Source organism: Gymnogyps californianus, chromosome 20 (genome assembly GCF_018139145.2).
Source record: "Gymnogyps californianus isolate 813 chromosome 20, ASM1813914v2, whole genome shotgun sequence".
NCBI classification, from domain to species: Eukaryota; Metazoa; Chordata; class Aves; order Accipitriformes; family Cathartidae; genus Gymnogyps; species Gymnogyps californianus.
Window position 1 is genome coordinate 6,104,366 of NC_059490.1, and position 135,826 is coordinate 6,240,191.

The 135,826-nt window shown below is 46.0% G+C and overlaps 11 protein-coding genes and 3 non-coding genes across 19 annotated transcripts in view; 7 read left to right on the forward strand and 7 right to left on the reverse strand.

Annotated features, from left to right (window-relative positions):
- Positions 1-3,438: 3,438 nt before the first annotated feature.
- PSPH (phosphoserine phosphatase) lies at positions 3,439-15,114 on the reverse strand. Of its 2 annotated transcripts, XM_050908973.1 has the most exons (7): positions 15,034-15,114; positions 14,610-14,720; positions 8,439-8,597; positions 7,599-7,733; positions 5,881-6,026; positions 4,944-5,092; positions 3,439-3,622 (listed from the first exon to the last, which is right to left on the reverse strand). In XM_050908973.1, exons 3-7 carry the CDS (start codon positions 8,576-8,578, stop codon positions 3,512-3,514), a joined length of 681 nt encoding a protein of 226 aa, XP_050764930.1. In that variant the 5' UTR covers positions 8,579-8,597; positions 14,610-14,720; positions 15,034-15,114; the 3' UTR covers positions 3,439-3,511. The 2 variants fall into 2 exon arrangements, with proteins under 2 accessions (XP_050764930.1, XP_050764929.1); XM_050908972.1 differs by lacking the exons at positions 14,610-14,720; positions 15,034-15,114 and having other exon boundaries at positions 8,439-8,720.
- Positions 15,115-18,996: 3,882 nt separating this feature from the next.
- CCT6A (chaperonin containing TCP1 subunit 6A) lies at positions 18,997-26,773 on the forward strand. Its single transcript, XM_050908819.1, has 14 exons — positions 18,997-19,130; positions 19,421-19,484; positions 21,026-21,160; positions 21,789-21,962; positions 22,124-22,227; positions 22,936-23,046; positions 23,594-23,753; positions 24,015-24,097; positions 24,504-24,600; positions 25,009-25,156; positions 25,476-25,609; positions 25,724-25,826; positions 26,160-26,232; positions 26,416-26,773. Exons 1-14 carry the CDS (start codon positions 18,997-18,999, stop codon positions 26,486-26,488), a joined length of 1,593 nt encoding a protein of 530 aa, XP_050764776.1. The 3' UTR covers positions 26,489-26,773.
- On the forward strand, positions 21,525-21,656 carry LOC127024629 (small nucleolar RNA SNORA22). The gene has a single exon (XR_007767577.1). It is a non-coding gene; the product is annotated as a small nucleolar RNA SNORA22 (small nucleolar RNA).
- On the forward strand, positions 22,656-22,789 carry LOC127024628 (small nucleolar RNA SNORA15). The gene has a single exon (XR_007767576.1). It is a non-coding gene; the product is annotated as a small nucleolar RNA SNORA15 (small nucleolar RNA).
- An 839-nt stretch (positions 26,774-27,612) lies between the features above and the next one.
- Positions 27,613-32,848, forward strand: SUMF2 (sulfatase modifying factor 2). Its single transcript, XM_050908997.1, has 9 exons — positions 27,613-27,671; positions 28,163-28,319; positions 29,305-29,419; positions 30,022-30,066; positions 30,277-30,427; positions 30,986-31,041; positions 31,494-31,578; positions 32,107-32,272; positions 32,627-32,848. The coding sequence occupies exons 2-9, from the start codon at positions 28,183-28,185 to the stop codon at positions 32,730-32,732; spliced, it is 861 nt and encodes a 286-aa protein (XP_050764954.1). The 5' UTR covers positions 27,613-27,671; positions 28,163-28,182; the 3' UTR covers positions 32,733-32,848.
- Positions 32,849-33,675: 827 nt separating this feature from the next.
- Positions 33,676-41,584, reverse strand: PHKG1 (phosphorylase kinase catalytic subunit gamma 1). Of its 2 annotated transcripts, XM_050908898.1 has the most exons (11): positions 41,299-41,584; positions 39,111-39,153; positions 38,612-38,745; positions 38,144-38,319; positions 37,766-37,820; positions 37,073-37,138; positions 36,693-36,856; positions 35,991-36,081; positions 34,850-35,003; positions 34,641-34,766; positions 33,676-33,990 (listed from the first exon to the last, which is right to left on the reverse strand). In XM_050908898.1, the coding sequence occupies exons 3-11, from the start codon at positions 38,692-38,694 to the stop codon at positions 33,739-33,741; spliced, it is 1,167 nt and encodes a 388-aa protein (XP_050764855.1). In that variant the 5' UTR covers positions 38,695-38,745; positions 39,111-39,153; positions 41,299-41,584; the 3' UTR covers positions 33,676-33,738. The 2 variants fall into 2 exon arrangements, with proteins under 2 accessions (XP_050764855.1, XP_050764856.1); XM_050908899.1 differs by lacking the exon at positions 39,111-39,153.
- Positions 41,585-43,117: 1,533 nt separating this feature from the next.
- Positions 43,118-45,703, reverse strand: CHCHD2 (coiled-coil-helix-coiled-coil-helix domain containing 2). The gene is made up of 4 exons (XM_050908877.1): positions 45,566-45,703; positions 44,775-45,021; positions 43,990-44,155; positions 43,118-43,443 (listed from the first exon to the last, which is right to left on the reverse strand). The coding sequence occupies exons 1-4, from the start codon at positions 45,613-45,615 to the stop codon at positions 43,433-43,435; spliced, it is 474 nt and encodes a 157-aa protein (XP_050764834.1). The 5' UTR covers positions 45,616-45,703; the 3' UTR covers positions 43,118-43,432.
- A 3,635-nt stretch (positions 45,704-49,338) lies between these two features.
- VKORC1L1 (vitamin K epoxide reductase complex subunit 1 like 1) lies at positions 49,339-65,099 on the forward strand. Its single transcript, XM_050909111.1, has 3 exons — positions 49,339-49,532; positions 62,069-62,178; positions 62,886-65,099. Exons 1-3 carry the CDS (start codon positions 49,339-49,341, stop codon positions 63,110-63,112), a joined length of 531 nt encoding a protein of 176 aa, XP_050765068.1. The 3' UTR covers positions 63,113-65,099.
- A 4,185-nt stretch (positions 65,100-69,284) lies between these two features.
- GUSB (glucuronidase beta) lies at positions 69,285-82,028 on the reverse strand. The gene is made up of 12 exons (XM_050909021.1): positions 81,831-82,028; positions 79,908-80,096; positions 79,269-79,450; positions 78,600-78,742; positions 77,303-77,490; positions 76,207-76,359; positions 75,131-75,309; positions 74,579-74,725; positions 73,322-73,406; positions 71,565-71,741; positions 70,786-70,921; positions 69,285-69,501 (listed from the first exon to the last, which is right to left on the reverse strand). The coding sequence occupies exons 1-12, from the start codon at positions 82,026-82,028 to the stop codon at positions 69,344-69,346; spliced, it is 1,935 nt and encodes a 644-aa protein (XP_050764978.1). The 3' UTR covers positions 69,285-69,343.
- Positions 82,029-83,892: 1,864 nt separating this feature from the next.
- On the reverse strand, positions 83,893-93,535 carry LOC127024267 (argininosuccinate lyase). 2 transcript variants are annotated; one of them, XM_050908722.1, is made up of 16 exons: positions 93,471-93,535; positions 91,199-91,393; positions 90,170-90,253; positions 89,785-89,841; positions 89,117-89,214; positions 88,384-88,461; positions 88,001-88,078; positions 87,509-87,561; positions 87,021-87,083; positions 86,690-86,804; positions 85,924-86,008; positions 85,694-85,753; positions 85,331-85,414; positions 84,979-85,059; positions 84,625-84,731; positions 83,893-84,132 (listed from the first exon to the last, which is right to left on the reverse strand). In XM_050908722.1, the coding sequence occupies exons 1-16, from the start codon at positions 93,480-93,482 to the stop codon at positions 83,982-83,984; spliced, it is 1,401 nt and encodes a 466-aa protein (XP_050764679.1). In that variant the 5' UTR covers positions 93,483-93,535; the 3' UTR covers positions 83,893-83,981. The 2 variants fall into 2 exon arrangements, with proteins under 2 accessions (XP_050764679.1, XP_050764680.1); XM_050908723.1 differs by having other exon boundaries at positions 93,465-93,535.
- A 3,638-nt stretch (positions 93,536-97,173) lies between these two features.
- LOC127024268 (argininosuccinate lyase-like) lies at positions 97,174-106,287 on the reverse strand. Of its 2 annotated transcripts, none has more exons than XM_050908724.1 (16): positions 106,227-106,287; positions 103,954-104,148; positions 102,925-103,008; positions 102,540-102,596; positions 102,182-102,279; positions 101,452-101,529; positions 100,929-101,006; positions 100,732-100,784; positions 100,388-100,450; positions 100,080-100,194; positions 99,325-99,409; positions 99,098-99,157; positions 98,735-98,818; positions 98,383-98,463; positions 97,906-98,012; positions 97,174-97,413 (listed from the first exon to the last, which is right to left on the reverse strand). In XM_050908724.1, exons 1-16 carry the CDS (start codon positions 106,236-106,238, stop codon positions 97,263-97,265), a joined length of 1,401 nt encoding a protein of 466 aa, XP_050764681.1. In that variant the 5' UTR covers positions 106,239-106,287; the 3' UTR covers positions 97,174-97,262. The 2 variants fall into 2 exon arrangements, with proteins under 2 accessions (XP_050764681.1, XP_050764683.1); XM_050908726.1 differs by having other exon boundaries at positions 106,221-106,287.
- A 3,641-nt stretch (positions 106,288-109,928) lies between these two features.
- Positions 109,929-118,262, reverse strand: LOC127024269 (argininosuccinate lyase). Of its 2 annotated transcripts, none has more exons than XM_050908727.1 (16): positions 118,212-118,262; positions 116,607-116,801; positions 115,681-115,764; positions 115,296-115,352; positions 114,938-115,035; positions 114,208-114,285; positions 113,685-113,762; positions 113,488-113,540; positions 113,144-113,206; positions 112,836-112,950; positions 112,081-112,165; positions 111,854-111,913; positions 111,491-111,574; positions 111,139-111,219; positions 110,661-110,767; positions 109,929-110,168 (listed from the first exon to the last, which is right to left on the reverse strand). In XM_050908727.1, exons 1-16 carry the CDS (start codon positions 118,221-118,223, stop codon positions 110,018-110,020), a joined length of 1,401 nt encoding a protein of 466 aa, XP_050764684.1. In that variant the 5' UTR covers positions 118,224-118,262; the 3' UTR covers positions 109,929-110,017. The 2 variants fall into 2 exon arrangements, with proteins under 2 accessions (XP_050764684.1, XP_050764685.1); XM_050908728.1 differs by having other exon boundaries at positions 118,206-118,223.
- A 4,590-nt stretch (positions 118,263-122,852) lies between these two features.
- On the forward strand, positions 122,853-122,923 carry TRNAG-GCC (transfer RNA glycine (anticodon GCC)). The gene has a single exon. It is a non-coding gene; the product is annotated as a tRNA-Gly (tRNA).
- A 119-nt stretch (positions 122,924-123,042) lies between these two features.
- CRCP (CGRP receptor component) overlaps positions 123,043-135,826 on the forward strand; it is a 33,972-nt gene continuing 21,188 nt past the window's right edge. Inside the window, exons 1-4 of the mRNA XM_050909136.1 lie at positions 123,043-123,157; positions 126,645-126,681; positions 130,047-130,145; positions 133,437-133,531. Coding sequence (XP_050765093.1) covers positions 123,150-123,157; positions 126,645-126,681; positions 130,047-130,145; positions 133,437-133,531 — 239 coding nt within the window. The 5' untranslated portion in view covers positions 123,043-123,149. The remainder of the gene's footprint in view (positions 123,158-126,644; positions 126,682-130,046; positions 130,146-133,436; positions 133,532-135,826) is intronic.

Genomic DNA, 135,826 nt, shown 5'->3' on the forward strand with positions numbered 1-135,826 from the left:
CAGCAATTTCAGTCAGAGACAAAAGGCGAAAAACATTTTTGGAGTTACAGGATTTTGTGAGTTCTGATGCAATCCGTGTTTCTTACCTTCAGCCAGGAGCACTCTGAATTAAATTCAGTCAGGCAGAGCTCTTGTTGTTTAAGGACCACAAAGTTTTGCATGAATAAGAAATCTAAGGAATAACTGGATGTTCTGTGGGGTGACATCATATGGCACAAGTCTCTTCAGTCTTTATACGCTACCTAAGATCTGAATTCCCACCAGTGTTGTTGTATTATGAATGTGCCTCCTGTCGTTCTGAGCTTCAAACTCGTGCTCTGGCTGTCATCACAGAGAGATTAGTTCCTGTTATTTTAGTTACAGATAACTATGTAAACTCACCGAACATAACACAGTAGATAAATAAGTAATGCCAATCTTTTCTTGCTTCCCTTTGCCTGAGCACTTTCTGAAGTTGGTTTTCCCCTGCTGTGAAGACTGTTGTGATTTTCCCTCTTAATTTCATGGCCAAGTGTGCCTTCTTCCTTTGACTAGCAATACTTCAGCATTTCTTAGAGCAGAATTTGTAGAGTTCAGAACTGAAGTCATTTTCCAGTGGTTGGAAAGTGGGGAACAATGCCTGGAAGGGTCTCTGGTAGTTATCAATTCTTGCTCCACTGTAATGAAGACACAATTAAAACTCAAGTTTAGTTGTCCTGTAGTCTTCCTAGAAAAGCTGTTCTTTTAAGAAGTCCCCTCCTGCAAATTGAATATATAACTTAAAGCAATTCTGCCTCACTGAATAATCACATTAAAATAAAAGGCTTTATATGAAGTGGTGTGCCTCCCCATGCTCTTCGTCAGGAGACCCACCTGAAGACCAGATATTACTACTGATGTGTGCTACTCTCCAGACTTTGCTCTACTGTGGTGGGATATGTTCAGGTAAATCGGTAGCTTGGTTGTAACATTGAAACTTCCCTCACGCTGCTTTATTCCCTCCTATTTTTTTCCAGTATTTTACAGACGAAAGAGCTTAGCCCCTCGCTAAGCTAAGTAATCCTTTTGGTACCTCCTGGACTAGAGGTCAGGCTTGATATTTGCCCAGTGGAAGGGGCGTGGTATTTTTTTTCAAACCAGTCAGACCTAAAGAGCTCTTGTGAAATCATTGGCACAACGCCATGTTTCCATAGCACTCCGACTGGCAGAAGATACTGCTGTGAATGTTAACATCTCTGTGGCACAGAGCCTCCTGCACGGTCTTCTGACTGTGGCATTAGTGAAATTACATATACTTGAAGTGAAGCATGTCACAGTGTTTGTAGGATCAGGGCCTGTAGCTGATTAGCTGGATGTTAGATTTTTTTTTTTTTTTAGTGGCCTTATAATTCAATAGAAAACTGCAGCAAACAGAAACATTCCTGCTTCATAACTGTAGAATTGCAGAGGAACACACTGAATGAGAGCAGAAAGAGTTTACACTTGTTCTACTCATGCAGTCTTGACTAAACAAAAGCATGATTGTACACGAGCTGCCCTTGGAGCTGGCTGAGATTTTTCTCAGGAAGAATTTAAAAGAGATCATCTTTAATACTCCCAGAAGAGTTCTGGGGAGCAGCCTGCCAACTATTGTCTGTCTTGGCTTCTGTGAAGTTTTTTAAACTCTGTATACAGATATTCAGTATAGCTCTTTATATGTCTGCCTTTCTCTAAAAAGCCATCAGAAGTCTGTTTCTGGATTTGTTTTCTTTTAACCCTTCTACTTCTCTAGTATTTAAGTGCTGTTGTAACTTCAAGCAATTATTGCCTCAGTGTTTTTGCCAAAAACATTAGATGGCATCACTGAGAGCTGCCATTCATCACTCTCTGGGGCTTGTTAACGCCTCTTTTCCCTATATCCTTTCGGATGATGTCACAGAATGGACAGAACCAGTATTTGTTTTAATTCTTGGTCAATGCTTAGACAATTGGACGGGAGCTCTCTCGCTGCACCTTGATTTAATCTTATTAAATTAGGGAACTCTATCACAAGTTGTGAAAACCTGTGATTATTTTGTGGAGACAGTGTGAGATTTTGGAAGGTAGGCACATCACTTGTTTCTCTTCCTATGTATGAAATATGATGAAAGAGAATTAGTGCACTCAGCCTAATCTTCAGTTTCCAGAAAGACACAGGGACTATTTGTAAGCACCCAGAAGATAAGAGCCTGCATGGATTTTTTTTCCAGGACAAATCATGTCATATCTACCCATCTTTCTCCTATGATGGTATTACGTGGATGGAAGGAAGTGGAAGATGTGACATATATTTTAACATTAGTAAAGCTTTTCACATTATCAGAGGTGAGATTCTTATAAGTCAGGGAAATAAAAGTACCATGATGTGTCAGCAAAGCTGGCTAAAAAGAAGAGTTGTCAGGAACTTGCTGACAAAAAGGCAGCATTTATCAAGTGTGTTCTGTATAAGGACCCTCTTGGATCAGACACTGCAGCCACAGAAGACAAATCCTTAAGAAATTAGGATTTGTTAGCTGAAGCTCAGAGAAGTACTTACTTGGAACAGGTTAGACTTATTTCTAGCACAAACAGTTTAAGGGTGGTTGATCCACACTTGAGGCAGAGGAAGAGAGTAGATAGGTTTCACAGTATTTTCTTAATCAGTAGACCATTTTTTTTTAAAGGTTGATGAATTAGCTTCCATCCAGTTACTGGTTGATGGGGGTGGATTGTTAAATAAATAAAACAGTTAAGTAAACATTGTGACCATTTTACAAAATCACCATTTTGGAGTTTAGTTTAAAGTATTTTAATGAAGTATGGGAACCACTATATCACTCGCCTTGAAATAGGCTTCTTGGACACTGATGAATATTGCATATATCTCAGATTTGCATGCATCTCATGTCTTTCAGACTACAGGTTGAGTAACAGTGATATTGAGTAACAGGTAACATCTCAGGTTCTCCTGTAGCCATATTTTAATGAAATCAGAGATACTTAGTAATGTTTCCTACCTAGCTGTTCACTGTTTAACCTAGTTCTGAGATTCTTTGGAATGGAAAGTACTTACTATACTGTTTACCTTTTAGACTATATTATTGTTATTTATTATTATTATTGATTAGACAAACTTCTCGTTTGTGGCCCCCTTCTTCTTTTGCCACCCAGAATCAGTAGAGGTATTAGCTTCAATGATTCTGAAACGGTAGATATGCAATATTGACCAGGGGCCAATCCATTAAGGTATTTTTAACTTACTGATAATTTCCTACCTTTGGTCTTCACTTGTGAGTGAATAATCAACTGACTTCTTCCACCTTGGAAAAGATGTTTAAAAAAATCTTATCACTTTCATTACAAAATATTTGAGTAGAATGGTGCCATTTGCAACACGAGTTTCAGGCCAGAGATGAAGGTACCCAACACCCAGAATCATTAAAAAATCCAGAACACACCTTTGCAAACAAATATATGTTTAATTGCATTGTATAATGGATTTATAGTTGTTAAATATATTATTTTACTGTATAACTTATCGTTCTTCCAGTTCCTTTAGCAGTTCGTCAAAGTGAGTAATGTACCATTTAGCTTTCTCCTTTACTTGCTTTCTGATTACATTTCCTCCAAATCCAATGAAGCAGTCCTGGCAAAACAGAAAGAACAGGCACATATATTATTGCAGTCCCATGTAAGGAATGAAGCTTCTCAGCAATTAAGTTTGGTTTTAAGACTGGATTTTAAAATTATGGTATTCCTCCCTGCCTCTTCCCCTATTTTACTTTGCATGTTCATTTTTCAAATTTATCGACAAGAACTTCATTAACATTTAATTTTGCACCACTTTGGTTAGTAGAGTTTTGTTCCAATAGGAAAGTTGTGTCTCAGTGCCTCGTAACTTCAAGATTGTTCAGATCTGAGATTTTACTGCAAATCTGATGTAAATGTCATGCAACATAAGGCCTTACTGTTCAAGAATGAGTTAACATTCAAACGTGCATGCAGCATCTCACAATTATTCCTATACTGTTTATCTTAACTCTGTTTACTTCATTTGATAGATAGCAAAAGTAAACATTAACCATGTCTTCAATCATTAACCAGGAACAATCATCATTTCTACATCTTAGAAAACCATCTGCAGTGAAAGTGCAGTGTTTAAAATTTCCACTGCTTCTTTTCTGGCTTTAGGTAGAAAGCATTAAGCAAATACTAAGCTGCTTTGGTCATGCACGTATTTAACAGTGAGGGACCAGCTGTCATAACTCACAGCAGCAGTAGCTCTCGGAGTTTGTTGCTGTGCGTTTCCATGCACTGGGATATCTGTCCCTCCGCATTGGCGAAGAAGGGGTATTGGGGTACTTTTATGCAGAGAAAGGTGCTAAAGGGGAGACAGAATTAAGATCTGTCCTCTGTAAAATGACCGTTTAGAAAAGTTGTCTTTCTATTCATTTTTTTATCATTTCACCCTGTCAGGGCTGATACCTTCAAAGGTATCGTCGCTGCACAGTAAGATGAACCCTGTTGCTAGGCCAATATCAGGTAAACGTGCACCAGATCTGTGCCAGACCTTCATGCTAAGCACCATTAATCAGTGTTCAGAACCAGGTAGGGTAAGACTTCTGCACAGAAGCAAGCACTTACTGTGGGGTCATAGAAGGGAAAGGCAGATGGGATAATATCAGCTTGATTGGAGACAGATTGCTAGACTGTTGCACAGCCCTGCTAGACCCAGCCAGCATCCTGGCTTAGAGGGTGACACCCTTACTGAGATTGTCTGAACTGAGAGAAATCAACCGTTGCATGATGCAGGCTATCTAGAGGAAAACTGCCCACACAGATCTCTCTTAGGCTGTGGGAAGTGCTAAATCTTCCCTGAAGTCCTATAAAGAATTTAAACTGCACTTTTTTTTCCCCCAAAGGATTTGCTCAAAAGGAATTTAGAATTCCGGTTCTTTAATACTTACAGCAGGGGGACAGGCTTCCATGTCTGTAGCTCCATCTCCAATCATAACTACTTTCTCAAAGTGGAACTGTTCCTTCAGATGAGTAATAACCTTTCCTTTCCCCCCTGATTCAGCTGTTGGTTGTGTTTCATCAAATCCTGCGTATTCTCCTAGAACACAGTGGAAGGACAAGTTAGACACGCAGCATATTTTCTTGTAAATGAAGAAAGATAGATGCCTATGGTCTTTACTTCAGAAAACAGCTAATTACATGCAGCCCTGTAAGCCTCACAATATCAGCATCCCAAAAAAGTAATTAGAAGGTAAGCGTAAAAACTAGGATTTTACCCAAGTCTGCAGTGGGGATATTTTCAAAGAGCTGAAATGCTAAGACAAAAGTAGAAACCCTGTATGCGTAGTGTTACAAATCCATTCCCAGTCACTCTGGTCCAGTCATTCTGGTGTAAACATTTCAAAAGCAGCATCCAGTATGATGTATAGACAGTGTATGAAACACTGAGTAAGAAACAACCTCACTAACTACAGTTCTGCTTGATTACATTAGCTTAAAGTCCAGAGCAGCTCTACTAAAGTACATCGGTCTCCATACATCCCTCAAAGTCACTGAAAATGAAGTTTGCCTCTGAAAGCAGGTAAGTGTAATAAACTCTTTTAACTTGAAGGAGCAAGAGAAAATGAAACTGCTGTCAGCCACTGTAACATGTTTTACCTTTGGCACAGCTTGCAATCAAAAAGTAACTACAGCTCTATTTCATATGTCTGGAAAATGACCTGAACTCATGTTTGTGGTAAGATCTTGCAATTTTCCTATTTGGAGCTAGCTGGATTGGTAACAAGGTCATGTAGGCTGGACAGTATCTGTAGCCCAATATCTGACAGTTTGAACCAAAAAAGTGGCATTAATTAGCAGAGAAAAGAGACTTTAAGGGAATCTCACCATTAAAGTAAAACTTCAGCCTGTTGGCAAAGACGTTTGCTGTTGGAATGTTCAGCTGCAAGGCCACGTGCTCCACGATGCTCTGAAACCCCCCAGAGACCAAGAAGACCTGGACCCCTCGTTGATGAAGCCTGCTCACCAGCTCCCTGAGAAGAAAGAGCAGTCACCAAGTGTGAGTGCCTGGCAGCATCTAGGGATAACAAAGTTAAAATACATCTTTCCTAAACAAGGCTGCCCATACTTTGTGTTACTCCAGTTTAGTTAGGATGTGTGCTGCTTTCCAGCTCCATCCATCTCTGCTGCCCAAAGTTTTTCCTTCTTTCCCTTGCAAGTTTGTGCATACACCTTGCTTGAAAAGAGCTGAACAAAACCATCACGTCTAGAGACAAACAGGTACGTAGTTAAACAAGCACCCCTGAGAAACGTTTTCTTTACACTTTCATACTGTTCACATTAGTTCCCTTAAACAAATGAGAGCAGATCCAGTTCAGATTTTTTCTGAAACAATAGCAAGAAAATGAATCTGTAACGCAGAAAAAAGTAGGGAATGTGGGGGAGATAAAGCCACTATGCCAGAATGCAAAAGTGGGCCGAAAAGTGTGCAAAGTGCAAACATTTTCTAACTCAGAGTTGCTTCCCCAGACACTGGGCATGGATGCTGTCTTTAGAAGAGGGCACCAGCTACAGAAAAGGAATCAAAAAAAGTAGACATTTTTGGACCCAGTTAATGTCAATGGGGCTTGAAGGCAGCTAAAAGTTTTACGGGATTTGGCTCTAGAAGCAGGAAGATCAGCATGCAGCAATGCTGAGCAGTAGAAGTAGCAGAAATGCTAAATACTAAAAAGCAAAGTGGAGGCTTAAAGCAGGCTACACAGAAAAGGAGGAAGAAAGGGAAGGAATGAAAAGGAAAATCATGTGATCCTAAACAAGAAAACAATGTTCTCTTTGTGGTTACATCTAGCTATGCCTTCTACAGAAAAAGCTGAGCATGTGCTTCATTTCAAGGAGAAAATACAAGCACAATGTAATCTAAAACTACTGTATGTGCTAAAAATATTTTAGACTTGGAGCTATGGCCAGATTTTGTAGTAAAGAAATCTTTTCAATTGTTTGAAACAATTTGAATAGGAAAAAAAACTTTTCAGTTTAAATAGTTAATGTTTATTCCAAACCCAAAGATGAATGAACATACACATATATATGTATTTCCCCTTAATGATTTTTTAACACTTTTTTAGGGACTTCAGTACAGAATGGGTAGCTCTGAACAATGGATCCCCTAAGCTGAGCCCAGGGGTGTGACTGCACACAGAAGTACAAGAGAGAGGTAATATAATTGCAGGATAGACCAAGCCAGTAGTTCATGCTGGGTATTAAATCTCCTCCCAGTTCCATCACCCATCAAAAAACAGATGTGATTGAACAGATTATTTTCCATGCCCGTTTAATCCTTGAGCCAGAATTTGAGCTTGCCAGCCAAAACACCAGTTAATACCTAAGACTGTTTTCTTTTTACATGGATGCTTAGCCACTTGACATGGACTCAGGCCATTATAAGCTCCTGATATAAGCTTTGTACACAACATGGAAATGGAGTAGGAAGGCAATCTAAACCAGCTCTATGGTCTTACAGCCTCACTAATGTCACAGAATTTTGTTGATTTATGCCATGTGCTTTTGGAAGACTTTTTCATTAGATCATTTCAAATTCTTCTTACCTTATTCCTGGTGTTAGCTGAGGTGGGTTGTCAGATATTAATTTCTGCACTTGCTCATAGGAGGGACGTATGAGACCTAGTCGTGCCGTTAAAGCTGCTTTGAATGTCACAGTGCCACCCATAGCTCTGCGGGTCCTAAATTGTGATCCGAAAAAAGCAAATCAGTGACGCTTAACAAGTTGAGGCTTCTCCAAAGAACAGTTAGTTAAAGAAGAACGACAGGGAACACGGTAAGAGACCATAGGTTCTAGGTTATACCGTATCTATGTGGTAAAGGAGAAGATTGGTACACTGAAAAGGTTGGTAGCAACCACTGGTAGAAGATCTCCACAGATCGGAGCTCTTGTGAGAACCAGTGAGGCAAAGGAAAACTGCTTCATTCCCTCTGTGAGTGCATCTGAGCCACTGGGACCCGTATTCCTGAACTGCAGCTCAGGTGCCCTTCTCTGAAGTTAACAGAACTTTTGCTACAAGCTTCAATGGAAACAACATCAGCCTCAGAGAAGTGTTAAGAGAGTTTTCCCCTCTCCTCCGTCTCATAATAAGGTTTACTAGTGCTTAGCCAAGTTTAATGATGAGGGCTGATCTTAGTCTATTGAAGAAATTTACACTAGAGAATTTATGTCAGTATAGTTTTGTTGAGTAGCTTCACAATTCCAAAAGAAGTTACTTCATTATGCATTAGTTCCACTTCTTATTCCTAAAATCCTTTTTAAACTGTAATAATCTCCTATGACAGAGTTGAATTAATCCCTATTGTAAAATCATTGTCACAGATTAACTTTATCCATGCTTATTTTTTACTACTGTTCCTATGAAGTAAACAGAAAATATACATACATCTCTGCGACGGCATCTCCGACTCCACAGAACTTCGCAAGCTCATCAATGCCTTCTTCCCTGATGACTGTACTGTCCACATCAAAGCATACTGCATCAGCATTGCGGAAGATTTCTTTCATCTCCAAGAGGGACGCCATCCTTTTAGGAACCTTCTTACTGTGAGGGGACAAGATAAAGTCTTTCTCTGAGTGACGGTGCTGGACTCTGTCTTGAGCCATTGGCGCAACTGATCTGGTTCTTGCGAGTAGGGACGAGCACAGCCTGGTAGCCAGCTTTTATCAAGGAGTGTGAGCGGTGGTGGAGGTCTGGCTCGGTCGCTGATTTGCTCTCTGCTGTTGCTGCCTACTGATGTTCAATTTACGTTACAGGTGGGCTGTGGAGCTTTGGTCAGTTGCTGATTTGCTCTCTGCAGGCTCGGCCCATTGATGTTCACATGGGGTTCAAGGTTATAATACTTGGCATTTGCTGAACCATCAGACTGCCAACTGCTGTGTGGGACTTGCAGTTCTCTGTCTCATCTTGCCCTCACCACTCAAATGGATCTTGATTTCTCATCAGACCCAGTACAGTGTGTCAAATTAGTTTCTCGAGGAGGTAGTAAAAGACAGCCAGCCCTTAAGGATTTGCTTGATCACAGTAGACATAACTATCTTAAACTTATCAGTGAGTGGTTGTCCCTAAATCATGAAGGTTTAGATCCTTTACTATGTCCTGATTAATATAAACTAAATATTCTCATCATCTATGAATGCATAGAAGATTTGGCCATTAGCATTGGGAATTAGTCTTTTATAAAATCCATTAAAGTCTTGGGCTTTGAGAACTTCACTCAACCCATTAAGATATCACATCATGACACAACTTTTTTCTATAACAATGCCTGACAAATGTTTATTTTCTTCCCTTTTATATCTGTCCACTTAAATATGTTGAGCACTTCTACAGATCAGAAGCACAAGGTGTTAATCGAGTATTTTCTTACTCTACCCTACTCATCTTGTGCCTCATCCTTTCATAAGGGAATTCAGTGTGGACTTTACTATTTACCAATCTGTACATTTAGACAGAAATAACAGCTTTCTATCTATCTCACTTCCCAGATTTTTGTAAAAGTTTTTGTTTGGTTCTCTCTTCTAATCTCTTAGACGTCTCTCAGGACACGTCTTGTATAATTGATCTGGGTAGCAGGTTCTCTCTTTTTCTGGGATAGGGGAAAAAATACCGTCAAACAGCATGTTATATACCTTCATTGTGTTCTATACCTTCATCTTTTGTTTTCCTCTCACTAAGCTAATTTATTTTTCTCCTATATATCATGTGAATTTTGATGGTGAGAGGTCTTACACACACAAGTTCCCACAAAACATTTATTTTCTGCCCTTTTTGGACAAACTTTGCACCCCCAGATACAAAAGACATCAGTGAAGATGGAGAAGATGAACACTATGTACCTTGCTGTGGAAAAGTACAGGAGCTGATTGGTACTGATGTAGCTCACTGCCAGACAGGAGTCATCCAGGGATCACATGTGGTAAGCACTAGTGCTGTTTCCGAGGTGAGTTCTGTGTGCTCACTGAGAGATCACAGCTAAATAGTTAATGGTCAAAGCAGCAACAGGAACCTTGGGTTTTATTCCCATGACTAGTAACCATATGGTGAACATTGGGATACAAAAGGCATTATGAAAAATTACCATAATCACTAAAAAGATGTATAGAACACACACTCATCTTTTATCTGTTCATGTGTACAGAATAAAAGAGGATACTCCTGTCCTTCACTGAAAGGTAAAAGTCTGTATAAATGAAGCCACCAAACCTAAGCAGTGAAACCTGTTGTGAACAGCTAAGAGCCATATTTGTAAGAGATAATCTCTGTTTAACAAACAGGTAGATATAAAATAGCAAGAAACAGAGAGAGCAAGTCACGTTAAAGGCAAAGCTATCCAAAGGCAGCCATGAAACAGTACTGTTTGAGAGGGTCGTTCTAGCTATTCTTGAGTTTTCTGGTGTGAACACACTACTATAGTAACCAAAGTGGGTTCATGGCTCTTCCACAAGGCCGAGAAGGTGACACAGTAGCTTCCTCAGTGCTCATCTGCATCGCAGGTGTGAGAGAGAATGGGAGAGCAGGTATCACGCAGCCCATACTTCCCTCCTGTGCATTCAGTTTAGGTGTGGGAAGGTAGGACAGAGCCTGAGCTCAGCCTCCCCGGTGTGCCAGAAAGCAAAGGTGAATGGGTACGCAGTAAGGAGTAGATATTCCAGAAAAGGGCTTTTACAAATTCCACCTCTGGGAAGGGCAGAAACAAGGACTGAACCATAGTTTGGCAGGTCTCTGCTCTTGGTGCATCAGAGCTGTTTGTAAAACTCTGGTCTAGCCTTAGAAGCATCACTAAAGAATTATTTGCTGCAGACAGCACATCGTTTTTTGTATTTTTCTATGAAGACTGCACTGTACATATAAGAAATACCGTCATATGCCATCAGCACGGCACATAAGAGAAACCTCTCTCTCTTAAGCGGCCACAGACATAAAAACTTCCCTCCGACAGAGACTGGTTCTGAGCTAAGACTTGGCAGTGGGTGCTCAGGTGACACGTGAATTCCAAGTTTACTTTGCGTTAGCCTTGACTTGACATTGGCTCCGCAGCACTGTGTTTGTATTTTCAGTGGGAGATTTTGATTTTCTGAGCAGGAGGGCTTTAACTTTAGGGCAGACCTTGACAGCCATTTGCTAGATACATTTGTGCAGTGGAATTAAAAAAAAAAAATCCACTAACATTTTTTTAAATGGCAGGGCGTTAATTTTTTCCAGCCTACTGGAAATGCTAAAGTCCACCAAAAATTCAGCCATGGGTATGGGGCCAATTTTTCTCTACTGGACAAACTTGTTGCATCACTCTGGCGTGACATTTGCGTCACGGTGTTCCAACACTGATTCCTTATTATGCAAAGCCATCACGTTGCCTCATGCTAACCTGAGGCTGCACTGCAACATTACCACATTATGATGCAATGTCACTGTGTGGGGACACCACACTGTGATGTGATTTCTTGCTGAGAACCTGAAATATATTTCTGGATACACGTCTTCAAAATTTTAATCTGAGAAAAACGTTATTGCCAGAAACACACATTGGGAGCAGGAAGGAAGAGACATTAATTTTTCCTTCTCTCTGGGAAGGGGAGTATAGGAAATCCACATTTCCCATACTCCTTTCCCTTCTGGATGCTCCTTACAATGACAAGACCACCGCTGTGGTGGACTTTACACTTTGATGGACAAACAGACAAGTTAGAGGAAGAATTACACATACCAGTTGTGGAGCCATGGTTGGAATTAACCCTGTCCTCTCTTTGTTCCATGTAATAACTCTTTCAAAAGACTTTCAAGGTGTGGTTTATAGTGCCTAAAAATGACAAGTTGGAAGGGAAGAATTGCATTTTGAAATGCAGAAACCATCAGTAGTTCCTGATCTCCGTTGGCCTCTGACCTGCTAAAATCTTTCCACTTTGTGCTATGGCTGGGCACTGAGTCCTGGAAAACACAGACCTGGTTTTGGCAAATGTATCGTCACACATGTTGGAGAACTTGTGATGAACTGTAAAGTAGGGAAGGTCATACAGGAGCAAAGACGAGAACATATGACAGAAGCTTCAGCTATCGCAGGGGGTCTTGCTGGTGGGAAAAGCAAATTTTAGGAGTTAAAGGTCATTCACCTGGAGTGAAATAAGGTTCTTCTGCCTTTGTCGGCAGAGCTCCAGGGGTCACAATCAGCTCCAGAGGCTGGCAAATGCCATTCCAAATGGTAACATGCCAATTTCAGTAACTTGTGAATTTTTTTTCCCAGCCCTAAACGTAGATGAGAGCATAAGGCAAGGCTATTAGTGATGGAGTAATGGGCAACAGGAGTGGGGGGAAATACAAGCAGGAGAGGTTCTGCTTCTTCCCTTGTTTTCAGGATTTTCACTGGGCCATCCTGGCATGGCGTCCACCAGGAAGCTGCCTGGAATTCACCTCCGGATAAGCGCGCATAGGAAATAAGGACAGACACAGTAGCTTGTGCACAGGTAGGTGTCACTTGGAAACATGAGCAAAAAGAACTGAAGCTGTGTAAAACCTTTCTATGGACAAATCTCTAACAGTTGTAGTAAGGGAACAGCAATTTTTTATTCCAGAGTGGTATAGGCCTCTACAGTTGGCAGAGATTAATGACTCTGAAATACAGGGCATCTGATTGCTTAAATGCGTCAATGTTTTAATGAGATGGTAAGAAAAAAGAAATTCCCACAAATAATGAGTTCTGTCTCCATATGAAAAACGGGTAGAAAATCTCTGATCTTTCTGCCATTGAATTTCAGATAGGTAATCTATTCCTATCCTATTATTTACATGCTGGAAAAGCATCCAAGCAGCAAACATTTCAACAGGTCTGATAATAAAATATTGCGGGGAAAAGCTGAAAAGAAGAAAATGGGGAAGAGAAGAAGCAATGGGCAAAGAAGTGACTAGAGAAGACAAAACAGTGACGGAGAGAGGTAGGGTGAAACGTGAGATAAAGATGGAGAAAAATCACAAGGGAAAAGTGGAATTCCCATGAGATCTCCTTGCCTCCAGACTATGAAGTACTTCATTAGGCCATTTGGAAAAAAACCTGGCATTTCCACAAGAAATAGTTCTGTTTCGTAACAGAGAGGGTGGAGTCACAGAAGCAAGCACAGGAATTATGTAAGACCACATGTCAAAGGAACACAACTGAAATCTTTTCTGTTTGCTGACCCTTCGAAGAAGGGCACTTGCTGCACTGTGAAAAACTGAAACATCTGCAGTATCTGCTACATAAAATGCAAAAGGAACAAGTAAATGGTACTCAGAACTCCAGGTGTTCTGGGGCTGGTATACTTTGATGAGATCTTGACGAGATCTCAAAATCCTCATTGTGACTAGACTTCACTTGTTACCATATTTCAGCTTTCAGAAGTGCTGCCACGCTGCTATTTTGCATTATGTTCACATTTATTGCTGTGAAAAAATGAAGATTAAGTGAATCTTAATGAAATATTACCTAAAATATCTTTTTAAACATATCACTCAGGAATATCCTAGTTGCAAATAGTTTCTAGCGTTTCTGATTCTGATTCACTTTCCCATTTAACAAGGTGAGAGTGAGCACTTCATTGAGATACACTCTGAGATACATTCCCGCAGCAGAATAACATTGCGTTGAACATGCGGTGAGATTAACAGAAATGCAACCACATTAAACTGTTTCTGTTGCATTGAAGGGAAACTGCTGCTTTGAGTAAGGGATTTGGAGAAAATAGTTCTTGAAACTTTTCTCAGGACCTGTTCCCACTACAGGAGTGGTCCTGCCTGTAAGAATGTTCACAGGAGTGTTTCCATGGTATTAGTTGAAACAAACCACTTAATCCTCGTCGTTTCTAGTCCTATGTCTGTAAAATGGGAATAATACAGCAATACAGCTTTTCTATGCTGAGGTTTAATTCTCAGTGTTAGCAATATGTTTTGAAAGCTTTAGAAGAAAGGGGATACATTTAAGCAGATTAGTTATATTTAAGCAAATTGTGACTGTTGTTTATATCCCTGCAAGTACTACTCTTTAAAAGTTCAACCCATCCATCCATAACGGTGAGTTTCTGAGGTTTTCAGTGTGAGAATAGAAAGATTCAGTCCTTAACCTCACTAAGCTTGCTTCACACTTCCTGGTTTTCTGTTCAGTTTTTAAAGGTAGTAATACAAACCTGCACGCAAGTCAAGAGATGAATTGTTTGCAGCTATATACTAATACCTGAACAGCAGCGCCTAACAGTGAATTTACTTAAGCACCTTTTAAAAAGTAGTTGAAAAGGGGTAGAAGGAACCTGATGGATGTTGACATACACCTCCCAACTCTCCAATGCCCTCTCGCCTGTCCTGACAAAATGATGATGCTTCCCCCCTGCATGATTGCATCATTCATTCATGCTGCTGTTATAGAACAGGCACCACGCTCCTGCTGCATCTTGCAGGGCAGCACAGTCGCAGCCCCAGCAGAAGATACTCTTCATTTTCTATGCTAGAAAAATATGGTAAGTGTTATGGATCTGATACGCCAAACGCCAACCCCTTCCAAACTGAGAGAAAAAAACGTTCCCAGTGACTTACAGTATTGTACTGGCCGTGGCTGTTGCTGCTGCTGCAAACCTCTTGGCTGCACAAGAAAAGAAGGGATCAGCTGAGACCTTCAGTCACATAAATACAACGGCACGGGCTGATCTGGAAGAAAGCCGCATTTTGTAAATCACTCTTTTATAATCTGCTGAGTAAGCCAGCCTGGATGTTTTTTTTAAATGGTTGCACACATGTAACCAGAGAAGTCCAGCTGTTCGCTGACAGGCGTAGGGAAGAGAGGTGTAACCTTGCCTGCGTCGGGGGAGGAGCCGCTTGGGCCCAGTTTGGGGCGCTCCCAGCTTGGGTAGGCACGGCTTGGCAGGGAGCAGACCCCGCACAAGATGATGGGGAGCTTGCTCGCCCGTCAGCCAGCCTGTGCCACAGGCACGGAGAACAAGACGGGTCTTAGCAAACTCACCTCGCTGCACGCAGGGCGCCAGCGCGGGAGGGCGAGGGACGAGAGCTGAGGAGGGGCTCTGACAAGCAGCAGTCAGGAGTTTTCTCTTGGCGTGAAATCAGAGGTGAGGCAGGGACACCGTTTTCTGTCGCTGTGGATGAGATGAAAGGTTTTGTGAGTTAAGATTGCAGTATTGCATTTTGGCTTAAGCTGCTACTCTGTGCATCAGAGTGTGCAATGTTACACACACAAAAAATTGAATCGAAATTCATCAAAAGCTTTGAAGGCAAAATTAAAACTTCTGCTTATGAGAAGGCTCTGTTTTGTTTCCCCAAATGTAATGTTGTCAAAAGCAACAGAAAAATTGCAAAACCTGTCTGTGCTTCTGTTTTGGCATCCCACAGAAGAGCTTCCCTCAGACGTTACTGTGGACATTGGTTAGGAAACGGGAGACTGCCAACCCAGAACTATGAAGCTGCTTGTTTGGTTCAAGGTCAAGAAAGCCTGATTCAGCTGATTTAGCTTCTTTCATTCGCTTGTGATACGAGTCTTATGACTGCTGCCTGTCTTGAAAGTCTGTTCTGCACCACTGGATGCACCAGTCACATTCTATGCATGATCTCTTTTGCCATTCTGGCAGTATTACCCCTCAAAATTACATGCATTAATTAAAATCAATAGCCTTGTGTGCCTCTCGTCCCATGTCCGCCTTTATGTTTTTTCAGAAGTTCTCAGTACATGACCATTTGTCAACATGAGCATCCATTAGTAACTTCTGGTGTCAGGAAAAGCTGGTACCAAGCCCCTTTGCTGCTGGTTCACTGTTCAGTCTGGTCCTGTTTGTTAGTTTTATCGTGGCAGGACAGTATGTTTTTAAAACAGATTTAGAAATCATTTCTGTGAATAAGGTTAAATGAAAACAGATCTTGATAAAGATGAAAGAAAACTTTTACTGAGAACCTCAAAGGTTTTTTTGCCAAGATAAGCAGTGCATGATTTGACTAAGAGAATTGCTGCTGAATATTTCATGAAGGATATTCCCTTTATTTGGCTTAGTTTAATGGACACGGTCTTAATTCAGTTAAATATTTCAGTTCTAATCTGGTGTAATTTGTTGTAAATCCAGTGATTTCAAAGGACAATTAGGCCTAGTAAGCATCTGTCCTGTATTTTTGCTACGCATTAAAAACAAATATGGAGAACAGTTCAACAACTACAGCTAAGACTGAAAAATGAAGAAAAGCTTGTCCTGATGTCTGAAAAATGCTGCAAAATGCGGATTTAATGTGAAAATGCTAATGAGAAATGTTACTATACCATAAAATAACTATCCTCAGACATGTGATCCAGCAAAGAAACACAAGAGAGGTCTGCCTGGAAGCTTTAAGAGGGTGTTCAGGATCGAAAAGCACAGCTTACGTGGATGTGTGACTATCAATACAAGCGCAGAACCTAACTCTTGTACGTGACTACGAAACCTCTCCATTTGTACAAAAAGCGGAGACCACCTACATGAAGGACTAGAATATCTTTGAAAATGGCTTACCTTCCCCCCCCCAAAAAAAACCATCTAAAATTCAAACTAAATTTTCCCAGAACAACTGCTTTATTTTCCTACAGTAATAATTCCCTCACAAACCTGAACCTGCCTGGGGAATGGCCGTATCACTGTAAGCAGCCAGCCCCACACGTCGCAGGGGTTTAGGACGGATAATTCCTTCCTTTCCACGGGACATCACCCACGCGGGTCACAGAACAGCAGCAAGGAAAACGTAAAATACAACGTGCCCGCTGGTATGCCTATGGGTTTGACAAGGCTGCCCTCTACTGAGAACAGCCCCGAGAGAGAATCACAGGAAAAAAATTACAAACCAGAGAAGCAAGAATAGCAAAATATTTGTGTGTGACCTGTTGGCTGCAGAATCCAGGGCAAAGCTGGGGATTCAGGTGTTTTAAGCAGGCATTGCATCTAGGCGCCTCAGATCTTAGCACTGCAACCTCTCAGGGCTGGGTTGGCGTGTTTTGTTTTGTTATCGTTTCAGCAGGCCGGCAGCATCCCAACAAAAGTGAAGACTAAACATTAACAGAGTTCCAGAGCCAATTATGAAATGCCAAGTGTGATTTCCTGTTTTTTGCAATGTTTAATGTTTATTTCTAATGATTATAGTAACAGAACAGAAAGCCCAGCCACTAAAGAGTCAGTGTTAAAGTATTTCACAAGACATATGCACTACTTAGCTAAACAAAAGAGCTCCAAACTTGCGTTGTATTACGTTCAAACACCAACTCCATCTAAAACTTTTAAAAAACAGAAACCCAAGCATATTAGCAGCTGTCCCCTCCAGATCTGCCAAGTGAGACTGACAGGCCATGCATGGGAGTCCTCCTGCACCGCATGGCATTTTGCCCGGAAACCTGAGATCCTCACCCAAAGCAGCAGAGCAGATTCCCAGCAGGTGCCGTAGCCTACTGCCAAACCCGGCGAGGCTGGTGAGTCTGCCCTGACGCTTCACACTCCCTGACTGTTTCAGTCAAGCTCCCCCAAAACGCTTGTGCAACAAAATTGTACCCAACAGCGGGCTTAGACTTTTCTACTGGAAGTGGCGTGAAAACACGTTCAGCTCATTGCATTGCTGCTCAGCGCTGCTACAGTGGGCTGCTGAAGCCCAGTGTCCAGGGCTGCATCCAGGACTCCCTGCCGCAAAGAGTGGGACGGAGTGGGGGAGATTTACCCTGTGCCATCCTCACGCCTGGTGGATGAGCGTTGGGGGAGGCTGTCTTTCTTCTCTGTACCAAATACGGAGGAAATCCTGGCTTCGGGGCCAATTGTCCCTGTTTGCTGGGGGCTAGCACCCTCCAGAGCAGATAGGCCGCAGGAACACCAAAAACTGCTTGGCCTGGATCTCCCTGGCACACCTCTGCAGCCACAGGCCATGATTATTCTGGGGGCGGGCACCTTCCTTACGAAATACTTGAAATAACGAGGGTTGTGTCACGCCTGATATTGCCAGTTGCTCAGATGTAGCAGATGGGTATTTGGGGGTACAAGCCCAGACGGGGCAATGCGGGAGCCAAACTTGGTGCGATCTGTGCCCATGGTGTGTGTAAGGAGCCACGGCTGGAGCTCTCTTCTCAAGCTCCTCTCAAGGGAAACTGTCAATTGTCCTCCATTTCAGAGCCCAAAGCCGGTAAGATGCAAATGGTTCACAGCCTGAAGGACTGGGCCCTGACAGGCCGCGTAGGCCAAACGCTTCCCGCACCCATCAAGGTTGCTTTGACTTCAACAATATTTCTGTTTTTCTTCCACAGGCCTCACAGGAAGCATCTGCGCAGCCTTGGGAGAGATCGTCCCCCATTCTTAGAAAGCCTTGTGATGGGTTCAGGCCCAAGAACAGCCTGGGTGTGCAGGGCTGTGCTGTGGTGGCTGTGCAGGCCCCGGCAGCCCACGCAGCAGCTTCTGTATTAAGAGAAGACGAGTTTTGATTAACCTCAACTCCGAATTTTTACCAAGAACCATTTTGATTATTAATCCGCTCCGCTTAACTATTAATTCTATCGATCAAGTGTTAAATCACCGGGTTTAATTATTTATTCTCACGCTTCTGCGAACCTGCCGGGGGGTGTCTGTCACATGAGTGGGTGGGATTAACGACCGAGCGACCCTGCCCGTTCAAAGGCCTCGTTCACCGACGCACCGCCTCACCCCGCTGAGCGCCGGCCCGCACCACCCGCTCCCCCTCACGGGGCCGCGCTCCCCGGTAACCACCGCGGCGGCGCGGGAGCGGGCCGGCGGAGCGACAGGCGCCACATCCAATGGGGACGCGGCTGGCGCGCCGGCGGGCCAATGGGCGCGCGCGCGCGCCTCGGAGTGTTCTAGAAGGGGCGGGCGGGGAGGTGCGGCCTGCTCTGTCTCCGCCCCTCGCCGCGCTGCTCGGCTCGCTCCGCCCGGCCCGGCCTGTCCCAGCGCGGAGCGGAGCGGCGGCCATGGCGGTGAAGGCCCTCAACCCCAAGGCGGAGGTGGCCCGTGCCCAGGCCGCGCTGGCGGTGAACATCAGCGCGGCCCGCGGGCTCCAGGACGTGCTGAGGACCAACCTGGGCCCTAAGGGCACCATGAAGATGTGAGGGAACCCCCCGCACCTCCCGCCGGGGCTGGGGGGGGGGAGGCAGGCGCCTCAACGCGCGGGCGGCCGTTGCTGCCTGAGGGGAAGCGTGAGGACTGTGGCGGGGGGGAGGCTCGTGTGAGGCCGGGACGCTGTTCCTGCCGCCGCCGGGCGGCGGGGAACAAAGGCGGAGGCCGGCCGGCCGGGTGGGGCTGAATGAATGGAGAGGGAGCGGTGCGGGGCCTTGGGCCCGGCACGTGTGGCGGGGCCGGGGGGTTGGCTGCTCACTCGCCTTGTGTTGCCCGCAGGCTGGTGTCGGGGGCTGGAGACATCAAGCTGACCAAAGATGGCAACGTGCTGCTGCAGGAAATGGTGAGCTGGTTCTTGCCCTCGCGGGGGTGGGAACCTTGGGGAGCCGTGGGGGGATTTAGGGAGGCAGGAGCCTGCCGGTATCGCCTTTGAGTGCCTGTGGCTGAGGAGGGACCACGTCCCCTACTGCCCCGGCCTGCGTTTCTGTGGTATTTACCCCTGTGCATTGAGGGCAAAATGTCCCTTGGGAGGAAGGTAAAAAACTAAGTGCAGCTTGGTAGATGTTGAATGAAGTTTGTGTGTTAATTTGGCCATTTAAAAGGAAACATGAACTATTGAAATAATGATATTGGCACTTTTGTCACCTTGAAAGCATACTTCTGTTGTACTTGGGCAGGCCTAAGGCAGCAGAGTTCACCATGGGTGTGTGGCCTGGAAAGTGTTTACATCTGGGTGATGGATGCAGCTCATACTGCTTTTCCATCGAGTCTGGGCTTGTATCACAGTTTCTCCACGACAGGGGTGAAGATGACACGAGGGGTTGTGCCGTCCCGCCGCTTGCCCCCACGGGGTCTCACATGGTGGGGGCCGGTGGCGTGGCGGGGCCCACCGTGGGCCCTGGGTCCCAGGGCTGTCGGGTTGCAGTGTGCCCCCATCCCCTGGCTGAACACAGCCTGTTAGTGTGTGGGAGTATTACAGTCCACTAGCTACCTGTTGTAATTCAGCATAAAGTATTGAAGTTAATATACACAGTGATCTGGCAGACAGGAAAAAATCATTAAATCGGTTCTCTCACACGAGAGGTAGTACTTTAAAGAAAATAATGATAAAAAGCTAATCGACAGTATAAATAGTCCCATTGGATTTTATCTCACTCTAATACAGTTACTAAGCACCAACCTTTTCAAATGTGGATAATGTTCTGTAGGTTCATAGGCTTCAACCTGTGTTAAAATACTCTTCAGCCAGCCATTGGAGATGCTAAGTGATGTGTGTGTTCCTTATATTAAAAGGCTGACTTCTGTAAGTAACCTAAGGTCATGTGGGGTATTGTGAAGTTTGGCCAGACAGGCATGATGCTCATAGCTGGAACACCAAATGTACTACTTAGCAGAGGAACTGGCAAGAAACAAACAAATGGAATGTTCTTTAGTTTCATAAGAATGAGTAAAATAAACTGCCAAAGGAATAGCACACCAGTTAAGGTATGTACAGCACTGATCGTGCAGAGATTCCTAAATTAGCCTAAACTTGCTGGGTTTAGTGCCAGCAACAGTCTGGTTGTGATGGTGCATCCTTTGCCTAAAGGAGAAAAGGGCTCTGTCAAGCTCATAATGAGTTGAGGACTAGTTTGGCTCTTAGCACTCAACATTTTTGTGTATAGATGCATAATCTGAGGGGGGAAATAGTGTTACATGGATTAATTCAATCCACTTATTGTCAAAGTGATGTTGTTAATTGGTGTTATTTGTTGAAACCTGCTGAATTGACATGAATCATGAAAACATGAACTAGTCCTTAAATATTTTGTTTAGCTGATTCAGATTGCTTGCTTCTGTACCAGTGCTGTAAGACTTACTGCTCAGCTTCTTGTTTTTGTTCAGCAAATACAACACCCCACAGCCTCCTTGATAGCAAAAGTAGCAACAGCGCAAGATGACATCACTGGAGATGGTACCACTTCAAATGTCTTGATCATTGGAGAACTCCTAAAGCAGGCAGATCTCTATATTTCTGAGGTATGTATGCAGTATTTCTTTTGTAGGTGGACAAGTTAAAAGCTTCATATGAGACCACTCAACTTGTTTTGTTTAATGTTAATGCTCCTAAGTCAAACATGAAAATGAATATATATTTCTGCTTAAAATGAGTGCATCACAGAACTTTTAAAATGGAGAAAAGCTGGAGGACTTAAGACTTGTTCAAAATCAAAACCACTTATTGTGGATGCTGTAGCTTTTAATAAGGTTCTGTCTGATACCTGCTGTTACTTCTGTCTGTTTTGTGTGAGTTAAAACGCTTCTTTTACTCGTATGTTAACGAGGAGATCCTCCCTGATAGTAAGTGTTTGGGATATTGTAAGTTACAGAATAGGCATTCATATTGCACAGTGAACACCCAAGTGTGCTTTGTAGTTCCCTTGGTTTCAATTCTGTGCTAGAATAACCTGTACTTTTCCTCTGCATTGGAAGGATTTGCATTCCTTTTATATGTATTCAGAAGGACAGTACATTTTCTTGTCTTTGTAGGATGCATATTCCCTATGTTTTGACATTACATGGAATGTTGAAACCACAGGTTCTGTTCGTGAAAAAGTACCATTTTGTCTTCTATTGTCTAATGATTTCCCTTCTTTCCTTGCCTTAGGGTTTGCACCCTAGAATAGTAGCAGAAGGATTTGAGATTGCAAAGGAAAAAGCACTTGAAGTTTTGGAGCAGGTCAAAGTAACGAAGGAGATGGACAGGGAGACCCTTATAGATGTTGCCAGAACATCCCTCCGTACTAAAGTTCATACCGAGCTTGCTGACATCCTAACAGAGGTAAGTGTACATGTCTCTTCTGCCTCTGTTTGTGTGAAGAGATCCAGGTTTTAAAGTGCTGTGATTATTATTTGAGTGAAGGGTGGAGGGAAAGATGTGAACTTGCACTTTGGAAGCCTAATGGTTGTTCTGGGGCTTTTTTCCCCTCCCCTCTATTCCAGGCTGTAGTAGATTCTGTTTTGACAGTCAGAAAGCCAGATGAGCCTATTGACCTCCACATGGTAGAGATTATGGAGATGAAGCACAAATCAGAAACTGACACAACGTAAGTAACGAGTATCCTTGAGCTTCAGTTTAATGATGCCCTGAGGTTTGAGTAGTCTGTGGGTTTTTGTTTTCTTTTCAGAAGAACTTGGGTGTCCTAAAGCTACCACTGGAAGAGTTATTATGGAAGGGGTGAAAGAAAGGCAGAAATACAGATTTCAGCCATAATTATCTAGACAGCAGAAGTTCCCCACTCACTGAACTTGATTCCCTGACAAGAGATTTTTGAACAGCAAAGAGTAACGCTGGCTTAGGCTTTTACATAACAACGTTGAATAAATACTTTTTTTCTTAGTAATAGTGTCTGTGGCTTGATGATGCGTTAGGCTTGTATCTGTTCATTACAAGTACAAAATAGCATTCGATAAATGGAAACTGGATTGTAGTCATCTAGTTGGATGTTCCATAGGCTTTATATTTACCTCAGTGGCATGGACGAATTCTGCACTAGCTTTCCTCAGTAGCTAATGCAGTCAGACACTATGCCAGAATAAATTCCTTTTTCACACTGATTGGTATGCTTTTTATATGAGAATGGGCATGCCTTTGGAAGTGGGATACATAATCATTGTTTACTCCCAACACAAGTGCACAGGCAGTTCGTGTTGGAGCAGTTGCACTGCCAATTCTCTGACTAGTCTGTACTTCCATGAAATGCGTATCTTCTGTATGTGTATGTTGACACACAGAATGCTTTTTAATCTTCCAGGCTGATTAGGGGGCTGGTTTTGGATCATGGTGCTCGTCATCCTGACATGAAGAAAAGAGTGGAAGATGCTTATGTTCTTACTTGCAATGTATCTCTAGAATATGAGAAAACGTAAGTACACGGCAACAAGGTGAGGAGCAGAAAATGCTCCTGTCTTAGAAGACTTCTATTTAAGGTGTGCTTAAATAAGAACCAAAAAGACTGCGTAGACTCTTCTAGAGTGAGGCAGGTAGTGTAGAAGGTGGAATGGAAGAGGTGATGCTCCTTCTGCAGGCCTTTTTTGGAAAAGGGAAGCTGGTGCCTGCGAAAATATCTTTGAGAGGCACAGCTTCGTACTGGTTTTTATTTTGTTCCATTGAAGAAAGGCTGGAAGTCCGTCCTTTCTTGGGCATAATTTTATATTCTAGAGCAAACATCTAAATATACTTCAGAGTTCGCTCAGGTTCAAATGGAAAAGCTCTGAACTAGAGAACAGGAACAGCTACGTGTTGCATGCTGGTTTGGGGGGGGTTCTTGTTTGTTTGAAATTTTTAATTTTTAAAATTTTTTTTTTTTTTTTAGATGTAGCTGAAAGGATTGATTCCTTATGCTTAAGTTTATTTCTGCAGCACAGAGGATAGTTGTCTTAGTGCTTTTTCGTTTCTTTTTTTTCCTTCAGAGAGGTGAGCTCTGGATTCTTCTATAAAAGTGCTGAAGAGAGAGAGAAGCTAGTGAAAGCAGAAAGAAAGTTCATTGAAGACAGAGTGAACAAAATCATAGACTTGAAAAGAAGAGTCTGTGGCGATTCAGATAAAGGATTTATTGTGATCAACCAGAAGGTGAGATGAGGGGTATAACCAACTAGAAAAATTAATTTGAAATGCTGGCTTTCTTGGCAAGCCGTGTGCTGTTTGACTCGCTTTGTACGGTTCTTCAGACAGAAAGCTAAATTTAGGCGGCTGTACTTTTGAATATATGCGCACAGTTTCTACTTGAGATCTTCTTTGAGCCCTGAGGAAGAACTTACTCATTAGTGTCAGATGGAGAGAGGGTGGTTTTAGCTTTTTCTTCATCCTGATGGTCACTTTCTTTGTTTCTAGGGAATTGACCCGTTCTCCTTGGATGCACTTGCAAAAGAAGGAATAGTTGCTTTGCGGAGAGCTAAAAGGAGGAACATGGAAAGGTCAGTTCCTGGGGAGAGGAGAGGATAAAATAACTTGCTCTTCCAGACTCGAACAGGGAGTCAAGTCTGGCTTGAATCCACCTTTAAGGACTTCCACTAAAAAGTCCACTTCAGTCCAGCTCTTACTGGTGTAACTTAGGGTAGTTTGTACAAACCATAGAAACGTCAGTTCAGCACACTGGGTGATGTAGAAATTTGAGCTATCAGTATGCGTCAAATGTAGACACCTGTAGAGGAGACTCAATTCTACAAGCTTATTTTGGTGAAGAGCTCTCATGAACAGAAGCAAACTGTTCCAAGCCTAGGAAGTGTGGTGTTCTGCATGCTGAAATACTATTGTTATGTTAGTGACTGCAGATTTTACTTACTACAAAGCGAGTGCTAAGCTGTACCTGTTCTCTCTCAGACTGACCCTTGCATGTGGCGGTACTGCCATGAACTCTGTGGAGGATCTCACTCCTGACTGCCTGGGACACGCAGGGCTTGTCTACGAGTATACGTTGGTAAGTGCGACTAAGCTTTCAGCTGAAGGCAGGTTAAATATGCCTCACTTGATGCCAGCTTTTCTTTTGTCTTGATAAGTCTGTGCCTGGATTTTTCTTAAGTGTTTCAAGAGCTACACTGGAGCGTGAATAAAGGCTGGTGGCGTTTCACATCCCAGTGTCCACTTGTATGTGAACATCTACCTGGATATTTGCTCTTGTCGTAGTGTATTTTCCTGTTATTTCCATATTGTGTTTTTAATATCTGTAAAATTGAGAAAACAGAAATAAGGTTCTGCTGCTTCTCATCACTTCTTGATGTGCTGTTAGTGCAGAACTGAATCTGAAAGTGTCTGTTCAGTCTTTTATTATGTGTGTATGTTGATTAAGCAAATGTGTGACATGAATATGTAACCCTGTTTTTTACAGGGTGAAGAGAAATACACCTTTATTGAGAAATGTGACAACCCCCGCTCTGTTACCCTGTTGATCAGGGGACCGAATAAGCATACGCTCACTCAAATCAAGGATGCAGTAAGAGATGGTCTGCGTGCCGTTAAAAACGCTATTGAGGATGGTACGTCTCCGCTCTGCTTAGTGATGTTAAGGATCTTCTGTTGAAACTCATCGCCAAATCAGTGAATTTTGTACTGGCTTCCTTGGTATCCGATGCAGTCAGACACCAAGCTAAGTGTATTTCGGTGTGCGGTGCTTGTAGTTACTGTTCTTACACCTCGTATTTTACAAGTAGTTGATAACTGTGTAAGTACTTCCCTGATCAGACACAAGCTGTCCCTTTAAGGATGAGGGAAGAGATCAAACTACACTAAATATGAACTGTTTAAATTGGAATAGGTGCTTATTGTGAAGTCTCACTGTGGAGTTTTCCCTTGCAGGATGTGTGGTTCCAGGAGCAGGTGCACTAGAAGTGGCAGTAGCTAATGCTCTTGTTAAGCATAAACCTAACGTAAAAGGAAGAGCCCAGCTTGGAGTTCAAGCTTTTGCTGATGCTCTGCTCATCATTCCTAAGGTATAAGGAACTCCTGAATAAAAGTGGCTTTAAAGCACGCTAAGACCCATCGCTTTTTCTGCTGGAGGTCTCTCTTAATTAATAACATGAAGTAACGTCTCTGTTCTCTCAAAGGTTCTCGCTCAGAACTCTGGTTACGATCCCCAGGAAACACTGGTGAAGGTTCAGACAGAGCATGCAGAATCGGGGCAACTCACTGGAGTTGATCTGAACACTGGTAAGAACTTTCTAAAATAGCGGGATGATGCTCTGGTGAGAAACTGTTGTGGCTCAGCTCCATGAAGAAGAAAGTTGCTCTGAATGCAGAAAGCTATACCTTTTTTTTTTTTTTCCGTAAAAAGCTCTGCAGAATGGCTCGGCAGGTGTCCTGTTTCTGCAGTCGGTCTTGGCACGCTGTGCTACTTCACTGCATTCTGTTCAAGTTTTTTGTGACGATAAAGCACGCAGTAACGCTGTGTTGGGTGTAGAAAGTGATATCAGATGTTAGAGAGCGGAAAGTCTTTGAGTTACGCGAACTGGTTATTTAAAGGCTGTTTTACTTCCTTTGTAGGTGAGCCAATGGTAGCTGCAGCAGCTGGAATCTGGGATAATTACAATGTCAAAAAGCAACTGCTTCATTCATGGTAAATGTTACAGTATTTTCACTTGAAGTAGCAATGGGTGTTTGATCGTTGAAATTGATAGAGTAATGTGGCATCAAGGGGTCCCACGTAGAGGAAGCTGTCCTGAAAGGCAGAAATGAAGCTGAGTCTTCTTTGAGCTATGTCAAGATGGCTATTCTAACAATATTTATTTAATATTTCTAGCACGGTGATCGCTAGCAACATTCTCTTGGTGGATGAAATTATGCGAGCTGGAATGTCCTCTCTTAAAGGCTGAGTTGGGATCCGCTCTTGCCAACAGCGGTCAGCTCCGGTAGCGCCCCATGGAACGTCTTTAAGAAATCCACCCGAAGGCGCTTCCCGAGCCGTAGTGGATTTTCCCAGGAACGGAAGTTGCTCTGCTGTAGCGAGCAGCCCCTCTTTCGTAAACATTGCCACTCAAAACGTTAGTAACTTATTCAAATATTGGGCTCTAAAAATCAGTTATTTTTCATTTCACTGAAGTGTACAACTGAAGTTGCTTTTCCTTTTTACCCAATAAACTGTTCTGTTCGGTGCTGTATGTGTGTCGGTTATTTAAAACTTTACCTTCCTTGGGCCAAGGTCTTGAACGTTCCGTGTACAGCCTTCGTGGGCAGGGCTGGGCTGCAGGCCTTGATCCGCAGCTCTGCGCGCTGGACTCCGTTACTGATGCCGATACTTGCCATGGCAGCGCCTTCCTACTCTCCGGGGTGGGGGGGCTGTGAAAATACTGCTCAAGGATCTGCGCTGGAGTAGCGTGGGTTCAGACCTGGAATTTGTCTCCATCCATAAAGCTGGATTAAGCCAATCGCTTCACAGTTTTGTACTTGCTTACAAATAAAACTGAGTTTTATTTGAAGTGGGTGTTGAAAGACCTGTTGTGTTGTTACGCTAAGGGCCAGGAGTCTCCTTCCCTAGTCACAGGGGGCTGGGTGTACGACTATAAAAGCAACCTTCAAAAAAAAAAAACCAAACAATGCCAAACACCAAAAAAAACCACTTTTGCACGTGGAATACTTACATGCCTCAAGGGAAGGGGGGGTTTGTTGGTGGCCCCAGGAGCAGGAGGCTTTTCATGCGCGGAGGCAAAACGCTTTTCAACCTCTACGTGCAATTGCCGTGTTGTGAAAGTATTGCTTTATCCTAAAGAAACCAAACCGTCTGCTCGGTAATCCTAAAACACACGCGTGGGATCCTGGCCGCGCCGCCCACGCGTGGAGGCGTGCGGTGCGTGAGGAAAAGCTTGGCCGCCCTCCCGGGGGCGAAGGGCCCGGAAACACTTCCCCGAGCCCGCAGCTCTTCTGGGTCAAAGCCCTGCGGTTCCGCCGGGGCTTCCCTTCGCTCTTCCCGGAGCGGCTGCCGCTGCTGGCCTGCCATGGCGGCCGGGGCCGGCGGGCTGGCGCTGCTGGCGTGCTGCTGGCTGCTCCGCGCTCCGCGGGGTGAGTGCGTCAGCCGCTGCTGCTCCTGCTGCTCCTGCTCCTGCTGCTCCTGCTTGTGCCGGTCCTTCTGCCTTGGCTTGTTGCAGGGAAGCCGTAAAAATCACTTTGCTTCGCCCTGCATAGGTTCCCTTTCTTCTAATTGCACTTTGCTTCGCCCTGCGTAGGTTCCCTTTCTTCTAATTGCACTTTGCTTCGCCCTGCATAGGTTCCCTTTCTTCTAATTGCAGCAAACGGTTAATTTAGAGGAGCTGCTTTGCGGATTTCACCTGACTTGGAGCCGTTCCTTTCCCAAGAGAGACACTGAAAATGTGACTTCAAAATATTTTAAGCTTCTTATCAAAAAAATGCAGATCTATACAAGTGCCAGTCATAGTCACTATATTACACCCTACCTCCAGGACATAAAGTGACTTTCTGGCAAATAATGCATGCTGTCCTGTGTGCTCATGTTTAAAAATGAAAGTTCTCGTACTGAATTTCTTCACTTTTAGCATTTGGAAAGGATGAAAGCATGGTGCAGCTGCCTGGAGGGAAGTTTCAGATGGGATCCAGTTCCCTGGAGAAGAGGAATGAAGAGGGGCCCCTCAGGGAGGTGACAGTGAAGCCGTTTGCTGTCGACAAATACCCCGTCACAAACAGGGATTTCAGGTAAGAGCGAAGGCGTGGGTCTGCTTGGCTCGCCGCGTCTCGGTAGCTCGGGCAGGCGCCGGGAGGGTGCGGGTGTCGGTGCCCGCTCTTTTGGGGGTGGTTCCCGGGGTCTGAAAGCCAACGCTTGGATGCTCCCAGCAGTTTCATTAGAACAAAAAAATGTGTCTGTCAGTAATAAACCACCTCTGCGGGTGCAAGCTGAAGCATCTTACCAGTGTAGCTTGCAAACATGCTTCCTTTTTTTTCCCCTTTTCCCCCTTTCCCCTTTTTTTCTTGCAAACATGCTTTTTTTGTGTGTGTGTGTCATCTTCTTACTAATAGGGCTGTACAGCTTCAGATTTCAGGTTCCTATAGGTTCAATTTCCATTTGTAAACACCGGACATACAAACACCATGTGTTTTATAGAAGCCCTTGTACAGAGCACTAATAAATGCACGGAGGGAAATGCCTTTATTTGCCTGGCTGAGCCCTTGTTGGTTAAAAAGAGCCAACACTTCCACGCACCAGTAACTGCCCAGCAACACACAGTAATGGCAATTACTGCAACTTAGGCAATGGGGAAACAAATGAGACAGAAGCAGGGTGAGATTATTCAGCAGTATGTGACATTTTTTTGCATTTTGGGGACATTTAACTAACCTTGAAAGCCGTAGGTTTTAGTGGCTTTTAAGGGATTTTTGATCTGTGTCAATTGTTACAATTTATGGAAGACCAGAGTGCAGGGTGAGTTTACCTGCGTAGGTAACATAAAAACTATCAGATCTGCAAACAGATGCAAATCGGACTGTTTTATCTGTGAAATCTATATCAAACCGACTGGGGCTGTGCCGGGGAGGAGCCGGGACTCTCCGCAGATGGGGTCTCTGTAGGTCATGTACGTTTTGCCTTGCTCTCAACTTGTTGCGTGTGCAGATCGCTGTATTTGGTGGTGCGACTCTTGAAGAACTCTTACCCCGACGCCTGAGCATGTTGTATTTATGCCAGGGAGTTTGTTAGAGCAAAGAAATACAAAACAGAAGCAGAAGCATTTGGCTGGAGCTTTGTCTTTGAGGATTTCGTATCTGAAGAGCTGAAAAAAAAAGTCACCCAAAAACTGGAGGTAAATCTAAATCTCATGGAGATGAGTTTCAGTGATGATGATGGAGATGATATTTCTGATCACATCCCTGTCTGACCTCTCTGTTTTAAGTAAAAAAAGAAAAATGAGGAGGGGAGACTCTTGCCAGTATTGCTTTTCCACTGAGTAGCAGCTACCTCTCAGTGCAGACCCTGGCCATCCTCAGTGGTTTTTCTTTAGTCTTGGGTTGTTTTGCTTTTGAAACTAACAGCAGGGTTGAGCCTGGGTTGATTTATGGCACTCCTCTGTTTACATCCTCTCCAAGCACTGTCAGACTGGACTCGTGAGATGCTCCAGTGAGCTGGGAGAGAGCAAAGTGCATTTCTAAGTACTTTATTAATCAAACTTTGAAACAGAAAAACTAAACAGCATGGGCTTCTTGATCTATTTTCACTTTTAAAAGCAAATGCCTCTACTCTGTTGGAAAGCACTATCAAAATGCCTATGATAACCCGGCTCAAACTGCAGCATTTAACCATTTCCAGACTAACAAGTGTTCTTCTTTACACACACTGCTGTAGGATGGTGTCGGGGGGGGGGGTGTTGCCAGTTCAGCTTTAATCTGGTGTCGTTTCTTTTCCCAGTCTGCCCCTTGGTGGCTGCCCATCGAGAAGGCTTTTTGGCGACAGGTGAGTAAAAATCAGGCGCGGGGAGTCCTCTCCATGCTGGGAGTGTGCATGTGTTAGTGTGTGCTGAACCTTATCGACCAAAAATGGGGAAAAAAATAGCATTTCTGGTTGCTGCATGTTCCCTGCCTTGGCCTGTTCTGTCCTTTAGTCCCTTTTTAATTAAAAAGTTTATAAAATCAATTAAAATCTGTTTGATGCAATTCCTCCCAGCCCTCGGGTCCTGGCTCCAGCATAAAGGACAGGCTGGATTACCCGGTGCTGCATGTGAGCTGGAACGACGCGCAGGCGTTCTGCGCCTGGAAAGGGAAGAGGCTCCCGGCGGAGGAGGAGTGGGAATTTGCTGCCAGGGGAGGACTGGAGCGTACGTACCACAAGCTCTGACCTTTTTCCAAACCGAGACATTGAGTAATGTTAGTTCTACCACATCCAAACCTCCCTCCAGGGATGTTTTCAGAGGTTACTCTGGGGGCTGAACCACCTCTTTTGGCCTGGGAGTCGAATTAAGAAGAAGAATATAATAATAGAGGAAGAAGTGGCTTCTCTATGGTCTTAATGTATCTTCCTAAACAAAGCACTTCTGCCAGCTAAAAATACCATTCCTGGGGTTTGGGGCAAGGAGTGACCCACCTGCCCCCACACATTGACGGAGGCATAAAGCAGCCGCTGGGATCGCTGCGGGGACCACGGGACTCCCTGGCGCAAGCGATGGTTTGTAAATGGGAAGCTGTTGCTGCTTCCCGTCTCTCCTCGCCTCCTTGGCAGTGTCTGTAGGGATTAGACCGACAAGCCCCGTTCATATAACCCCTCTCGGTGTCCTGAGCTGAGCAGAAAAGGACGGTCATAAAAGCCGGGTTAAAAATAGGCAAATGCGGAGGCTGGAGTGACACAGGGATAACGGGTGTCTCTTCCTCTTTGGCAGAAAGGGTGTATCCCTGGGGAAACAAGTTTCAGCCGAACCGTACAAATCTGTGGCAGGTAAGATCCTAAAAATCATCCCACCTACGCTGAGCTCTTCTGAGGGTGGTGTTTAACTTGACCACAGAGTGTGTGGGGTTGCCTGAGCAGGCTGCGTGGTCCTGGGAAGCAATGCAGACTTACCTGCAAGGTACCGAAATTCAGCTCCTGGTGGGTTATCCGAAATACCCTTGGAGGGAGCAAACTCAGCCCAGCTTCCCTGGGAAACTGAGATTTCAGTGCTTCCAAAAATTCATACATAACCAAAAATTCATACATAAATTTGTCTGAAAAGGAGGTTGTCTTGGGAGAACTTTAGATGGTTGATCTCTCTCAGCCAGAAATGCTGCGTAGAGTTAATTTACAACAGAGAGTTATTTCCATTATTTAAGTGTAACACGGTCCTGTGAAGAGCAGGACTTCGTGTCATCTCCACGGTGGGTCTTTGCTCGGAGTGATCTGTCTTCCCACAGGGCAAGTTCCCGAGGGTCGACACGGCTGAAGACGGTTATCACGGCGTCTCGCCGGTGGCAGCGTTCCCTCCTCAGAACAACTACGGTACGGAGCAGGCATCCCCGCCCTGGTTTTGGGGATGGCATCTGCTTCCTAAATTAACGCTAATTATAAAATCCTGTGGTTGTGGCAGAGTTTCAGATACGATGTGGGATCACGTCAGCATCCCGATAGAATAATCGAGCCCAGCAAAAGCATTGATGGTTTGTTACCGAAGTTTGCTGATGCGCACCTCGTGCACTTCAATGCACCAAACCATCCCTTGCTTTTAATTAAAGTCAGTTATTTTGCACTTCAATGTGGTTTACCTGAAAATCCCGAGCATGTTGTTTTGAGGGCAGCGGATGCCATCCCCTCACGCAGATGGGAAACGATGAGACACCTTAAAGGTCCGGTTGTAAACTGGGGCCAGTTTGGAATACAGTAAAGAGCTTCTGGTTCCCAGTCTCACCGTTAAACCACGCTCTTGCAGCGATGCTTTGAACGTCGCGCCGCCTCCCATACACCAAAGTGCTTTTGCAGCCCTTGCAAATGTGCTCTCGTAATCCTGATGGAAAACCGTCCGTGTCTCAGGGCTCTACGACCTGCTGGGAAACACGTGGGAGTGGACCGCGACGGAGTACCTGGCTCCGGGGCTGTCATCGAGGCAGCGCGCTCAGAACATGCAGGTCCTGAGAGGTGCCTCGTGGATTGACACTGCAGATGGGTCTGCAAATCATAAAGCTCGTGTTACTACCAGGTAGGTCTGGGCGATGCCCAGGTGCTGTTTCGCAGCGATTTTCTTCTTGCTTGGTTGTAGAAGAAGGGGGTTTTATTTTAAAAGACATTTGTTTCTTCCTACTCAGTTTTTCTGAGCAGCAGTTAGGAAAACATACTGCAAATACTGCTAAAAATTTTACTGCTATAAACACGTTCCTAATTGCTTCTCAAATCGTGTATTTTCCATCAAGGATTTAGAATTAAATGCTTTTCTGGAAGTTATTCAAGGAACGTGGAAGATGTTTCCAGTCTGTGACAGAGGGTCACATTAAATGTTATAAGCGTTAACTACAAAGGATCCCTAATTTTGGGTCTCTTTTTTTTTCCCCGTGAGAATGGGGAACACACCAGACTCAGCCTCCGACAACCTCAGCTTCCGCTGCGCTGCCGACGTCCCGCCTGTCATGGCTGAGAAAAGCCGGACCAAGCCCGAGCTCTGAGGAGGTCACTCGGGAAGACCTGAAGGCATTTTCTCCTGTGGAGATGAACAGTAACCCCCAGCAGTCACTTTCATTAAACCCAGACAGTTTTAAAAATTAAAAATAAATACTTTCAGCTAAAACTCTTTTCTGCACTGGGATGTCTGGGCAAGAGCAGTGATTGGGAATGGCAGGCAGGGTGGTTTGTCTTTAATGTCCTTTTGGTGTGGTAGATATTACAGCTCTCCTTTTGGTGTCCATTTTAAATAAGCAGAAGGGCGCACGTGTGTGGGACCGGGCCAGAGCCGCTCTGACCTCCAGCCCCAGCCGGAGCGAGCGAACACCCGCAGCCCCCCCGTGACTGCCAGCACCGGGCTGCCACGAGGGGCGGCTGCCGGGGGGGAAGCAATGGGGACACATCCCTGGAAGGGGGACTTGTACATCATTTCCCATCTCCTTGGGAAGTCCCAACTTCATACCATCTGCTGAGCCTTCCCAGAAGTAAAACAAGGCACCTTTATTGACCCTTGAGCAGCGGCAAAATGACGTGTGTGCTCATTTCTAAGTGCATAGATGACACAAACCAGTGACCCACCTCTCCCAGGTGTTATAACCAGCATAAAGGCTACAAACCAGCTGTGCCTGAGCTCTGCCACCAAACCTGATCAGACCAGGAGCCCCGAGCATATGGGTGGGCAAGGACACCCCTCCGGGCACTGCTCATCCCTCCTCCACCTGCGACTGCCCCAAAGGGGTCCCGCTCCGGGGCCGGGCCGGGCCTGGGGCTGAGCCTTTCCTGTTGGAAGCTGCGGCTGGTTACGGCTCTGTTAGAGGCAGCTTCTCCAAACCCATCCCTTACAGCGGGGAAAAAACCCCGGGGGCAAATCGCAGCCGTCTGCTGGGTTTGCCTTTGCACCTGACCTGAGGCCAGCGAAAGAAAAGAAAAAATGAAAGAGATCACCGGTTGGTTTTCAAAGATTTTACTCGCCTTAACGCTGAGCAAACTCATCGGCTTACGCAGCGGCGATCAAAACAGCCCTTCCTCGGCTGCCAGGGTCAGCAAAATGGCCTTGCAGGTGTTCTCGAAGAGGGCGGCTCTGTTCTGCGCCTCCCCCTTCTTCACCCAGTGCCGGTAGGTCCTGAAGGCGCAGGCGTCGATCAGCTTGCGGACGGGCTTCAGGGCGTATGGGTCCCGCACCACCAGCTCCCTGGTGACCGACTTGACCAGCCGGTACTGGTAGTAAATACGGACCGACGCCAGGACGGTCAGGCAGATCACCTGCAGCACGGGGGGGGGGGGACAAGCTGGAATTCGTGGCCAGTCCTACAACGGGACCAGATCGGCCCCAACACATCCCACGTGGCTGCTATCCATGTGGAGGAGGTGGGAGGGAGCCCGGCTCCTCGCACAGGTATTTAGTCCCGTGTGAGCGGTACGGGCTTTTTCCAAGTGTGCCCATAACGTCAAAACTGCAGGTCAGTCCTAAATGGGTCACCTAATGCCACTTTGGGTACCTTTGCGCTGCCTTAATGTCCAGCTATAAGGAAGGGAAAGGATTCCTCTGCTTTATCAACTTTTGCGTCATTTAATGCACCCACGTGATGTCAGCCTCATTGATTTCCTCTCAGAAGTGATTTTTTTTAATGTTGGGGTTTTTTTTTTGAGGAGGAGGAGGAGGCAGGCTTTTCCCTTTTCTTATTTAATCCTCTTTGTGAAAAAGCCCTTAGGAAGTACCAGAAAGTAAGCGCAATAGTGCTCGGAGAAGGGTCTCCACCCAGGCTGCCGGATCCTGCCAAAGCCCAGGTCCCTCAGCCTTCTTGAACTCCCAGTTTCTCCCAGCTCAGCTGGGGAATCCATCCCACCGCTCAGCTCCTGCAGCTCCTGGGCTCAGGGTCGGGGCACTGGGACACCCCCATACCCAACCTCACCTTGAATTTCCGGAAGGGGCTGAAGTGCCGGACCTCCTCCACGTCGTACTGCTGGAAGAAGGGGTGGGCCAGCGCCTCGCCGGCCGTGTACCGCTGCCGCGGGTCCACCACCAGGAACCGGGAGATCTGCAGGAGGGCACCGGATCAACCCGGGGTATCCCAGCTATCTGCAACCCCCTCCTCAGGTTTTCCCATCCCCAAGCACCTACCAGGTCCTTGACGGTGTCCGAGCGGTCATCCCACTCCGGGGAGCCAAACTGGTAGTCCCCGTTCATGATCATCCGCAGCATCAGCATCTGCTTACGGTGCCAGAAGGGAGGCGAGCCGGCCAGCAAGGTGTACATGATCACCCCGGTGCTCCACCTGCGGGCAGCCCAGCCGGACCCTCCAGCCCCGGGTGGCATCCCAGGGCCACCCGGCCGGATCCGTGCCCCAAGGGTGGCTCCGTGCCTCCCCTAACTGGGACATGCTGGGCTACGTGTGGGTTTGCCTCCCTGGAAAACCAGGAGGCAACTGCCCTGCGTGGTGTCTGATGAGGGAGGCTGAGCTCGCTGCTGAGGCTTGTTAGCCCTGATGGGTAATAAGGAGCAGGGGCTGCCCCGCTGCTGGGGAGGGGTTGGGGGTTTTTGAGTTGAGCTGATGTGGAGCTGCGCCCCTGGATGCTGCAGGAGGAAGCTGTGAGTTGGAGGTATTTTGCCTTTCTTGGTTTTTCTGGGGTTTTTTAGGGGAGGGAGAGGATGCGGGAGGGTAGGACGCGGTGGTGCCAGCGAGGCTGGATGCTCTGGGGCTGTCTCAGCTCAGGCTGTGGTGTGCAAAGGGTCCTGGCATGGGAGTTAACGGAGGTATTTAAACTGAAAAGGGGCTGAAATGCCCTGGTGTGTTCTGAGTGGTTGGTTACAGCTCTGACTGCTGCAGACCTGAGCCTGAAGCCACCAGAGATGGTGGCAAAGTTTCTGCAGGGCTCTGATGGACTTCCCTGAGCTGGCTGCTCTCTCAGGGGCTGCCTTGGGTTCATGTCTTGCTACAGAGTGTGTTTAAAAAGCCCCGTGTCTTGGAGCCCAGCCCGAGTTGATTTTTATGAACAGAAAGTGTTGCTTTCCCTCCTCCCTGATGGGGCAAAGCAGGGAGATGGGCTCGTCCCCAGGCCGCTTCTCCCCCAGCTTTGTGCCAGAGCCCCCCGGTCACCAGGACAGCCCCTCGCAGCCCCCAAAGTCATCTTTCAGCGCATCACTTAACTCCTTCCAAACACTCAGATGGGTCCCCATCTGCACAACTCTCGCTGTGCCTCAAACTACGTGTGTTTTGGGAGCAGCCCGAAGGGCGAGGCGGGAAGGCAGGCATCTCACTCACATATCGACTTCCTTCCCATAGCCTTGGTGCTCGTCGTCCATGGAGCACTGCAGGATCTCGGGGGCCAGGTAGCCAGGCGTGCCGCAGATCTCTGCGAAGACAGGGCAGAGCATCCCCCTGAGGCACCCAGGAGGGTTTGTGCCATCCCCACCTACTCCCGAGCAGTCGGTGAGGGGGGGGCCTGGATCCCAGGTGGGATCTTTGCAGTGATGGTGCTCGCAGGGAGTAACTGCAACTCGCGTGCATCTCGCTGGTGACTTTTCTTGGTGAATTATAGTGGCTAAAAAGTGAGCAGAGACAGCGATGGGGATGCCGGTGGGAGGGGGTGCCCGTTGTTGGAGACATGGCTCTTTGCAGGGTAGGAATTGGGAAAAAACCTTAATGTTGGGCAGTAAATGGATGGGGTAAGGAGGATCAACTGGAGGAAAAAAGAAGTGGGAAGAATAGGATGGTTTTCCTAATGGGCAGCAACTTCTTCATGGCAAGGAGTGCGGTGTGGAGGCCATGCGCAGGCAGAGCCGGGCTCGTGCGCAAGCAGGAGGGCACCCCAAGCCAACAGGCACCAATTTGCACCCACAGCAGCGAGACTGGCCCCAAGGAGACAGTGGGGCTGGAGAGACTCCACCAACTCGCCGTGGGCACTGCAGCAACAGGGCGGCCACGGGCCAGCCCGGCATCGCCCCCGCCTCTCCATCCTCCTACCTTTGAGCTTCTCATTCTCGTGCAGCTGGCAGGAGAAGCCAAAGTCCGTCAGCTTAATGTTCATGTCGTCGTCCAGGAGGATGTTCTCCGGCTTCAGGTCCCGGTGGACGATGTTGATGGAGTGGAGGTACTGGATTACTTCCAGCAGTGCACGCATGATCTTCCTGGGGATGGGTGACAGCATCTCTCCCAGCCCGAACGCCCACCGACACCGCGCTCCCAGGGACGGGGACCACGCAGCTCAGCCCCTATGTCTGAGTGCAGGGGCGCAGCCCGGGGTGCTCTTTTCCCCGTGGGTGCCGTGCCGGCTGCAAGGTCGTCCTTCAAACCCATGCTCTGCTTTTGCAACATGATTTTCAGCCATCTGCATCTGGCCTTACCTGGTTTCCTTCTCGCTCAAGGTGACTTTCTCAGTGAGGTAGTCAAAGAGCTCCCCTCTTTTCATCCTGCACGTGGGAGGGAAAACGGAGGCAGGCAGCGGCTGAGCTGCAACAGCAAACTGGCCCCGAGCCCCTGGGGAGAATCGCCCGGGGGTTGCTGCCCCTTAACAGCCCAGGGCACCCATTGCACAAAATGACAAGCCAACTTGTTAATAAAAAGGGGTAAAAATGCCGCTATATTGCTGCAAAACATCAGGCAAGAGGAGGAAAGGCTATCCCCGGAGAGGGTGGGTTTCGGATGGGACAGGGACGGGGCTCTCCCGGTGCCATCCCCCTCTGCTGACATCCATTGCGCTGCCCCGGCGTCAGGAGTCACGGCATCACGCGCGTCCTGGTCCTGCTGGGCATATAAATAACCCGCAGGGATGCATGACAGCTCCCACCAAAGGTTACGGGGAAACCTGAGCAGCGCTGAGCCGCTGACGGAGGGGAAACACTGCCGGCAGCAAGGCTGCAACGAGCTGGCTCGCAGCAATCGAGGCTCGTTTCTACCTTGAGCAAGAGCTGGTTGTCCCCCCGCTTTGCCCTGTTTGGGCCATAAAAAGGTGGGGCGAGTGTTGGCTGGTGGCCATCTGCAGAGCAGGAATGGGCTTGGGGAGATGGTGCTGGGGTGACGGGCAAGCTGGTACTTACAGGTCAAACACCAAGAAGAAGAAGGTGCTGGATTCATAGCTGTCCTTCAGCTGGACTGCAATAAAACACAGGGGCTGTGAGGACAGTGTATAGCGTGTTCCTGTCCATTAATAGACTAAAAATTGCTTATCTAATTGCTAATTGAATTAATGAGGAGTTGATCTTCATTAGTGTTTTGGTTGAGAGACAGCCTGGGCACCACTGGCGTGTGCACGGAGGTAGAGCAAACGATGCTCTGAGCAGGCGCCCTGCATCGTGTTAGGACCATCGGAGGTCTGACCCTCCAGGGATGTCACCCCAAAAACCCTTCCTGGGGACACCCTGAAGAATAAATGGGGCAGAAAACCCCCTTGCCCTGATGCTCAGAGCCTGACTTACTGACGTTGGGGTGGCCCGAGACTTTCCGGAGAATGTCGATCTCTTTGGCGGTGGCTTCTCGCAGTTCCTGCACCTCCTTGGGGGATATGTTACCTGCCGTGATGTCGATAATCTTCACGGCATACTCCTGCCGGGTGGTTTTGTGAATGCACCGACGGACGACGCTGCTCACCCCCCTGCCAGGGACAACACAGACAAGATGGCGGATTCCATTCCTCCCCGTCCAGCCCGACTTCACGGCCGTGCCATCGGCACCCGGGCTGGTTGGTATTTTCGTGTACGAGTGGGTTTTGCTCTGTTACCCTGTCTTGGTGGGACAGAAGATTTTGAGCTGATGGAAAGTGCTGCTTCATGCTATTTTTAACCCCATGCTACTATGGACCCTGTTCATATCGAATTCCCAGGGGACGCTGTTCCTATCAGATACTGGAGTAGGTGAAACCACAGTTTGCCGAAAACAAGCTTTACCTGCCCAAAATCTCCTTCGGCTCGTATTTTTCATAAAACTCCTTGGATGAGTTCCAGTCCGGTAGGTCTTCTTCCTTGGTCATCTCTGGCTCCTGCCTGGCGGCACTCTGGGCTCGTCTGCTGGCAGAAAGGGGCTGCAAGGAGAAAAGAGCAAGGATGGGTGCTCGCTGCACCCAGGGCAGGAGCAGGGACCTGCCCTGTCCCTGATCCCCCCCCGAGGGGAAAACATTGAGGAGGAAGGAGGAGGAGGATCCAGGACCACAGACCAAAGGGGATATTTTGCTGGTTGGAAAGCAAAGCTTTGCCCTCGGGACCCCATGGAGATCCCACTGAGAATAGGAGAAATCCCACTGGATCCCCCGTAGCCTGACTGTCCCCAGGGGCAGACGCAGCCTGGCTGGGGCCAAGGCTTTGGGAAGCACTTCAGCACCTCAAAACCTCGTCCCTTCCTGCAGAGCACCCGCACCCAGCTCACAGGGCACCATCCTCCAGCTCCTACCGTGTGCTAAGGGCTACGCCACGCTTCTCCTGGTTCTTCCCACCTGGGAAAGCAATTTAATTAATTTTTTGAGACTCCCGCTGGGAGAGCATGGGGAGAACGCTGGCGGGGGAGGCAGTGGCTGAGCTGCACCTTAAGCTCGCAAAGGCACGCAGTAGCAAGGCGATGCCGGCACAGCAGGTCCAAAGGTCCCCAGCAGCAGCCTCCAGAAACGTCACCCCACGCCAACGCCACCCAAAGACCCCTGCGAAGCGCTGAAATCTGCCTTGCCTTCCCCCCCCCCCCCCCTTCTTTTTTTTTTCCTGATTATTTTTAAGATGACAAAGTTGTCCGGAATGGTTTGGCTGAGAACAAGGAGGAAAAAATAGTGTTTAAAGTGAAGGGAAAAGGACTAAGGAGGGAAAATAGGTGGTGAGGGTCGGTGAAGCGGCGTTGGGGGCTCAGTGGGTCAGGGTGCAGGCAGGGGACCAGGTGTCTGGGGACAGCCAGCGCTATGTGGGTTCAGTCGGGGCCAAGCCAGCCTGAGGACAGTGGCTGAGCGAGCTTCCTCGGCCACACGCATACAGCTGCCAAGCCTCCTGAAAGGCTTTTGTCCCATTTCTTTTTTTCCTTTTTGGGGGGTTTTTGGTTTTGGGGGTTTTTTTGGTATGTGCTGCCATTGCTGGAGGAGGAGCAGCATGACAGTATTTTGATAGAGAGGGGAAAAATAATCAATAGTCCTGATCCGAAATTTTCACCGGCGTTTCCCTTTAAGCCCTGGGAACTGGATGTCCTCAGCTTGTTCCTGCGCCTGGCATTGCTGAAATCCCGATTGTCCGAGTCCAGCTGCTCCGCAAACATACACAGAGAGCAAGCAGTTAGCGTGGAAAGCAGCTCTTATAAGCTTGGGCAGCAAAATTGTCACTTTGGGGTGACATTTTGTTGCTGGGGGAGGGACAGTAGGTGGGCAGGAGAGCCCCGATACTGCGGGCTTTCCTTTGCCCTTCTCTCCGAGGTGGCAATAACTCTGCCAGGACGCTCCCAGGCAGGTTTGCATCTCTAAGTACATTTAAATGTTATTATCAAAGCGTCTCTGTCCTGACCCGGTTATAAGGACTGATGCTGCGTTTTAGGTGTCTCCCAGCAGCAGCGGACAGGGATGTCTAGCGAGGGCTGGAGCATTTCTAAACAGCCATGAGTTTGATTTAATTTATAAAATTTTAGCTGTTGGAAATACTGTGAGCGATGCCAAACCAAGTCAGGGCTGAAATTATAAATGAGATGCAGAATCAGGGAGCAGGGAAAAGAAAATACCTCCGAGGTGGGGGAGAACCAACAACTTTGATTTTTCGGGTTTTTTTTTTGAAGCTGAAAATCAAAGTCCTGGCGGGTGGTGTTGTAAGGAAGGGCTGGAGGCTGGGGAGCATCTGCAGAGCGCTGCTAGGAGAACCCCAGGGTCTGTGTGCTGCCTTCTGGGAGGAAGGAGCCCAGGAGTTTGTTTAAAACATCCTGATATTATATAAGCAGCTGGTACAGAGCACTAACAGGAGAAGCCGGTTTTATTATCAGAGCTGTAGGAGCTCCATGGGAGTGCAAGGGGGGAAAAAAAGGAGGTCAGGGCTGGCGGGGGGGGGGAAGAAAGGTTTCTGTCTTGGGGCAGAGATGGAGGAATGCTAACGGAGCTGGCGCTGGACATTGCCGCCCGGCGTGTGCCCGGCCCGTTGCTGTGAAACAAGGGTTTAAACGTTTGCCTTGGTAAATATTCAATAACATGCAAATATTTATTGAGATAAATCAGGAAACCTCAAGCTAAGGTCAGCTTTTAGGCCAGCACGACAGTACATACATTCCTCCCCCCCCACCCCCCCACCCCCCAAACCCCCGCCTCGTCCCGGCCGCCAGCCCCGCAGCAGCACCCCCGGCCCCGGCGAAGCCCCCCCGCCCCGGGCGGGTGTTTCTGCACCGAAACCTCCCGCTCCGGCGAGCAAAAGCGAGCAAGGAGACACTGCAGCTCCCGGGGAATCAGCCACCCAGCAAATAAGAAAAAAAAAAATTAAAAAATGCTTAAAATAATACTGCAAGCAAGCTTTCTCGGGTAGCTAAAAACCTCGCCGGCTCCGCAATCCTCCCCGCCCCTAAAGCACCGTCTCCTGAAGCCGGTTTCTTCCAAAAACGGGTTCCCGGCAGGGCGGCTTGCCGCCGGCCTCACCTCGCTGCAGGCAGCCTGGGTCCGCGAATCCCCCCCCACCCCGCCCCGGTCCCCGGGCCTCGGGCGGGAGAAGCAGCAGAGGCCGGGGTGGGCCGAGGGCCTGGGCGCTGGGGAGCTGCCGCCCGCCGCCCGGTGCTGGCTCAGGGCAGCCCGCCGCCGCCGCCGCCGAGGAGCCAAAAATAAAGCGCAACGCGACTTGGCAGCCGCGGCCGGCGGGCGGGCATGGCGGGCCGCGGCTTGAAGCGAGGTTCTCTCCGGCTGTGGGTGATGGGGGGGGAGCCCGTACCCCCGGCCCCCTGCCAGCCGCCTGCCCCGGGCCGGGGGAGAAGAGGCGCTGGCTGCCGCGGCGGGGAGCGGAAGAACGGCGGAGGTTCGGGGACTTCTTCCTCCGCCGCACCGCCGGCCTTAACCCTTCCCTGCGCGGGGCTGGGCTCAGCCTAAACCCCGTTTAGGTTCGTGTCGGAGCCGGCCGTAAGCGGCGGTGCTCCGGGGGGGGGGGGGGGCTTGGCTCGCCCGGACCCCCGCGTGGCCGGGTCCCTCCCGCCGGCTTTCCTGCGTGGGTGTTGCTTTTCAACCACTGTGAGTTGCAAACTGTTTTACCGGCCACGCTGTACTTTCCCCAAAGCCTAAATGCATCTCCCTGCCTGCTCGTCAAGAGTCTTTTAGGGATGTCTGCTGCAAACCGAGCACCAGCCCAGTGCAGGCGCTTCTGGCCCAAACTGTTTTTCTTTCTTTTCACCAGGACGGTGAAACACCTGGCAACGGAGACGTGAGCTTGATCAGCAGAAGCAAAGCTTCTTGTGTCACCAGGAAAGGTAGCTGTGTCCTCCTCCCCCATGTTTGAGGTCACCCTTCCCCATTTTGAATACTGATTTTATCTTTTCACTTCCAGGAACTGCAGATCAGAGATGGGGGCTCTTGGGCACAGGCAGAATACCCAAGAGCACAAAAGCAGTTCAGGAAAAAAACAGGTCATGCTATGAAAGTATCTTTAACTGGGATTGCGCTTTTCGGTGCAAGGTTATTCCCCGCTGCACTCCCCCGTGAGAGTACACCTTCCTGGTACTGCAATCCTCCCTTCGCAGTGCAGGGTTTACAACACAGCTGAAGTGCAGCAGGGTGTTCACTCCGCAGGCTCCAGGGCACAAGCTGGCTGCTCCCTCTGATGGAAAAAGGGGAGTTTGCACTTCACATCAGTAAATACTTTTTAAATGGAGATTTTTTTTTGTCTTCAAGTAGCAGTGGTAGCTTTGTCACTTGCCTAAGCCAGGGTGCGTGGAGGAAAAGGCCACAGCACCCGCAGTCAACTGGGCCACCTTCTTGTCTTTCAGTCCACAACTCCTACCACAAGATGGAGGAAGAAAAACCTACAGCCTCGGCTTGCGTTACTGGGAACTGCGAGGGACTGTATTCATGTACGGCTGCTTGGTAGTGCATAGGCTTGCTCAGGTAATGGCCTACCACCGAGATCCTCTCTGAGCAGAGGGAAGATATGTCTCAGAATCGCTTGAATCTGAATACAGAGCTCGTTTTTAAAACCACAACAGGATGCCCTTGGGGAACCAAGACCTGCTGCATGCAGAATAGCGTGGAGTCAGACACAGCCTTCCTTTTCACTGAAGTTGCCTGTGGGGTTCAAATGCTGAAGTAGATGTCTGGCAAGCACGGCTAACCGCTGAGCTACGAGTGTTCCTGAACTCCTGTAGCTCCAGCCCTTCAGGCACCACTGCTGGCAGCAGAGCCAGCCAGCAGACAGAAGCCTGCCAAAATCTGTTCTCGCCTGCTCACCCTTGAGACTCAACTCCAAAGTCCACTAAAGCAAGGTGCTTCTAGAGAGAGGTTTATTTATACACCATATCACTTACATTCAACACAACAATCAGCAAACCAGTTAACCCAAATTAGCTCATTCCGCTTTATTGTTCATTCTTCCATTTTGTGCTAAATTAATTTGCAGCTGTAAGTTGTATCACATCTGTAGCGGCTATGGCAGGAATCAAGCCACAAGGAGGACGATAGCGTGAATGTATGAACTAACAAGATATCGGACAGCTTTAGACTTTTTTACTGAAGCTTTTTTTCATTCATAGGTCAGTTCATGTAACATGGTCTTCAGCAACCTTGTTCTGAAGGCTTAGGCTAAACCTGAAAGGTAAGAAGTTATCACAGTTAATGGCAGTAAGTTTTGAATCCCTAAACAGCGGGCGGTCTTCCTTGCTATAAGGCAGACGTATATTAGGGTGTTCCCTCTCCCCTCATCTATTTGCTGGGACGTGTTGAACTGCAGACTTCAGCAGCGCACGCGGGCACCAGCGTTCGGCAGTCTCCTTTCTCCCAGGTCAGGATGGTTTGGCAGTTGTGCCAAACAGGCGCTTGCTACAGGCCAGCAATGCTATGCTGATTCTCCGAGCCTGCCGCCACCATTCTCCGAAATAGTTAGCTTCAGTCCACACACCAGCACAAAAAGCTTCAGGAATTCATACTCTCTCCCCACCCCATCACCTCCAGCAACACGTACAGGACCAAAACAGGAAGCCAAACAGAACAGCAACTTGCTTTAACTGCCTTCAGTATATGCGCTCCATATCAATCCCCATTCTTTACCGGATGGATTGAAAAAAATAGGACATTCCCATGATAATTTTACTGATTAGCTCATTTAGTAGTGGTCTGGTAGCACTGTCTACTTACCATTAGCAAACCTGCACTGCTTCAGTACCTCACTGAAGCCCTCGCACAGCTTGAGGTCAGTCTGGTTCTGCGCACACTCCAGGAATTGTTTCATTTCATACTGGCAAGGAGCAAACTGCGACTGCTGCTGCTGCTGCTGGTAGGCAGGCTGAGCTGCCTGGGGCTCCTGAAATGGCAGACACCTCCATAAGCACCCTTTCAACAGCTCCAGCCTACGAAGCCAAACCACCCCAGTGCTGCTTGCTGTGTATTTCTTCCCTGCATTTTAGTCAAAATGTTGTGTTACTTTTTAAATGGAAAACAAATAATGGGCTGAAGTACAAAGTAAGTTTCCAGCAGCAGCATGACACATTCTGTCCAGTTTTGTACATTACAAACTCTTGGGTAACTTTGGATACACTCAGGTAACTCTGGATAGCATCTGGGCAAGGTAACAGCATTATCTTAATGTTTGAGCGGCACGAGAAGGTCTTGCAATAGATGTTACCATCATCAGACCTGCAACATGGAAGTCCTGCCTGAATCAGACAGGCACTACAGTAGAAGACAACACTAATACCCTACCACAAGCACGTATCACTCATGTATCCCTTTGAACTACTTTTAAGATACTCATGGTGATTGTGGTAGTTACCTTGGAGACTGAGTCGCTAAAGTTACCCCAGCTTTCCCAGCCATGACTTGTGCAGCCTTTATGTCTATAGCAATTACATCAGCCTATACATAACTGATGTCCCAAGTTAACTGTGCCTCACTAGTTGGTGTCCAGTTGGGCTTTCTCTTACCTGATAAGTAATATCAGGCCTCGCAGCTTCAGAGCTGCTTCCTCCACCAAATCCTCCTGTAAGCGCATGACCTATGGTATGGCCTACAGCAGAGCCTACAGCAACTCCAGCAGCAGTTGTAGCCATCTGTGCCATCAGACCAGGCTGCTTCGGTGCAGGAGCAGCCACAGCAGAAGCCGGTGCTGCTGCTGGGACAGGCGCCCGAGCAGCAGGCGCCGGTGATGCAGCTCTCATTTGTGGCGCCCGACTGCAAGGACACAAAGAGAAACCTCACATCATCACTCCAAACTCACACCGGGCAGAGGCCACCTGGTTGCAGGGAGCAAGCATTTGCAGTTCATCCCTGTTACACCCTGCACATTGATGGCAGGAACACAATGTTCTGGTGAGTGATTTATGCACAACAGGGTAAGGTTTACAGGCTTCTTTTTGGCTGTGTTTTAAAGACTAGCTGCACCCCCACACCCCAAAGGACTGCGCTATTTTTAGGGAAAAAAAGATGTAACCTAAAAGGGGCTGATTAAATAAGGCCTTAACGCTCAGGCACTGGATGGCCAGGCCCTGCCGACGAGCAAGCGCTGACGAGATCCACTTCCATCCCCGCAAAGCGCCTAACCCCGCTCCGCTAACCGAGCTCAAAGCAGCCAGGCCACCTCCCCTACCCCACCCCGTGCCCGTTACCCCCACCCCGGTGCGTCACCCCACCCTGGAACGGCGGAAAGGCCTTTGCCGCCTGCGGCCTACAACGGGGGCGGGAAAGGAGAGGAGGGAAGGGGCCCAGCGGCCCTCACCTGGCGGGGGGCGCCACGCGGGACGTGCGGCTCCGGCCGCCCCTCGGCATCGCGGCGGGCGAGGCGAGGCTTGGCTTGGCTTACTGAGGAGAAGAGAAGCGAGAGAAGCCGGCTCCGCGCCGACCGCCAGCCGCCGCCTCTGAAGGTCACCCGACACCCGCCGCGCGCGCCTGCGTCACTGCCGTAAAGCCGCGCGGGGAGGTGGGGCTTGCGCCGGCCCCGCCCCCCCTCCGCCGCCCGCCTGAGGCGCTGCCCCGGAGCGGGAAACGGCGGTTTGAGGGAGTTATGGCGGCGGGTCGCTCTGTGGCAATAAACAGTTAAACTGCGTTTAAACGTGCGGCTGCCCTGTGAGAATCGCGCTCTCTGGAGAAGCTCAGAGGTGGCACGCGAGGCACCGTGAAGGAGCCTCCAAAAACCCTTCAGCCTTTCGCAGAACTGCGGATTTTCACCCAAAAGGCTGGGGTTTGCCACCATCCACCCCAAGAAGGAGCGAGGAGACCTCCTGCCCGCCTCAGCCCCATGCACAAGACCCATCTGCACCGGCTGGCGCGTACTCATCGGGTTTGTGTTTCGCAACACTGCCCATATTTTGAGGGATGTCTTTTAAAAATGTATTGATTCACTTATTAATTTATTAGTTAGTGTGTTAATTTTATACACAGCAGCTCTAACACGGGATACATCATGACGGCGCCACAGTTGCCGGTCACTCCAGCAAGGCCTGACCCCGTCTCAGCTCTCCCTGCAGGTGGAAAGGTCTGCACACCCCAATCGGGGCTTGGAAGGTGGCTGCTTTTTTTTTTTTTAAAAAAAAAAAAAAAGAAAAAAGGCTGGGAAGTTTGGAGACAGATGGTGAAAGACGGCTTGAAAAGACTGGTATTGCGTAGCCTAGGGACAGGAGCACAAAAATAGCAAATGGAAGAGAATAAATAAAAGTCAGGCCTTCTACTGTGTAGTCATGATACTAGATCCAGAGCTGTTATAATAAAGTGAACAGCACAGCACTTATTTTGTTAAATGGAGGGAGTTCTTTAGACAAAATACAAATGATTTCTGGAATCTGCTATGAGTTATTAATGTTAGCAGAGCTTTAGAAAAGAATGAATCATTTAATAAGAATGAGGAGAAAGACAGAAGTTATGTCATATAACTTGGAATATAATTAAAATACAGTCCCTAGAGTTTCCTACCTAAGTCCAGATATACCAGAGGTAAAACCGTTCTGCTGAAATCCGATCCCTACTTACTCAGTTAATACAGCACACAAGTTGTTTGGTTTTCTTCTTGATCTAAAACCCACTGAAAATAATGAAAAGAGTCCAGATGACTAACGTGCACAGGATTAGACCTAATGAGTTAATAAACTCTCAAATTGGGCTCAACAGAAAGTGAAATGTCAAACAACTCCATTTCCCATTATAAGCAAGCACTTCGCTTCTTATCCTTAGAGTACATATACAAATGCAATTGTATGCATGATTATTAATGCAATTACCACCCTGCAACATTATCACTTCATTATAAAGCCGTTATCATGACAAAAAATTGCTTGTTCACAGTTTCTTCAGTTGTGAGGGAGGTAGCTACGTAAGACCAGTTATTTCAACATCTTGTATGTAAGGGAATGTAATCTTTGTCTCATGAAGGAAGCGTGAATATAGTGAGTTTATATAGCAACGGTAATCCAAAAGCAAAGCTTCGGTCAGAAAAGCAGTTGCTGTTAATGTAAAAATTATTAGGAGATAAATATAAACAATATATTCAGAGCAGCGGCATCCACGTAAGTTCAGACTGCTGGCGTTACTGCAGGAGCTCGTCTCTGCACACTTCCTCTCTCCGGTTCTTTTACTCTTGGCCTCCCTCCATTTTGGCTGCTTCCTCAGCAGCTCTGCGTTTGGGGTTTTGTCAAACGCCTGTGAAGCATTATGAGTTCTGCACTCCAGACAGACAGTAGGTAATTCACTTCAGATTTGGCACTTTCTCTCCTGCGGCTGGCCCGGTGGATGGCTCCCAGAGTAAGGCAGAACCGCTCAGAGCCTGGCAGGGCAGAGCTCAGCCCTGCTCCTCCATCCGCTGCTGCCAGCCTGAGCGATGCTTCCAGGGCCCAACGTCCCACGGGGTCCATTTGGTTGACAAAAAGGAAAAGCTTTGACTAGACCTCATCTTATTTAAGGGCCAAGCTATAAACATATGAGATAGGGTGATTTCTTCTCCTGCAGCTTTTTACCCCCTTCTATCTAGGTCATCTCCGCTCCTTTCCCATTGTCCCTTTCCCCTTGTTCCCACTGATAGCAGAAGGCACAGCGTAGAGAGCAGGACATTTTTAATTTAGTTTATACGCTAGCTAGAGTTCACACAACTCATTCCTTAATGAATGGTTTTCTCAACTCTTTTTAATTAATAGTTTTCAATTTCCCTTTTTTGCTGGCGGAGGGATTCCTTCTTGTTGCTGAAGTAATTTTGCAACACGTCTCTCTTTGAATTCGTTTTGTTTCGCAGAACAATGAAGGCGCGGATGGCATAACCGGCGGTATGAATGCTGCCATTGTGTTTTGTCCTCCTGCCTTCCTTGGGAAAACTCGCAGAGCTTCGTCCTGTACTGACTCGCTCTTCCATCTGCTAACGCCCAGCAATAATGTGCGTACAAGGAAATGGGGAAGGGAAGGAGAACAAGTAGCCGGTGGCCATCCTCAAAATAAGGCAATAATGGTGGTTATGGTGGGTGTTTACAGCAAGCAAAGATTGTTTGTTTTCAGCTACTAGATTACTTTTGTGTTGGTAGACAAGAGATATTAGCTGGTTCTTAAACTACAGCCAGACAGGTATTGATGCTACTTTTGACAGAAACCAGAGACATATGAAAGAAAGAAGATCCAGCCCTGATTGCCTTTGGTTGTATCCGTCTAATTCTGACTAGCGCGATTGACTCACAGGTCTGCCAGCTATATTTAGAGGTGTGATATGAATGTGATCCTAGATCTGGGAAACAGATGACGAGATCCCGTTGCTCAAGTGCGAAGCGTATTCTTCCAAAGATAAGGCTGAGCGAGGCTTGGGGAAGTTCATCGACAGCTGCTCCGGAGCCAGGTGGAACACCAGGCTATAGCGTGTGCTAGAAAAAACAAACTTTTAATGTGCTTTTTATATCGCTTGTCCAAATTACGCATCCCAGAAAGGCTCAGGGTAAACTTTGGGAACGTAACAGGCCCTCAGCAAGGTCCCTCTGCCCAGGAGGCACCAGATGGGCTTTGTGTGGCTGCAGGCTGCGGCGGTTTGGCTCATTCTCTCCAAAATCATGGGGAAAAAACCAGGAGCGCTCACTGGAGCACCTGCCTAAGAGACCAACGCCGCCTTAGCTATAGTGAAGCGGCACATCAGCCCTGAGGGTCACGTCAGCCGTGCCGGGTTTCGTAGCCCTCCCCGGAACAGCCCGGATCCCCCCGCGGCCCAGATCTGAGGGAAAAGGGGGAAAAACTCATTTTCCTGCTCAAATCTGGGGGGCGGAGGGGGGGGGGGGGGGCAGCCCGGGCCGGGCCGCCCTGCAGTGCCGCCTGATGGCCGCCAGGCGGCGCCATAACAGCCCGCCGCGCCACGCCCCCTCTCCCCCGCCCCGGCCTGACGTGACGTCGTCGCGGAGCGCCACGTCCGGCGCGGTTGGCGGGGCGGGGCGGGAGGGGCGCGCCCGCCCAGCGAGCCAATGGGGTGTGGGCGCGCGTGCGCGGCTCGTCGGCGCCGGGCGCGCGTCGCGGGCTGAGGCGGAGGGAGGGGGTAAGATGGCGGCGCCCGTCCTGCTGCGAGTGTCGGTGCCGCGCTGGGAGCGGGTGGCCCGCTCCGCGGTGTGCGCGGCCGGCATCCTGCTCTCTCTCTACGCCTGCCACCTGGAGCGGGAGAAGGGCCGCGACCTCCACTACCAGGCCCTGTGCGACCTCAGCGAGCGGGTCCGCTGCTCCGCCGCCATCACCTCCAGGTGAGGCGGGGATGGGACCCGCCGCCGCCGTCTCAGGCCGCCGCGGGGAGGAGGAGTTGGGGGCGCGGGGAGCGGCGGGGCCGGGCCCCGGAGCGCTGCCTCCGGTGCCTCGGGGGCTATGGCGGGGGCTGCTGGGGGTCCGGGCCGGTTCTCTGAGGGGGGCGGCGGCGGCGAGAGGGCTTGGCCGAGGGTGCGGGCGGCAGGAGCCCGCGGCTATGGGCCGGGGCTCGTCCCGGGGAGGGTTTGCCTGGGGCACAGAGGGGGCTGGACAGCTGGACTACAGGACGGGCAGGCCGAGGAGGGGGGTGTCAGGGCTCCCGGTTTAGGCAGCCCTATGGCTGGAGGGTTGGTGTGGGAACGGCTTTTTTTCGGGATCCCTGCGGGCTGGAGGGTGAGGCACCCGCAATTTCTGTGTTGTAATCAATGGCAATTAGCTAGAGTGACAGGCATTTCAGTGGCAAATGCACGTTAGAGTAAAATGCTGTAGGTGTGACTAGTGGTTGAGACCAATATAAACATGTACAATTGTAGATTATTCGGTTTGGGTTGTTTTAATTGGAGTGTCTGAATTGCATTTTCATTATTATGTTACCTGGCAGCACAGAAGATTGCTTTCATGATACAGATGAAGTGCTTAATTCAAGGGAGATTTGTATGTCTCAGCAGCAAAAGCCCAGTCCAAATCCTGATTTATTTTACAGGTTTCCTGTCAGTAATTATTTTAGCAGTTGTTTTCTAAAGGCCAGTGGTTGCTATTTCTGTTAGGAGACTCAATGTATAAATTTTAATATGCCGCTAGCTTGACTTGTCAAGTAACTGATTGATTGAATTATAATAATGAAAAGACTTAACCTGCTGTATAGTTACAAGTGCTACCAGTATGAACATGGTACAGGAAATACTTCCAGGTGTAATTTGGCCAAGAAACTCTCCTAAGAGCATATTCTCAAGTATTTCAACTGAAGAAATAAGATGATTTGTCCAGCAATCTCAAAACTGCTCTGTGCATATATATGTGTGTGTGTATATGTGTCTGTGTGTGCATAAATATGTGTATGTGTATATATATATAGGCATATAAAGACATATGCAAAGGTATCCACAAGTAAGGAGCATGGAAGGGGAGGGTTTTGGTTCTTCAGCAAATGTATCTGTTAAATGCTTCCTTTTTTTTTTTTTTTGAGAATTTTGTTACTGTGTTAGTGCCTTCAGCTGAATGAGTACTTGAGGTGGTGGGTTTTTTCCCCTCTCAGTGTAACCTGCATAAAAGCTGTCACATTCTTAATAAAGGTACTTGCTGTATTATCATAACAAGCCAATGGGGGAGAATATGCCCATACTTTGTCAAGGTGGAAGCTGGCTAAATTGTTTAGGCAAAACATACAGGGAACTCTTATTCTTAAAACCGCTTCTGTGGTGACAGAAGTGGGATTGTGTTATATTACAAAGAGATGCGTATCTACGGATGTCTGAAAGGAGGCTCTTGTGATTGAATGAGGGCTTTAACTCTGCTTTTCTGTCTGTCATCAGGTAAGCTTTAGTTTGTGAAGGTGCTTGTTCATGTCTCTATTTGAGAAGTGTCCTGAAATGAGAAGTTTCAATCTAAACAGGAAGAAGACTTCAATAAGCTTGCCAAATAACTTAAACTTGTAAATTAAAGTTATGCATAGGCTGCTGAGATTAAACCACGTGAGTATCGTCAGTAATCTAATTTTTGCCACAGCTACAGAGGTGAAAAGAGAATAACAGGGATTTAAGCACCTAAGTAGCCTCTGTAGTCATCTGTTCGTGTATAGAATTGGTTCTTCATAAGCTTTTTATTGTTATTGCAAATGCTGCTATTGAGACAGGCATTTGAAGTAATAGTTTTAAAGTGTGTTTAATAAACACTTTGAAGAAGTAAAATAATTCCAATTATATCTTTAACTATTTCTAATTATGGAATAATGCTTGGTAATTATAGTGTTCATTAGTAATGCTGCAGCTGAAACGTTGAGTATGCCGTGCTAAGACCTGTAAATACTTTACTGCAGGAATTCTATATAATAATATGAACAGTTAGGGATAAAATCAACTAAAATCTCACTAGCAGTTGCTAGGAGAATCATGCTTAAAGACTGAAGTATTGCAGATGTCAGGATAGCTCATGATAATTAGAGCAGGTGGTAAAAGGAGTTTGTGGAAAAGGAGCATGCAAGTTCTGTTCAGTCAAACCATATTTGGAGAAGAATGTGCTTTCAGCTCTGTGCAGGACACAGACAAAAAAGGAGTATTGCTTTAAAACTAAGACAAGAGGTGTTGTGGTTTAACCCCAGCCAGCAACTAAGCACCGGGCAGCTGCTGCCCCCTCCCAGTGGGATGAGGAGGAGAATTGGGGAAAAAAGTAAAACTTGTGGGTTGAGATAAGAGCAGTTTAATAACTAAAGTAAAGTAAAATATAATACTAACTAATAATAATAAAACTGTAATAATAATAATTGTAATGAAAAGGAATATAACAGAAAAAAAGGAGAGAGAAGTAAAACCCAAGAAAAGACAAGTGATGCACAATGCAATTGCTCACCACCTGCTGACTGATGCCCGAGCAGTGATCCGCCCTCCCCCCAGTTTATATACTGGGCATGACGTTCTGTGGTATGGAATACCCCTTGGGCTAGTTCGGGTCAGCTGCCCTGGCCGTGCTCCCTCCCAGCTCCTTGCACACCTGCTTGCTGGCAGAGCAGGGGAAACTGAAAAGTCCTTAACTTAGGATAAGCGCTGCTCAGCAACAAGTAAAACATCAGTGTGTTATCAACATTGTTCTCACACTAAATCCAAAACACAGCGTTGTACCAGCTACTAAGAAGAAAATTAACTCTATCCCAGCCGAAACCAGGCCAAGAGGGCAAGCTATTAAACTTTGAAGTAAGAATAACATTGAAAGAATTTAATCTTATTTTCCATGTTGCCACAGCTCCCTATCCATCAGTCATTCTCTCTCCCTCTGTCCAATTGAATATTCCTTGTTACTACCATGCATCACCAAAGTTTCTCTGAAACATGATTTCTAAAATGAACTTTTAACTACTATTTAGATTTCACCAAGATAGCAGAGTTTCAAATATGGTGTTCCAGCATTTTCACGTGTAATGCAGATTTAACTTTCAACTGTTTCTTTTCTCATTAAGCTGTTACACTGGCAATCACAAATTATTTGATTAGCTGATTAGCAGAGTCAACTCTACAGAGTTAAATGGATGACCAGCTTGTACTTTGTGGCTTTTACTGGCTTCTGGAGTGTTCATTTGGTTGTGTGACTTTTTATTTAAGCTAGATTTACTAATGGTACTTGGAATGTAACAATCTTAACACTTTGAGTGTTGACTCTAGCAGTAGACTGAGTTTTGAAAAGCACATCATGGTGTTGGGATTAATTTTAACTGTATAGAATAATTAGAATAAATTAGTGTATTATTCCCTGAGCTGAGTTACTTTGGAACTAAGTTCTGGTCTTTGGGGAGGATTTTTTCCACTAATAAGCTGTTAGTATTTCCAAGTCTTGCTTTTAAGCCAAATCTGGTATTGGCACAACAATGAGAACAGAAATGTTGTAAAGATTACCAGCATGCAGAGGGAGGAGCATGGAAAAATCTTATAACAGAGACTGACTCATCCAGAAGATTATGTTGGAGAGATATCTTCCTAGTATCCCTTATTCAAAATATTAATGGTCAGCATATTTCAGGCTTTTATCATGGGGGAAAGTTCATGAAATAGTTCAGAAAGAAAAACAGCTAAGGACTGTATGACGACCACTGTTCTTTTCCAAGCAGAAATAAGGGAAGGTATTAGGGAAATACCTAATGTTTTCATTTGGCAATTGCTTTAGGTGTTTTAGGTTAACTGCTCTTATATCTGAGAATAATTAAGAGGCAAGAATAGCTTTATTTATAATGAAACTGGCTAATAGCAGTTCCTGAAAAATCTTTTTGGTTTTGCTGTTATAGTAGTTTCACAGGGGGAATTAAACTAATAGACAAGTTTCAAGTCATATGGATAGTGGTATGGCTTGAGATAAAATATGACATTTAAGTAGTAATGCAGAGACCCAGAGCTTTTTGGTTTGTTCTTTTGCATGCCCTGGGAGACTTTTGGGTCTTCTGATATGTTTCTAGTTTCTGTCTTGTTTAATTTAAGGTTCCTGCAGAGCAGGTTAGTGGATGGCTCTTTTTGAAGGAAGTTTTGTAGCCTGGTGTGTGGTAATGCTGTAGCAACTGTAATACAGACTTAAGATAGCTGACATGAATGACCAAAGGGCACATGTCACTGTATATCTTTAGCAATATTTGTAGCTTTCAACCGGCTGCGTAAGTGAAGAGGTTTGGAAATAGTCAATATTGATCTAGGTTAATGTCTTTAGCTGACTTGCTGAAGAAGTTCTAGAGTCAAAATAGGATTTTAAGAATTGGTGGTGTTCTGGATATAATTTGATAGACAACATATTTTAGGGATTCGCTGTTCTGAACTTCATGCTAATGTGCAAGGATTGTCATCGTGTATTTGAGCCACTCTGCCTGTTCTGAAAAATGCGTATCTGCCTTATGTCTTCTAGTGACTGCATCAAAGCAATCATCTGGTAGTTCTTGAAAATGTACATCTGTAAAATTTTGCATGTGTTTTACTGGATGTGCCAAGCATGGCCTGTGACAACTGTAGTATTGTATTGTTCTGCTCACCTTCATAAATCATTTTAACCGGTGAATCTAGGCCTGTGTAAATGTTATGTTTGAATTTCTCAGTCTTGTAACATAGTACGTCAATGCTATGTTGTGTGTTTATAATTATGCTGGTGTAGAGCTTATTCCTCTGCAGAGCGGGCATGCAATTATGCTGTAAGATATTGCAGTTAAAACTTTAACCAGTGCTGGTTTTTCAGTGAAGCACACCTTGCTAGAACTATTGTTCTGGTGCGTCTTTATAGAGCGCAGACTGTAACAGAGATCAAGTTGACAAGAACAACCCCATTGTCTAAGGAAATGGGACATGGAAAAAAACTTCTCTGACCTCCTCCCTAACCTGATGTTTATATTGCAGGTTCCCATTCAGTTCTGTTGTGAGGCAGTTCCTGTAAACTTGATGTCTGTCAAGTTTGCTTGATTCCAGGTTAAGAACATTATATAGCAGTTAATCTTTCATATTAATGGTAAGTTCCTGATGTCCCAGCGTTTTTTTTATTGCTGTACCTGCAAGCAAGCATTCAGATATGTTTGAGGTTGACAGCTCCAATTGTTAGTGACTGATGTAAGGTGAGAATTGGTAAAAGTAGCTTTATGCGGGTAGCGGGAAAAGCTTGTCTAGTCTCTTCTTGTGAACCAGTGCACATAAATGAGGCCCATGTACTTTTTTTGAAATTTTACTAGTTTTGCAAGTCTTTGTTCTTTTCTAGTCAGTAATATCTTTAACCTGAGCCAAGTTAATTGTTTTTGTTAGGCATGTTCAATTCTGTATAGAAAAAGGCAGAAGTTTGATTAAACTGCTGAAGGGCAGTATGTGGAGCAGCTGGTGGTCATTCAACAGGAATCATATTTGTGGTTCTTAGGCTACCAAAACAGTTTACATGAAAATGTTGCCTCCTGAGACTCAGCTATAGTATGTCCTGTAATTTAAAATGGGTTCTTGCTCATTTCTGAGGGTTGCAAATTGTTAGATAGCAGGTGTAGCAGTGCTTCTTCAGTTATTCTGTAGCAAGGATTCATTGTTTTTGCTGTCTGAGGGAAGGTTTGAAGATCTCTAGTTTGTTGATTGGGCAGGGGGAAATCAGCGTAGACAGAGTCCATCTAGTATGTCAAGCACTTTGCTTCAGCAGGATTTGGAGTGCTGCAGGTTCAAGATGATGGTGAATTGGCATTGCTGTAGCTAGATGAGTATGATACAAGTTTTACAGCTAAGGATACTGAGCCAAAAAAGCACAAATAACTTGAGGCCAAGATAGGTTGTATTATTCTGCTTTTTTAGCCTGGCTTCTAGAGAAGATTTCGCCTTTGTGTGTTATGTATTAGTAATTTATTTTATAATTTTTCAAATTTTTAATGGCAAAATTTAACAAAGGAGACAAGTTACTGAAGTTTTATAGAGACAGATTCAGTGCCAAAGGGGAGGGGAGAGAGACTCAAAGTAATACCTCTAGTGAAGGGGAAAAAAACCTGCCATGTGAGCTAAGGTTATCTGTCCCATTTGGTCTGCCACGCAGACAGGCAGTACATGTGCAAATAGGACTCGGACAGAACTGATAGATAATGGACTTGATTGGGGAGGCAGGGTGCAGAGGTTGGAGAGTGTGAGCTGAGAGGGATCTGGAGGTTATTCCACGTGCTGGCGAAGGAACGTGTTTCAGGAACATTTGTAGAAAACCAGCTTCATTAGTTCTAAAGCAAGTTGCTCCCAAAGTGGCAGAAGCTGATAGTTCAAGTGATTTTTTTTTTTTTTTTGTCTCATCTTTTTAACAGAAAATTGATGACTTAATACTTCAGACTGATATAATACGTAGTGGCTGAGGCACATCTCTTTATAAAATACAGCAGTACCCTAGCTACATGAGTCTTTTGGGTTTTTTTCAACCTTACAGTGTATACACAAATGTGTATTTTTGCTTTTCATAAATACATCATTTCTAACTTGACTGGAATTTGCAATAGGGCTGAGAATTATTTTGCCTAATGCAAAGTAAATTTAACAAAGTGCCTATAGTTCAAATTCGGGCTTCATTTATGATAGCTTAACAGAAGAGATTATGTAGAAGGAATACAATGCTGTTGGCTTGTAACTTGAATAACCAGTGCTTCTGTAAAGACTGCTATAAAATAGTTAACCACTGTCTGCTTGAGATTTTGCTGATCTAGACACTGAGATTTTTTTGGACTGTTTCTGAGGTAGAGCTGGAGGATGTATAGAACAAAATCTCATTTGTTTATGGTAAATACTGCTAATAGATTTAAACATGAAATTAAGCATATCAAAATTTTTGAGCGCTCTTAGCAAGTTTACAAATGGGAATTTTTGATCTCCTTTCTCTCTCATGGCTTCTTATTGAAGGCTTTTACTTAATTTATTAAAACTGTTAGAGTGGCCTAAGTGACCTTGTAACCATGACCTAGGTTTAATCCAAAATCCTCTAGTGAAGCTGTAAAGAAGCTGCAACTAAAGTTTCTTAACATTGCTAAGTATTAACATGCTCCAGATCCTTTGACCTTTACATGAGCTTTTCACTGAAGGCGATGTGTGAGCACAGGCAGCTTTACTCCCCTCCTGAGAACTTTCATTCTGTACTGTAACTTATCTCAGAAGTCAGATGATACTTAAGGAAATGTAAGTATCACTTGTCAAGTGCAAGCTTTTTTTAGAAAATTATATTTATTGTTTCCTCAGGGTTACAAAGCGGTAAATGGTGCTTGCTGTTGATAACAAAATAATGCTTACGGGATGAAAAATAATCCTGAAATGAGGGACTTCAAGTAATCTACTGCTACTCAGAAAACAAAACATGAGTTCTTTACTTACATTTCTCTGAAAATATAATCTTTTTAATTATTATTGTTTGCCCTTTTCATTGCAGCAAACCTAAAAATTGAGAGAGAGAAATGGGTTGGAAAACCTGCTGCTGCACAAATGCAGAGTGTTCTCAGATTTTGAATCATACATGCCATTTAATAATCTGGTCCCCTGAAGGATTTGATAGCATTTTCGACTGGACATTTGGGAGACTAGAATGTGAACTGGGAAGTATGTGTGCTTTGTTCAAGGCATCTGCTGCTCGCTGATGGCAGGGCCGTGGTACTGAAGCTGGCTGGACTTGACCTGATCTAATATGGTTATTTTCATGTTAAAATGAATATACAGTAGTTAGCTCTTTTCTTGACATGAGAACTAATGATTGCCAAGTGAAGTTGAGGTGACGTGATTCTGAAATTCATCACTGGAGGATGTTGTGGAGGTCAAAAGTATGTGTTCAGGAGCATCTAGGTACATTCAGGAAGGCTTCAAGGTAGGCTACTGACCATGCTGATGCAGGTGAAACCCCAGTTCAGAAGTTTCTTAAGCTGATTCTTAACTTAATGATCATTGAGGTCAAGGAGAGCATCTTGGGGAACGATCTTTTTGTAAAAGCCCTTACAAACATCTCCTGCAGGTAACTGTCAGAATTGGGGTGTTTGGCTAGAAAACAGTAGAGCATTTCGTACAGAGAGTGGATGAGATAATAATCTGACTCCTGGCTAAATACATACTTTTTGTTTGTTTGTTTGACTTGCTGTGTTTGGCAGGCTTGGAATTCTGTTGCTTTTTGAGCTAATACTGATAACTCTTACAGCTTTTAACTTGTTAAACATGGAGGTTGTTTACTCGTCCTTTAAAATGACTGAGATACTAGTGTCCTGCATGAGGTTCTCTTGGTTGCCTTTCTACCAGTGGTATTGTCTCTGCTAAATTACGGTAGAATGTTTAGAGTTAAAGTGTACTCCCATAATACGCTGTTCTGGAACATAGAGGATGTTCATAATTGTGCAAAAGAGGTATTGATTTAACAGTATAAGATTTTACTGGAGATACGTCACTTGTGAATCAAAATGACCTCGGTTGTTCTTGTCTTCCTGTTAAGAAGTGTCAAGTGCATGCAAATACTGCTTTAAACTTTAAAAAATGCAACACTTCTGAGCTTTGTTAAATATCACAAACCAAAAGGGACACTGTTTAGAGGGTGGATAATAATTTTCAAGACCTCCTTTTGATAAAAGGAAATGCACATTGGACTAAAAGTCACTGTAGTATTCAATATTAGATGTTGGGAAACTACATGAACAGTTCTAAACACTTTGTCTTGGGTTTCTTGAGTCAATTCTGAAAACTTTTGCAGGTACAGCTCTGAATGCTCTTTAAAAATGAGAAGTGAAGCAGGCTGTCATCTTGAACAGAGAGGGAATTTGAGTTACTTGAAACATAGGGGAAGTTGTTGTAAAGGTTTATTTTAAAACTTCCTTGAAGTTAGTTCAGATTGCCTTTTTTTTTTTTTAATAGGAGTGAAACTTGGGTGTGGCAAAAGTAGGCTTGCCACATGTGTTTGTCATAGTGCTCTGAATCATGCAGGATGACTTCAGCATGATTTTCACAACAGAACACTTCCCTGCTTCAGGGATGGGGAGTCACAAGTCAGTACCAGGAAGAAGTTGATGATGTTGGACTATGCTTTTATCTTGCTGTGCAAGCAACTCTTTACTTAGTGCAGTTCATTTTACTTAGCATTCTGTATCCAAAAAAGTAATCCAAGTTAACAATGATTCTTGTAAATTATGTTCTTTATAAGAAAGGCAAGTTCTGTGAAGAACTTCTGAGCTTGTAGTCCTTTTTACTGACGTTTTATTTCTTGGAGTTTATTCTACTGTTAGGACTGCAGTCTTTCTTCTTGCTATGTTTGCCGTATGTTTTTAGACTTTCAAAGTTATCATAACTCAGGTGTGATTTGCATGCTTTTGGTGTGAAAAGGAAGATTATCATATTCAGTCTTTCTCCTTCCTCCAGTTGCTTGCAAAAGTACTTGGTTCATTGTGCATTTTAGTGGGTTTTGGGACCTCCTTGATAGAATTAGAAGATGATTTAGCCTCTTCAGCAGAGAAATTAGATGGAAATGGAAATATAAATATACGAAGTCTAAATATTTTGCTTTTCAGTTTGATGCAGAAAACTTCCTCACACCAAACCTTATAAGGCTGGAAAAAGTGCTTCGTCTTAAATCACAGGCTTCTTAGCTGTCTTGACATGTGTGGAATAAGATGCAAGATTAGAGCTGTACTCTATGGACTGAAATTTAATACTTGATGTCCTTAAAGCTGCTGCAAGGCCAACAAGATGCTTAATGAACTATTGCATCTGGAAAAAGCTTTCACCATGCTCTGACCCTCTTGCAGCTATGAACAGATCCCTTGGGGACACTGACTGTCAGGAAGGGCTTGAACTCGTTATCTTTCTGTTAGCAACGTTTTATTCACTTGCAGAATAACTGTAGGGTCAGACTCTGTAGTCTAAAGTTTCTGATGTTTTAAGCTTGAGTTCGGTCTCAAACATGACAGGATCTCATGAGCATCAGAAGTGAGAGCGTACAGCTAGGACAGGGAGAGGGTAGGAATTCAGCATCCTGCAGTTACTTTGAGCTACGCTAATGCTGAAACACAGACTTAGGCACACTTAGGAGTTATGCTGTTGAGTCTCTCGGTAAGGAAAAGCCTGAGTGTGTTCAAATAGAGTTTAATGTCGCTCTACAAAGAATTCTCACTTGGAGACTAGAACAATAAATTGCACCTGTGGATAGTAAGCTGAAGCATCTATAAATGTGGTAATACAGAAAAATAAAAATAACTATTAAATGCAAAATGAATGATACCTTTAATATATTTGTCTGGCTCTTTAATACTGCATTTGATAGCTGAACAGCATGAGACAATTGTTACATGTGCTGTGACCATCTTATCAAAGTAAGGCTAAAAAATAAACAGTTCTCACTTAAAATCCAGATAACATTCAATGTGTGGGAGGAAAGTCTCGTCATAGCTGAGATTCTTTGGAACTTGCAGTATTTCTTTATAATGTTTGCTTATGTATTGTTGCATGGTGTTTGGTCTTTTTTTAAAATCCCGCCCTCTTGGAAGCGTGGCTCCCTCGCATATCTACATCTGCTTTTCCAGATCTTTGGTATCCATCCTTGATGCTACTTCGCCCACAAACTATACTGTACGCTAACTGGGACTGTTTGCGTTCATAGGCTGCAGGGAGGATGTGTAATCAGCCTTGTCCCCCACGGTTTGCCTAGCCCCAAACTTGCACTGGGATGACTGGAGGGAGCGAGGTGGTATCGCACTGCTCCTCCCAGCAATTAACTTTGTGTCTTTCTGACCCTTCGCAGCTCTGGGATGCGAGGCATTGTCCCCATGGTAAAGCAAGTGTCAGTCTTTTCTATGCTGGCTTAAGGCTTTATATTTGCATGTAAGTTTCACTTCAGTCATATACAAGATTGGAGACGAAAGTAGTTGAAAGTGTGTTTGGTTTTTTTTACTGTTTATGCAGTAAACGTGCTTTCTAGGAATTGGTACGTAATTCTCTGTTCAGTTTCTTGGGGAGAAGAGCATCACACTTGGGTATAATAGTTAATTGCAGAGAGTTACTAAGTTTGAATTAAAATGATTAATTTGAATATGTTTTGAAAAAATTGCACAAATGGCTGTGAGATTAGGAAGTATTTTGGAGATGGTATTAAATTGTACTTATCATGGTACCTTTCTCGTGTGAAGAAACTGCTTGTAATGTGGTGGTAGCCTTTCACTGGCCTCAGGTGTATGGTGAAGTATATCAGCAACGTTCCTGTAGTGTGCAGAGAGCAAACCTATGCTGTGTTTTGGTTTAGTAGAACCATTGCCTCTAGTACAACAAGCTATTCGGAAACTGCACTTCTGTTCACATAACTGTAGCACGCTAGCGTTTTCTGCTGCAACAGCAGTGAGGAATTGCGCTTTTTTTACATCGTTATGTGACAGTTAACCTGGTAATGTGAACCTAGTCTTACGTTTATGTCGTGCTTGACTTGATGCTCCGAAGACATGCTGGCAGATATCCTAATGTTCTAAGTGAATTAAATTGCATGTTGAAGTAGCGTTAACTTCTCTTCATATTTTCAAGTGACACTAGTAAATATGGTCCTCACTTTGCTTTTACAAATAATGGCGTGATGTACCTTAGGGCATCAAATTAATGGTTTCTAGCACACATTTGCTAATTTAATCTTTTATCCCCATTATTGCAGCAGCAGTTTTGTAGGGCTTGTGCTGCTTTCTACCTTATCACTAAAAAATTGAAAGTCACTTTGTGGTTGAGGTGCTAGTTCAAAATGTCATGCTGTGCAAGGGCTCTAACAAATGAGGCCTGTGAATCTTGTTATGGTACCATCCCCAGCTTGTCAGCTTGACAGATTTGGGTTCTTCCTAATGTGTTAGACTGATGAGGAGCAGCTGAAGTGCAAACATATGTTCTGATTTGCTTGCTCTGATGCCAGCGAGGTAAGTGCTGGCAGAGCTGGTGGTAACGAGTTACCAAGTTGTACCATTTTCCCTCAGCTGTATAGTGAGCATGTGTCCAACTTCCTGGGCTGGAGAGAACTGCTGAAGCTATCGTTGAAGGAAGGAAGTGTTTATTTGACAAAAGAGCTTTTAAACTACAACCCTAGGAAGGAGAAATGGTATTTGGTGAAGTTGCGACTGTGTGAACTTGGTAGTTTCTGGTGTGTCAAGTAACTTTAATCAGCAATGTGTGGGATAAAGTTGTACCTAGTGCACCCCCTGTTGCAAGCTGCTTGGTTTTCCAAGGTAACCCTGAACTTCATGTGGGACTGCAGTGGTCATGTTGGAATATACGTATCTTTGTTTGTTTGTTTGTTTCCTCCCCAACAGCTATGAATTGAAAATACTGATGTAAAGCAATAGGTGCCCAAATACAAGTTAATTAGTTTCACTGTTTTACAGATGGGGTCGAGGATTCGGTCTGTTGGGTTCCATCTTTGGAAAGGACAGTGCAATAAATCAGTCAAACAGTGTTTTTGGACTCGTGTTTTATATACTACAAATGCTACTTGGTAAGTATTAATTCACTTCAGAGCCTAAAGTATATAACAGGTCTGTGGCGATGAAAGAGGAGTGCATTATACATTGCACAATCTATAAGAGACCAGATAAATGCATGGGATTTTTATCTTTTTTTTTTAGCACCGGTCTAATGATAGATCTGTCCAAAGGGCTTGAAACCCCAACTGATAACAAGAGCAGTTGCATTTTCTCCTGCTATGCTATTAATATAAGTGTCAGGACAGTTGCTGCACTGGTATTTTCACTTAAATATATTTAGCATTGGATTGTACAATAGAAAAGAGAGGAAATAAAAATGGAATTTACAAGTTTTGCAGGAGTAATAGAGATAGCAGGCGAAAAAAGTGCATGAACTGTAATGTACGCATATTTCTCTGTAACTATATGGTCTGCTATAAAGCTATTAATATTGATAGACATAACTTGACCAACCTGTAACTTTCCCATAACTCAGGAATACGGAAGATGGTAAATACTACACATACTTCTTATCAAAGGACTGTCGTACAGAACCTAGAAGCTCCCCTCCAAATAGCGATTTGTCAGCCATCTTGAACTCATGGTATTTTGAACAGACTTTTATGTAATACAAACTTGCTGAGTAGCCTTCAGTTTGAATTAGAGTGCTTAGGCTTTTTGCTCTGTGTGGAAGGGGGGAATGAGAGCAGCGGTAGTAACTTTCTCTCTCTTGTTGCAGGTATGACAGCAAGTGCAGTAGCAGCTCTAATCCTCATGACATCCTCCATAGTGTCTGTAGTAGGGTCATTGTACTTGGCATACATTCTGTACTTCGTGCTGAAGGAATTTTGCATTGTCTGCGTCATCACATATTTGCTGAACTTCATTCTCTTTATCATCAACTACAAACGACTAGTTTATTTGAACGAGGCCTGGAAACGGCAACTCCAGCCCAAACAGGAATAACGCCTGTTTGAACTTTTGACTGACAGTCTGAAGACCCAACTTCCATTAAGTTTATTTTGCAGTAATTTTTTATTCTCCATATCAGACACTTTCCCTGAGAATCATAACTGAATTTTTGATTATAAATTTGAAGGGGCCCTAGATAATTTTTTTTGTGCTAATCTTCAATTTAAATGTGGTTATGAAAGAAAGCTCTAATACAATCAAAGACAAGCTTTAACTTTACTTTGAAGGAGTTTTAGCCACAGCAAAACCTAGACTCTCTTCCCCCTCCACTTGTGAAGTGGGTAACACTTGCTATAAAATATCCTGTATATAAATTCAGGTATAACAAGATGTGATCATGACATTAAATATTCTAGACTAGCATTACCATATTTAATGTTGCCATGTTTACAGTATGTGTATTACTTTTTTTTTTTAGCTGATGGACTTAGATTTGACTAGGACTTATACTGTAAATAAAATTAGAAATATTGGTTTCATCCCTGGAGAACTCACCGTACGATCAGTTTTGTTAGCCTAGGAGCTGTCAGAGTGTTCAGCTAATAGACAACTGACATGATGGAAGAAGTGACCTCTGTAGAGAACACTGTGTTGCTGCACTCACTGCTAGTGCTTTCACAAGAATGATGGTTGGGTTTTGTTCCATTTCTTTTTTTTTTTTTTTGTCTCCAGTAATGAAAATGGAATTAAAGCTGAAACCTGAAGTATGTTCATTAAACCACAACTTCATCAATTTCTGTACAGAATGAAAATAGCTTAATGTGGTCAATAGAAAGCTGCCACTGGGATATTCTATGCAGATTGGGGGTTGGTGTATCAAAGAGTGTTCTTTGAAAGTACTTAATTTCCATGCAGAGCTGTTTCATTTTTAAACTGCGGTCAGACAGCCAGTGTTAGTAATGTTTGATGTTATATGAATGCTGCAGTATAGAATTGCAATTTGCAGTGGAAACCACTGGCTGAGCGGGATAACCAAGTAGTGCACTGAAGAAGCAGTTACTTAATTGATCTTCGTCAGGATCTTTGGTTTGTGCTATATTGGGAAATGAACTTTAGGCCTGACACACGTAAGATCTCTTGGAAGGGCAACCTGTTTAGTGGGATAAGTAAGTAAATGCGCTCCTGAAAATGAAATGTGATATAGTGCTATCATTGCTCTTTCTAATAACTAATTGAAAAAAAATTCAACTGCAGATTTAAACAAAGGAACAAAATTGTAAATGTTGTTTCTGCACTCAGTATTCTAAGGCTGAATGTTAAAAGTGCCTTCTGTCTTAAAATCTTAAACCAAATACTTTGTGTTGAACTTGGCAGGCAGAAGTGTCCTTGCTTTAAAAATGAACAAACAAACAAACAAACACAATTCCCAGCAAACTTGCTGGGGATAGAAGAGTATTAAGAGATCTATTTTAGTTTTTAGACTGAGGAGTGGTAGCAATATTGTTTCAGTTAATTGAAATCAATGCGATAGAACGTTGATGATGTGATTGGGAAAAGTAAAATACTTGTGTTTCAGACACTGTGACACCAAAATGTATGGGTTCAGCTACTTCTGTAATTGGTGCTGTGCTGCTTTTTGCCCTTGTCAGCTTCTAAATATGAACAATTCCAACTGCGTACCCATTTATTTAAAGAATTAGTTTAACTAATTTTAGGATATTTTTCTTAAACGTGAATGTCAGAGAGACAGTTATGTTGTATGGCTAAGTGGATTATAAACACTAAGTTGCTGAGGATAAACTTGACTGTGAAACATGCAGTGTTCCGTAGAGAAAATAGAATTTTTTAGATTGAATTCCAAAATAGTATTTAAATTACTACTGAAGTAATATTCTGGTTTGTATCAAGGATGTAGGTGGAAACTGCTTTTATGTATAGAGTTCTGTGGTATGAGTAACATCTGTTGCATGTAACACTAAATTACTTGTCCCTTTTGTCTAACAGTTTTAGACAACAATTCATTAAATGCGTTTTGTATTGACCAGAGTATAGTTAAAGCTTGTCTTGATGTTTAGTACTGTCTCTCAAATGCCTTGAACTTTGATATGAGGGGAGTGAACGATGTTGAACTGGTCCCTCAAGGCTTTACTTTGTTCTTTTACAAGCCTTGAGGCAATATCACTGTTTAATATGTTGTATAGATTTATTTTGATGCATTCCTGTGATCTACACTAAGGCATCTTTTTCATCCAAGGAAGAGGTGAACACGTGCTGCCTGAAATGGTTAGTCGCAGTGCTAATATCTCAGAACAAGCAGCAATGGAGACAAGTATAATCAATGATTACTTGGTCCAATTTCTGGGTGTAGTGCACACCGGGAAAAAAAGGAAAAAAGCCCCATCAGCTGAAAGTATAGGTGTTGACTAACTTCACTGTGTCTTGTGCTTGTCTGTGTGGGCATAGTCTGTTAATTCAGTTTGTTTAGTAAAATTGTTTAGGGCCAGATTTTCAGCAGTCTTGTCTGCAGTCCTCGTTTGTGTGCACATAGGGATCAAATGGAAATTGAGTTTGGTCTCTGGAAGAATTTGCAGCTACACTTTGTGCACGAACTTGCAAATCTGATCCTTAATTGTGAACTCTCGTCTTGTGTGCTTTTCTTGCAGTTACTTTTTACTGGAAGTTATTTGCTAGAAATGGCCCTAACTCTTCTACTTTCTCTCTTGTGCTTCAGAAATGCAGTTGGCCTGAATAAAGGGCAAAATAATCGTAGCAGTAGAAATTTGGACCTTTTTGCTTCCAGTTCTTTGACTCTTTCCTTGTTGCTCCCAAGGATAGAAACAGCGTATTTCTTCCAGTAAAATGGCTCAGGTTACAAGTAGTAATGTGGTGGAAATCGGACGAGTGCTTCGTGCAGCTGCCCCCCTGCCTGCCCCCAGCCGAAACAGATGTCGTGGCCAATGTGCGGTTGACATTAATTTGACCCTTACAAATCTGAAGGCAAATTCTGAGAAATCTTGAGGATACAAGAGTATGGGTAAAAGCTAGTAAATAATACGTGGTCTGGCAGAGGGACAGGGGGGGCAGTACACAGATTCTGGTTGTGGTGTCAACACTCATGAGAACGGAGGGGAAAAAATTCATAATATACAAACAGTGGTTCTGAATTTGGGCTCTTCCTCCCCCTCCCTGGCTCTGGGCAGTTCTGCAGGGAGGGGCCGATTGGAAAGGCAAAAGAACCTCATCCCAAAACCCGCTTAGGAATTAAACATTCCTGAAATCCTCTTACTGTAAGGTACTTGCTACAAGGCCAACAAAGCATTCAAGTCTCATTTAGGAAATGAATGTTCTTGGAAGTTTCTTACTGTAAAGTGTTTGCAACACTAAGGCCAATGAAACATTCCCTACCACCTTTGATATCTAAAGTGACAATAAATCTCTTATTGGGAGATTTCTGCATACTGTAGTACGTGTTTGTCTTCTGCTGTACAGTCTCTCTCGATTGTTCAAAAAGATTGGCGAGGTGCTTCAGGCAGCACTTGATGCTCCTAATTTATATGGGCTAAAGTCAAAGAGAGATCGAATAGCTTTGGTTCTGCCAATGTTGTTTAAACGTGATCTAGACAAAACTGGTCCAGAAAAGATGGAAGTATTCTGTTACCATAAAACTGTATTAAGCATGGCCTAAATACTAGGTGTTTGTTCTGTATAGTATGTTCCATCAAGTATTTATTACTAGTGCTTTAAACTCCAAATTAAACATCCATTTAAATGGAGTCATTGGGCAGATGTTCCTTTAATCAGTATAGGTTGAGAGATTCTCTATTGGAGGTTTAGGATACAATTTTGCTAACAGGTAAAACAATGTAAATATGTACGAATTCTATTTGTTGCACATAACTTTTTGGTATAAAAAATAAATGTAGAAATTACCTGTGGACGTCTTGCTGCAATCATTCTTATGCTGCATTCATGCAGTCCAAACATAAGAGCTTGAATGAACCCAATCAGAGGCCTTTTTGGACTCAGTCTGAGCCTTAGAAACTGTTTTTAAAGTCAGTACTGTAATTCTGTTTCTAGAAATGTACTAAGTAGTGATTTTTTTCAAAGACATTGTGTGTTAGCAGTAGAAGGGTTAAAGCACTTGGGTCCCCAGAGATACCAGTTTGTAGAATTTCTGCAGCTTCATCGTGTCTTGCTGAACGTTGCGTGCACATGGGTGTGTAAAGGTTGAGCAGCATTGACTTGAGGCTTTAACTGTTTACAGTTCTTTAAGCAACATGCAAAGAAACCTGTTAAGTATGTTATTTTTATCACTTCCTGCTCTCCTTGGTTCTGTAGGTCTGCTTTAACTCCGCTCCTACAAGGTCACAAACTATCTGGAAACTGCTGTATGTTTTCCTGGATTTGGGGGGGAGGGAGGGAGGTGCTGGGGCAGGGTCGGGTAGGCGGCTTGGGCTTACAATTGCTCTGGGCTGTTAAGAACAAGCAGGAGCTAAGACTCTGAAATGTGTGCTTACCGTACGTGTGGATATTAAACTTTGCATCTGTTTTGTTGGACTGAATGAAAGTAATAGCTTTCTCTTCTGCAGCCGCAAGCCCTGTGTGTTATGGTAGGGATCTGAGCCCTCGTTTGTAATGAGTTAACAATGTCAGATCTTTATCTGTATTTTGATGTGGCAGCTGTTGGTATGCCATGTCTGTTGAAATGGGGAAGAAAATGATTTTTAAAAATGATGTCTAGAGATCGCGAAGCTGAAATGACTTTCAGACACTGGTAGTGGGCTTAAATATGGTATTCACTCTTATACTGTGGTACATTTGAGCAAGTGTCTTTTTACTGTGGATAGACTTTTATATTCTGGCTTTTTAGTTATATAGAAAGTCTGTAGACCTAACATGGGATAAGGAATGTTGACAGTATGTTTCTTCTTTTCCCTTAAAAACTCAAGAAAAATTGTTTTGAAGTCTGCAGTGAACATATAGGTCCTTATTCTGCGTGTGGAAGGTGGTGTTGGTTTCTTATGTACCTCATCTAAAGGAAGGAGAACTTGGCCACCACACAACACAAGAGCAAATATTTTCTTTATATTGGCAGATGTTTTGGTCATTTTCTTGAGATACTAGCAGAAGAGCCAGTTGCAGAAAAAGTAGTCATAGCAACAGTTTCACACAGTATCTGTGACTCAGAATAATGAAACTACATAATTGTGCCAACTTCCAAAATTCAGTAGGCAGCCTCCAATTTTGTCGTTCTGCTCCGGGTGACGCTGCTCTTGGAACAGCCCTGGGATGTTGCAATAAGAAGTTTGCAGACCTTTGTGTTCTGAGCTCTTCTGTGAGCATTGGCATAGTCTATTACAGTCTAAAGCCTGGCCTTTAGAGTCCTCTAAGACTGGTGTACAGCCTGAAAGGGATGTTACTACACTCCATTAGTCTAAAGTAGCGTGTGCACATTAATTTACACATCGCCCTACCCTAGAATGCTTCAGGCCAGCATCAAAAACGTTTAGAACAAACTTACCCTCTAGACTACTATTACTGTAGTGCATAGTGACCATTTAATATGAAGGAAGCTCTTCCATGCTGGAAGATAAAACCGCATCTCATAGCGGCAGTTCTGGTACTGTTCTGGTACTCAAATAGTTCTAAACAAAGTTCAGTTGATGTAGTACCTCCCTATCTAACATACTCCACCTTGCTGCTGTAGTATGAATTCCATACTGTACTGGAGTATGTTGGGTATCCTGACAGCAGCAGTGGTTCATACACTTCCTGAATGCTGTGAACTCTCAGAATTTCTCAGCCAGCCACGTACATTCTGTTCAGCAAGAGAAGCTATATAAATTGTGCTCTTCGGTAATCCTGTGGACAGTTTGCTGTGATCCGAGTAGTGTAACTGTTAGGGGACTATAACTGGAAAACCTCATTTGCATTGGAGGAATGTGATGTTCATTTAGAGTAACTTGGATTTTTTAAGTCTTCAGCATTGATTTGTATCATGCAATATTTTTTGGGTTTGCCATAAACAGATACCTCAGTCAGGATCTCTAACTTCAGCTCCTTGAAACTCTGAATATTCATTTTACCACCTGGAAACAGGAAGCCTACAGACATGGCTAAGTATAGGAAACTAGTGTTTCTGATCTGCTTTGTATCATAGTAACTACTTCAGGTGGACTAGAAATTGCATTAGACTTGCAAGACTTGAGTCAGGCATAAATATTATTTAAACAGAAATTTAATGAACAAGCTCAGCATAGTACCCAGCCACTATACCTTTTGATTTCATTTTAGAAAGAGGGTATGTGATTTTATTATAGGAGGAAGACAGCTTGATTCGTTTGCAATCTTCCAGTATCTTTCTCTAAGAACAAATGCAGCTGATTTGGGCTGTCGTTGGCGGGTAAATATTCCTTTCTTGTTCCCCAAAACACGTGTGGTCCCTGTAGAGAAGTTATAAAATAAAGCAAGTATATATAAAATGCTCTTATATCCCCTACTGTGAACGGTTACAATGTATGTACTAAAATCAGGTTAGGTGGAAGAGACCTATGCACTTTCTTCTACGCAGTCAGGTACAATGGGGAACTTGGCAGATGCAATTTGCGTCATCTTGGCAAGATTAATTGATGTAACTGAGCAATATAGCTGCAATTAGTTGTATTTACAACTGGTAAGTCTATGACAGTTAATTCAGGTGTGCCCATTAACTTGATCAGTATTATATTTACAGCAGATACTCCTTCTGCCATTAGTTCCACCTTGAAATTTGATGGTGAAAATGTTGATTACTAACTATTTGACTGTACTGTCCTTTAGTGGTGTCTGTATCCTTTTTGCCTATTTTAGTTTTCATAGGAAACTAGAAAAGACGATCGCAACATGTAGAGAGACTGGAACCGCATATGTGTATGTGAACTTGTCTACATTTTCTCCATCCTCCTATTTGAAACCGATATTACTTTTCTGACCGCTTCTCTGCGATGAACTTAGCTTTCTAATACCTATATTGGTGCTCTACAGATTATTCTTAATGGTGTTTCTCTGCCTGAAATTAACACTGACTGTTCACCACCCTAACTCACTGCAGGTGGCATATGCATAACTGGTTCCTTACTAGGTCTCCTGAGTTGTAGTCGTTTAATTTCTGTGTGACTGTCTGCACTGTAGATTAAGTAATGCCCCATACTTTGCGAACGCACTTATTTATTAATAGTGGATGGAGTGTCATGACGGACCGTTGTCTACCAGTGTGGCATCTGGTCCCCTCTTTCTAAACGTCTATACCAAGTTAATAATACATTATTTAAGGTGCTCTGTTACTAAGGGCAGTTGTAGATGAAATATGAAGCAAGCAAGCGAGACACATCCCTAACAGCTGACTGAAGCTCTGAATTGAGGATGGCCAAGAAATAAAGTAATCTGGGTCTGCTCACAAGCTTCCCTTGCATTCTGCCCTAGCGCACTGTCTCATGTTCTGGGTAGCATCTTTGCAGGTGAGACATCTAGGAGCTCACGCCGGAGAGAGTGGATGCATTAAGTACAGGCAGGACCTTCCCTCTTGGCTCCGGTCATGCTGGACTTTGTCACAAAAAACAGCTATGCTCTATCTTGGTAAGCAGAGGGCCCTTTTGTCCTGCCCTACAGCACAATATTCTTTGTGTGTCAAACAATTTTAAACTTGCAGGGAGGATGGAGAGTTGTTTAGAATATAAATATAAGCTTACCTTGATTAGTCATGAAATCAGCAAAATTCCATATGAGCTCCCCAATCACATACTCTTTCCTCTTTTTGTCAAAAACGGAATGGTACTCTCTTAGCATAGCTTTCTGATACTCCTCGCTGAACATAAGAGGTGGATCCTACAGCCAGGAAAAAGAGGTGGCCTTGAATGAAGGTGACAGTTAATCTCAGCAAAGGTTCCATACGTTAACTTCCTATCTACTGGGGACCTGCTTCCTGAAGACAAGCTTTACAATTGCTTGGTCTCTTCATTGCTGCTGTGTTAACAATGGTTATTCAGTGACAATTAGCAACTACTGAAATTGCAAGGAGAAACGCACATAAAACACCAACGTAATGCCAGGTGTACTTGAGGGAGGAGTCCGTGGTTTTGCTTGGTAACGGTGCTTTGTCATGATATAGGTATAGGAGTGCCACCCCCTTCTGTGCAGGATAGCATCATGGAATGAATGGCCAGTCTCCAGTGTCATATCTTCCGATTAAGCATCTTCTACAAATGCCAAGTACAGATTTCAGAGTGCTCAGCGCTTTTAGTCAAAGCTAAAAACTTCTCTTTAGATAGAATCTAACCTTTGTTAGTGGCAAAGCTCATCGATTTCAGTGGAGCAGGATTACAATCCTGGAGTCTTTCGGACACTGACAAGCTAATGCATCTCAAAGCTAAGTAGTGAGGCTCAATGGGACCCATCTCTTCTAATTAAATTTGTTGACCCTGTAAGAAAAGCAGTGCTTTTTTCCATCTAGGGCGTCTGTAACACTTACACTGTGAAGTCCAGGAACCGAGTCTGCTCCATATTCACTCTGGATAATGGGTTTTTGGTAGGTTTTATACCAGTTCTCAAACTGTGTTGTGAGTTGTAGTGGAATAACTTCCAGATGGCCTGGGTCGTGATACCAGGAGAAGTAGCTATTTACGCAAATTACATCCACGTAAGGAGCCTACAAAAAACAAGGTGAGAGTGTTTTGTCACAGAGCTCAGAGTAGACAACCTTCACTCATAAAGCTAAGTCCTCCTTTTGGTTCACTTCATGGAATCCTGTTTTATTACAGGTAGAATAAAGTCTTTCCCCCCATCACTCAGGCCCTCCCAACATGACATCTTTCCCAGAAAAAAAGCAGGATAAATTTAGTAAGCTAATAGCATATTAATTTGGCGTTTTTCTTGCAGACTTAGGAAGTCACAGCAAAGAGTTAGACAAGATCAACCCATTTCATCCTCAGGTTTGTTAGACGTTTTTGAGTTTCCAAGATGTCTCTGGCTTGCTGGTACATTCAGATGTACTTTTTGAGTATTGGAATGTGATTATCAAGTTAGTGGTCAAATATTTTGACTAGCAACTAAATCTGTGCATCAATGGTGCAATACTAAGACTAAGCATTCTGCAAGTTATATGCCATTTCTACCACATGGACAGTATGATAAAAGGGCACAAAGCCCACTAAAGATAAAGTGATGTTGTATGTAACTTGTTCAATGTTCTCTTAACATGTTTTGTAATAAAAGGAAAAAAGTTCTAATGTCACATCAGTGTATGAGATCTATTCTTTGGTTTCGTTTTCCTGTGTCTCCTCAAGCTAGTCAGACCACGCTCGTGGGGATGGGATGTCAGAGTCTGTGTGTGCGTGCCTGTTGAAACAGCGATATCCAAGAGCAGATCCCCGCTGGGCTCCTTCAAAACTCAGGCCATCGGTTTTCCTTTCCTGGGGTGGGGAGGAACAGACCTCTCAGTTACAGAAGGCCGATCCTGCTAATTGTAGGACAGCTTGAAAGAAATACAAAGTGTAACCTGTAACAGGGATGTGGTAGTATTATGTACCTACAAACTCACCTGCTAGAAGTCTTTATTGTACAGTAGTGACAAGTAGTATAAAGCCATCTTGAAAAATTTAAAATTACATAGGAACTACCCCGGAAGCAAATTTATGTGTGTTAAAGATCCTTGGTTCATGCTATGGCCAGCTTAAGGCACAGACATCCAAGAAAAGTGCCTTTTGGCTATTTATACAGCTCTAGGACTTTAATTATGAAGCTAGAAGAGCTTTTAGATTATTCAACATTAACAGACATCTGCCAAAGAAGATCTAGAGCAGTTTAAAGCAGGAATTAAAGCAAAGCTTCCTTCCTTTAGACTTCCACAAGGGCTGTTAGCATTTTAAAGAGGTTTAAGCTTTGGTTTAATTGCAAGTGAAAATCCTGAGCATTAGTAAACACAGTCAATGGAACAGCAAAGCATGACAATGTTAATGGAATCCAGGGATCTGATCCTGCATACTTCACTCAAGACAAAGAACTGTTCTTCTCTCTTACAGATTGTTTTTTTTTCAGCTGGACTACAACTCCAGGATAAGGTGTTTTGTACTAGAAACAAAAATGTAAGTTTTCTTCTGCCCTTCCCTGTGAAATACCTCCAGTAAGCTTGGGGAGGTGGGGGGAAAGGACTGTAAAACAAATGACAAGAAGAGGAAATTTAATGTATGAATTAAAAAAAAAAAAAGCTAGAAAATAAAGTAAACTTACACCACGATCAAGAGCGTAATTAGCATCTGTCACAAAGGTTACTGGTCTGGAGGGATCGAGAGCTTTAGTGTGAGCTATCACTGTCCTGTTTGCAAACAGTAAAGCAAGAGTTCAGCAACAGCATGGAGAAGCACAGCCCCATTTCCCCAAGCTCTCTGTCCTTCCACCCCCCTCAGACATTTGGAGCTGCTTTGAATTTAGCAGAAAGTATTTTTAATTAAATACTGCAGGATACTTAGTGATCATCTGCTATAAAGTGTCTGCAATTCTAGCCAGTTCTGTAGGAGTATAAATATCACGGCAAAGAGACTGTCACAAAGTTGGTTGCTATCCCACCTGAAAAAAGACCAGAGTGGAAGCATACCAAACATGGGCACATTCATTTGTCTGTTGGTGCCAGCAGCTTAGAAGTTGGAGAAGGGACAGTGAGTTTGAAGACAAAAATGTAAGAAGGGTAATGGGAAGTTTCTAAACTCTTGGGATGTGTTCCTGCCAAAGCACGAGGCCCTAGCCCTGTGCCACAGCAGGCGGAGCAGTCACAGGTTGGCTGCTTTTGAGGAAACTCTGAATAAGAGAGATGAGACAGCGAATGGGAGGGTCAAGCTCTGCTGCTACCTTGACATTGCCGGAGGGTGGTGCATCATTCCGAAGAATGAAAATTCACAGTTACCTCTTAATGCACTTAAACCTACTAGGGACAGTCTGCTACCCCATTACAGAGATGACTCTCGGCTATCCAAAGCTTAAATCTCTTTAAAAATAAAACCAAGGGGACTGTAGGGACTTGAAGCAGTGGCTTTGAAGTGGGGTGTCACAATCCCCTGCAGAACAAATAACTAGCACTAACTGAAGAACCTTGTCTTCAGAATTAAAGGCCCATTATTTTACAGCTTTGCTGTAATTCTCAAAGAATTTAGCACTCGTCTTCCATCGGTAACAAGGAATATCCTGTTCTCATCAGATCTGCTTTTCTTGACCCTGAGGTCAAGAAGAGATGCTCAGACCAAATGGACTCCTGGTAATTTTGCAGAGCCTTACTAGTTCAGAAACAACAGGTTGAGACTGTTGTGTGGTTCTGAGCATCAGTTCAACACATGCAGCAGTTACACTTTTAGTTTGCATCTGCGGGTACTGTTTCAGGGTTCCCAAAAAACGCTTGTCCTCTCTTTACTACTTCTCTATGCCATCCCAAAGGAAGAAGATGCATCATCTGTCAACATTCAAGCCTCAGCTCTCTGTACAAGCAGACGCACTTACTTAAAGTAGTAAGCTGCTGGGGGCAGCTCCGATGCCGGCTCGTTGGCTACTGACCACATCACGACTGATGGCCTGTTCTTATCCCTGCGGATCAGCTCCTCCATCACAACAAGATGATGCTGCAAGGACTTGTTCCCAAAGCTCTCGCTTAAAGACAAAAGGAAGCGAGACTTGGTGAGGTGAGGGTATAAAATCCATCCCCTTTGCCTTTCCCTGTGAAAACTCAAGCCTCTGGGGTGTATAAGCACGGCTGAGCCTTGACACTGAATATGGCTTCTGCCCTATTTCCCCAAAGCCTGCTGCACAGTTCAGGGCCGTGGTTTGGGCTCATTAATCGAACCAGACCAAATGACGCGATGGCCACGTGGCAAAACGCCCTCCGGTTGCCCAACCTCACTAGGCACACGTCGCACAATGGGCTGATTTCTAAATAGAGCAAAGTACTTCCGTTATCAGGACAACGGGCGCTGTGGGACGGGAGGGGGATGCTTTTGAAGCGGCTCAGAGAGGAGCATAGAAACAAGGGGAAGGGTCTTTCGAGCAATTGCTTACGGCATTTTAATCCCCACTCCCGGGCACTCGTCGATCACCACGATGCCGTAGGCATCGCACAGGTCCATGATCTCCTCAGCGTAGGGGTAGTGGCTGGTGCGGAAAGAGTTCGCCCCCAGCCAGCGCAGCAGGTTGAAGTCCTTCACAACCAGGGGCCAGTCAAGGCCTTTGCCACGGATCTGGGAGGGGAGAGAGAAATACACCCCATCACACTGCCGGGCCGGGGCTTCTCCTCACACGTTAGCTGGGCACCACTGCTTCCCTGCTCACTCCCAGAGCGTTTCCAGCTCTGCACCACCTCTCCATCCAGTGTTTGCCTTTCTGAGGGGCATTGCCACATGCACGCTCAGACCCTGGTTGTTTGGAGAAGCAGAGGGGACGGCAGTTGCAGCCAAGCTGCCAGCACTGCTGCTGCCTGCCATTTCGGGGAGCTGCCCTGCCTGGGCTGCCCTCTCACTGCCTTTCACAGGTGTTATCCATGAGGCAGGCTGGGGAGGACAGGGTGAAGGAGGACCCTAGACCGGCAGGGCTCTGCATCTCCCTCTGAGGAGAGCCCGCACTCCCCGGCACCGGGAGGAAGGAGCGCCCGCCGCCCCTGAGGTGAGCGGCTTGGCGGGCAGCCGGGTCAGGGCGGCTCTGCCCGGCGGGGACCGGGCCTCTGCCGCGGCTGCGGGGCCTCCCTGTGGCCGGGCCGCGCCTCGCAGCCCTGCGGCTCCTCCGCGGCTCAGACCTCCCCGTCGGAGACTGTGTTCCCGGCATTTCCCGGGGTGGGAAACCTGACAGCCGCTACTTCTGACTGGAAGCCATGGCCGGGGGGTCGTTTAGCTCCTCTGCCAGCACACGCGGGCTCGCCCATGAGCCCTGAGAGGGATGTCACAACTATGGCAGGTCTGGGCACGGTGTCCCCTTAATGCTGGTAAAAGTTCACCCCAGCCCCCCCAGCAGCTCTCAGCCTGTGAGAAGGGTGTGAGGAAACGGCCCCTTTGAGTGGAGAGGGGAGGCAAGGGCGGGTGCCGCCTCAGCGGCATGAAGCGAGCTGCTATGAGGTGTCCCCGCCGCAGGCGCCGCACACTTACATCTGCGTCTTCGTGCTTGTTGACACCGTGGAAGTAGAAGGGCCTGCCGTTGATGAGGAACTGCGTGCTGGTGACATGGACGGTGCGGATGCCGACCGGGAGCGTGTACACGTCCTCCAGCAACGCCCCGTTCACTTGCGCCTGCATTTTCACCTGGATTTCCAAGGGGGAGACGCAACTGACACGCTGGGCTTCACAAGGATGCCCTGTCCTCCCTCCCCCTTGTCTGTAAGGGCTATCTTGACCTCCCATCCGTGTCCCAGCCCTGCCTCATCACGCGGCCTGCTCCTCACTGCTGCTTCAGCCGCCTCTTGTGGTCCTCAGGGAAGGAGCAAGGTCTGACTAAACAGAAAACAGAAATCCAAGCTGGGGAGGTTGAAGGATGAAGACTGAACCCTGGATGACTCTTCTGGGGCTTGTTCACCCCAAGAGCTTCAGTTTCTTTTCCCCTTACTCATCTGGGCTATTTCATCCCCCCAGGCAAGGCAGCGGTACACCTCTTCTGCCCTGCACCTTGATACCAGGCAATGACTGAAGTGTCATCTGCTCACAAGAGGTACGAACCTGAGCCCCTGGAAACTCACAGCAGCTCACCTGCTGCCCTAATTGCTGCATCTAAGCGTCACTACTCATCCTTAACTCACACAGTGTCTTCCAGGCTCGTGCTATTGAAGCCGAACTCTTGTCTTGCAGAGTGGGAAGAAAGCTCATTGCGTGGCAAAGCACATGGAAGAGGTTAGCAGCCTGCTCCTCAGAGACTCTGCTCTCAGCTTTCACGGTATCTCATCCCCTATATTGTCTCAAATGGTCCTTTTGCAAGGGATGGATTGGGCCCTAAATGTGAAGGGCAAGCATCTCGGAGTGTATGCATGCACTCCAGGCATGCCCTTCTTCTCACCGACAGACCTTTCAGTTGAGCATCCAGGAAGCTGGCAAAGCTTGATTTGATTACTGCATAATTAGCAAAGCCACTCTGGTCACATGAACAGGATCCGCGGGAGAAGATGAGTAAGGAAGATGGGCCATATGGCAGTTCCGTAATGCTATTAGACAGTCAGAGGGAACGCACACAGAAAGGAAGAAACGTCACTGTTACCTCTAAGGAGTAGCGGTATCCAGGGTTCTCGTGCATCAGGTAAGGCCACCAAAGATTTGGGTTCAGGACTTTTAGCTCTCCAGCTGGCCCATCGCCTGTAGCAACCACTTTCCCCTCTTGGTCATGTAAGCTCAGGGACAAGGAATAGAGTGTGCTGCCAACAACCGACACCTGATATTGCACCATTGCTGGTTCAAAGGAAACAAAAGACAATCAGAGACTGCCATGAAAGGAAATACACATGCATCAAATGTTGGAGGGTGTTCACATACAGCAGCATCAAAAAATGAGGAGAACAACAACAGTGGCATGAACTGAATGTAAGAAGCATGACCTGTCTGTCTTGAGGTCTAGAAGTTTCCAGCAAGATTTGTGTATGTCGTGGTTTAACCCCAGCCAGCAACTAAGCACCAGGCAGCCGCTTCCCCCTCCCAGTGGGATGGGGAGGAGGATCGGGGAAAAAAAAAAGTAAAACTCGTGGGTTGAGATAAGAGCAGTTTAATAACTAAAGTAAAATAAAATATAATACTACTACTAATAAAAATATAATAATAATAATTGTAATGAAAAGGAACATAACAGAAAAAAAAGAGAGAGAAATAAAACCCCAAAAAAGACAAGTGATGCACAATGCAATTGCTCACCACCCACTGACCGATGCCCGAGCAGCTATCTGCCCCTCCCAGCCAACTCCCCCCAGTTTATATACTGGGCATGACGTTCTATGGTATGGAATACCCCTTGGGCTAGTTCGGGTCAGCTGCCCTGGCCATGCTCCCTCCCAGTTCCTTGTGCACCTGCTTGCTGGCAGAGCAGGGGAAACTGCAAAGTCCTTGACTTAGGATAAGCGCTGCTCAGCAACAACTAAAACATCAGTGTGTTATCAACATCGTTCTCACACTAAATCCAAAACACAGCACTGTACCAGCTACTAAGAAGAAAATTAACTCTATCCCAGCCGAAACCAGGACGGTGTATCACACAACTCTGTTACTTAGAGATAATCCTGCTCTAAGTGGCAGGAAGACTGCCCCTACTGAGAAATTCTACTTCAAGAAACACCTGATCATCCTTTCCATTTAACAGTAGTCTCTTGCAAGTACTTCTTTTTTTCTTATTGCTTCTGAACTCTTTACCATATTCTTGCAGCTGCTGAGCTGTGCAATAGACCAGCTCAGGTTCAAGAGAAAGCCACTACGAAACAAATTCAATCAGACTTTTGCAGGATATTTTCTCTGCTGCCCTTGTCATCTCCATTCGGGGCCTGAGGTAGCTGCTGTAATTGTTCTGGACCTACCAACACTCTCTGATGAAGTAGTTGTCACAGTAATATCATCTATGTAGACAGAAGGAGTGGTGTAAAGCACAACCGGGCGATGGATTCCAGCATAATTAAAGAAATCAAACCTGATGTTCTGTACAAAATAGTTCTTGGGATACCTGAGTGAGCAAGACAGGAGAAATCGCTGCATTATGTTTCATTACACAAGAACTGAAGGCAGCATATGGATGCTAGCAATGTAAAATAGTCATGTAATAATAGATGCTAGCTGGTAAAATAGTCTCTACAACAGGATGGATCTATCTTTCAGTAGTGCTACTGCTGCTATGCTGAAGGGGACTACCAGTTTACAAACATCTAATGCACTGAATAGGTTTGACCCTTCAGGATAGCTGGTACTTGCAGTTTCCAGCTGAATTCAAGCTTCTCAAATCTGCCATTGATTCAACTCAGCAAATCACTTAATCTCAGTTCCCTGTGTACAAAACAGATGCAGTAACTCAGTGCAGATTCCTCATAACACCAAAGCTTAAACTCCTCCCTGCTCGACTGATGAATTTCAGCATAAATACAATCCCATGCTTTTGTAAGTTGCTTGGAGGGTCTTATGAACCAGCAGCTGAATAAATTCCCGTTCTCTCATCCCTGGGATAAGCTCAGCAGTACAGCACTTCAGCAACTCACCTTGTTTTGTCATTCATGTACTGAATTGACCCCGGAGGCAGAGTATGGGGTGTCAGAGTGTTGTTGAGCGCGACAGTGATGCGGCAGGGGATCCCTGGGCTGCCCTGGACGATGCTGCTTATATCTGCTTCAAAAGGGAGGTGGCCCCCTTCATGCTCCACGACTTGCACTCCGTTGACCCACTGCAAGAGAAGACACCCGTGAGCCCAAGCAGCGGGGTTATTGGGTTTTTGTCGCAAGCATAGCAGGGAGAAGGGAAGGAGCCCAGCATAGGGCAGTCAGGATTCCCAGTAACACTGAACCTTGTTCTGGGCTCTTACTCCTTGAGGGATCAATCTGGCAGCCCTTCCTTTGCTGGGAGTTAGGTCTGGGTCACATACAAGCAAGTGTCACTGAGACATGGTTTTGGGCAGATCCTGTAGCAAGTAAACATTTTAGTTACTAGTCCCGATATTGGAGGATCAGAGAAGAGAGACCTGGGAAACATGGCGAAGTTCTTGGCTGGAGGAGAACAGGCAAGAGTTAAATAGCAAACTGATATAAAATCTAGGCAGAGATGTATTTGCTGAACAAGCCATGAGACAGATTTTAGTGTCGCATAATTTTGGAAACACATGGACAATTTGCTGTGCAACGTACCACAATGGAGTAGTAATGGGCACTACCGAAACGGAGCACCACTCTGGTGTTGAGGTCGTCCTGAAGCCAGCGGAGAGGAAGCAGCACCTCTTTCTCATACCAAACCCAGCCGATGTAGTTCTCCAAGCTGGGGTCTTGAGTGATATCATTGAAGCTGGCAGGCACTGGCATGTCAATCACAGGACCGGTCTGGCAGGAATTGCACAGAAAGGGAGGAAACAGATCATTTAAAAAAAATTTTACTGTCTTGGCTGTCCAACCTGTACTGCTGGAGGTGTCCCCTTCCACTGACAGCCTTACAATCCCTTTGGCAAGTGGAAATATTTGGGAAAACCTGTTTAGAAACTGGTGTGGTCTGTCACAGGTCCTACACAAGTCCTACTTAATATCAGGCCCAGGAACCTGCCTGTTCCTACAGGAAGAAGCTGCTCGTATCTTTTTCCCTTCCTGATTTTACTAATGGCTCTGGTATTGCGGAATCACAAAAGTGAGGGGAAAAAAAATAAATGCCCGGGTCATTGTTTCAGCCTGGGACTTCCCAGAAATTGTAGTTTCTCCTGCACAGCTCTAGCTGTTTGGTGAGCAGTGCTGGTGTTGCGGTGTCAGTGCAGGGTGCTGCTTGTCAGGCTAAGAGCTGTAGTAGAAGGGTGGCAAGAGCCATGGATATTTTGGGCCAGATCCCCCAGGGAAGGTCCATGGAGACTGTTTGGGATGAGTCCAGCCTTCCTCACTCCCTGAAAGCGACATAGATTCCTTAGGATTACAATAGAGTCAATTCACTTGCTTATTTTTAATATAAGAATTATAGGCAGGCAGTGTTGTAATACATTTAACATTGAGGTAACCGGATGCTGTTGCAAAATAGAACTGTTCATTTTTAGCACCTGCTGCGCTCGTGATGTTGCATCAATGAGTGCTGCAGCAGCTTCCCCTTTCCTAAGGAAGCCTTTCCATGGAGAGCGGAACGAGGAAGGTCTGGTCACCCAGGGGTGAGCATCATGTGCGCGGCTGACTCAGCACTGAACCGTACCGGCACTGCAGAGAAACTCAGCACCCTTATTAGACATCAGAAAATACTAGGAGGAAAATCCTTGGATGGTGAAGTGGATTTTCTAGTATCTGATACAGGATAACCTTTGACTGGGATGGCCATAATGTGCGTCTCCTTCGGGGAGATTCTCTGATGTCTAAAGCAGGTTGAGCGTACACGTCTAAGCCTCCCTTTGGGGGGGCATAGTCCAGGATTCCTCTCCTCTGGCTGTCTCTTTTTGCAAAACTTCTAGCAGCATAGTGCCCTTCAGCTCTTCTCTCCTTCCACAATCTGGCGAAAAATTGGCCAAAGGGCTAAAATAGAAATGATGAAGGACACATATATTTTATGCATAGAATACATAACTTCTTTCTTTTAGGTAATGGTGTTAATTTCGTAATGGATTTTAATTACACTAGAACTTGTTTATCTGCACTCGGCTACTTTGGAATAAATAATTCAAGAGTGCCCTTTCCAGGCACGTTTTTGTTTATTCTATGCTGCTGACAATAGGTAAATGTTGTGCAAGGCCAGCCTGGCTTTTGCAGCACGGGGATTTCTACGACAGCTAAAGGTGGCTGTAGTTCATTCAAATGCTTTCTGGCCTCTGAGCAGAAGCGGGATAATCAGAGACTGCTGTTTCGGTAATTAGAAAGCCTCTTAAGTAAACCCTCTGCATAGCGGTAAGACACTTAGCGCAGGGCGGGAGGCAAAGAGGAGCCGCTCCGCAAGCCTGCTGGGGAAGGAAAGGAGAAACGGTGCTCTCGGGAGAGGAAGGAAGCCTGGTTTGCAGGGGGCCCTTCCCGGGAAGGAGAGCACCCCCCTGCCGCACTGCCCTGCCCCGGGGAAGCGGCAGCCCCTGCCCGCGCCCCCCGCTCCCGGCCCCGCGGTACCTGCCGGAGCGGCTGCCGGTACCAGCGCTGCACGAAGCCGGCGTCCCTGCCCGGCGAGAAGTCGGCGCGGAAGCTCCAGAGGCCGCCGAGCTCCTTCCGCTCCCGGGATGGGGTCTCCCGGGGGTAGAGCATGCCGCCCGGCGGGGCCGCCGCCCGCCCCAGCGCCAGCAGCAGGAGCAGACGGCAGCCCCCCGCCATGCCGCAGCCCACCCCGCCGCTTGATGCCCCCGCCGCCATCTTGGTTGTGGGCAGCGCCCGGCCGCGGGGAGGTACCGCCGGGGGAGCGGCGGGGACGGACGGCGGGGACAGGTCCCGCCCCGGCACGTCGCGGCGGGAGGGGCCGCTGCAGAGCCCGAGCAGGGTCCGGGTGCTGTCACACGGGGCTGCAGGCGCCTCTAGCTGAAGCCATCGGTAGCCTGGCGTAAAAACACTTGCAGGCGTTGGGCTGTGTCCAGGATTGCTGGATTTCTGGGGGGGGCGTGGGGTGTTTTTCTTTTATTTATTTATTTACTTACTTGGTTGCTTACTTTTATGTACTTTCAGAGTCACTTGTTGAAGCGGGAGGGCAAGAAGTTATTGGAAATGACAAAGAAGAGCACTGATGACCAGACGGCATCTTGGGGACAGGCAGGAGGAGGATCTCTGCGTTAGAAAACCACCTCTGGACTCATCTGTGAAGTACGGTAACATTTCCTATTCAGACCGTATCCCTCAGAACTTCATTAGGAATAAAGCAGGGCAGAGAAAAGTATCACAGGGGCAAGGGAGGAAGGAAATGCCATCAGATTGATTTTAATTTCATAGTACGTTTATTTGTAGCCTATGTTTGTTTCTTGGATGGGAACATGTACCTCCATGCGCAACAAGCAGCTGTCAGTCATGCTGTATCTGGTTCAATTACAGAAGCAACAGCTCAGTTTATTGCAGATCAATGAATGGCTTGGTGACAAGTAAGAATATCAGAAAGGTGGATGGTCAAATGGGGAGTACCAGTGACTAGGAACTATTTATTTAAGCGAGAGATTGAGATGTGATAATCTGCTAAAACCACCTTCTTTTTTCAATCAGCAGGGCCCCACATTACTCAGCACTGACCCCCAAGATGCTGAACAGCGGCGGCTGGGAACAAGCAAAAGTCTAGTCAGCTGAGACATGTGAAGGTACTGACCAGGAGTGAGAAAACAGGGAGAAAGCTTACGTGAGGAAAGAAAAGACCCATGAGCTGGGGAGGAGGAGATAATCCCTTCTTCTGCATCTGTTGGTGTTGGCTGTTGCTGTCACATCTCCACCTGAATTAAGTGTTCATAATTGATTTCCCTGCCACAGCTAACTTAGCTGGAAGGTGAGACGAATGTACTAAACCAGAGAAACATGGCAATAAGCAGCAGGGGACTCGGGAACTTTCTGGCACTTCATTCCTCAAGTAAGACTTTTCCTGGTCTTTGTTCTGATTTTACTTCTATAAGGACAGAAGGGAAAATGGCAAATGATTTTTGTAAGAGGCAACAGCAATGCAATGCCAGGGACCTTTTTTTTAAAGCACTCTGCCCCAGCTAGCTTGGAGGCAAATCAGGGCATCTGTCACACAGAGGAAAGAGCTGGACCTGGGACCATGCAACCCTGTGCTTCAGTGTAAGCCAGAGCCAAAGGTGGTTTTGTGATGGGCTGCGATGACCTGTGGGTTGGCCAGCAGGCCAACCTGCTGGCCAAGACCTGTCTAGGCTATGCAAGTTCCCATGCCAGGTGGTGAGGAGATTTTTTTTCCCTGCCAGAAGTCAGACAGGGAAACATACTCCTATGAGGAGGGTGGTGATAGCTAGAGATGAGGCATGTGTTGCAGATGTTGTACCAACCATCTCTCTTTGTGGACACACACAAGCCTCCCTCAACACATGCACTGACACTCCTGCTGCTCTCTACCTACCAGCCTCCTAGAACTTCACACCCCATAACCCAGCTCCTCTCCCAGGTTCACACACCAGTGAACGCTTCCCCAAGCCTCACAAGGGCTGAGGAAGCCCAGCTCAATCTCACCCCTAAGAAGAAATAAGCAAGACAGGAGTTCAGTGAACTACATACACCCCAGTGTTTATTAACTCCAGATTAGTGTGACAGGCACAACGCTGCATCCATGGAATATCTCCCCACACTCTAAGCTTGTTCCTTCAGCCTCTTCAGCAGCTCCCTCAGCTGCTCGATCTGGGCAGTCACGCTGCTCTTGGCAGTACCGCCCATGGCCGTGTACTGCTCCACGCTGTTGACAACGTTGAAGACCTGGGAGACGTCGCTGCCAAACAGGGGGCTGGGGGGGGCAAAGGCAGAGGTGTCAGTGGAGAGCGCTGGGTGCTCTTGGCTGCCTTTACATGCTCACTGCCTGCAGAGAGGGTGAGGGAGTGGGGACGGAGCCTTTTTCCCAGGGAAAGGCCTCCTGCAGCCCTGCTTCTGCACTTCTGGTGCCTGACAGTAGCTGCTTGTGGCAGACCAGAGAGTCAGCTCCAAGGGGAGAATGAGCAAGTTCGGAGCCCAGCTCCTCAGAGGGCTGGTGCTTCCAGGTCAGGGCATGAATTTCTTCCAGTCCCTCCCAACAGCTGCTGCCCATGCCCCGCTGGAGCTGAAGGGTAGTGGTGTTGTCCCCCTTCAGTGTGTTCAGGCCCAGCAGTAGCAGCACTGATATTCAGGCCAGGAGGATTTTGGGGTGCTGTCTGGCCCAGGCATTTTGGGGAAGGGCACCATAAGGAGGCTGATGGCTGCCTGTTGAGGGGAGTCATGGCAAAAGAGTAGGGACGATACAAACCTGATGCTCTTCAGGTCATCCAGGCTGAGATTATTGATGGTCGTGCCTTTAGACTCGGCGAGGTGGACGGCCTTCCCGGAGGCAGTGTGGGCTTGTCTGAATGGCATCTGCAGTGAGAAGCAGAGGCCGCAGTCAGTGACCAGGCAACTGGGGTGTTTTTCAAAGGAAAAAATGGATGTGCTCTCTTTTTGGGTTGGCTTGTTTTCACTTAGGGCAATGCCATGTGAATCCAGGTTTGTTGACCCAGACTGATCATCACCTGGGGACAGAACAGAAGGCCTCATCTCAGGCCCTCGCTGAGCAGTATTCTGCATCCAAAGAAATCACAGCTCCAGGTCTCCTTCTGATACTTACTCCTTTACGAACCAAGTAGAGAGCCAGGTCAGTAGCCAGCATGTCAGGGCTCAGTGCCTTCTCCATGTTCTCCTTGTTGATCTGCAGAAAGGAGGGTCAGAGGGAGACATTATCATCAGCTCCTCCTTGGCGACATGTTAGTGGTCACAGTGAGGGGACTTCATCTGGAAGGGACTTGGCTCTAAAAGGACCCTCAGACCCCCTGAGCAGCTGACAGCGGGGGCCATAATGAGCAGTATGGGTGAGGCACCGAAGAGCCTTCATGGTAGGACCAGTCTTGAGCTCTCTTACCTGTGTTACTCACAGAATGTGCACCCCAACCGTGTTCACTAGTGAGAGGCTGAAGCCTTACCTGGAGGGTAGAAATGACTCCCGTGGCAACCTGGAGCACAGCATTCAGGGTGTCCACAACATCAAAGACGGCCTCCTTGTCCTCCTGCATTGGGACAGGGTTGGAAATTGCTGTTAAGTCAACCTGGTGCAGCCCAAAAGCCCAACAGCCTGAGCGGCCCAGCCATCAGAGCAGCCATGTCATCCCAGGGGCTCCTGCTGGGGGCCGGGGTGTCAACTGCAGCGTGCCGTGCCTCAGCCCCTTTCTCAGCACCCTGCACACAAGCAGGATCTGTGCAGGGAAATATAGTGGCAAGACTGCTCGACAGCAGAAGACGGCTGTGTCTGCTCAGAGAGATGGTGTGAAAGCTAACATGTCTTTTACCTGCAGATCCTTGTTGTAGGTGCTTGGAAGTCCTTTGAGAACCATGAGAATAGCAGCCAACTGCAGAGAGAAACAGGCGAGGCAGTTACAGGAAGAGAAGCACATTGCCCCAGCAGAGGTTAAGAGCCTCGACTGGGCACATTTCTTTACACAGAGGCAAGAAGAAGGAAGATTCTTCAGCCCCAGTATGAGCTGTTTCCCCATCCCGCTTCTTTCTTTAGCAGGCTCACCCGTCCAAACACTCGTCCAGCTTTGCTGCGGATCAGTTCCAGACTATCAGGATTCTTCTTCTGAGGCATCAGGCTGCTGCCAGTGCTGCAAGAAAGGTATGTGGAATGTAAGGGTGGGCAAGACCCCAGTCCCTACAGACACAGGCTAAAGACAGGTCATGCAGCACAGTGACCCAGCCCTCCAAAAGCGACATGTAGGTCCCCCTTCCCTGGACACCCTTCTAGGGTGTAGAAAGCAGTGAACTGAGTGTGCTCAGTTTGTCCTGTTTCCCACAGCAAAGCCTTTGGGTTTGCAGTCTTGTCTGGAGCTACCATGCAGTCCCACCTCTCCGAGAGGAAGCGGAAAGGAGGCTTGCCCCCCAAGCCCCTCCAGAGGTGGTATCAACAGGCCAGCCTAAGTGTTGCTGTGACCTCAGCAAGGGAGGGCTGTGGTTGTGCCGCCCTGAGAGACAGGAAATCTGTTAGGATTGCAAACCCGGCTAGTCAAGGAAGGGCTTTGGCAGGCATTGCCAGCAGAGGAGGAAGTTCTCTCTGCCAGCAGTTGCTGGGGAGGAGTGCCTGCTGAATGCAGGCTTGCTTGAGTTACCAGAATGAGAAATAAGTGATCATTACTGAGGAATATTCACCCTAAGGCTGCCTTTCTGCCAACTTTTAATGCTGTGTCAGCCTTGTGCAGCAGGGAGACCCCAACCACTGTCTCACTCTCTCATGTGAGGATAGCTGAGGAGGAGAGCCTGACGGAAGGGCTCTCTGCCCAGAGACCTACCTATAAGCATCAGAGAGGGTTAGAAAGCCAAACTCGCTGGTACTGTAGATGATGAGATCTTCAGCCATCTTGCTAAGGTGGATCATCAGCAGGGTGGCAACAGAGAGGAATTCCACTGCAGAGAAGGCAGGAAATCAGGAGGTGAAAAAGGTGCTTGTTTGCTTGACAACCCAGGGAGCTCTGACTGGAGCTTAAACATGAGCAAACAGATTTTCTGTATAATGACTTCCTAGTGAGGGATTTCAGTCCCCCTATTAAAGGAGGTCAACTGGAAAGGTATCAGATGCCTGCTTCTAACAGTGGTGGGAAGGTGTGATTGGGTTGTGCTTACCCACAAAGTCTCTCTCGCTAACGGCATCCATGCTGTTCAGGCTGATGGAAGCAAAGTCCAGCTCTGTAAGGAAGGTGATGGACAGAGGAGGTCAGGCTTGGCATGACTGGAGCAGGCTGCCCAAGCATGCAGGTGACTGTGGGGCCTTGAGTAGTCCCCGGAACACAAACATGCTTAGCAGGGTCTTTGTTATAAGCCCCAGGCAACCAGCATGCAGCAGAGGTGGCTCTGTTTATGCTCCCACCTTACAGGCGCCTGCTGGCTCCCTGCAGTAAAAAGCTTTCTGGCTTACCGAGTCATTAGGAGCTGCCTCCCACCTGTGTCACTGAGCATCAGCTCATACTAATTTTTTTTTAATTTATTACTTTCCATCCCCATGTTAAGGTGCTGCAACACATCCAAAATAACATCAGGACAATGTGTCAAAGCTTCCCCAGCTCCCAGATACTATGAGTAGACCTGTGCCTCAGTCACAGGGAGACATTTACCACTACGCAGAAGCTCTCTATCAATTGCCAGTGGGTTGCCAGCCAGAGCACCGCTGCCAGGGGAGAAAGAAACAGAAGTCATGCATGATATCCTGCACACTCCAACCAAAACTGAGCTCTAGCAGGCAGTGATGACACCTCTCTGAAGATTTCCCTCCCCTAGTTCATTTTGGTGTCACACAGTGTGGCCTGAGGCTCAGCAAACACTGAACTCTGGAGTAAACCAGAAGTTCTCTTCCAAAGAAGAAGGTTTGCTTGATGAAAGCCTTGTAGTTCTTAATTTCAAGAATGGAGAAGAACAGTATCTCTGTGGTGAGAGTCTTCTCTTTGGAACAGTCTTTCTTTGGTGAGAAAAGCAAGGCTTGCACCATCGCAGCTCTGCAGCGCATATGGTATACTAACCCCAGTGGTTCAGGGGATGTAAAGATCTGCCTCTTAGCCATTTCGCAGAGCAGAGTGAGGCCCACGGATTACATGCAAAGTAAACTTTACCTTCCCAAAGGCAAGACGTTGATCCTCCTCTTCACTTCTCCCAGGCGCTCAGAATCACGGGTCAGAGCAACAGCATGGCTAGAAAAGGACATGAGAGATGAAACACCTGAAGTCCGAAAATGTCACACAACCCAAGAGGTAAGAGTGGCCAAAGGATGGAGCGTACAGGGTGTCAGCCTCCACTGCCGACTCAGTGCTTGGGTCCCCGCTTGGTCAGAGCCGCACAGGAACATGGGGAGCTCCTGTTCCAGTTTGCAAGGTTACCTCTGATTTGTCACCACCCCTGGGTGCCCCCTCAGAGGATAATGCTCTTCTAGGCTCCAGCTGAGCAGGGCCCCAAGGGTGGAGAAGGCTTTCTCCAGCCAAGTGTGAAAGGTGGTTACCTGAGCAAGAACTGGCTCCATCTGATGGGCTGAGCTTTCTGCAGGTGGGTGTAGCCAGGCAAGATAACATCAATTTCTCTGCATGTGAAAGGAGAGAAAGAGGTGAGCAGCAGCTGTCAGGATAGAAGGCAGTGGCAGGTACACTCCAGGGGTTTCTAGCAAGGTCACAAAGAGAACACCTTTAGCTTGTGCTGTGCTCAAGCTGGTCTATCTCTTCCTCTCCCTGTCACCTGCTACCTAAGCACACTGGGTTGAGATCTCCCGATCTTCCAGCGTGGTGCATCTGCCCTAGGCCTCCCTGGAAAATTGCCTGGTACGCTAATCCTTCTCTGGCAGGCAAAGATTCCCCAGTCCACCACCATTTGGGAGTGTGGTTTGTGAGGAGGAGGGTTAGACAGGGAGTTAGCACAACTGAGCTTTTCTCCTACGTAGCAACTTTGAACATGTTTCAAGTTCCCCACTCCTTCAGATGGATTTGGTGCCTTCTAGTCTTGCGTGGACTTCCAACCTCAGCTTCTTTGCTAGGACACACTGAGGGAAGAGGAAGGTCTCTGTGACATGAACTGTGGAGAAAGAGAGTCCGTTGTCTTTCCCTGTGCTACCACACACGGCCTGTCTGTAACTTCCTCCACAGGAGACCCTGCTGCTGCCCGGATTGGTGTCAGTCAAAGAGCGAGCCTAGAAGTCTCCTGGCCCTGCAAGGCCAAGGCCGTGGATTTGGAAAAGGACTTACATGGCAGCACGTTCCACCAGGGTCTTGATGAGCTGCAGGAGGTGAGTGGAGATGACAGAGAGGGAATTCTTCATGAACAGCTTCAAGTCAGTCACAACCTGTATGAGATTGGCCAGTCAGACAAAGCAGAATGTGACATACTTAGTGACCAAATATTGTTCAGCAGAAAGCCTTGGCAGAGTTATCCCCTCCTTTTTCTGTGTGATGGGAAGGGACATCTTCCTCTTACCAGATGCATCCCTGGTCACTGATTTGTGAAAGCCGCTGTAGCTTGCTGTCCACGAACAGAACCAAAGCCCATTCTTTTCAGTGGACTTCTCAGGTATTGTCAACTTTGGATCAGAAAATCCCCAACCGACACAAGTCGGTCATCATTAGAAGGACTGATCCTGAAAGATGCATGGCACCCAGCCAGTAAAGTCATGGTTTCTGTAGGCTTTCAAAGTGATGTCAGTGGAAGTTTGTGGCCTTTTACCACCAAGAAACAATTCTGCAGAGCCCATTGCCCTGTGCGGATGAGTCACTGCAGTGTCACTAATTTAAAGCCCTAGGGAGTATGTGCTGGAGACTGTAAGGGCATGTGAAAAAATGGCATTAAGAAATTTGATTAAGGAGCTGAGGTGGGGGAGGCATACAGAAGGAGGAAAAACAACCAGTTCTGTACATACCTGATCATTCCTGCTTCTTCCAGTGTGCAGCTTTCCAGCTATGTCTCCAATCAGCTCCTGAGCACAAGAGGAGGATTTCTATCAGTGCCTCTGTACTCGAAGCAGGAGACTCCACATGAGCAGACCTCCTCCCTGCCTGGAAGGGACTCAGCTCTAGGATCCTGTGAGTAGCCCTGGGATCTCTTCTGGGGAAGGGCAAGTTTGGGTTCTGTGCTTGTACAGTGCCCCTTCCACAAAAGGGGTCTTGGAGACACTTGATTGTGCACCTGGGGTTTCAGTGCCACAAGGTCCAGAGGAAGTTCACAGTGGGACAGAGGCGCATGCGCTTAACGTCAGGCAGATCTAGCTACAGAGGAATGGGAGCAAGAGGTTAGAGGACCCAAACCTTTAGTCTGCGTTCGTTGGCAGTGTGGATATCCTCATCGCTTTGGGTCACCACAAAGACTCCTTTAGACCATTCCTCAGAGATCTACAACATCAGCAGAAACACGTGTCAGCCACTACGGTCACCCTGCTGCGCGTGGAGGCTGTAAGTGTCCCCAGCAAATACCAACTTCTGCCATCCCAATGGAAACCAAAGTGTTAAGTCGCACGCGAGCTCTGGCCTTCCTGTTCTTTCAGGCCAAGGCTGGCTGCTTGCTGTATCCAGATATTCTGTACTGCCCTTGGTGGGATTCCTCTCTCTACCCATGATGATCCTGCAGTGTTATGGCTACAGGAGGATTTAAGCATTGCAACGAGCAAGTGAGCTGAAATGTCAGTGATTGCTTTAGTATTGTCCACAAAGATTTTCCTACACAAACAGTGTATAGAGTCACCATTGTCCATGGTGGGTGAGCAACAACAATGGATATTTTAAAAAGCACTTAGCTGCTGACTTCTCTTCCCCCTTATACAATGCTATGCCTTGCCTCCTGCTAACTCGGGCAGGCAGACTCAAAAGGATCCCAAGTGCGAGCAGAAAAAGAATATGCCTAATTCATACTGCAACGATTCCTGGTGAATGTTCAGTCTGAAGAAGATGGGCGGGCAGCTCACACTGAGCGCACCTCACCGAGGCACCGGGGCTGCCACAATGAGCATTGACAATGTGCTCATCAGCGCTTCAGGCTCTCACTGGGGGCTTGTCAGCTGGTTCACATCCTTCAGCAGGATGCAATTTGAGTATTGATCCCCTGCCCAGAATGTCTCCAAGAGTACTGAGGGCAATACACGTGGGTCTGTCATGTCTATGATTTAGGACAGCATTCCCTTTCAGGACAGCACTTCAGCACATGCCTAATTCTAAGGAATAGGACATGAGGACATTTAAAGATGCTTTTTAGAACAGCAACTCAGGGAGGCTACTACAGATGCTGTGAGAAAAGTAGCCATTCATTCCAGCACATGTGACAGATGTGAAGGAAATAAATACCTTTTCCAGGCCACTCAGGATCTTCTCCAGCTCAGTTTTAGATAGGATCCCAGCCTTCTCCAAGGCTTTGGCATAAGCCATGCTCCCCTGGATATCAACTTCAGACAGTCTCTGATCATAGGTAATGGAAGCATTGAGAATCTCCATGACTGGATCTGTGCTTCCACTGAATCTTCCTCCCCAAAGTTTATCTCCCTGAGAGAGAGGAAGAAGCAAATTAAAGAGGCCTAATAACTTCAGTTAAGGTCCTATGCACTATGTAATGTCCAATGATCTGTTTATCCAATATAGAGGCCACGCTCAGCTACGTCCTTTCAGGGTGGCAGCACTGACCAGAAAGGCCCCTGGACTTCAGAACCTTTGGCAAGTAGTTGAAGAGGTGGAGAACATGTCACTGTCACTAGCATTTAGCCCTTGAGCTGTGAGGTCTGGCTCAGGAATCCTCCAGATACTTTACCTCTGCAGGGAGTCCTTGAAATTACTATCAGGGCATATGGTGCAAGACCAGCATGGATTCCTCTTTTGAGGCAGCTGCAGGTCAAAAACCCTTTGATAGCCTTTTAAAGGGGGAAAAAAAAGTAAAGAAGTAAGGAATATAGTGAAAGCCAGTATCCTCTAAGTCCTTTTTGAGCTAACAGAGAGATTTTTCTTTGATTGACAGAGAGCTGTGGGCCAGCACAAGCCACATTATGAAGTGTTTGAAGTTACCATCTCCAGAGTCCACGATGTGCTTGCAAGCTTTGGCATAAAATTAGCATAAAACTGGTTAAGGTGCAGCCTGCAGAAAGGGAGGTCTCGGTACCTTTCAGCATCAGGAATGTTCAGAAAAATAAATCAACAAAAAGGTTCTAAAACACATAGACACAAAAGTTGTTTTTCCACCTAAACCAAGATTCATATAGTAACCTCACACACTTGAATGTGTCATCTACAGAACTACTTCACTGGGTGACCGAAGACAGGTACACCATTCCACCTATGCATCACAGCAGGGTGTGCGTAAGCTTTTTTCACCAGTGAGTCAGCAACTGAATGGATTCACTAGCTAAGAGCAGTGTATGTCACTTGATCAGAAGCTTTTTGCTTGCCCAGGTGTGACACCCCCTGAAGCCCTAACTCTGGCAAACTTGCACTGAAATGGATAGGAATTTTACTTGTGCAGAGACCTTACAACTTATCCAGGATTTTAAAAACAACTCTCCAGTGCTAGCAGGCACAAAAAAGAAATTGGAGGACATTTAAAGGAAGGGCCTAAATACAGTTGCCATTGCAGAGCGGATAATAATTACTAATCTACTTGATTTTTTAAACACCTCTGTCAAGTCTCCTCTCATGCTGTACACGATAACTACCATGGACAGCAAGAAGCTGGCGGGACAGTTGCAAGCTAATCTGTGCCAGGGCTTTATCAGTCAGACAAAACACTGTTGAGTAACCTTAGAAGCTTTTTCCCTAGTGACTGTCTCCATGTCTCTGCCGATCCCTGCTGAAACAACGTGCTTGAGAGGACAGCAGGAGAAGAGCCTACAGAGGTAAGAGCGTAGGCACGTGCTTTTCAATATCTTTAAGGCAGCTTTGTCAGAAAGCTGAGGGAAGGCAGAGGGGGGAATCAGAATTGAAAAAGAAAAGTGTTAGAGGTCCTCAGCGTGCATTTGGTGCCCACAGGAGTATGGCATAGGGGATGCTAAGTTAAAGGCCAGTACCAGAGGCTAAGTGCTTGAATGGGGAACAGGTATATCTAGGCATCTAGGTATAACTTCAGTATTATGGGTTTCCATCAAAGTAAGAAGTGGGTCAGCAGAAACATTGCAACACATACATTCACAGTCAAGAAATCAAAACTGAAAGATTAACTTTAGCTAGCTCCAGGACTCTGGTTAGAGAAGTGGCTAGTACAGTCTGACAGCTGACGGACACTTGCTGACGGACACTTGTCTGTAACGCAAAGCAGAGGAGGCCAGGGTTGTAGGAGCCATTTGGAAGGCAGAAAGCATGACTCACTAAGCTGACTAGTCACGTCTCACCTACCAGGCACAGAAACTGAAAATGCAGCTTTTGTACAGAGAAGTGTTTACACGAGCTGCTGTAAAGTACCTCCTGCCTAAACACAAGTCATCAGGAATGAACCGCATCAGTTATTAGTCTCTCCCAGGTAGAGGGAAGAACCTGAAGGCAAAGGCAGGCTGCTCAGCCAGGGACTTAAACTCAGTTGAGCTCGCGTCTGCCAGAGCACCCCGGGACTGCCCCCCGGAGAAGCAAAGTTCACCCTCACCTCGGCTGCCATTTCGGACGACGTTTTGCTCGTGTGCGCAGCGATCCCGGCAACTGGTGCAACCTGCGGAACAGCGAGGTGAGGTGAGGTGAGGTGAAGTTCTGCCGCCGGTCCCGGTCCCGGTGCCGGTCCGGCTGCAGGACGGGGGTCCCCGCTGCCCGCCCGGCCCCTCCGGGAGCCGCGGCCCCGCTCACCCGCTCGGCAGCGCAGCCCCGGCTGCTCGCTCGCTGCTCCCCGGCCCCTCCGCCCCGCTTTTACACGCCTCGGAGCGGGGCTGGCGGCTCGGTCCGCCCCGGCGGGGCGGGGTGTCCCCGGGGCCGGCCCCGCTCTGGTCCCCCCTCCCCTCATACCACCCGGCTGCACAGGGGTGGTTGTGCTTTGCCTGAGGGAGTGTGCTACTACGGCGTGTTTTTTTTCCCTGTGCGCTGTCGGAGGCCTTTGAGGGAGTGCAGGAAGCGCAGCCCAGTTTTCTTGTCCCCTTTTGGTTTTTTCTGCCTTTTAAGCAGCCCTGTTGTCACAGGACCGTAGGGTAATTCAGGTAGGAAGGGACCTAGTCCAGCCGTCTTTCCTATGTTCTTCTCTGTCCTACTGTTCATCCCCTTTCTGAGTTGAAGTCTAGGGCACAACGGGATTGCATGATTAGGGCGTGCTAGCAGAGAGGACACAGGCAGAGTGACATGGCTAGCATCAGGCAGCCACTGGCTACCCAGCCTGAATGAGCAAGTACCTTTTGTGGCTGAGTTTCCAGTCTGCTGCCTTCAGTATCAGTCCAGAACAAGGCTCAAACTCTCTATCTGGATTCATAGCCAACTATTAATTCACTGCTTCTCAAACATTTCCCCGTATGATCATTTTTTTCTGGGGTGATGTCCGTGTTCCCTTTCAGACTTCCAGGCTTGCAGATGCACAAAGCATCATGCTGTCTACACTGAGAAAACTGCTTTGAACCATTTTGTGGCCAGGTTCCTTCCTCTTCTGAAGTCCCTAATTTTTAATGCTTCTCTTGTCGTGTTCATCTTTTATGAATGTCTGTCTTTATTCGGGGCTTTGACAGGAGATTGCTGAGGATTTGGAAAAATAGTAATCACTAGATTTACATCCAGAATAAATCAAATACAGGAAGAGGCTTTACCTCGTGGTGTTTGTGATATGGGCTCAAGATTGGCTATGTGGAACATGCGCAACCCATTCAAAGACTGGTCTCCCTCAGAGACCAGTTGTGACCCACAGGGCTGAAAAATGGAAGGTGGGATCTCTATGACACTTTCAGAGTTGCCCTGTATCTACTTTGCTATTTGTGTTTTCATGTCATTAACGCTATGTACGTGTGATACATGACAGTTTGATTTCTAAATATTACCTGTATTTAAACAGTTACGTGGTTAAATATACCAGTGAAAGCTCCAGTTTCTGTTCCATTAGTTCCAGGCCTCTTTGTAATTTTTTCCATTTATCTGTATGTGCATCTCTCTGTAACGTGAGGAATAGAAATGGTTGAAGAATCACAATGAAGTTGGTTTGTGTTGCCCCTGGCAAAGAGGAGTCCAGGCTAGATGGACACGTTTGGATATTGCTGTCTCAAATTCATCCATGGTGCCTGCAGGGGATGTTGCAGTCATGCAGTGCATCTGTTGTCACAACTCTCTTGTGGTGGCAGAGAAATGTAATTAGCTCAGCTTCTTCAATAGAGAGCTAGGGGATAAAAAGACCAGGCACAGCAATTTCTGTAGGAGACAAAATATTCAGCAGGATTTTTCCAGAGTGTAAAAACAGGTTAGAGATCTTTTCCTTGGGGGGAGCCAGAGAAGAGTTCACTACTTTTTGTAATGTTTCAGGAGCCCTTCTGTAGGTTTGTAATCTGCTTGGGTGTCAGATCAGAGTTACATTAGTCATCTGCTGAGACTTTCAGTAGTTCATGATCAGCCTACATGAATTCTTGGCTTAAGTCCCATCTTGTGGGGAGCAAGGATTTAAGACCCAAGTCCAGAGTAGTGTCCAAGCCACTGACCCTTCTGTCTATACAGATCTTCCTGTGCTAAGCGACAGGGCTTTAAAAACCCAAATCACAATGAGTCGTAGGGTGATGGTGAAAGTCTGAAGACACTGTGGACCACACACTGCTGTCATGTCTGTGGAGCTTCAGAGACCTCCACAGGTCCCTCCCAATCTAAATCATTTCACAATTTTAAGACAAGGGTGGATGGGTGGGAAGTACCAGTGATTATGAACTACTCATTTAAGTAGGAGACCGAGATGTGATAATCTGCTAATCTCCCTTTTCCTTTCAGTTTGGCAGGGCCCTGTGTCACTCAGCACTGGCCACGAGGAACAATGCCAGACATTTGCTGCTGGGAGCGAGAGAAAATCTAGTCAGCTGAGGCCTCTGAAGGTACTGAGCAGGAGCTAGAAGATACAAATAGGGAAAAAGAGTGGAGTGGCACAGATCAAGAAAGCTTATGGGAGGAAAAAGAACTGTGAGGTGGAGATGAGGAGATATCCCTTCTTCTGACTCTGTAGGTGTTGGGTATTGGTGTCACCTCTCCCTCTCTTGCTCCTTTCCCCTATCAGCTAAGTGTGCATAAGTGATTTCCTGGCTACAGCTAACCTATCTGGAGAGTGAGACACAAGTGCCAAAACAGAAACACAGCAGGAGGTAACAGAGCAAACACAAAGGAGGTTTATGGAGTGGTGATTGAAATGTGCTGCTCTTTAAATGCCAGGAGAATAGATCGGGTTTAGGGCCAGAATAAAGGGAGACTGAGGGTGGGGGAAGTGTTGAAGAAAGGGAAGTTTTCTATTGCTGGTTCTTCTCCCCCCGTGTTTAAAGCACAAATGCTATGAAGGTAGGATGAAAGCACTTGGTGTCTCCTGGGGTACTTTGTTAATGGCAGGAGATTTAGCTCGTGGCAGTTTGTACTGTCTGTGCTGCAGCCCTGAACCTAAACATGGTGAGGCAATGCTTGCATTACTGCCATTACCTGTGTGTGTTACCGAGTTTTGCAGTACTGAGTCAATAACGTGTTGCTGCATCAGCATGGAAGGCAGGGTCCTGAGGAAAACACCAGCTTTAAAATGCTGTGACAGAAAAGAAATTGTCCATGGCAAAGCTAGCGCTAGTGTGCTGTGGGTGTCAGGTAGACAACTGTTCTTTCTCTACCTTTTGAATCAAGTAGCAGGCATATTCCATCCCAAAATCACTGCAGAACAATAGTGGGGAATAATGTTTCAAGTGTTTGTTTAATCAAATATTTTCACCCTGTGAAAGACACAAGGTTGCTGCATTCTCATTCCCCAAGTAAGGCTTTTCCTCATCTTTGTTCTGATTATATTTTTTTAAGGAGAGAAGGAAGATAGTATAAGATTTGTGAGAGGCAGCCAGCCATGCCAGTCTCTTTTCAAGCATTCTGCCCCAGCTAGCTTGGCCTGGGTCACACAGAGGAAAGAGCTGGACCTGGGACCATGCAACCCCTGTGCTCCAGTGTAAGCCAGAGCCAAAGGTGGTTTTGTGATGGGCTGGAATGACCTGCCTTCCATGCCCTCTACCTACCAGCTCCCCAGAGCTTGAACACCCCATAACCCATCTCCACTGCCAGGGAGGGGGAACCCCTATTCTTTCACACCAGTGAACGCTTCCCCAAGCCTCACAAGGGCTGAGGAAGCCCAGCTCAATCTCGCCCCTAAGAAGAAATAAGCAAGACAGGAGTTCAGTGAACTACATACACCCCAGTGTTTATTAACTCCAGATTAGTGTGACAGGCACAACGCTGCATCCATGGAATATCTCCCCACACTCTAAGCTTGTTCCTTCAGCCTCTTCAGCAGCTCCCTCAGCTGCTCGATCTGGGCAGTCACGCTGCTCTTGGCAGTACCGCCCATGGCCGTGTACTGCTCCACGCTGTTGACAACGTTGAAGACCTGGGAGACGTCGCTGCCAAACAGGGGGCTGGGGGGGGCAAAGGCAGAGGTGTCAGTGGAGAGCGCTGGGTGCTCTTGGCTGCCTTTACATGCTCACTGCCTGCAGAGAGGGTGAGGGAGTGGGGACGGAGCCCTTTTCCAAGGGAAAGGCCTCCTGCAGCCCTGCTTCTGCACTTCTAGTGCCTGACAGTAGCTGCTTGTGGCAGACCAGAGAGTCAGCTCCAAGGGGAGAATGAGCAAGTTCGGAGCGCAGCTCCTCAGAGGGCTGGTGCTTCCAGCTCAGAGCATGAATTTCTTCCAGTCCCTCCCAACAGCTGCTGCCCATGCCCCGCTGGAGCTGAAGGGTAGTGGTGGTGTCCCGCTTCAGTGTGTTCAGGCCCAGCAGTAGCAGCACTGATATTCAGGCCAGGAGGATTTTGGGGTGCTGTCTGGCCCAGGCATTTTGGGGAAGGGCACCATGAGGAGGCTGATGGCTGCCTGTTGAGGGGAGTCATGGCAAAAGAGTAGGGACGATACAAACCTGATGCTCTTCAGGTCATCCAGGCTGAGATTATTGATGGTCGTGCCTTTAGACTCGGCGAGGTGGACGGCCTTCCCGGAGGCAGTGTGGGCTTGTCTGAATGGCATCTGCAGTGAGAAGCAGAGGCCGCAGTCAGTGACCAGGCAACTGGGGTGTTTTTCAAAGGAAAAAATGGATGTGCTCTCTTTTTGGGTTGGCTGTTTTCACTTAGACAATGCAATCTGAATCCAGGTTTTCTGGGGTGTGAGGAGGGGAGCCGTTAGGAGGTAAAACTCCACCTGTAAATTACTATCAAGTCCACCCGGCAGCAGTTCCACTACTTGGGATACATGTAAAGAATGGGTTTCCAGCTTTCGTGTTTGTTGACCCAGACTGATCATCACCTGGGACAGAACAGAAGGCCTCATCTCAGGCCCTCGCTAAGCAGTATTCTGCATCCAAAGAAATCACAGCTCCAGGTCTCCCTCTGATACTTACTCCTTTATGAACCAAGTAGAGAGCCAGATCAGACGACAGGATCTCAGGGCTCAATGCCTTCTCCATGTTCTCCTTGTTGATCTGCAGAAAGGAGGGTCAGAGGGAGACGTTATCATCAGCTCCTCCTTGGCGACATGTTAGTGGTCACAGTGAGGGGACTCCATATGGAAGGGACTTGGCTCTAAAAGGACCCTCAGACCCCCTGAGCAGCTGACAGCGGGGGCCATAATGAGCAGTATGGGTGAGGTCCTGAAGAGCCTTCATCTTAGGACCACTCTTGAGCTCTCTTACCTGTGTTACTCACAGAATGTGCACCCCAACCGTGTTCACTAGTGAGAGGCTGAAGCCTTACCTGGAGGGTAGAAATGACTCCCGTGGCAACCTGGAGCACAGCATTCAGGGTGTCCACAACATCAAAGACGGCCTCCTTGTCCTCCTGCATTGGGACAGGGTTGGAAATTGCTGTTAAGTCAACCTGGTGCAGCCCAAAAGCCCAACAGCCTGAGCGGCCCAGCCAGCAGAGCAGCCATGTCATCCCAGGGGCTCCTGCTGGGGGCCGGGGTGTCAACTGCAGCGTGCCGTGCCTCAGCCCCTTTCTCAGCACCCTGCACACAAGCAGGATCTGTGCAGGGAAATGTAGTGGCAAGACTGCTCAAGAGCAGAAGACAGCTGTGTCTGCTCAGAGAGATGGTGTGAAAGCTAACATGTCTTTTACCTGCAGATCCTTGTTGTAGGTGCTTGGAAGTCCTTTGAGAACCATGAGAATAGCAGCCAACTGCAGAGAGAAACAGGCGAGGCAGTTACAGGAAGAGAAGCACATTGCCCCAGCAGAGGTTAAGAGCCTCGACTGGGCACATTTCTTTACACAGAGGCAAGAAGGAAGATTCTTCAGCCCCAGTATGAGCTGTTTCCCCATCCCGCTTCTTTCTTTAGCAGGCTCACCCGTCCAAACACTCGTCCAGCTTTGCTGCGGATCAGTTCCAGACTATCAGGATTCTTCTTCTGAGGCATCATGCTGCTGCTAGTGCTGCAAGAAAGGTGTGTGGAATGTAAGGGTGGGCAAGACCCCAGTCCCTACAGACACAGGCTAAGACAGGTCATGCAGCACAGTGACCCAGCCCTCCAAAAGCGACATGTAGGTCCCCCTTCCCTGGACATGCTTCTAGGGTGTAGAAAGCAGTGAACTGAGTGTGCTTGGTTTCTCCTGTTTCCCACAGCAAAGCCTTTGGGTTTGCAGTCTTGTCTGGAGCTACCATGCAGTCCCACCTCTCCGAGAGGAAGCAGAAAAGAGGCTTGGCCCCCAGCCCCTCCAGAGGTGGTATCAACAGGCCAGCCTAAGTGTTGCTGTGACCTCAGCGAGGGAGGGCTGTGGTTGTGCCGCCCTGAGAGACAGGAAATCTGTTAGGATTGCAAACCCGGCTAGTCAAGGAAGGGCTTTGGCAGGCATTGCCAGCAGAGGAGGAAGTTCTCTCTGCCAGCAGTTGCTGGGGAGGAGTGCCTGCTGAATGCAGGCTTGCTTGAGTTACCAGAATGAGAAATAAGTGATCATTACTGAGGAATATTCACCCTAAGGCTGCCTTTCTGCCAGCCTTTTAATGCTGTGTCAGCCTTGTGCAGCACAGAGACCCCAACCACTGTCTCACCCTCTCATGTGAGGATAGCTGAGGAGAATTACTCCCCAGAGACCAGAAACCTACCAGTAGGTATCAGAGAGGGTTAGAAAGCCAAACTCGCTGGTACTGTAGATGATGAGATCTTCAGCCATCTTGCTAAGGTGGATCATCAGCAGGGTGGCAACAGAGAGGAATTCCACTGCAGAGAAGGCAGGAAATCAGGAGGTGAAAAAGGTGCTTGTTTGCTTGACAATCCAGGGAGCCCTGACTGGACTCTGGAGTTACTTCCTAGTGAGGGATTTCAGTCCCCTTGTTAAAGGAGGTTAACTGGGAAGGTCTCAGAAGCCTGATGCTAAAATAGTGGTGGGAAGGTGTGATTGGGTTGTGCTTACCCACAAAGTCTCTCTCGCTAACGGCATCCATGCTGTTCAGGCTGATGGAAGCAAAGTCCAGCTCTGTAAGGAAGGTGATGGACAGAGGAGGTCAGGCTTGGCATGACTGGAGCTTGAATGGAGCAGGGTGCCCCACCATGTAGGTGACTATGTGCCCTTGCGTAGTCCCAGGAAAACAAACATGTTTAAGTCACTGTCTCATTGCAGTAAAAAGCTGTTCAAAAGAAAGGCTTTGGCTCCAGGACAGTGCATTACGGTGCCGTTGGGAGCCATGTATCAATGCTTCCCTCCCTCCTAGATATTACATGTAGTCCTGTGCCAATCAATTATAGGGAGACATTTACCACTACGTAGAAGCTCTCTATCAATTTCCAGTGGGTTGCCAGCCAGAGCACCGCTGCCAGGGAAGAAAGAAACAGAAGTTATGCAAGATACCCTGCATATCCCAACCAAAACTGAGCTCTAGGAAGCAGGGAAGGCACCTCTGAAGACTTTGCAGAGCAAAGCAAGGCCCAGTGATTACACAAACAGTAGACCTTACCTTCCCAAAGGCAAGACGTTGATCCTCTTCTTCATCTCTCCTAGGCGCTCGGAATCACGGGTCAGAGCAACAGCATGGCTAGGAAATGATATGAGAGATGAAGCACGTGAAGTCAGAAAATGTCACTTTCCTTCCCAAGCAGTATGCGGCCACGTCTGGAGCCTGGGATCTCCTCTCGAACAGAAGAGGCTTGAAATGGAGCCTAGGCATGAAGGCCCTTTGAAGTGGAACAGTTAGCAGCCATACAAGATTCTCCATGTTACCCCCTTAGCTAAGGTGTAACTGTGGCCAAAGGATGGAGCGTACAGGGTGTCAGCCTCCACTGCCCACTCAGTGCTTGGGTCCCCGGTTGGTCAGAGCCGCACAGGAACATGGGGAGCTCCTGTTCCAATTTGCAAGGTTACCTCTGATTTGTCACCACCCCTGGCTGCCCCCTCAGAGGATAATGCTCTTCTAGGCTCCAGCTGAGCAGGGCCCCAAGGGTGGAGAAGGCTTTCTCCAGCCAAGTGTGAAAGGTGGTTACCTGAGCAAGAACTGGCTCCATCTGATGGGCAGAGCTTTCTGCAGGTGGGTGTAGCCAGGCAAGATAACATCAATTTCTCTGCATGTGAAAGGAGAGAAAGAGGTGAGCAGCAGCTGTCAGGATAGAAGGCAGTGGCAGGTACACTCCAGGGGTTTCTAGCAAGGTCACAAAGAGAACACCTTTAGCTTGTGTTGTGCTCAAGCTGGTCTATCTCTTCCTCTCCCTGTCACCTGCTACCTAAGCACACTGGGTTGAGATCTCCCGATCTTCCAGCGTGGTGCATCTGCCCTAGGCCTCCCTGGAAAATTGCCTGGTACGCTAATCCTTCTCTGGCAGGCAAAGATTCCCCAGTCCACCACCATTTGGGAGTGTGGTTTGTGAGGAGGAGGGTTAGACAGGGAGTTAAGACAGCTGAGCTTTTCTCCTATGTAGCAACTTGAAACATGTTCAAGTTCCCCACTCCTTCAGATGGATTTGGTGCCTTCTAGTCTTGTGTGGACTTCCAACCTCAGCTCCTTTGCTAGGATACACTGAGGGAAGAGGAAGGTCTCTGTGACACGAACTGTGGAGAAAGAGTCCGTTGTCTTTCCCTGTGCTACCACACACGGCCTGTCTGTAACTTCCTCCACAGGAGACCCTGCTGCTGCCCGGGTTGGTGTCAGTCAAAGAGCGAGCCTAGAAGTCTCCTGGCCCTGCAAGGCCAAGGCCGTGGATTTGGAAAAGGACTTACATGGCAGCGCGTTCCACCAGGGTCTTGATGAGCTGCAGGAGGTGAGTGGAGATGACAGAGAGGGAATTCTTCATGAACAGCTTCAAGTCAGTCACAACCTGTATGAGATTGGCCACAGTCAGACAAAGCAGAATGTGACATACTTAGTGACTGGCCACTATTACTGCAAAGTAAACCCCTCCTTTTTCTGTGTGATGGGAAGATGCATCTTCCTCTCATCATTTGGTCATTTTGATGTGGTAATGTCACTGTCATCTTGCAATCCAGGAAGAGATCCAAAGGCCATTCTGGTCTGAGGTCTCCTGAAGTGAGGTGGGGGAGGAGTACAAAGGAGAAAAAACAACAGTTCTGTACATACCTGATCATTCCTGCTTCTTCCAGTGTGCAGCTTTCCAGCTATGTCTCCAATCAGCTCCTGAGCACAAGAGGAGGATTTCTATCAGTGCCTCTGTACTCGAAGCAGGAGACTCCACATGAGCAGACCTCCTCCCTGCCTGGAAGGGACTCAGCTCTAGGATCCTGTGAGTAGCCCTGGGATCTCTTCTGGGGAAGGGCAAGTTTGGGTTCTGTGCTTGTACAGTGCCCCTTCCACAAAAGGGGTCTTGGAGACACTTGATTGTGCACCTGGGGTTTCAGTGCCACAAGGTCCAGAGGAAGTTCACAGTGGGACAGAGGCGCATGCGCTTAACGTCAGGCAGATCTAGCTACAGAGGAATGGGAGCAAGAGGTTAGAGGACCCAAACCTTTAGTCTGCGTTCGTTGGCAGTGTGGATATCCTCATCGCTTTGGGTCACCACAAAGACTCCTTTAGACCATTCCTCAGAGATCTACAACATCAGCAGAAACACGTGTCAGCCACTACGGTCACCCTGCTGCGCGTGGAGGCTGTAAGTGTCCCCAGCAAATACCAACTTCTGCCATCCCAATGGAAACCAAAGTGTTAAGTCGCACGCGAGCTCTGGCCTTCCTGTTCTTTCAGGCCAAGGCTGGCTGCTTGCTGTATCCAGATATTCTGTACTGCCCTTGGTGGGATTCCTCTCTCTACCCATGATGATCCTGCAGTGTTATGGCTACAGGAGGATTTAAGCATTGCAACGAGCAAGTGAGCTGAAATGTCAGTGATTGCTTTAGTATTGTCCACAAAGATTTTCCTACACAAACAGTGTATAGAGTCACCATTGTCCATGGTGGGTGAGCAACAACAATGGATATTTTAAAAAGCACTTAGCTGCTGACTTCTCTTCCCCCTTATACAATGCTATGCCTTGCCTCCTGCTAACTCGGGCAGGCAGACTCAAAAGGATCCCAAGTGCGAGCAGAAAAAGAATATGCCTAATTCATACTGCAACGATTCCTGGTGAATGTTCAGTCTGAAGAAGATGGGCGGGCAGCTCACACTGAGCGCACCTCACCGAGGCACCGGGGCTGCCACAATGAGCATTGACAATGTGCTCATCAGCGCTTCAGGCTCTCACTGGGGGCTTGTCAGCTGGTTCACATCCTTCAGCAGGATGCAATTTGAGTATTGATCCCCTGCCCAGAATGTCTCCAAGAGTACTGAGGGCAATACACGTGGGTCTGTCATGTCTATGATTTAGGACAGCATTCCCTTTCAGGACAGCACTTCAGCACATGCCTAATTCTAAGGAATAGGACATGAGGACATTTAAAGATGCTTTTTAGAACAGCAACTCAGGGAGGCTACTACAGATGCTGTGAGAAAAGTAGCCATTCATTCCAGCACATGTGACAGATGTGAAGGAAATAAATACCTTTTCCAGGCCACTCAGGATCTTCTCCAGCTCAGTTTTAGATAGGATCCCAGCCTTCTCCAAGGCTTTGGCATAAGCCATGCTCCCCTGGATATCAACTTCAGACAGTCTCTGATCATAGGTAATGGAAGCATTGAGAATCTCCATGACTGGATCTGTGCTTCCACTGAATCTTCCTCCCCAAAGTTTATCTCCCTGAGAGAGAGGAAGAAGCAAATTAAAGAGGCCTAATAACTTCAGTTAAGGTCCTATGCACTATGTAATGTCCAATGATCTGTTTATCCAATATAGAGGCCACGCTCAGCTACGTCCTTTCAGGGTGGCAGCACTGACCAGAAAGGCCCCTGGACTTCAGAACCTTTGGCAAGTAGTTGAAGAGGTGGAGAACATGTCACTGTCACTAGCATTTAGCCCTTGAGCTGTGAGGTCTGGCTCAGGAATCCTCCAGATACTTTACCTCTGCAGGGAGTCCTTGAAATTACTATCAGGGCATATGGTGCAAGACCAGCATGGATTCCTCTTTTGAGGCAGCTGCAGGTCAAAAACCCTTTGATAGCCTTTTAAAGGGGGAAAAAAAGTAAAGAAGTAAGGAATATAGTGAAAGCCAGTATCCTCTAAGTCCTTTTTGAGCTAACAGAGAGATTTTTCTTTGATTGACAGAGAGCTGTGGGCCAGCACAAGCCACATTATGAAGTGTTTGAAGTTACCATCTCCAGAGTCCACGATGTGCTTGCAAGCTTTGGCATAAAATTAGCATAAAACTGGTTAAGGTGCAGCCTGCAGAAAGGGAGGTCTCGGTACCTTTCAGCATCAGGAATGTTCAGAAAAATAAATCAACAAAAAGGTTCTAAAACACATAGACACAAAAGTTGTTTTTCCACCTAAACCAAGATTCATATAGTAACCTCACACACTTGAATGTGTCATCTACAGAACTACTTCACTGGGTGACCGAAGACAGGTACACCATTCCACCTATGCATCACAGCAGGGTGTGCGTAAGCTTTTTTCACCAGTGAGTCAGCAACTGAATGGATTCACTAGCTAAGAGCAGTGTATGTCACTTGATCAGAAGCTTTTTGCTTGCCCAGGTGTGACACCCCCTGAAGCCCTAACTCTGGCAAACTTGCACTGAAATGGATAGGAATTTTACTTGTGCAGAGACCTTACAACTTATCCAGGATTTTAAAAACAACTCTCCAGTGCTAGCAGGCACAAAAAAGAAATTGGAGGACATTTAAAGGAAGGGCCTAAATACAGTTGCCATTGCAGAGCGGATAATAATTACTAATCTACTTGATTTTTTAAACACCTCTGTCAAGTCTCCTCTCATGCTGTACACGATAACTACCATGGACAGCAAGAAGCTGGCGGGACAGTTGCAAGCTAATCTGTGCCAGGGCTTTATCAGTCAGACAAAACACTGTTGAGTAACCTTAGAAGCTTTTTCCCTAGTGACTGTCTCCATGTCTCTGCCGATCCCTGCTGAAACAACGTGCTTGAGAGGACAGCAGGAGAAGAGCCTACAGAGGTAAGAGCGTAGGCACGTGCTTTTCAATATCTTTAAGGCAGCTTTGTCAGAAAGCTGAGGGAAGGCAGAGGGGGGAATCAGAATTGAAAAAGAAAAGTGTTAGAGGTCCTCAGCGTGCATTTGGTGCCCACAGGAGTATGGCATAGGGGATGCTAAGTTAAAGGCCAGTACCAGAGGCTAAGTGCTTGAATGGGGAACAGGTATATCTAGGCATCTAGGTATAACTTCAGTATTATGGGTTTCCATCAAAGTAAGAAGTGGGTCAGCAGAAACATTGCAACACATACATTCACAGTCAAGAAATCAAAACTGAAAGATTAACTTTAGCTAGCTCCAGGACTCTGGTTAGAGAAGTGGCTAGTACAGTCTGACAGCTGACGGACACTTGCTGACGGACACTTGTCTGTAACGCAAAGCAGAGGAGGCCAGGGTTGTAGGAGCCATTTGGAAGGCAGAAAGCATGACTCACTAAGCTGACTAGTCACGTCTCACCTACCAGGCACAGAAACTGAAAATGCAGCTTTTGTACAGAGAAGTGTTTACACGAGCTGCTGTAAAGTACCTCCTGCCTAAACACAAGTCATCAGGAATGAACCGCATCAGTTATTAGTCTCTCCCAGGTAGAGGGAAGAACCTGAAGGCAAAGGCAGGCTGCTCAGCCAGGGACTTAAACTCAGTTGAGCTCGCGTCTGCCAGAGCACCCCCGGGACTGCCCCCCCGGAGAAGCAAAGTTCACCCTCACCTCGGCTGCCATTTCGGACGACGTTTTGCTCGTGTGCGCAGCGATCCCGGCAACTGGTGCAACCTGCGGAACAGCGAGGTGAGGTGAGGTGAGGTGAAGTTCTGCCGCCGGTCCCGGTCCCGGTGCCGGTCCGGCTGCAGGACGGGGGTCCCCGCTGCCCGCCCGGCCCCTCCGGGAGCCGCGGCCCCGCTCACCCGCTCGGCAGCGCAGCCCCGGCTGCTCGCTCGCTGCTCCCCGGCCCCTCCGCCCCGCTTTTACACGCCTCGGAGCGGGGCTGGCGGCTCGGTCCGCCCCGGCGGGGCGGGGTGTCCCCGGGGCCGGCCCCGCTCTGGTCCCCCCTCCCCTCATACCACCCGGCTGCACAGGGGTGGTTGTGCTTTGCCTGAGGGAGTGTGCTACTACGGCGTGTTTTTTTCCCTGTGCGCTGTCGGAGGCCTTTGAGGGAGTGCAGGAAGCGCAGCCCAGTTTTCTTGTCCCCTTTTGGTTTTTTCTGCCTTTTAAGCAGCCCTGTTGTCACAGGACCGTAGGGTAATTCAGGTAGGAAGGGACCTAGTCCAGCCGTCTTTCCTATGTTCTTCTCTGTCCTACTGTTCATCCCCTTTCTGAGTTGAAGTCTAGGGCACAACGGGATTGCATGATTAGGGCGTGCTAGCAGAGAGGACACAGGCAGAGTGACATGGCTAGCATCAGGCAGCCACTGGCTACCCAGCCTGAATGAGCAAGTACCTTTTGTGGCTGAGTTTCCAGTCTGCTGCCTTCAGTATCAGTCCAGAACAAGGCTCAAACTCTCTATCTGGATTCATAGCCAACTATTAATTCACTGCTTCTCAAACATTTCCCCGTATGATCATTTTTTTTCTGGGGTGATGTCCGTGTTCCCTTTCAGACTTCCAGGCTTGCAGATGCACAAAGCATCATGCTGTCTACACTGAGAAAACTGCTTTGAACCATTTTGTGGCCAGGTTCCTTCCTCTTCTGAAGTCCCTAATTTTTAATGCTTCTCTTGTCGTGTTCATCTTTTATGAATGTCTGTCTTTATTCGGGGCTTTGACAGGAGATTGCTGAGGATTTGGAAAAATAGTAATCACTAGATTTACATCCAGAATAAATCAAATACAGGAAGAGGCTTTACCTCGTGGTGTTTGTGATATGGGCTCAAGATTGGCTATGTGGAACATGCGCAACCCATTCAAAGACTGGTCTCCCTCAGAGACCAGTTGTGACCCACAGGGCTGAAAAATGGAAGGTGGGATCTCTATGACACTTTCAGAGTTGCCCTGTATCTACTTTGCTATTTGTGTTTTCATGTCATTAACGCTATGTACGTGTGATACATGACAGTTTGATTTCTAAATATTACCTGTATTTAAACAGTTACGTGGTTAAATATACCAGTGAAAGCTCCAGTTTCTGTTCCATTAGTTCCAGGCCTCTTTGTAATTTTTTCCATTTATCTGTATGTGCATCTCTCTGTAACGTGAGGAATAGAAATGGTTGAAGAATCACAATGAAGTTGGTTTGTGTTGCCCCTGGCAAAGAGGAGTCCAGGCTAGATGGACACGTTTGGATATTGCTGTCTCAAATTCATCCATGGTGCCTGCAGGGGATGTTGCAGTCATGCAGTGCATCTGTTGTCACAACTCTCTTGTGGTGGCAGAGAAATGTAATTAGCTCAGCTTCTTCAATAGAGAGCTAGGGGATAAAAAGACCAGGCACAGCAATTTCTGTAGGAGACAAAATATTCAGCAGGATTTTTCCAGAGTGTAAAAACAGGTTAGAGATCTTTTCCTTGGGGGGAGCCAGAGAAGAGTTCACTACTTTTTGTAATGTTTCAGGAGCCCTTCTGTAGGTTTGTAATCTGCTTGGGTGTCAGATCAGAGTTACATTAGTCATCTGCTGAGACTTTCAGTAGTTCATGATCAGCCTACATGAATTCTTGGCTTAAGTCCCATCTTGTGGGGAGCAAGGATTTAAGACCCAAGTCCAGAGTAGTGTCCAAGCCACTGACCCTTCTGTCTATACAGATCTTCCTGTGCTAAGCGACAGGGCTTTAAAAACCCAAATCACAATGAGTCGTAGGGTGATGGTGAAAGTCTGAAGACACTGTGGACCACACACTGCTGTCATGTCTGTGGAGCTTCAGAGACCTCCACAGGTCCCTCCAATCTAAATCATTTCACAATTTTAAGACAAGGGTGGATGGGTGGGAAGTACCAGTGATTATGAACTACTCATTTAAGTAGGAGACCGAGATGTGATAATCTGCTAATCTCCCTTTTCCTTTCAGTTTGGCAGGGCCCTGTGTCACTCAGCACTGGCCACGAGGAACAATGCCAGACATTTGCTGCTGGGAGCGAGAGAAAATCTAGTCAGCTGAGGCCTCTGAAGGTACTGAGCAGGAGCTAGAAGATACAAATAGGGAAAAAGAGTGGAGTGGCACAGATCAAGAAAGCTTATGGGAGGAAAAAGAACTGTGAGGTGGAGATGAGGAGATATCCCTTCTTCTGACTCTGTAGGTGTTGGGTATTGGTGTCACCTCTCCCTCTCTTGCTCCTTTCCCCTATCAGCTAAGTGTGCATAAGTGATTTCCTGGCTACAGCTAACCTATCTGGAGAGTGAGACACAAGTGCCAAAACAGAAACACAGCAGGAGGTAACAGAGCAAACACAAAGGAGGTTTATGGAGTGGTGATTGAAATGTGCTGCTCTTTAAATGCCAGGAGAATAGATCGGGTTTAGGGCCAGAATAAAGGGAGACTGAGGGTGGGGGGAAGTGTTGAAGAAAGGGAAGTTTTCTATTGCTGGTTCTTCTCCCCCGTGTTTAAAGCACAAATGCTATGAAGGTAGGATGAAAGCACTTGGTGTCTCCTGGGGTACTTTGTTAATGGCAGGAGATTTAGCTCGTGGCAGTTTGTACTGTCTGTGCTGCAGCCCTGAACCTAAACATGGTGAGGCAATGCTTGCATTACTGCCATTACCTGTGTGTGTTACCGAGTTTTGCAGTACTGAGTCAATAACGTGTTGCTGCATCAGCATGGAAGGCAGGGTCCTGAGGAAAACACCAGCTTTAAAATGCTGTGACAGAAAAGAAATTGTCCATGGCAAAGCTAGCGCTAGTGTGCTGTGGGTGTCAGGTAGACAACTGTTCTTTCTCTACCTTTTGAATCAAGTAGCAGGCATATTCCATCCCAAAATCACTGCAGAACAATAGTGGGGAATAATGTTTCAAGTGTTTGTTTAATCAAATATTTTCACCCTGTGAAAGACACAAGGTTGCTGCATTCTCATTCCCCAAGTAAGGCTTTTCCTCATCTTTGTTCTGATTATATTTTTTTAAGGAGAGAAGGAAGATAGTATAAGATTTGTGAGAGGCAGCCAGCCATGCCAGTCTCTTTTCAAGCATTCTGCCCCAGCTAGCTTGGCCTGGGTCACACAGAGGAAAGAGCTGGACCTGGGACCATGCAACCCCTGTGCTCCAGTGTAAGCCAGAGCCAAAGGTGGTTTTGTGATGGGCTGGAATGACCTGCCTTCCATGCCCTCTACCTACCAGCTCCCCAGAGCTTGAACACCCCATAACCCATCTCCACTGCCAGGGAGGGGGAACCCCTATTCTTTCACACCAGTGAACGCTTCCCCAAGCCTCACAAGGGCTGAGGAAGCCCAGCTCAATCTCGCCCCTAAGAAGAAATAAGCAAGACAGGAGTTCAGTGAACTACATACACCCCAGTGTTTATTAACTCCAGATTAGTGTGACAGGCACAACGCTGCATCCATGGAATATCTCCCCACACTCTAAGCTTGTTCCTTCAGCCTCTTCAGCAGCTCCCTCAGCTGCTCGATCTGGGCAGTCACGCTGCTCTTGGCAGTACCGCCCATGGCCGTGTACTGCTCCACGCTGTTGACAACGTTGAAGACCTGGGAGACGTCGCTGCCAAACAGGGGGCTGGGGGGGGCAAAGGCAGAGGTGTCAGTGGAGAGCGCTGGGTGCTCTTGGCTGCCTTTACATGCTCACTGCCTGCAGAGAGGGTGAGGGAGTGGGGACGGAGCCCTTTTCCAAGGGAAAGGCCTCCTGCAGCCCTGCTTCTGCACTTCTAGTGCCTGACAGTAGCTGCTTGTGGCAGACCAGAGAGTCAGCTCCAAGGGGAGAATGAGCAAGTTCGGAGCGCAGCTCCTCAGAGGGCTGGTGCTTCCAGCTCAGAGCATGAATTTCTTCCAGTCCCTCCCAACAGCTGCTGCCCATGCCCCGCTGGAGCTGAAGGGTAGTGGTGGTGTCCCGCTTCAGTGTGTTCAGGCCCAGCAGTAGCAGCACTGATATTCAGGCCAGGAGGATTTTGGGGTGCTGTCTGGCCCAGGCATTTTGGGGAAGGGCACCATGAGGAGGCTGATGGCTGCCTGTTGAGGGGAGTCATGGCAAAAGAGTAGGGACGATACAAACCTGATGCTCTTCAGGTCATCCAGGCTGAGATTATTGATGGTCGTGCCTTTAGACTCGGCGAGGTGGACGGCCTTCCCGGAGGCAGTGTGGGCTTGTCTGAATGGCATCTGCAGTGAGAAGCAGAGGCCGCAGTCAGTGACCAGGCAACTGGGGTGTTTTTCAAAGGAAAAAATGGATGTGCTCTCTTTTTGGGTTGGCTGTTTTCACTTAGACAATGCAATCTGAATCCAGGTTTTCTGGGGTGTGAGGAGGGGAGCCGTTAGGAGGTAAAACTCCACCTGTAAATTACTATCAAGTCCACCCGGCAGCAGTTCCACTACTTGGGATACATGTAAAGAATGGGTTTCCAGCTTTCGTGTTTGTTGACCCAGACTGATCATCACCTGGGGACAGAACAGAAGGCCTCATCTCAGGCCCTCGCTAAGCAGTATTCTGCATCCAAAGAAATCACAGCTCCAGGTCTCCCTCTGATACTTACTCCTTTATGAACCAAGTAGAGAGCCAGATCAGACGACAGGATCTCAGGGCTCAATGCCTTCTCCATGTTCTCCTTGTTGATCTGCAGAAAGGAGGGTCAGAGGGAGACGTTATCATCAGCTCCTCCTTGGCGACATGTTAGTGGTCACAGTGAGGGGACTCCATATGGAAGGGACTTGGCTCTAAAAGGACCCTCAGACCCCCTGAGCAGCTGACAGCGGGGGCCATAATGAGCAGTATGGGTGAGGTCCTGAAGAGCCTTCATCTTAGGACCACTCTTGAGCTCTCTTACCTGTGTTACTCACAGAATGTGCACCCCAACCGTGTTCACTAGTGAGAGGCTGAAGCCTTACCTGGAGGGTAGAAATGACTCCCGTGGCAACCTGGAGCACAGCATTCAGGGTGTCCACAACATCAAAGACGGCCTCCTTGTCCTCCTGCATTGGGACAGGGTTGGAAATTGCTGTTAAGTCAACCTGGTGCAGCCCAAAAGCCCAACAGCCTGAGCGGCCCAGCCAGCAGAGCAGCCATGTCATCCCAGGGGCTCCTGCTGGGGGCCGGGGTGTCAACTGCAGCGTGCCGTGCCTCAGCCCCTTTCTCAGCACCCTGCACACAAGCAGGATCTGTGCAGGGAAATGTAGTGGCAAGACTGCTCAAGAGCAGAAGACAGCTGTGTCTGCTCAGAGAGATGGTGTGAAAGCTAACATGTCTTTTACCTGCAGATCCTTGTTGTAGGTGCTTGGAAGTCCTTTGAGAACCATGAGAATAGCAGCCAACTGCAGAGAGAAACAGGCGAGGCAGTTACAGGAAGAGAAGCACATTGCCCCAGCAGAGGTTAAGAGCCTCGACTGGGCACATTTCTTTACACAGAGGCAAGAAGGAAGATTCTTCAGCCCCAGTATGAGCTGTTTCCCCATCCCGCTTCTTTCTTTAGCAGGCTCACCCGTCCAAACACTCGTCCAGCTTTGCTGCGGATCAGTTCCAGACTATCAGGATTCTTCTTCTGAGGCATCATGCTGCTGCTAGTGCTGCAAGAAAGGTGTGTGGAATGTAAGGGTGGGCAAGACCCCAGTCCCTACAGACACAGGCTAAGACAGGTCATGCAGCACAGTGACCCAGCCCTCCAAAAGCGACATGTAGGTCCCCCTTCCCTGGACATGCTTCTAGGGTGTAGAAAGCAGTGAACTGAGTGTGCTTGGTTTCTCCTGTTTCCCACAGCAAAGCCTTTGGGTTTGCAGTCTTGTCTGGAGCTACCATGCAGTCCCACCTCTCCGAGAGGAAGCAGAAAAGAGGCTTGGCCCCCAGCCCCTCCAGAGGTGGTATCAACAGGCCAGCCTAAGTGTTGCTGTGACCTCAGCGAGGGAGGGCTGTGGTTGTGCCGCCCTGAGAGACAGGAAATCTGTTAGGATTGCAAACCCGGCTAGTCAAGGAAGGGCTTTGGCAGGCATTGCCAGCAGAGGAGGAAGTTCTCTCTGCCAGCAGTTGCTGGGGAGGAGTGCCTGCTGAATGCAGGCTTGCTTGAGTTACCAGAATGAGAAATAAGTGATCATTACTGAGGAATATTCACCCTAAGGCTGCCTTTCTGCCAGCCTTTTAATGCTGTGTCAGCCTTGTGCAGCACAGAGACCCCAACCACTGTCTCACCCTCTCATGTGAGGATAGCTGAGGAGAATTACTCCCCAGAGACCAGAAACCTACCAGTAGGTATCAGAGAGGGTTAGAAAGCCAAACTCGCTGGTACTGTAGATGATGAGATCTTCAGCCATCTTGCTAAGGTGGATCATCAGCAGGGTGGCAACAGAGAGGAATTCCACTGCAGAGAAGGCAGGAAATCAGGAGGTGAAAAAGGTGCTTGTTTGCTTGACAATCCAGGGAGCCCTGACTGGACTCTGGAGTTACTTCCTAGTGAGGGATTTCAGTCCCCTTGTTAAAGGAGGTTAACTGGGAAGGTCTCAGAAGCCTGATGCTAAAATAGTGGTGGGAAGGTGTGATTGGGTTGTGCTTACCCACAAAGTCTCTCTCGCTAACGGCATCCATGCTGTTCAGGCTGATGGAAGCAAAGTCCAGCTCTGTAAGGAAGGTGATGGACAGAGGAGGTCAGGCTTGGCATGACTGGAGCTTGAATGGAGCAGGGTGCCCCACCATGTAGGTGACTATGTGCCCTTGCGTAGTCCCAGGAAAACAAACATGTTTAAGTCACTGTCTCATTGCAGTAAAAAGCTGTTCAAAAGAAAGGCTTTGGCTCCAGGACAGTGCATTACGGTGCCGTTGGGAGCCATGTATCAATGCTTCCCTCCCTCCTAGATATTACATGTAGTCCTGTGCCAATCAATTATAGGGAGACATTTACCACTACGTAGAAGCTCTCTATCAATTTCCAGTGGGTTGCCAGCCAGAGCACCGCTGCCAGGGAAGAAAGAAACAGAAGTTATGCAAGATACCCTGCATATCCCAACCAAAACTGAGCTCTAGGAAGCAGGGAAGGCACCTCTGAAGACTTTGCAGAGCAAAGCAAGGCCCAGTGATTACACAAACAGTAGACCTTACCTTCCCAAAGGCAAGACGTTGATCCTCTTCTTCATCTCTCCTAGGCGCTCGGAATCACGGGTCAGAGCAACAGCATGGCTAGGAAATGATATGAGAGATGAAGCACGTGAAGTCAGAAAATGTCACTTTCCTTCCCAAGCAGTATGCGGCCACGTCTGGAGCCTGGGATCTCCTCTCGAACAGAAGAGGCTTGAAATGGAGCCTAGGCATGAAGGCCCTTTGAAGTGGAACAGTTAGCAGCCATACAAGATTCTCCATGTTACCCCCTTAGCTAAGGTGTAACTGTGGCCAAAGGATGGAGCGTACAGGGTGTCAGCCTCCACTGCCCACTCAGTGCTTGGGTCCCCGGTTGGTCAGAGCCGCACAGGAACATGGGGAGCTCCTGTTCCAATTTGCAAGGTTACCTCTGATTTGTCACCACCCCTGGCTGCCCCCTCAGAGGATAATGCTCTTCTAGGCTCCAGCTGAGCAGGGCCCCAAGGGTGGAGAAGGCTTTCTCCAGCCAAGTGTGAAAGGTGGTTACCTGAGCAAGAACTGGCTCCATCTGATGGGCAGAGCTTTCTGCAGGTGGGTGTAGCCAGGCAAGATAACATCAATTTCTCTGCATGTGAAAGGAGAGAAAGAGGTGAGCAGCAGCTGTCAGGATAGAAGGCAGTGGCAGGTACACTCCAGGGGTTTCTAGCAAGGTCACAAAGAGAACACCTTTAGCTTGTGTTGTGCTCAAGCTGGTCTATCTCTTCCTCTCCCTGTCACCTGCTACCTAAGCACACTGGGTTGAGATCTCCCGATCTTCCAGCGTGGTGCATCTGCCCTAGGCCTCCCTGGAAAATTGCCTGGTACGCTAATCCTTCTCTGGCAGGCAAAGATTCCCCAGTCCACCACCATTTGGGAGTGTGGTTTGTGAGGAGGAGGGTTAGACAGGGAGTTAAGACAGCTGAGCTTTTCTCCTATGTAGCAACTTGAAACATGTTCAAGTTCCCCACTCCTTCAGATGGATTTGGTGCCTTCTAGTCTTGTGTGGACTTCCAACCTCAGCTCCTTTGCTAGGATACACTGAGGGAAGAGGAAGGTCTCTGTGACACGAACTGTGGAGAAAGAGTCCGTTGTCTTTCCCTGTGCTACCACACACGGCCTGTCTGTAACTTCCTCCACAGGAGACCCTGCTGCTGCCCGGGTTGGTGTCAGTCAAAGAGCGAGCCTAGAAGTCTCCTGGCCCTGCAAGGCCAAGGCCGTGGATTTGGAAAAGGACTTACATGGCAGCGCGTTCCACCAGGGTCTTGATGAGCTGCAGGAGGTGAGTGGAGATGACAGAGAGGGAATTCTTCATGAACAGCTTCAAGTCAGTCACAACCTGTATGAGATTGGCCACAGTCAGACAAAGCAGAATGTGACATACTTAGTGACTGGCCACTATTACTGCAAAGTAAACCCCTCCTTTTTCTGTGTGATGGGAAGATGCATCTTCCTCTCATCATTTGGTCATTTTGATGTGGTAATGTCACTGTCATCTTGCAATCCAGGAAGAGATCCAAAGGCCATTCTGGTCTGAGGTCTCCTGAAGTGAGGTGGGGGAGGAGTACAAAGGAGAAAAAACAACAGTTCTGTACATACCTGATCATTCCTGCTTCTTCCAGTGTGCAGCTTTCCAGCTATGTCTCCAATCAGCTCCTGAGCACAAGAGGAGGATTTCTATCAGTGCCTCTGTACTCGAAGCAGGAGACTCCACATGAGCAGACCTCCTCCCTGCCTGGAAGGGACTCAGCTCTAGGATCCTGTGAGTAGCCCTGGGATCTCTTCTGGGGAAGGGCAAGTTTGGGTTCTGTGCTTGTACAGTGCCCCTTCCACAAAAGGGGTCTTGGAGACACTTGATTGTGCACCTGGGGTTTCAGTGCCACAAGGTCCAGAGGAAGTTCACAGTGGGACAGAGGCGCATGCGCTTAACGTCAGGCAGATCTAGCTACAGAGGAATGGGAGCAAGAGGTTAGAGGACCCAAACCTTTAGTCTGCGTTCGTTGGCAGTGTGGATATCCTCATCGCTTTGGGTCACCACAAAGACTCCTTTAGACCATTCCTCAGAGATCTACAACATCAGCAGAAACACGTGTCAGCCACTACGGTCACCCTGCTGCGCGTGGAGGCTGTAAGTGTCCCCAGCAAATACCAACTTCTGCCATCCCAATGGAAACCAAAGTGTTAAGTCGCACGCGAGCTCTGGCCTTCCTGTTCTTTCAGGCCAAGGCTGGCTGCTTGCTATATCCAGATATTCTGTACTGCCCTCGGTGGGATTCCTCTCTCTACCCATGATGATCCTGCAGTGTTATGGCTACAGGAGGATTTAAGCATTGCAACGAGCAAGTGAGCTGAAATGTCAGTGATTGCTTTAGTATTGTCCACAAAGATTTTCCTATACAAACAGTGTATAGAGTCACCATTGTCCATGGTGGGTGAGCAACAACAATGGATATTTTAAAAAAGCGCTTAGCTGCTGACTTCTCTTCCCCCTTATACAATGCTATGCCTTGCCTCCTGCTAACTCGGGCAGGCAGACTCAAAAGGATCCCAAGTGCGAGCAGAAAAAGAATATGCCTAATTCATACTGCAACGATTCCTGGTGAATGTTCAGTCTGAAGAAGATGGGCGGGCAGCTCACACTGAGCGCACCTCACCGAGGCACCGGGGCTGCCACAATGAGCATTGACAATGTGCTCATCAGCGCTTCAGGCTCTCACTGGGGGCTTGTCAGCTGGTTCACATCCTGCTGTTGGGCTTTGGTGCCTTCAGCAGGATGCAATTTGAGTATTGATCCCCTGCCCAGAATGTCTCCAAGAGTACTGAGGGCAATGCAGGGAAGATACTACAGATGCTGGGAGAAAAGTAGCCATTCATTCCAGCACACTTGACAGATGTCAAAGAAATAAATACCTTTTCCAGGCCACTCAGGATCTTCTCCAGCTCAGTTTTAGATAGGATCCCAGCCTTCTCCAAGGCTTTGGCGTAAGCCATGCTCCCCTGGATATCAACTTCAGACAGTCTCTGATCATATGTAATGGAAGAGCTGAGCATCTCCATGACTGGATCTGTACTTCCGACAAACCTTCCTCCCAACATTTTATCCCCCTGCAAGTAATGAAGTTAAGAGGCATGTTCAAAAGACTTACCGATAGATCCCCTAAAAATCAGTTCATGTCGATCCCACTCCTTATCCAAGTAAAACTGAGGACATACTCAGTGCTGTACCATTGACCAGAAAAGCCCTGGACTTTAAGACCTTTGGCAAGTAGTTGTAGAGGTGGAGAACATGTCACTGTCACTAGAATTTAGCCCTTGAGGTGTCAGGTCTGGCTCAGGAATCCTCCAAGATACTTTACTCCTGCAGGACTCTGGAGGGAGTATGTCCTGTCCGTGAAAACAAGTGTCAGGGCATATGGTGCAAGACCAGCATGGATTTCTCTTTTAAGGAAGCTGCTGATCACTGACCCTTTGATAGTCTCCTGACAGGGAAAAAAAGTAAGGGAGTCAGGGATATAGTGAAAGCTAGTATCTACTGTTACTTGAAGTAATAATTAAAAAAAAAAAAACTCTTTTAGGGAGACTGTAAGAAAATACTCGGTTGACAAAGAGCTATGGGCCAGCACAAGCCACATCCTCTAAAACACTCCTGTAACTATGAAGTGTTTGAAGTTACCATTTGAAGCATCTCCAGAGTCCATGATGTTCTTGCAAGCCTTGGCATAAAATTAGCACAAAACTGGTTAAGGTGCAGACTCCTAGAAAGGGAGGTCTGGGTACCTTTCACTCTTACAAATGTTCAGGGGAAAAAGAAAAGGAAAGAAAAAAAAAAAAAAACCACAACCCCAAACCACCCCGAGAAGGTCTCCGAAGCAGCGCGGCGCCGGGCTCCCGGGCCGCCCGCCGAGCTACCATGGACAGCGGGCGGGTGCCGGGGCCGGGGCCGGGGCCGGGGCCGGGGCCGGGGCCGGGGCCGGTGACCCGAGCAACCCTCTCCCCAGCGACTGTCTGAACCAGGGTGCCTGAGAGGAGAGCAGGAGAGAGCTTGCGGAGGTCAGGGTGTAGGCACGGGGTGCTGGAGATCTCTTTTTGAAGCAGGTTGGTCAGTAGGAGCTGCGGGGGGGGGGGAAATCGGCGTTGAAAAAGCAAAGTTTTCCAGCTCCTTGCTGGGAAACCAGTTCCCTGGGGTGAGTGGCAGAGGGGATGGGGCGTGAAAGGCCAGTGCTAGGAGCTAAGCGCTTGGATGGGGAAGAGGTATCTACGTATATCTTCGAGGTATCTAAGTATATCTTCACTACCATGGGTTTTCACCAGAATCAGAGGTGGGTTGTCAGAAATATTGCAGTACATATGTTTGCTGTCCCCTTCTCCTTTTGAACCCCGGTAAAACAAACCAGTTAGAGAGAAGCACCAGAATGAGCACGGCAGGTTGCAGTGCTGGGGTTATCCTGCAGTTGAGCTCGCGTCTGCCAGACCACCCCGAGACCACCCCTCCGGAGAAGCAAAGTTCACCCTCACCTCGGCTGCCATTTCGGACGACGTTTTGCTCGTTTGTGCAGCGATCCCGGCAACTGGTGCAACCTGTGGAACAGCGAGGTGAGGTGAGGCTCTGCCGCCGGTCCCGGTCCCGGTCCCGGTGCCGGTCCGGCTGCAGGACGGGGATCCCCGCTGCCCGCCCGGCCCCTCCGGGAGCCGCGGCCCCACTCACCCGCTCGGCAGCGCAGCCCCGGCTGCTCGCTCGCTGCTCCCGGCCCCTCCGCCCCGCTTTTACACGCCTCGGAGCGGGGCTGGCGGCTCGGTCCGCCCCGGCGGGGCGGGGTGTCCCCGGGGCCGGCCCCGCTCTGGTCCCCCCCTTCAGCCCCCTTCGCCCTTCCCACCCCTCTCCTGCCTCCGGCCCCTGCTCGACCAGCGCATGATGAGCAAGTCAGGGAGAGAAGTTTCTTTGGAGGCAGGGTTGCTGCAAGGAGGAAGGTTGGGAGAGATGCTCTCATGTTGCTTGTTAGTGAAGTTATTGGTGTAGCTTTAGGCAGTGCTCCTGCAGTGCCAGAGGGTCTTGTGTGTGGACAGGTCAGCTCCTTTTCTGGGAATATCCTTGTACTGAAGGAGTCACATCACTCTGTGTCATACCCCTCTAATGAGTAGTCTTTGATAAGAATGTGATTGATATGATGGCTGGGTCATCGTTGCTCAGTCCCCATTGCCACCCCAGCAAACACACAAGAATAAAATAGATGGGAGCTAGTTGCTCTTTCCCATTTCTGTGTGGATGAGACTTTTCACCCCGCTTGTAAGGATGCTGCAGCTCCAGCTTTGGGACTTCCCTGCTCTCACCAGTTGCATGGGGTCACTCTTGCTCAGAGGCTCCTGTGAACCTCGGACTGTGGCTGTGGGGTGTGAGGTTGTGCTCTGCAGCCTTGGCAAATAGCCTGTATCTTAAACTCATCCAACCCTAAATATCGTAGAAGTAAAGACCTGATTTAAAATACAAGAGAGCTTTGGGAGCAGCAACTCACAAAGCTACGGCTCAGCACCAATTTCTCGTTGACTCCTCAGATGCAGAGCACTCTTCTGCAGCCACTCCACAGAAAGCTGAATGCTTGCTGGTTCACCTTACTCAGTGTGCTACTACAGTATAATATTTTTCCATCTGCATGGTCCAAACCTTTCACAGAGCTCAGGAAAAATATTCCAACTTTCTCGTCCACATTTCGTTGGGTTATTTTCTTCCCATTAACTGACCCTCTTGTCCTTTTCTACTGTTCTCTCAGTTCTGCAACTTATGTCCTTTTCCTTTTTACACTAGGACATTTACACTAGGAAACAGTGCTTGATCAGTTTGTGATCATGTTCCTTCCTACTCTGAAATCCCTCATTTTTACCACTTTGTCTTGTTCACCCTTTAGGCGTATCCTTGTCCTTACTCTGGGCTTTGACAGGAGATTGCTGATGTGTTGGGAAAATAGTAAGCACTGAATTTATAACCAGAGTGAATCTATGTCAATAAGATCTCATTAATCTATGTCTGATATTACATGTGGCAAGGACGCGTGCTTTCACATGGGATCTGTCAGCAGTATCACTGTGTGTTTAGCAAACTTCACGGGGATTAGTTTGCTTGTAGTACGCTGCTTAACTCCTGTCCTAGTTTCTATCTAGGAGATTATTCTCTCTTTTCCCATTTTTAGATGAAACAGGCAATAACTATCCTTTCTGTATAATAAGCAATGTAGAGTAATGTTTTTATAATAAAAATTGAAGTGAAACTGTAAATCTAAGCAGAAGTCATTAATGTAAAAATGCACACTGAAGAAATAGCATTTCTTTTTTGAGGGGAAAACAGTGAAATAGCATTGCAAAATAGGTTTTCAATGCACACTGAAATGTATTCTTATTACTATCTTTATTTGTTCTGGTTTGGATGGCTGTCCACTTCCCGTCATCTTCTTTCAGTATTTTATTTGCTTAGAGAAATAGAGAGATTAACCCCCAAAATCCCCACTCCACAGTTAAATACCAAGGAAAGTCTGAGGGAAAGGTCTTCCATTTATTTTCCCTTCTGGCACAGCAAATGGCACATCGTTCATACATGAATATTCCCAGCTACATCCTTTTCCAAGCTGATGTACAGTGAGGTAGTACTAGAGAGTAAAGTGCCCATTTTGCAGCATGGAGAAGTTTAATTAAATATATTTTAATGTTCTCAAAGACTTTAACTTTATTTGTACTTGCTTTTGTAATCAGTCACAGCCTTACTATTTCTTTTAGAGTGCATTTTTTGTTGGAAGAGTGCAATACTTGGGGAGTGCAGCTCTGAAGGAGTGCTTTAGTGGTTTCTAGAAATACACTTTTCATAATAGGACTTATTTTCATAACTGAGTCCCGTGAAGAAAAAGGATGGCATAAACTGTTCCAGTGCACCTTCTTTAAAAACATTCTTTTTTTAACTGTCATTTTGGTTTAGAAAAAGAAAAAAAGCTCTATGGGCTGAAGTGCTAGTCAAACGCACTGTCAGCTAGACTGATGTGAAGTGGTGCTGACATTTTTCGTTAAAAAAAAAAACCCAACTTTGTTTAATGAATTTTGAATGTAAAAGAAAAAAAGACACTATAGGGTGATCAGCGAAATGCTGAATACAGTAAACATATTTCATGACAAAGAATACAAATACCCTGCAGATCTGCTTTCAATAGCAATTACTAGGCCCCCTGCTTTCAATAGTTAATACCGAGGCCCCTCTCTCACCAAGCCTTAGCGGTAACAATCACCAGCCAATGCTTAAAATGTTGACATGCTAAGCACATTTAGAAAAACCTATGTCTGCATTCCCTATGGATGGTGTAGCATAACTGTCTAACTCCTAAAGTGCAACAATTAAAAACAAAGTGAACTGAGCTAATCACCTCATCTCCTGAAAAGTTGTATGTAAGAGTAATGAGTTCTCTCTTAGATATTCCCCTTCTCCCTTGCATGATGTCAGTGGAGCTGTAGCTGGTCCATATATGTATTTACACCCTAACAGGCTATATGTCTCCATTGGAAAATATTTAGGAAGAATATCTCTATTAGAAAAAAAATGGAAAGCTGTTGAGAGAGGCATTTGTATTATGCTCATTCATCCCAGCTGCTGGGATCAGGCATCATCATCATGGATTGTAAAAAAGTATATCAGCAAAGGTCTGGAATGAAACTTTTGGAGAAACAGTGAAAATAAAGATGATAAATTGGTGCTGGGGGAGAGATATAAAGAGAAGACGCAAAGGAGAAATAAAAATATGCTGAAGATTCTGAACCCATATCTAAAGAGAGTGATGAGAGAGGCAGGCAAGGATTAGTAGATTTCTGGAACAAAACTCTGAAATTTGATCGTCTGGAAACACCATATTTTTTCAAATGAAAGCTGACATCCTTTCCCTTCTTTTTTTCCCTTTAGCCTGGCTGGGAGCTGGTGTACAGGCAGTTTCATGTGCAGGGTTTGAAACATGTCAGAGAAGTTACAGAGCATTTGCTGTGCCAGTTTTGGCCAACTTACAAGCTCAGTTAATCCTGACATGAAAAAGAACAGCATCCATTACATCCTGTCCACTGAGTCAGACCAACGGCTTTCAGTCTGCAGTTTGAAGACCTTTCTCCTGGCTCTTTTCCCATAGGACTCCATGACAAATGATTCGGGAGTATAAATGAATTTCTATCTGTACTATACAATCTGCATGTGATGGGGTCCACATGTCCACTGAAACTTTTTTAGGGGTCTTCAACTGAAAAGGGCTGAAAAAGCTTTGCAGTAGGCTTTTAAACTTTGCCCAGCACTTAGGTATCTGATGACGATGGTTCCTGGAGAGCTGGGAGCTGTGTGTTGCCCCCTGTCCTGGCACTGAAGACTGCTCCTGAAGCGCTGCAGTTTGCTCATGTTATTCAGAATTGGTTGAGGATTTGTAACAGCCCAAGGAGGAGCAAAGTCCCAAAAGTGGGAATGGACTTTCTTCTGGCTTGGTTCTGGAGAGAAAAGTGGCTGGTGGATTTTGTGCTAGTATTGCAAGCCGGAGGTTGTGGGCACAAGCCTAACCCATTCGGTTCCCTAGATGGCTCTTACAGCCCCACTGCAAACAAGCAAGTGTATGTGTATGTGACTCCTAGGGAGTTAGTGGGGGTGGTTTTGCATATGAACTTTTGCCTGAGAGATAATGGCAAAATTAAGTAATGAATGTTTCCCTGACTCTCAGTCGCTGAGCCAGACAATTTCCCTTGCTGTAGCCAATAGGATTTTCAGCTATTTGCACTCAATGGCGTGTCTTCAGTTTTCTCGAGAATGAAGAGGGCTCTTGCAAGGTTTAATAGCACATAGATTAAATGGGAAAGAATCACAGTGATGGTGGGAAAAGACATGATGCTGATGAGCTTGATAAGATGTATGTACACACGCTTTAAAAGATAAGAGTATTATACAACTAGTTCAGCCTTACAGTATTCTGTTTGCACATGACTAGAGATTTGATTTGGAAGGACCTCTACAATACTATTTTCCCCTTGTCATACTTAACAGTGGCTAATTGTCAGAATCTGAGTAGGTTTTCAGAACGTTTTGCCCCATGACATTTTTTGTGCTGTTTTCTGCCCAGAGTAGTTACAACCCGGAGGGCGGGAAACATGTTCTCATCACCAGCATTGGTGGTTCAGTGGTAGAATTCTCGCCTGCCACGCGGGAGGCCCGGGTTCGATTCCCGGCCAATGCAGTTGGTATTTTTGTTTTCCCCCCCCCCCCCCCCCCCTCTTTATTTCGCCTTCCTTTTCCGCTTCCGTCCTGGCCGCCAAAACCTCCTTCAGCTCAACCCCAGCCTCCTCCGCACTCCCCTTGCCTTCGCCGGGCGGGCTGCGGGTGTGTGCCTGTGAGGGGAAGCTCTTCGGCGAGGCGGCGGCCAGGGGCGGCCCCCGCGGGTGGCTGCGCCCGGGGCGGACAAGATGGAGGTGTAAGGAGCGGCGGGGAGGGCGTGGGGCCGGGCCGCTGCCGCCTCCCCCGAGCTGCGACCCTTCCGTGGCGGCAGCGGGGGCTCCAGGGCCGGAGCGTGTGTGGGGGTACATGTGTATGGGCCTGCCTGTGGTGTGTGGGTGCATCTATATGGGCCTGCCTGCAGTGGGGGGGGGGAGGGGGGGGGGCGGTATATCTGTATGGGCCTGCCTGTGGTGTATGGGGGGGGTATGTTGGGCCTTTAACACCCCTATAGCCAGCAGTGTGTTCAGGCATTCTGATGAGAAACTGAGGGGTTTTTCTTTGCTTTAAAAATCTTGCTGAAGCATCTGTTTGGGCAAAAGGTGTGGCTCAGCTTGAATCCTGCTCTCCGTCCCCATCTCCCCTGCCCTCCTGTCTCCTTGTGCTCCCTTCTCTGTTCTGCCCTGGCAGAGGTGAAACGTGAATCCTCTGCTGCAGCTTCTGGGAGAGAGTTACTCCTGTGAGTGTCAGGGAGACGGCTCATTGTAGGAGCTGAATATGCTGGAGAAGGAGAAAACCTAACAACGGGTGTGTGCTAGCAATTGCAAACACAAGAGGCAAGTCAAAATTTTGGCTAGCCGATAATTCGGGGCAGTTACACCAGCCAGCCCCCAGGTTGCCGTCCCAGGCAGCAGGTTTTGTTGGCTTCCTGCGCTGAGAGCACTATGCGTGTTTCTGTCTTGTTAGCGTCACCTGGGCACAAAACAGTAGGATTTGACCTATTTTGAAGCTTAGAAACTCATGAGTTCTGTGGAGCTCGTTACACTGTGTGGTTATGGGTTATATATGTGTACGCGGCGCTGGTTTCTAATGAATGGGGACACAGAGGATGCCAGTCCCGTGGGATGTATGCCAGCATCCACCAAAGTCAGCTGAGCTATTGCAGTTTGTGTTATCCATGGATGCTTTATTATCATTAAATCTTTTATACTAATTAAATCTTCTTACATAAAATTCGAAAGTAGATAACAAATAAGAAACATCCATTGAAATATGGGGTTGTGTTATGTTAGCTTTAACGTGAGTAGCAGCTTGCAGGGAAATGAGCTGTTCTTGCTGTTGTATACTGAAAAATGCTGGGAAACATACACAGGCTGAAAGTTGCTGTTGCATGTGAGGAAAGATAGGATTTGCCCTGCTGAGAAAGATGCTTTTGATACCATTAATAGTAAGTCTGTGATGCTGCTTATACATCCACTTGTTTTTTATTACCTTGAGTAGCCCAACTTATTTTACTGGTGCTACCTCTTTTACTACCCATAGGAAGGTGCATCAGAGGTAGAAGACCTGGGGGCTGAAGTCCTGAGCTGTGGGTGACTGTCCCTTGCATTGGAATGGAACAATTTAGTCCATTTAGCACTTGAATTATTGTTGGAATTTAATCTTCCTAATCTTTTTCCTCCTGCCTGATGGCCTTCATAGAGGGAAGCTCTGCAATGAGGAAGACCTCTCTAAGTTCTTACCATGTCAGAAGTACCTGTTACTAGAGAAAAGAACCCTCCAGAAAACGTTGTGGTTTAAATATGCAACATATTTTAAGCAGTAGATTTAAAAACATGAAGTGTCAGTGATATTGGGAGAGGTGTGATGCCGTATACTAAGATATTTTTTTATATATGCAGAAGACCTTCTCAATAATATTTTAGTTTGGACTGAAATTTGGGCAAATATTACCTATTTAAAGATTTTAAAAAGTGTTTATACATTTGGTATTAACATGACATTTTTTTTCCCTTTCTACTTAAGTCTGAATCTCATAAAAATTAAGCACACTGTTTAGTTGACTATTTAAAAATATACATTAGAATTCATTATTTATAATTTCTTGTTTTCTGAATGTAAAAATGGTAGTTGCTTCATGAGAGTTAGGACTGAAGAAAATTGTATTTCTACTTTATAAGTTCTGCAAAAGTTTTTGAAACTGGTCTTGTTTATCAGTTTATAATTTTATATTTCAGCACAACAAAAATTGTTGAATTTGAGACTGACTCATTTGCTATCCATTGTTAAAAGAAAAAATAAGTCTTCTTCTGAATGAGAAAGTGTTTTTGAATTAAAAAGGAAGCAATAGTCTTAACTTCAGAGAGATTTCAGACTCATTTGCATAGTAATGTATTTACTCTATATGACCCTTTCACTTATTTAACTGAATAATTCCGTATATAATTCTTCTATGGCATTATTATTTCTAACGAAGAATGTCTTTGATCCATAGGGATTTCTGTAGCGATAGCTTGAATGCAAACATTCTGAAGAATTGCATTTACCTAACAACAAAAGCTATATGGTTTGTAAAACATGAATGAAAACTAATGCGTGTGTGAGCTCACTTGCTGAAGTTTCTCTCGAGTCAGCGAAATGGAAGCTGAACTTCATCTCAGCGTATTTTAGAAGGTCCTTTTCATTTAAAAACAATTATAGAACCTGTGGAAGTTTGTGGACGCATTTAACTCGTTTGAAAGTGATGAACGTGACAGTTCTATTCAAACAGTTGATGGTGCTTAACAATACATTGTACCTTTTTTTTCTTTTTTTCATAAGCTGCTGCACAGACCTGAGAAAGGCCTTTTTTTCCTTTTGTATGGAAACTTTCTGTTGTTGTGGCTACTGACTGCTCAGCAGAATGTGGTGTTTGGGGAATACAGGATGTTCTTTGTCAGTTTTTCTCCCTTTTTTAAATTTAAAAATAAAAAATCACAATATCCAGTAGTAATAGAGGCGTAATTAGTCTAAATATGTGCTTGGCTCGATGCATTCAGCCTACCAGTGGTGGATAACAATTCTTGCTGGATAACGATTCTTGCTTAATTGGGACAGAATTAGTGGGGAAGTGTTTGGCTGGTGGAAAATGGGAAACTCAGCCTTGCCCTGCTAATAAAGGAGTAGCCCCATAAAGATTCAAATAATAAATAAAGAGGAAATGCAATAAGGTATTTTTTACTCAGTACAGTATGTGTAAATATAGTGCCATATCTATACACACACATATGTACACTGTACTAAAAATAGTAACTGTATTTTATTTTTCTGTACTCTAGACTAGTAAATAAATAGTGTGTGTAATCTGAATGATTTTTCCTGTCAGTCTTTATTCAGATAGGAGACCCTTTTTTGTAAGGAAGAGGCAAGTCAATTTGGTTTTAGTTTGTAAAATTGGGTGAGTGAATGAAATAGTGTGGCTGAGTAAAAAGATTACGTTGTGTAAGTGTATTATGATTTATGGGGCAAATTGTGTAAAATGTACCATATATTCATGTAATAATTCTAAAAATATGGAAAAATATTTTCCAGAGGTGGCAACAACTTGGTAATTGTAGAATCACCAAAAATAGATTTCTTGATGATTTTTCTTTTTTAACTTTATGAAAGTAGTGTCTGTTCTTTTACAGTCTGCATGACTCAGCAAATAAAAATTTTAGACAGTTTCATTTGGAACATAAATTAATTGTTTTCATTTTTCCTTTTAGAAAAGATGCAAATGCCGCATTGCTAAGTAACTTTGAGGTAAGTTTATCTGCGTCCTGATTTTAAACCAGCAGTTTAAAGCTGTAATCAGTCACTTGCATACTTCTTTGGAAGCTGAAAATTGCCAGTGGCAATCAGCAAGCCCTGTATGTGATTTCCACCCCCTCCATTTGATTTGTTATTAAGAAAAAAGCTTTTTAAAGAAAATCTGGTTTTCTAGAAAATTACTAGTTTTCACTAGTCATGGGTACTGTATTATTATTTGGTTGGTCCCAAATCTATAAAAACAGATATAAATATGTTTTTCAAATAGATGAGGAGTAGATCTTTAGAATGTCAGTAACTAACTTCAGCCTTGTCATATTTACACTGTTGCTCTGTGGTTAGTTTGTTGAATCCTCTTGTGTATGGCAGGTTGTTATTTCGGATTTGATTCTCCACATCTTTAAGCACTTGTGTATTTGGGCAAGTGCACTGGATTCACTGGTGCTTTCTATGACATATGGTGCATTGGATCCCAAATCGGGAATGTTGACACTTCTGCAACTGGGCAGCAATGTCCAAAATATCTTTTTTTGAATTTATCTTATGATAAGCCAATATGCCACCAGGTGTGTGACACACTGATTGCTGGAGTCTCTTTAATATTGCAAGTAAAAATTCTCACAGAAAAATTCAAACATTTTTCACAGATGGCTGCTGCTAGAATCAATGTTTCGTATTTAACCTTGTGATGTGCAGTATCATCCGAGAACCTATAACTCATTAATGCATTTTATTAAAGCCAATGCTACTGGAAATGCAGTCTTACACCTCTGAATGCTTGAGAGTATTTTTGTAAAGAGCTTGAGGTGTTTCCAAAGCAGGTTAGGTTATAGTAAGCATGAGGCAGTTTGCTGATCTGAGTTGTGTTACTCAGGATAAACACTCCTAGCAGCCAGTGATGCACTTTGATCTGGTGTCATGGGGAAGCTACAGTGCCCTGTCATAACAAACAATGAATATTGGCACACAAATAACAAGTAAAAAAATAATCTTGTTTTCTAGTGTAGATAAGCTCTGAATCATTTTCCTCTCTCCTGAGTAAAGGTATTTTTTTAGTGATGTAGAAAGAAATGTAGTGTTCTTGTTGGTTTAACTTCAGCCAGGTAATGGAAAGATTTCAGTGCTTTGTTTATGAATGTAATTTTTTGAACGGTTTTAATAATCCAAGTGCTTTTGTTTATATTGTTTTATTGCTGAGGCTTGAAAGTTGCACAGCTGTTCCATCCTGTTCTGAAATAAATCTTGAAGTGTTTTATCTTGAGCTGCATCTGTCTGCGTACAGCAGAGCAACCATCTGGTGACTGTTAGAAGGGCTTTAATGAGGTACTTGGAAAGAACTGTCTTGCCTAAGAAAGAGATGATATTATTGTCAGCCAAACTAGTATTAAGTGTCTGTTTGTTAAAAACACGTACTATGGCAGTACAGAAAATAGCAAGTATTTCAGAGATTATTTATGGCAAAATCATCTCTGCTTCCTTCTTCTTCGTTTGCTGGGATATTTGTTGGAATCTAGGTATTACTGCCTGCTGAGGTTCAAGTAGTGGTGTCAGTCACATTATGTAAAATCTATAGGTGTCCTAAAGGTATGGTCCAGAATAGGGAGAATTGCAGAATCAATTCTTCATGCCCTTCAGTCAGAACTTTCTTCAGCTGAGTCTTTTTGTTGGTGAATGTACCGTGTATGTTGAAAAAGAGCAAAAGGAAGTGGAAAACGAAGTTACCGATGAGGGTGCTTATTTCTCATTTCTCTTTCACAGCAGTTGTCATGCATGCAGCTTTTCGATTCTTTGGAGGAAGGGATTTGCAGTGTCTGCAGCTGTAGGCTTTTGGGGCATGGCTTTTCACTGCTCTTCAAAGTATTGATTCCCCTAAAACTACCGATCTCTTTCTGTTTGCTCCTCTTTCCAGTTGCAATTTGACTGGCATAGCTGACATTCTCTTTATGAAGGTAATATTTTGCACAGAAAGTGGTGTTTAAAAGGAGTATTCAGGACTGACATGTTGTATGTCCTATGCCTACATTTATTCTGTGAGTTGGAGTTGTCATTTTGTATCTTGTTGTCACTGGCTGTATTTTCTTCAAATATTTATTAGATAAAAGTTCATAGCTTCAGTTTTGGCTTTCAAGTGAGGATTGACTACTGGTGGTTGATACACAAGATGTTCCTTTTTCATAGAAGATGCAGTATAAAGTTATTGCAGGATTCATAGCTGGTAATGTTCTTATTTCTCACTGTCTAGACATGTTTGTATTTTATTTCTATGGACTTGTCAGTTTATAATGCCATTGGATCTGGATCTTGAATGAAGCTAGTTAAAAATTAGGGGATAAACAGTAAGAAGTGGTCTGTTACTTTGCTGTGGTTATTGGCTCGGGATATACGGTAAAGCCTGAAGCAAAACATCTGAAGAAATTTCAACCTAATGTGATTTAATATGGGAATAAAAGAGTAATTGTGGTGCCGTCTCAACATTTTGCTGCATATCTAGCTATGATGAATAAAGATGTTGTGTTGCAGCAGATTTGATGAAGCACAGTTGCAAAAATCAAAATGTCTTCCTTGCCTTCAGACTTACTCTATGAATCTCGCTCCTACATTAATATTCACTGCATCGTAAATGTGAAGACAACTTTATTACATTATTTTCAGGAATGTCTGCTTGTATTACATTGTTATGATGAAATAGGGAGCTAATTTAATCTTTGTAGCTTAACATACCATAACACCATGCTGGTCACTGTAACATTTACTATTATGAATAACTCCACTGGAATTTACAATAGGATCACTAATCTCAGGAGCATCTATAGGTCAAGCCTTTATTTAGTTGGTTCCTGGCAGTGTGACAGTTGTAGAGTTTACTTTTTTTTGCAGATAATGTAAAATTGCATCTCTGTGAGACAGAATGTATATCCATTTTAATATTATAGGTCCATCTGTCATAACAAGTCCAGTAGGGCCATAAACTGGTGTGACATTTTGCTTCAAGCATCACTCATATTTAAATGGGAGCTCTGTGCCAGTACAGCAGGGTATGACCCAAGTCTGTCAGGACATGAGATAAGATAAACATGTATCTGGCAGCTTCTCCTTTGGGGCTCTTGGATAAGATTTAACAAGTGCTGAAAATCTGTTTAACATAGTCACAATTTTTGAAAAACAATTTACATACCTATTCGTCATTCTGGTGCCAAAACATTTTTCATTTCAATTGCTGATGCGTTCACCAAAGAAGCCATCTTTTTTTTTGTTGTTTAGTTGATAGGATTTTGCATTGTTCATTTATGTTTTCCTGCTGTAATGTTTTTAGGTAAAATACTCTCAAATGGTCTAAAACACTTTATTTTTTTCCCCAGGTGTTCCAGTTACTTACTGATCTTAAGCAGCAGCGCAAAGAGAGTGGAAAAAACAAGCAGAGCTCTGGTCAGCAGAATCTGAACACAATCATGTATGAAGTGAGTAGCACTGTGAAATTCCTTTGCAAATTAGCCCAAGCTGGAGTAATTCACATCCTTAGGTCTGTATATTAATAATTTTGTATCGAATTTCCCTTATTAAAAAACACAGTAAAATATTTTATTTGCCACTTTTCTGTGGTCATTTTATTCAGGTTGTAGGCTAACTGCACTGTCAGGGCAGAGGCATGCAGCTGCTCTTACTAAAATCTATCACAAAAAGAATGAAAAAAACCCCTGTTTTTTAACTGTTTAGTTTTGTGGGGTTTTTTTTATTCCAAATACTCTATCCTTTTAAGACCCAGGGCAGAACTTGCTATCTTCTGATGCATTGACGATACCATGTAATCGTGATTTCAAAGCTGAGGCACAGATCGCATATGGTATTTTTTTATTAACAATTAAACTAATAATTTCCAACTAAAATAGATTTTTTTTTTTTTTTTTTTTGGTCAAAAGAGTAACAAAATCACATATACAGATAGCAACATCAGTTGGATGCCAGATTGGTAATAAATGTGTAATCTATTGCTAGGAAGAACTTTTAAAATACTATAATACAAATATTAACATTTGAAATATCTCAAATTAGCAACTTCGTAACAGCCTTGCAGTATGACCTATTGTGTCTGTGTCAGAGAATTGCATGAGTAGCACCACGATTGGCAGCAAGTTGAAAGCAGTTTGCCTTGCTTGCATGAGTAATCCCATTGAGCAGTGAAACTACTCATGTGAATAAGATTTGGCCTAGGCTTTGTTTTTGTTTTAGTTGTGGCTTTGTTTGAAAAGGTATAGAGTGGTAATTCTTAAGCCTCATATTCAACAAAATAGGGGCTTACAAAAAATCTAATTGAAATCTTCATGGAGACTAACAGTCTCCTCCTGTACCTCTTTGAAACAGCTGAGAAAGGTCCCGTAAGTATATTTTGTCAGAATGCACCTTAAAGCTTTAATTGCCTTGTTATATTGCTACATGTTAAATACCTACAGGATGCTCATTTTTGTGCACGTGAGTGAAGCTGATGTAAACTCCAGGTATATTTTCTCTATATTTGACTGAAAGAAAACCAGAATTTGATCTTACGGGATTGTCTTTGTTCATGCTGAGTATGTCTTCGTGAGCTCTGTGTGGGCTTGTATCCATTGGTACTGAAATAACTAGATGAAGCTTGCTAAACTGGAGCTATGTTTTGCTGTATGTCTGGCATTTGAATTGATTTGAAATTGCCAAAAAAAGACTAAACTGGAAAAGAAATTACTCCTATTAAAGAATTTTATTACATGACAATATGATGATTTCATTTCAGTCATTATTGGTGAATAACAACTTCATTTTATCTGAAAAGGTCAGACAGGGCTTACAGAAAGGAGGGTTATCTAAGACCTTACTGTGCTTTTAAATATATTTCTCAGTAGTCCAATGAAACTGGTCCTTAAGAATACCGGTGATTCGTATTTCATCAACACTCTATCTGTTGAGTCAGAGGAATTATCCTGTGTTGTTGAAGTCTGTTTTCCTTTACCTAGCATTTTTAAATGATAACAGATTTTAGTGGAAATACACTGGAAATACATTTGCATATTTACTTGCCATACTGGTCTTGTAGCTCTTTTTTTCCCAGTATCTGGGTTTTTTTTCTGCTCTGTGAATACTGATTCAGCTTTTTTGGCTTCTGACTTTTCAAATATAAATATTCAGTTTAAAGATTTTCTGAGAAAGAAACTCAAAGAGTATCATATAGCTTTTTATGGGTTTTTATTATTATTGTAGATAATCTGTGCATGTGGTATGCTACCACACATGTGTCTCTATTTGCAGTCCAGTTAGTGCATCATGAGTCAGTTGTATTGACATTTTTAGGCGTTATGTATAGCTATGCAATATCAACAGATGAAGATTTTCTTCCTTAATTCAAAACAGGCATTGAAAATACTCTTTTAAATCCTTCAGTTGCTGATGCACACAACGCAGACAATGCAAGGGTTTCCTTGACTTTTCCATTGCTGCTCGTTATTTCCAACTCTTCATTTTGGGGTCTAACCCAAGCAACGAGCAACATTCAGGAAGATTCTAAGCTATTTCCAGTGAAAAGACAGCTGTGAGCTGGAATTTGTGTGGTTTTTTTATCAAGGAATTTTTTTTTTACTCGGGTCACATTACATTATGTATTATCTGTCTGCTAGGTGTAGTGTTGTTTTAAATAAATCAAGCAGATGTAACATCTGCTGCAAAAGTTAGCTGAGGTTGTTACATGTAAACAGGTGTTACATGTAAAAAATGGAGCAAAGAAAATTGTCTCAAGTCAGATAAACATTTCTAATACTACAGTGTTTTTGCAGATTTTCATGACAACCCTCCTAACCTGCTTCTATGAACTTTAAGAAAGCATTGCCAAATATGCACGTAAAGGATGAAAACAACCATAGATTGGAGGGCTTAATGAGTTATTTATGGGTTGGCAGTGAGGGTATCCCTGGCACTGAGCACATGAAAACTTGGCAGAAGGTAACATGGTTTTAAGGATGAATAGTATTCAACTTTTCTGAAGTGTTACTGCTTTTAAAAAACAAAAGAACAAAACAAGAAAAAACACCACAAAAAAAACTCAAACCCCATATCTTGGTACCTTTTTAAACTAGCTTTGAATCTGTAAATGTTTGTTGGTTTTAAAAGGAAAAGTATATCTGAGTGATACTATTCAGCACAACTGTATGTCTTGATCACAGTCTTAGCATCACCTGAGATGATGTCAAACCAAGAAAGCAAATGTCTTTCACAAACAGCAGGTGGTTTTTTTAGTAGACAGAGCTAAAACTCGCTCCTTTCCTGTACTCTTCAACATGCGACTTTGGGCTTTGAACAGATCAGATAAATGGCCGTCCAAAGCCACAGAGGGACTAGTCAAAGCTGTAATTCTCACCGGGGTGTGTAATGAGCTGGCTGGGTCATGTCTTTACAGAATGAATTCACTGGGGCTTTCTGGATAAGTACTAATGTAATTTCCTTTACATAAAGGTGTAGTTACATATTGCCTGTTTCTTACTCCCTCAGCAAATATCAGTATAGTCTTACTGAAGACAGAAAAATGGGGGTGATTTGTCATCTATGACAGCACTTTCCACTGTTTAAAAAGAAAAAAGTAAAAAGCCAAACCCCAAAACCTGAATTGACTTTTCCAGTTTTTCTGAGTAATACTGAGGAGACTTTTCAAAACCAGCTTGTTTCATACACAACTGGTAAAGCAAATAGTAACTGTGAAATAATGTATACATTCTGTCTATCCGTTGCAGACACTGAAGTACATTTCAAAAACACCCTGTAGATACCAGAGTCCTGAGACTGTGAGAGATTTCCTCATAGCAATGAAAGGCCATAAGCTAACCAAGTAAGTACCAGCGTGCCTTTGAATAAAAGTATAAACTCATGGCAGTGTTGAAAAACTGATCCTCGTGTACACAGTATGATAATCTGTCTGGTTTTGATCAACGTTTTTTAAGTATTTTCTGCCATTATTTAAATACTCATCCAAACATCTTTTCCTTCTACATGGAGGAACGCCTACATGGATGAGTATTTCCTTAAGTGGGCCTGTGTTTACCAGTGTATTTCTCAAACAGATTCTTGTCAGTATTTTGGTTTTTAGCATGGTTTCACATGGTCCAAGCACAAAGTAGAGTTCATAAAATGTTTTCTGAGGAGGAAGTTGTAAGTTGTAAATGGATTTTGAACACACTAAGAGAACTGCAAAAAAACCCCAACCCAACCTCGGTTTATTATCAGTCTTATTTTTATGAACTTCCTTAAGCAAAAATGCATTCATTCCTAAGAGGTGAAAAAGGTGGCTGTATTGCAGGGAGGTAATAAGTAAATAAAATCCTAATATAGATGTATGGGAAAGAATGTTATTCTGAAGTTAAGTTTTATGTGAATCTGTGAACCCCAGCTGCTACACATCATCTCTCAGAGTTATGCTCTCTAATTGCCGTTTGGCAAACTGAGATGTTCATCTTCTCTTCTTGTGCTGTTTGTCCACTGATATTTAAGTCCACTAGGATTTCTGAGACGTACATTTCAGTCACCTAAATAGTGTGTCAATCAACCTTTTTCCTCCTCCTGCAGTTTCTAGTAAAGCTGAACATAGAGTTCATTCTTCTTATTTTGGAAAGTCCTGCACAGAAAATAGAAGATTTCCTTCACAGTTACAAGAAGACTCAAAGGGCATTTTTCCTCTTTGGCAGTAGTGCGAATGCCTGTTCACAGTGCTTGAAACGCGTAATCCTCTTGAACCTCTCTCCAGAGTGTGAGTAAAGCCTGTTGTAAATAGTCAGACCCAGAAGAAATTGAATCAGTTGACTACTCGCTTGGATAGCTCTAATCAGTCATCTGATTTTTAAAGCAGAAAGAACAAAGATTTAGTTGCTTCTAAATGACTCCTTTACCACGAAGGAGTAGTTTATGCTATATAGACACTGACTGCATTTTTCTTCCCTGCTAGAAGGACTCCCAAGGAGTTCATGCTCTGGGAAGGAGGCTCTTACTAATAATTTGGTTGTGTCACAAAAAGAAATGCAAAGTGAGAGCATCTGGAGAGTGCAGTGCTACAAGGCAAGTTATTACCCTGTGCAGAGCATACTAAGTTGAGTAGAAAGCAGATTGTCAGCTATTTTGTTGACTTTCAGTGCCCCCTCTCTACAAACAATTGTGCTCACATCCAGTATATCAGCAGCTCTGATCACAGTGTTGCTGTCATTGCAGAGACAGGGGTGCTAGTACTTGGAAGCTTTGTCATGGGTATGGTAACTTCGCTTGCAGTGCTTTCTTTTGTAGAACTAAAGTTGCCAGGTCAGTGTGTCAGTGTTTAGTCCTCCCGTAGGTCATTTTATATACCAGGATACTAATTTATGTAGTGGGCAATGTATCTTAATTATTTTCTGACATGGAAGTATTGAAGCATGGAGAAAATACTCTGTTCACTGTAAAGAGCTGACAGTATGGAAATGAAAGAGAGTGTCTTAAAATTGGCAGCGAACTATTTCTTGAGTAAGTAGTGAGCATCCTTCATTTCTGGTAATGTGAAACAGTCATCCTGTTTGAAGTGAAATAAGTTTTTTCAGTCTGTACAGGGCAGCAGTTTAGGAAAGCACCAGAAGAAAGCTGTATCACAGCAAAAAGCCAGTGGGAGTTAAAAAGGCAGAATAGGATTTTTCAGAAGTAAGTCAATGAGTTATGTATAAGAGTCCCATTAAAAGTCAAAGGGCTTTTTTGTTTAAAAGCTCATTTCTAAACTTCTTTCTGGTAGAATTTGACCAGGACCTCAGGGTTAACTCTTACAAAAAGGCAGGGGAGCTCTGTTAACATGTTAGCTACCTTGACCGCATCTGCTCTCCCATATGGGGGCTCCAAGAGTGAAGTACTAAACCATGTTGGGTCATAACACAGAAAATTCTAGCTACAAAATCTCTGTCTCTCCCATAGTGCCTAGCTGTTTTGTAGAAGATCTACCCAAATATTTGCCTTCCCATGCCTGCTTGTTCTGTGAGCTTGAATATAGCACTGCTGCAAAGGTTGAAATAGTTACAAGCTTTAAATGAGCTTTTTGACTCCTTTATTTTTTATGGATGCTAGGAGGTGCCTTTGGTTTTAGGTATCATCCCCTCTGTCCTTTTTCTCTGAATCAGTC

What these genes read in the sequence shown, in the direction of transcription:
- LOC127024268 (XM_050908726.1), bottom strand. An exon ending in GAAGAAGCAGGAATGATCAG is followed by an intron (nt 102,280 to 102,539) that starts GTATGTACAGAA and finishes AATCTCATACAG; the next exon opens with GTTGTGACTGACTTGAAGCT. An exon ending in CTGGACGAGTGTTTGGACGG is followed by an intron (nt 99,158 to 99,324) that starts GTGAGCCTGCTA and finishes TTCTCTCTGCAG; the next exon opens with TTGGCTGCTATTCTCATGGT.
- SUMF2 (XM_050908997.1), top strand. Translation starts at nt 28,183, where the DNA reads ATGGTGCAGCTGCCTGGAGGGAAGTTTCAGATGGGATCCAGTTCCCTG. An exon ending in GTCACAAACAGGGATTTCAG is followed by an intron (nt 28,320 to 29,304) that starts GTAAGAGCGAAG and finishes TATTTATGCCAG; the next exon opens with GGAGTTTGTTAGAGCAAAGA. An exon ending in AGAAGGCTTTTTGGCGACAG is followed by an intron (nt 30,067 to 30,276) that starts GTGAGTAAAAAT and finishes AATTCCTCCCAG; the next exon opens with CCCTCGGGTCCTGGCTCCAG.
- VKORC1L1 (XM_050909111.1), top strand. Translation starts at nt 49,339, where the DNA reads ATGGCGGCGCCCGTCCTGCTGCGAGTGTCGGTGCCGCGCTGGGAGCGG. An exon ending in TCCGCCGCCATCACCTCCAG is followed by an intron (nt 49,533 to 62,068) that starts GTGAGGCGGGGA and finishes ACTGTTTTACAG; the next exon opens with ATGGGGTCGAGGATTCGGTC. An exon ending in TATACTACAAATGCTACTTG is followed by an intron (nt 62,179 to 62,885) that starts GTAAGTATTAAT and finishes CTCTTGTTGCAG; the next exon opens with GTATGACAGCAAGTGCAGTA.
- LOC127024267 (XM_050908723.1), bottom strand. An exon ending in AACGTCTTGCCTTTGGGAAG is followed by an intron (nt 87,562 to 88,000) that starts GTAAAGTTTACT and finishes CTCCCCTGGCAG; the next exon opens with CGGTGCTCTGGCTGGCAACC. An exon ending in CTGGACGAGTGTTTGGACGG is followed by an intron (nt 85,754 to 85,923) that starts GTGAGCCTGCTA and finishes TTCTCTCTGCAG; the next exon opens with TTGGCTGCTATTCTCATGGT.
- GUSB (XM_050909021.1), bottom strand. Translation starts at nt 82,028, where the DNA reads ATGGCGGGGGGCTGCCGTCTGCTCCTGCTGCTGGCGCTGGGGCGGGCG. An exon ending in TACTTCATCAGAGAGTGTTG is followed by an intron (nt 77,491 to 78,599) that starts GTAGGTCCAGAA and finishes CCTTTGAACCAG; the next exon opens with CAATGGTGCAATATCAGGTG. An exon ending in GGAGTGGGGATTAAAATGCC is followed by an intron (nt 74,726 to 75,130) that starts GTAAGCAATTGC and finishes TTTGTCTTTAAG; the next exon opens with CGAGAGCTTTGGGAACAAGT.
- LOC127024269 (XM_050908728.1), bottom strand. An exon ending in CTGGACGAGTGTTTGGACGG is followed by an intron (nt 111,914 to 112,080) that starts GTGAGCCTGCTA and finishes TTCTCTCTGCAG; the next exon opens with TTGGCTGCTATTCTCATGGT. An exon ending in TCTACTTGGTTCATAAAGGA is followed by an intron (nt 110,768 to 111,138) that starts GTAAGTATCAGA and finishes TTCTCACTGCAG; the next exon opens with ATGCCATTCAGACAAGCCCA.
- CHCHD2 (XM_050908877.1), bottom strand. Translation starts at nt 45,615, where the DNA reads ATGCCGAGGGGCGGCCGGAGCCGCACGTCCCGCGTGGCGCCCCCCGCC. An exon ending in CGCGTGGCGCCCCCCGCCAG is followed by an intron (nt 45,022 to 45,565) that starts GTGAGGGCCGCT and finishes GTGTCCTTGCAG; the next exon opens with TCGGGCGCCACAAATGAGAG. An exon ending in GGCCTGATATTACTTATCAG is followed by an intron (nt 44,156 to 44,774) that starts GTAAGAGAAAGC and finishes CTGCCATTTCAG; the next exon opens with GAGCCCCAGGCAGCTCAGCC.
- PSPH (XM_050908972.1), bottom strand. Translation starts at nt 8,659, where the DNA reads ATGGCTCAAGACAGAGTCCAGCACCGTCACTCAGAGAAAGACTTTATC. An exon ending in GGAGATGCCGTCGCAGAGAT is followed by an intron (nt 7,734 to 8,438) that starts GTATGTATATTT and finishes ATCACAATTTAG; the next exon opens with GACCCGCAGAGCTATGGGTG. An exon ending in GCTGAAGTTTTACTTTAATG is followed by an intron (nt 5,093 to 5,880) that starts GTGAGATTCCCT and finishes ACTGTGTTCTAG; the next exon opens with GAGAATACGCAGGATTTGAT.
- PHKG1 (XM_050908899.1), bottom strand. Translation starts at nt 38,694, where the DNA reads ATGACCAAGGAAGAAGACCTACCGGACTGGAACTCATCCAAGGAGTTT. An exon ending in CCGAAGGAGATTTTGGGCAG is followed by an intron (nt 38,320 to 38,611) that starts GTAAAGCTTGTT and finishes TGTCCCTGGCAG; the next exon opens with GGGGGTGAGCAGCGTCGTCC. An exon ending in CGGACACCGTCAAGGACCTG is followed by an intron (nt 34,767 to 34,849) that starts GTAGGTGCTTGG and finishes GCCCTCCTGCAG; the next exon opens with ATCTCCCGGTTCCTGGTGGT.
- CCT6A (XM_050908819.1), top strand. Translation starts at nt 18,997, where the DNA reads ATGGCGGTGAAGGCCCTCAACCCCAAGGCGGAGGTGGCCCGTGCCCAG. An exon ending in TCTCTAGAATATGAGAAAAC is followed by an intron (nt 23,047 to 23,593) that starts GTAAGTACACGG and finishes TTTTTCCTTCAG; the next exon opens with AGAGGTGAGCTCTGGATTCT. An exon ending in AAGCAACTGCTTCATTCATG is followed by an intron (nt 26,233 to 26,415) that starts GTAAATGTTACA and finishes TAATATTTCTAG; the next exon opens with CACGGTGATCGCTAGCAACA.